Source organism: Nicotiana tomentosiformis, chromosome 2, assembly GCF_000390325.3.
Source record: "Nicotiana tomentosiformis chromosome 2, ASM39032v3, whole genome shotgun sequence".
In the NCBI taxonomy this organism is placed as follows: domain Eukaryota; kingdom Viridiplantae; phylum Streptophyta; class Magnoliopsida; order Solanales; family Solanaceae; genus Nicotiana; species Nicotiana tomentosiformis.
In genome coordinates, this window is record NC_090813.1 from 62,240,723 (window position 1) to 62,362,618 (window position 121,896).

General features: G+C 36.9%; 11 protein-coding genes, 1 long non-coding RNA gene and 11 other non-coding genes across 32 annotated transcripts; 19 read left to right on the forward strand and 4 right to left on the reverse strand.

Annotated features, from left to right (window-relative positions):
* The first annotated feature begins 12,210 nt into the window (after positions 1–12,210).
* On the forward strand, positions 12,211–12,687 carry LOC138904927 (uncharacterized). The gene has a single exon (XM_070193422.1). It carries the CDS (start codon positions 12,211–12,213, stop codon positions 12,685–12,687), a length of 477 nt encoding a protein of 158 aa, XP_070049523.1.
* Positions 12,688–31,622: 18,935 nt separating this feature from the next.
* LOC138904928 (uncharacterized) lies at positions 31,623–33,688 on the reverse strand. The gene is made up of 2 exons (XM_070193423.1): positions 33,500–33,688; positions 31,623–32,420 (listed from the first exon to the last, which is right to left on the reverse strand). Exons 1-2 carry the CDS (start codon positions 33,686–33,688, stop codon positions 31,623–31,625), a joined length of 987 nt encoding a protein of 328 aa, XP_070049524.1.
* A 2,333-nt stretch (positions 33,689–36,021) lies between these two features.
* Positions 36,022–36,459, forward strand: LOC104108079 (uncharacterized). The gene has a single exon (XM_009617058.1). The coding sequence runs from the start codon at positions 36,022–36,024 to the stop codon at positions 36,457–36,459; it is 438 nt and encodes a 145-aa protein (XP_009615353.1).
* Positions 36,460–42,280: 5,821 nt separating this feature from the next.
* Positions 42,281–47,856, forward strand: LOC104121591 (phytochrome E). 3 transcript variants are annotated; one of them, XM_009633621.4, is made up of 4 exons: positions 42,281–44,533; positions 45,055–45,856; positions 46,558–46,875; positions 47,280–47,856. In XM_009633621.4, exons 1-4 carry the CDS (start codon positions 42,445–42,447, stop codon positions 47,527–47,529), a joined length of 3,459 nt encoding a protein of 1,152 aa, XP_009631916.1. In that variant the 5' UTR covers positions 42,281–42,444; the 3' UTR covers positions 47,530–47,856. The 3 variants fall into 3 exon arrangements, with proteins under 3 accessions (XP_009631916.1, XP_009631925.1, XP_009631929.1); XM_009633630.4 differs by having other exon boundaries at positions 46,579–46,875; XM_009633634.4 differs by having other exon boundaries at positions 46,582–46,875.
* Positions 47,857–48,466: 610 nt separating this feature from the next.
* Positions 48,467–55,868, reverse strand: LOC104121610 (protein MEI2-like 5). Of its 3 annotated transcripts, none has more exons than XM_009633645.4 (12): positions 55,622–55,867; positions 54,040–54,183; positions 53,471–53,940; positions 52,644–52,802; positions 52,399–52,515; positions 52,119–52,270; positions 51,145–51,236; positions 49,992–50,937; positions 49,826–49,910; positions 49,678–49,746; positions 49,281–49,460; positions 48,467–49,016 (listed from the first exon to the last, which is right to left on the reverse strand). In XM_009633645.4, exons 2-12 carry the CDS (start codon positions 54,170–54,172, stop codon positions 48,885–48,887), a joined length of 2,535 nt encoding a protein of 844 aa, XP_009631940.1. In that variant the 5' UTR covers positions 54,173–54,183; positions 55,622–55,867; the 3' UTR covers positions 48,467–48,884. The 3 variants fall into 3 exon arrangements, with proteins under 3 accessions (XP_009631940.1, XP_009631947.1, XP_018622204.1); XM_009633652.4 differs by lacking the exon at positions 55,622–55,867 and adding an exon at positions 55,442–55,581; XM_018766688.3 differs by lacking the exon at positions 52,644–52,802 and having other exon boundaries at positions 55,622–55,868.
* A 16,017-nt stretch (positions 55,869–71,885) lies between these two features.
* LOC138904929 (uncharacterized) lies at positions 71,886–72,984 on the forward strand. Its single transcript, XM_070193424.1, has 2 exons — positions 71,886–71,985; positions 72,242–72,984. Exons 1-2 carry the CDS (start codon positions 71,886–71,888, stop codon positions 72,982–72,984), a joined length of 843 nt encoding a protein of 280 aa, XP_070049525.1.
* A 4,419-nt stretch (positions 72,985–77,403) lies between these two features.
* On the forward strand, positions 77,404–84,279 carry LOC104121622 (uncharacterized). Of its 3 annotated transcripts, none has more exons than XM_009633659.4 (10): positions 77,404–77,733; positions 78,430–78,566; positions 78,656–78,790; positions 79,177–79,287; positions 79,400–79,681; positions 81,529–81,728; positions 82,043–82,367; positions 82,698–82,808; positions 83,455–83,646; positions 83,865–84,279. In XM_009633659.4, the coding sequence occupies exons 1-10, from the start codon at positions 77,532–77,534 to the stop codon at positions 84,207–84,209; spliced, it is 2,040 nt and encodes a 679-aa protein (XP_009631954.1). In that variant the 5' UTR covers positions 77,404–77,531; the 3' UTR covers positions 84,210–84,279. The 3 variants fall into 3 exon arrangements, with proteins under 3 accessions (XP_009631954.1, XP_009631962.1, XP_009631966.1); XM_009633667.4 differs by having other exon boundaries at positions 77,406–77,733; positions 82,043–82,322; XM_009633671.4 differs by having other exon boundaries at positions 77,495–77,733; positions 78,660–78,790.
* A 12,983-nt stretch (positions 84,280–97,262) lies between these two features.
* LOC104121652 (large ribosomal subunit protein eL32z-like) lies at positions 97,263–101,753 on the forward strand. 4 transcript variants are annotated; one of them, XM_009633715.4, is made up of 4 exons: positions 97,263–97,412; positions 97,505–97,601; positions 101,180–101,361; positions 101,435–101,753. In XM_009633715.4, exons 2-4 carry the CDS (start codon positions 97,512–97,514, stop codon positions 101,562–101,564), a joined length of 402 nt encoding a protein of 133 aa, XP_009632010.1. In that variant the 5' UTR covers positions 97,263–97,412; positions 97,505–97,511; the 3' UTR covers positions 101,565–101,753. The 4 variants fall into 4 exon arrangements, with proteins under 4 accessions (XP_009632010.1, XP_009632000.1, XP_009632012.1 ...); XM_009633705.4 differs by having other exon boundaries at positions 97,294–97,431; XM_009633717.4 differs by having other exon boundaries at positions 97,314–97,412; positions 97,502–97,601.
* LOC138906506 (uncharacterized) lies at positions 97,608–100,726 on the forward strand. The gene is made up of 2 exons (XR_011413910.1): positions 97,608–99,493; positions 99,603–100,726. It is a non-coding gene; the product is annotated as an uncharacterized lncRNA (long non-coding RNA).
* On the forward strand, positions 97,842–97,933 carry LOC117273780 (small nucleolar RNA U31b). The gene has a single exon (XR_004503803.1). It is a non-coding gene; the product is annotated as a small nucleolar RNA U31b (small nucleolar RNA).
* On the forward strand, positions 98,027–98,106 carry LOC117273773 (small nucleolar RNA Z195/SNORD33/SNORD32 family). Its single transcript, XR_004503799.1, has one exon. It is a non-coding gene; the product is annotated as a small nucleolar RNA Z195/SNORD33/SNORD32 family (small nucleolar RNA).
* LOC117273784 (small nucleolar RNA U31b) lies at positions 98,457–98,547 on the forward strand. Its single transcript, XR_004503807.1, has one exon. It is a non-coding gene; the product is annotated as a small nucleolar RNA U31b (small nucleolar RNA).
* LOC117273786 (small nucleolar RNA Z195/SNORD33/SNORD32 family) lies at positions 98,636–98,716 on the forward strand. The gene has a single exon (XR_004503809.1). It is a non-coding gene; the product is annotated as a small nucleolar RNA Z195/SNORD33/SNORD32 family (small nucleolar RNA).
* LOC117273790 (small nucleolar RNA Z196/R39/R59 family) lies at positions 98,796–98,880 on the forward strand. Its single transcript, XR_004503815.1, has one exon. It is a non-coding gene; the product is annotated as a small nucleolar RNA Z196/R39/R59 family (small nucleolar RNA).
* On the forward strand, positions 99,310–99,400 carry LOC117273783 (small nucleolar RNA U31b). The gene has a single exon (XR_004503806.1). It is a non-coding gene; the product is annotated as a small nucleolar RNA U31b (small nucleolar RNA).
* Positions 99,598–99,678, forward strand: LOC117273789 (small nucleolar RNA Z195/SNORD33/SNORD32 family). Its single transcript, XR_004503812.1, has one exon. It is a non-coding gene; the product is annotated as a small nucleolar RNA Z195/SNORD33/SNORD32 family (small nucleolar RNA).
* LOC117273778 (small nucleolar RNA Z196/R39/R59 family) lies at positions 99,777–99,860 on the forward strand. Its single transcript, XR_004503801.1, has one exon. It is a non-coding gene; the product is annotated as a small nucleolar RNA Z196/R39/R59 family (small nucleolar RNA).
* Positions 100,277–100,367, forward strand: LOC117273781 (small nucleolar RNA U31b). The gene has a single exon (XR_004503805.1). It is a non-coding gene; the product is annotated as a small nucleolar RNA U31b (small nucleolar RNA).
* Positions 100,457–100,537, forward strand: LOC117273788 (small nucleolar RNA Z195/SNORD33/SNORD32 family). Its single transcript, XR_004503811.1, has one exon. It is a non-coding gene; the product is annotated as a small nucleolar RNA Z195/SNORD33/SNORD32 family (small nucleolar RNA).
* On the forward strand, positions 100,636–100,720 carry LOC117273777 (small nucleolar RNA Z196/R39/R59 family). The gene has a single exon (XR_004503800.1). It is a non-coding gene; the product is annotated as a small nucleolar RNA Z196/R39/R59 family (small nucleolar RNA).
* A 966-nt stretch (positions 101,754–102,719) lies between the features above and the next one.
* LOC104121672 (pentatricopeptide repeat-containing protein At5g46460, mitochondrial) lies at positions 102,720–105,972 on the reverse strand. The gene is made up of 2 exons (XM_009633727.4): positions 103,255–105,972; positions 102,720–103,136 (listed from the first exon to the last, which is right to left on the reverse strand). Exon 1 carries the CDS (start codon positions 105,750–105,752, stop codon positions 103,656–103,658), a length of 2,097 nt encoding a protein of 698 aa, XP_009632022.1. The 5' UTR covers positions 105,753–105,972; the 3' UTR covers positions 102,720–103,136; positions 103,255–103,655.
* Positions 105,973–107,828: 1,856 nt separating this feature from the next.
* LOC104121681 (membrane protein PM19L) lies at positions 107,829–109,346 on the forward strand. Its single transcript, XM_009633734.4, has 4 exons — positions 107,829–108,110; positions 108,519–108,738; positions 108,855–108,900; positions 109,020–109,346. Exons 1-4 carry the CDS (start codon positions 107,984–107,986, stop codon positions 109,104–109,106), a joined length of 480 nt encoding a protein of 159 aa, XP_009632029.1. The 5' UTR covers positions 107,829–107,983; the 3' UTR covers positions 109,107–109,346.
* A 929-nt stretch (positions 109,347–110,275) lies between these two features.
* On the reverse strand, positions 110,276–115,633 carry LOC104121692 (protein gar2). The gene is made up of 4 exons (XM_009633745.4): positions 115,078–115,633; positions 113,664–114,598; positions 113,488–113,586; positions 110,276–110,643 (listed from the first exon to the last, which is right to left on the reverse strand). Exons 1-3 carry the CDS (start codon positions 115,172–115,174, stop codon positions 113,494–113,496), a joined length of 1,125 nt encoding a protein of 374 aa, XP_009632040.1. The 5' UTR covers positions 115,175–115,633; the 3' UTR covers positions 110,276–110,643; positions 113,488–113,493.
* Positions 115,634–121,896: the final 6,263 nt, after the last annotated feature.

The window sequence follows — 121,896 nt, forward strand, 5'->3', positions numbered from 1 at the left end:
ATCAATCTGCCTATACAGAAAGGAACTTAAAATGCTTTTACATGGACAAAGCGCACCCATTAAGTACACCAAATTGGTGTTTGATCACTTGAAGTGAATAAGGATCCGTTCTGACCTCCAGAAGAGGACGATGAACTCCTTGGTCCTGAAATACTCTATCTCAGTACAGTTGGTGCACTTATGTATCTTGCTAATGCTAACAAAGGTGGTGCAGATCATATTGGTTATGCAGATGCAGGTTATTTATCCGATCCCCATAAAATTCGATCTCAAATCGGGTATGTATTTACATGTGGAGGTACTGTCATATCATGACGCTTGACAAAACAATCTATTGCTGCTACTTCTTCAAATCATGCCGAGATAATAGTTATTCATGAAGAAAGTAGGGAATGCGTATGGTTGAGATCAATGATTCATTTTATTCGAGAAAAATGTGGGTTGGAATGTGATAAAAAAAAAACCACAATATTATACGAAAACAATGTTGCATGCATAACCCAATTAAAGGGATGATTTATAAAAGGAGATAGAACGAAACACATTTCACTAAAATTATTCTACACACATGATCTTCAGAAAAATGGTGACATCGATGTCCGTTCAAGTGACAATCCAACAGATTTATCCACTAAATCTTTGCCAACTTCAACTTTTGAGAAGATGGTATACAAGATTGATATGCGGAGAGTCAAATATTTGGAATAAGATTTTCATCAGGGGGAGTGAAATACGCACTATACTCTTTTTTCCTTACTAAGATTTTTTCCATGGGGTTTTTCTTGTAAGGTTTTTAATGAGGCAGCTAGAATTGCGTATTACTAAATATGTGTACTCTTTTTCCTTCACTAGAATTTTTTCCAGTGGATTTTTCCTAGTAAGGTTTTAACGAGGCACAATATCTTTTAATGAATATCCAAGGGGGAGTGTTATGAAAATAATTATAATGTGGATGTCCATTTATTACTCCGTTATAAATAATCTTCCTGAAAAAGATTATCTGTTTGGTACTCTATTGAAGTTTATCTACAAGCAGCTGATGCAGGTAGGTTGCAAGCAATTCAATGAAATGATTTGTTGCAGCTTCTTATTAAACAGGCAGGTTGCAAGCAGTTCAAGAAAAGCCTCGTAGCTGCTTCATGAAAAGCCTCGCAACTGCTTCCTTTCTTCTATAAATAGAGAAGTTTTCAGTTCATTATGTACATGAGTTTGAAGTTGAAATAAAATATCAATCTCCCTCTATACTTGTCTTCGGTTTCTTTACTTTACAGTCTTTATTTTATAACACTTTTTAATTTATATGACATTATTGCTACAATTTTAAAAGTCAAACGACTGTCTTTTTATAACATAACTTTTTATATACATTAAATTATTTAAATAGAAAAAATTACAGTAGAATTGATGGAAGACTTTTATCTAGATCAAGTTATGTAATTTTTTTTTAAAATTAAAATTTAGAAATTAAAAGGTTTAATCGTCCTACGTCAAATAACTTTAATTCTTTTTGTATTGTAAACCTAGAAAAAAGGAAGAGGTCAAAGATTGTAGTGACCTATACAAAATGTTGTGGGTAGGTAGTTTTGGCCAATGATTAAGTGAGTTGTCTGAATAGAATGAATGGTTGGGATTGAGTCCTCAGAATAGTCTTCGACTGCTAGATATTTCCACGTGTAATGGTAATCAAGTATAATGACGTGTTGACACGTGCTCCTTTCTCAGAAAGAGAGCAGTCATAAAGGATATGGCTGCTTTACGTTCCTTTTTCGTACGTGCCTGACACGCTCCTAAAATGTGCTCCAAGAACTTTTTGCTTTTTATGATAAGATTGGATACTCTATTTTTTTTTTATTTCTCGTATGTCACTCTTTTTCGTTAATACGAACTCGTGTCCCTTAAAGTTTATTAAAAAAAAATACTCACTATAAAAATATTCATTTCAAGACTTGAGCTTCTAGTTAAGGGTGGACTCATCTCAATTTATCGTTTATTATAATAAATTAATATATTTTGATGAAACTATTAAATGCAGATAAGTAATTTTTTTGTGTACTCCAATATTTCAAAAGTTGGGCATTCACAACGAAGACTTATATTTTGTGTTGATCTCTGTTATTAGTCTTAACAAATTTGGATACATGACACTTTGTAACCATATCTTAATTAGATATTATCAAGCTATAAAGTCAAGTATGTTTGGTTGCTGACTGACTGATTCGACAAACCTTGTTAATATGGTATCAAAGGGATATAATTGATTGGCATCTAATAATAGATAATTTTTAAAGGCATGTACATGCGTGAATATTGGACAATGAAAAAATAACACTTTATAAATCATACTTATGATTGTTTAATTAGATTCACGCTTCTAAAGTGTAATTAAAGACTTAATATGAGTAACATATATATCGAACATACGTTGATCGCATTTCAAGATAGTCATCGTTTTTGTAGCCATGCATGAGATTTTTTTCTCGGAAATTAAAGAAGACGATAGAGTTTTTTTCTACTATCTTAATGGACAAAGTCACCTACGCGAAATAAACTCTTCTAAAACCTGAATTGGGGAAGGAGAAAGAAAGGAAGGACTAGCTAGCTATTCGAAAAGGAGTCCTCCTTATGATGCTACAATGGCTGTCCGAAGTGCAAGGGATAAACTTGGACTCGGATAGAATAAGTTTGTATGTGTCGGGCCCTTTGGGTCTCATATTTTGCCCGAGTTTGCAGTACCTCCATCCCCTATGTTAGGTGACCGTAATATTTTGTTACGTTTTATTGCTGTCAGACCAGAATAAAAGGTTTCACACGAGCTCCCATTCTGCGCTGTCGTGGCAGGACAGCTAGAGGAGTGGCTTTGGGTACACCCTGTTCTTGTAGGGAAACGCAACAAGCCGTCACCTTTTACATTTAACTTTGAATAAGAAAGAGGAGGAATGAAGAAGCCAACTTAATCAAAACTAAAGTTACACATGCAAATATAAGCTCAATGATGTCAAGTATGTCCTGCCATCTCTTTCCCATGAAGGTTAGATGTGGAAAGTAAGTGAAGATAGAAAAATTCGAAATTTATATATAGTCGGTAAATATAAAGTATGATCGAATTATATGCATATAAGTTAATTTTTGTTATGTATATATGAATTCAGTTACATCACATATTTCATCCTAAATCTGCCTCGCAAAGTGAGCAAATATCCAAAATTTGTATATGCATATAAATGAATCAGTGCCAACGTGTTAATCATTTCTTCCCCATACTTAAAACATACTTCTTCTTTTAAAATTCATAAGTGAATAAAAGGAACAGCCTTAATTAAAAGCAGCTTTCAAATAAAAATACTGTTGAGTATATATAACATTATGCATTTACCACATCATACATATGACATTCTGTATAAATCGAAACTGGTGGATGAAGGTAATAACTCTAATGCCCAAGCAACCACAGCCTGTGGCTATCGATCCACTGAAGAGTCTCAATGTATACAATGTTTGTGACAACTAGAGCATATGGAGCGCAAATCATATTCCTGGACACATTTTGAAATGGGGTGTTGGAAAATAACAAGCATGTATAAGCAATGTGCACGACGAGGTAGCAACGGAATAATACTCACGTCAAACTTTCTCAATCTATTTGAACCAAGAGAAGACGGGAAACAAGAATATCAACCACCACAAATATGACAAGGAAAAATAATCAAACACACGAGACACCAAGATTTACATGAAATACCTCTTCAATGTGAAGAGTAAACACAAGGGGACCAAAGGCCCTCAAAGCTTAATTAACAAGAGTTACAAAAGTTCTCTAAATTGGCCACAAAGCAAGTGCCAAATCAATAGCAACAATTGACAAAAACGAGCAACAATCAGACCCAAACCTCAAGCTTGACTCTGAGCTCTAATGAAGGAAGGCCAGAGGAAATAAGAGAGACAGACATTTGCGAAGCTTCCAGAAATTGGGGCTGTGTAAACTGAATAAAATCCTCTACAATTACGAGTAATCTACTCCTATATATACATACTGACAGCTGGATCCAGCTAGACTATACAAGTGGAAAGTAAAAGCTATAACTATAACTTACTATTGGAAATGCAACTAACTGTCCGTGACTAACTTAATTAACTATTGAAAGCTTAACTAGCTTTCTCAACTAATTGACTTATACATTGCAGTAATGCAATCCGCTATCTTCCCATATTAAATACATATCTCAACACTCTCCCCCCCCCTCCCCTCCTCAAGTTGGAGGGGAGGGACTCACGACCAACTTGCCAAGAAGAGATGAGTGTTTGAGCCCTGTGAGTTACTTAGTGAAGATGTCCGCTAATTGTCCATGAGTGGATATGTAATGTAGATCAATAAGCCCTTTGACGAGCTTATCCCGCACGAGATGACAATCAACTTCTATATGTTTGGTTCGCTCGTGAAACACTGGATTTCTTGCTATTTGTAGGGCAGCTTGGCTGTCACAAAATACTGGTATTGGTAGTTGTAAAGGGACAGTCAGCTTTTGCAGCAATTTGGATAACCAAACCAGCTCTCCCACTACCTGTCGTGCTGATCTATACTGAGCTTCGGCTGAGGACAGTGATACGGTTGATTGCTTCTTAGATTTTCAATTGATAGGGGTGCTCCCAAGCATTATAACAAAATCACTTACTGATCTTTTAAACTCAGGGCAAGCTGCCCAATCTGAGTCGCAAAATGCTTTAACTGTGTAGTCTTTGGTGCTGGGAAAGAACAGTCCTAAGCTGAGATTTCCTTTTAGATATCTGAGAACATGAGTGAAAGCTTTCAAGTGTGTATCCCTTGGGCTCTGCATGTATTAGATTAAATGTTGCACACTATAGGCAATGTCGAGTCTAGTGTTAGTGAGAAAATTCAATTTCCCTATCAACTTCCTGTAGTGAGATGGGTCATCTAGCATTACCCCATCATCTGCTCTAAGTTTGATTGAGGAGTCAAGATGTGAAGACATTGGAGAGCAACTCAGACAATGATGCTCTTTTAGCAAATCTTGAGCAAACTTCCTTTGAGTAAGCAACACACCATCAGTAGTGCAGAGCACTTTCATTCCCAGAAAATAGTGAAGTTTCCCTAGATCCTTTATTCTGAATGTGTTGTCCAAAAATCTCTTTAGGGAAAGGATTTCCTCTGTGTCTGTTCCAGTTAATATAACATAGTCTACATAGACTGCTACAAAGACCATTGAATTTCCCTTTTTTTTTGGAAAAGAGTGAGTAGTCCAACATTGAATATGTGTAGCCTCTTGAACAAAGTGATTCAGTTAATTTGGCATACCACTGCCTGTTTGCCTGCTTTAAACCATATAGGGACTTGTTTAGTTTGCACACAAGGTTAGATCTGTTAACTATGAGGCCTTGTGGAACTTGCATATATACCTCCTCATGTAAATATCTATGGAAAAATACATTATTCACATCAAGTTGGTACATATCCCAACCTTTCATTACTGCTGTACCAATTAGGTCCCTCACAGTTGTCATTTGTATGACTGGAGAGAATGTTTCTGTATAGTCCACACTTGCTTGTTGAGTGTATCCTTTCACTACCAATCTGGATTTTAGTCTCTCTACTGTGCCATCTGCTTTGTGTTTCACTTTGTAAACCCACTTGCAGCCTATTGCTCTCTTTCCTGCTGGAAGTGGTACAAGGTCCCAAGTGTGATTTGCATAGAGTGCTTCAAATTCCTGTGTCATAGTTGCTTGCCATGCTGGATCTAGAGATGCTTCCTCATATGAGCCAGGTTCACAATCATATGAAATATTAGTAACTAGTTGCTGACTATCATGAATTAAAGTATAAAGAGATATATGTTGGGCCGTTAGACTAGATATGATGAATGAAAAGGATGGTGTGCTATTAGTTGATGTAGAGTTAGGAAGAAATACAGTGTAGTTAGACTGTGACTTGGGAAGTGCAACTACATAGTCTTTTAGATAAGCAGGTGTTTTGTGTGTCCTAGAAGGTCTCCGTATGATTGGGTTCAGTGAAAGTTGTTGGTTATCATTGCTGGAAAGATTTCTGGTATCATCAGAGATGTGAGAAGGGGACAAATCAATACCCTGATCAGTTGAGCTATATAAGGTGTTGGGTGATTGTGTGTCCATGAGGGTGTGATTAGTAATGGAAGTGTCAACATTGACATTATTGTAAGGGATGTTTTCTAATCCTCCTGAAGTAGTAGTAGAGTTATTTGTTTCATAAGAAGAATGAATGCCAGCATTCTGGGAAATGGCATTGTAATTAGTAGTTGAAGTTTTAGAGCCAGAAGGTAAGGAAAAAGGAAATATATGCTCATGAAAAATATCTTTGTGATTTTTGAGAACTGTGGGAAAGCAAAGGCAACCAAAGCTTCTAAGGTGTGAGTAGGTAGGTCTCTTATTGTATAACAACTCAAATGGGTATTTGTTCTTAAGTGAAGATGAGGGGAGTCTGTTTATCAGGTATGTGGAGGTGAGGATACACTCCCCCAGTATTTGAGAGGAAGTTTGGACTGGAAAAGCAAGGCTCTGGTTGTTTCTAGTAAGTATTTGTGTTTTCTTTCCACTATCCTATTTTGTTGGGGTGTATAGGGACATGTTCTTTGACGCATAATGCCTTTTGTTTGTAGGTAAGAAGTGATTTCAGATTCTGTAAACTCCAAGCCATTATCAGTCCTTATGGCTTTACTGTGGTATTAAACTGAGTTTCTATCATAGCAATAAATCCTTTTAGGATATGTAGAGCATTGTTTTTGCAGCTCAGCAGATGTGTCCATGTTGATCTGCTATAGTCGTCTACAAGGGTAATGAAATATATGTATTTATTATGAGTTGTAATGTGGTATGGACCCCATAAGTCAACATGCAGCAACTCAAATATTTTGGTCGTGGAGTTGGTTTTTTCTGGAAAAGGCAATCTTGTTCGCCTTGCCATTGGGCAAATGTGGCATAGAAAGGGCTTTCTGGGGGCAAAAGTGGTTGGTATTGATGGGATTCCCCTCATTTTGACAAAAGGTACATGGCCTAGTCTATTGTACCACAAAAGATCCACAGTATCCTTTTGATGCAAAGAAGTAGAACATATAGAACAAGCATCATTATTATTATTTGTATTCAAAGCATTCACATAATTACATAGGTGTCTAGAATCACCAACATTTACTGATGAATCACAAGCTTTGGAACTGGAGTCTAATAAAACAGTAAAAATATTATTGGGAACAATAGTAAGTGAGTTAGAATGACCAGAAGTACTACGAGTATGAGTGACAGTAGCAGCTGGAGAGACATAAGTATTGGATTTGTTGTTGCACATATCAGAGAAGAGGTAAAGACCACTGTTGCTTTTACCAATCTCCAGAGGCCTCTTCAGTGAAGGGGCCTGCAGAAGTATGCAAGAAAACTTAGTGAATATGACAAAGCAATCTAGTTGTACAGTCAAGGAATGCACAGATATCATGTTGAATTTGAAACTAGGTACAAAGAGAACCTTTTTAAGGTGAATTTGGGACTTAGAACTACATCACCAATCAAGGTTACTTTTACTTTATAGCCATTTGGTAGGGTAACAACGAAATGACATATCAAGGTTTTGGTATTGGTCAGTGAGGATTTATTGAATGTCATATGATTTGTGGCTCCAGAATATAAGATCCATGTGTCAGCAACAGTTTTAAAGTTTTCACATCATTGATATACAAGTTCAGTAGAGGAAGAGCATGCAACTATACCTGTAAAGTTTACAGCTCCACTGGCTATATTGGCATTCCCAGAGTGATCTCCTATGTTGTTGTTGCTATTAGCTTGAAAGTTTTCTAGGATGCTGAGGAGTTGTCCATATTGCTCACTTGTAAAATTGTGCACTGCTCGACCTTGATCACGAGTGCTGTAGTCAACATCTTCAATGTTTCCTCTCTCATTTGTTGTACCAAATATATTAGCAGCATATCATTTGCCTCTATTGAATTTGGACTGCTGTGAGCTCTGTGGTGAGTCTTGTGGATACCCATGTAGCTTGTAACATTTGTCCTTGGTATGCCCAGGCCTCTTGCAAAAATCACAGTACAAACGAGATCTATTCTGAGAGTAGTTCCCCCTGAATGCATTATTGCCAGTGTTGTTATTTGTCTGCTGATTATAGTTTGTTTTGAAGTTGTTATATCCATTTCCATTTGTGTTCCTAAAATTGTTGTTGCCAGCTCCTCCTGCATTTAAGGCTGTGGACTCCATAAGCAATTGACTCTGTGGCCTCATCTCCCTTTGCTTTTCTTCTTGAATAAGGATGGGAAAAGCCTGTGCTAAGGAAGGCAGTGGGTTTATCATAAGGATACTACCTCTCACTATTGTGTATGCCTCGTTTAATCCCATCAGAAATTGAATTAGCCTCCTATCTTGTTTTGCCTTGTGCATACTTGTCTTAGCTCCACATGTACAGTTGCAGGTGCATTGTGCATTAATATTCAAAATATTCAGTTCTTCCCACAACTTCTTCATCTTTGTGTAATATCCAGTGATGTCAAGTGATCCCTGAGTCAGATCATTGATTTCCTTTTGTAGTTGATACAATTTAGCTCCATTCGTTTGATCATATCTGTCCTCCAGCTCCTGCCATAACTCTTCAGCATCTTTCACATATTGTAGGCTATCTGCTAGATCTTTGGATAATGAATTTAGTATCCATGAAGTAACCATATCATCACATCTTTCCTATTGGCTGAGCATAAGAGAATTTTGTTCTGGCCTTTTGCATTTTGCATTTTCCATTTATGAATCCTGTTTTATTCTTCATAGACAGTGCTCTTAAAACTCCTCTCTTCCATGATCTGTAAGCAGATCCATCAAAAGCCACTAGAACCAGCATAGATCCAGCATTCTCTGAAGGATGCATGTATAATGGATTGGTCGAATCCATAGCAGTTTGTGAGTTTGTGTAGCTCGAAGTAGTTGAATCATCCAAGGGAGTTTGATCTCCAGCCGTAGTTTCAAGGAATCACTTCAACGAATGCAAATTCAATCAACAGAAGGACCAAAACTAATGCAGTACAATCGAACCAATACATCAATTTGTAGAAGAACAATAAACAAATGAATTTTGATCTTAAGCTGAAATCACAATTGAATGAACCCTATATCTCAACAACTGATCAATATCGAGTAGTCAGTGATCGAGATTGAGAAAGAAACACGAGAAAAATTACTGAGCGCAAGGCTCTGATACTATGACAAAAACGAGCAACAATCAGACCCAAACCTCAAGCTTGACTTTGAGCTCTAATGGAGGAAGGCCAGAGAAAATAAGAGAGATAGACATTTGCGAAGCTTTCAGAAATTGGGGATGTGCAGACTGAATAAAATCCTCTACAATTACGAGTAATCTACTCCTATATATATATACTGATAGCTGGATCCAGCTGGACTATACAAGTGGGAAGTAAAAGCTATAACTAACTATAACTTGCTATTGGAAATGCAACTAACTGCCCGTGACTAACTTAATTAACTATTGGAAGCCTAACTAGCTTTCTCAACTAATTGACTTATACATTGCAGTAATGCAATCCGCTATCTTCCTATATTAAATACATATCTCAACAATAATAAAAATAAGATTGCACCAAAACAATTGAAGAAAGGAGAGAATCACCCCCAAAACGAGCTACTGTTCACGCCTCCAAAATCGAAGTTACAGGCAGCCTCTAAATCTAATTTTCATCATTGAACTCCAAGAACCAGATGTTGAGAACTCCCAGTTCAAATTTGAGCACGATCCAACGGTTAACGAGTCGAAAAATGCTAATTGAAATGGATTGCCTGAGCAAAAAAATTCTAGAGTAAAAGAACACACTTTTCTCTCACAAGGCTTCAAAAACGGTTGTCCGCCTGCCTCCTTATATTTTCTCTCTTGTTATGTTTCTAACCTAAAATATGTCATATTTAATATCTTGATATTAGTGGGCTATAGGACAAAGTGGACTAGGTTCAAGAGGTATTTTATTTATCCGTATAGGAAGGAAAAAAGCCCAAAAATCCAACGAGGCGCACAACGTGCCGTTTTACCTGCCATTCGGATGTATTCCCAAAGACAAGAGGTGTAATTAATCTTCGTGAATATTAGTTAGAATATGAAAAACTATAGAAAATGTATTACATTGTAAAATACAAGAAAACGTACCAAATTTGATTCAACTATGTAGATGCTAAAAAGGCTATCTGAGTAAAATATTATGATATTCTAATCTAGTCATGAATATTCTTAATTGTAAATCCAGTTGAGTGTATATGTTATGCAATAAATCAGTAGTTAAATACTTTAACAAAATTCTAAGAAAGTATATTGGCACTCCATTCCCTTAAACTGTGTGTTTTGGTAGACTCCAAACATGAAATATACATGTAATCAGCATCCTAACTCCACTAATATCTGCACAAAAATGAGTATTTTGAGGAAGAGAGAATAATTTTTGCGTGTTTTAATTTGCTTTACTAATTTCAACAATTTATTGCTGAACTTGTTCATTTGTTCCCCCTTCCAAACTATTGTAAATTAAGTACTTGAAAGTTGAAACCAAAATGTGTTTAATTATTAGTTTGTCTATTGTTTCTGAAGCTTCCATGAAACTAGCTTTAGACCACTGCAGAGTAAACTAGATACGAGATTACAACACGAATTGGAAGCCTTGTCGTAATATATCTCGTACTCTAGTAAATAGGATAAGCTTTTGTGACAATATTATTTCGCGGATTTTTTTACTTATATCACCATTACTTTTTTATGATGACTAATCGCTTAAGTACACGTCTACCTCAATTATCCAGTTGTTGGCTCATACGGTCACTTAACATCGGGTAATTGGCTATCAAAATTATACAACTTTCTTTATTCTTTTAAAAATTACTAAATTTTACCTAGTTCACTTAAATAGTTATTCTTGTCAATTTTTTTTAAAGAAAAAGTCATAAAAACCCAAGCAACCCATTTACCCAATACCTGAATCATCCCACACATATGGGTCGAATTTAACGAAGAACTCTATATGCAATTATAGTTCATTTGAAATTTATTGTGCTTTTATAATGATTTATATCATTGAATTTTTCAGTTCCCATTTGAAAAATCAAACTTAAAAGTTAAAATGAACTACTACTGAAAAAAATATTGTGATGAGAAGAGCAAGAAAAACTTCTGAAAGTCAACATTCAATATATGATTGTAAAGAGACATGGAAAAATTCAAATCCATTATATGACAACTCAGGTTATGCTCTCAAGTGCTAAGAGTTATAGTTCTTCAACTATTTATAGTTTATATGAGATTCTAATTTATTTTTAAAATTTGTTTCCATTAGACTCTGTTAACACTGACCCATTATCAGACTCTACTCAAGGCCCAAGTCCTAGGAAGACCCGGAAGCCCACATAGTAGTTTACATTTTAATTATACATAAAGGAGTGGAAGACTCCAGAACACGCAAAAGATATCATTTTCATTCTTCTAAATGTTAGAAATAAAGGGTTCTTCTTTCTCTCTCTCAACGGTACAATTTTAGGGTTTTATTTCGATTTTGTTTCTCACAAATTCTAGAATTCTCAGTATTAACATGGTATCAGAGCAGTGTATTGAATCGATCACGCTCTCCTCTTTCATCCGATGTTACCCTTGCCGATTATTATGACGATTTTCAAATCTCTGATTTTCTCTAGTTCGAGTTTTATGGCGATTTTCGTTGGATTTTCTTGATTGATGGCAAAATTTCTCAGCTTTAAGGGAGTTTCTTGTGAAGTCATCTACTCACGGTTGATTTACTGAAGTTAGATCAAATTTTTTATCTCTTACTTCGAGGCCTTACCTTCTTCAGTTTGCGAAGAAGGGTGGTAACAATTTCTTTCATAACTGATAGAATTTTTGCTATATCTTGTTGTGTTTTGCTGCCAGATATCTACAATACCTGAAAACGAGTGGTTACTGACATTGCATGCCTAGGGTTTCTAATAATGGGTAGTCCCGAGGTTAGTTCTTCGAGTGTGAATGAGGGTTTCGATGATTTCACCATCCCACTATCTCATCCTTTTTATGTTCACCCCTCAGACAGTCCAGCCATTCACCTGGTTTCTCCTCAATTTGATGGGACTGGTTTCGTTATTTAGAGGAAAAATATGTTGGTTGCACTCTCTGCTAAAAATAAATTGGGGCTTATAATGGGGAGAGTCTCTAGACCACAACCTGACTCACTTTATTATCATTTTTGGGAGAGATGTAATGATATAGTTATTGCTTGGATAACCAACTCACTGTCTAGAGACATTGCAACCAGTGTCATGTGTTATGAAACTGCCAAAGAGATTTGGTCGGATATAAATGAAAGATTTGGTCAGTCCAATGGCTCTAAATACATACAGATTCAGAGGGAAATTAGTGCTACTTCACAAGGATCCTCAGACATAGCTAACTATTTTACCAAATTGAGAAGTCTTTGGGATGAACTTAGTACTGCCTATGTTGGCCCAGTTTGCTCTTGTGGTGCTTTGCCCACTTTCATTGAACAACAAAAGATTTTTCAGTTCCTCAGTGGCCTAAATGAATCCTATTCCACTTGTAAGAGTAACATACTCATGATGTCATCTCTCCCTACACTAAGCAAAGACTACTCCATGCTTCAACATGATGAAAAATAAAGAGAAACCTCTGCCCCTGTGCCCAGCTTCTCAAATGAATCTGCCTCTTTTTATACTTCAACTACTCCAATGACTAACAACAATAGGAATTATACACAAAGGGTAAATTTTGATCAAAGAAGGGGTTTAACTCCAACAACTCATCTCTCCTGCAAGTATTGTAAAAAGTCTGAACACATAATTGACAAGTGCTACAGACTTCATGGTTATCCAACAGATTTTAAGTTCACAAAGAACAAAAGAGATGTTGCATGTGTCCAGTCTGAAGGTTTCATTCAAGATTCTAGTCCTTCTAGTTCCAGCCCTCAGTCCGACACTACTGGTCATGGTTTCAGCAAAGAATAATACCAACACCTCATGACTTTATTCCAACAACTTCACGTTCCTTCTCCTCACCAAGCTGAGAATCTTCAGAATGAGAACACAGGGTTTGCTCATTTTGCAGGTGTGTTCAATTACCCTGAGGTTAATTGTGTTGCTTTTCATGCTAGTGCAGTCTCACAGTTAGGTACCAATCCTTGGATTCTAGACTCAGGTGCAATTAATCACATGACACCTCACAAACACCTTTTGCACAACTTATTACCTCTTGCCACACCTTTTTTGATTACTCTTCCTAATGGATATAAAGCTAAAGTCATATCTACTGGATCTTTGCATCTCAGGTCAGATATGACTTTACACATTGTTTTATTAGTTCCTTTTTTCCATTTCAATCTCATATCAGTACACAAACTACTTTCTCAATTTAAATGTATTGCAATCTTTACCATTTTTAATTGTATATTACAAGGCCTTTTTCTGAGGAGGCCACTGGAAATTGGTAGATATGCAAATGGTTTATACTTCCTTCATCTAGCCACTACACCAAAAATTCATGCTCATGTTCTAATTCTGTTCAGTATGATGTTTCTTCTTCTGTTGCATGTAATGTTCCTACTTTTGTTTCTTCTGATGTGTTTGATTATTCTAATCATTCTGTAAGTCATAGTCCTACTTGTAACCCATCTAAGATTAAAAATAAAGCTGATTTGTTTTGGCACCAAAGATTAGGTCATATGCCCTACAATAGAATGAAATCTCTCCCTCTTTTATCTGGTAAGATTTCTTCTAAGCAACATCCCTTCTGTGACATCTGTCCTATGGCTAGAAAATAGAGACTTCCTTTTCATGATAGCACCATCCACTCCTCTACCCCTTTTCAACTTGTGCACATTGACATTTGGGGTCCTTACAATACCCAAACATACAATGGCTTTAAATACTTCTTGACTTTAGTTGATGATTTTTCCAGAGTCACTTGGACTCATTTGTTGTCTTGCAAGAGCAATGCTATTTCTGTCCTTAAGGCATTCATTATTATGGTACAAGTTCATTTTAACGCTAAGGTTAAGTGTTTCAGAACTGATAATGCATATGAGTTAGGGAGTAGTTCTGAAGCTCAACAATTGTTTACTACCCATGGCATTCTTCATTAGACTACCGTCCCTCACACTCCTCAATGAAATGGAGTAGTAGAAAGAAAGCACAAACATCTTTTAGAAGTGTCTAGGGCACTTCTATTTCAATCAAAACTTCCTTTAAAATACTGGGGGGAATGTGTACTTACAGCTACTTACCTAATTAACAGAATCCCTTCAACTGTCTTGCATCATCTATCTCCATTTGAAAGGATACATGTCCGACCACCTACTTATGATCACTTAAGGTCTTTTGGTTGCTTCTGTCATGCAACTTCCCCTAAACCTGGTAGAGACAAGTTTGAGTCTACATCCATTCCTAGTATTTTCTTGGGATATCCTTGTGGCAAAAAGGGTTATAAGTTTATCAACTTGTCTTCTCATGCTGTATTTTTCTCTAGAGATGTTCTTTTCTTTGAGCATGTTTTCCCTTATCACCATTCCTCTTATTCTTTCTTTTCTCCTCCTTCTGATCTTTATATTGATTCTCCATCCTCTACTTCTCCAATATCCAGCTCTCCACCTCCTTCCTCCTCTTCTACCTCTTATGCTTCTCCCTTTTTTTCTACCTCACCAGTCTCAATCTCATCTTCTTCTGCTCCAGTTCTTAAGAGGTCCTCCAGAACTGTTCATCCTCCTCCACATCTTGCAGACTATGTCTGCTCTTCTGTTTTACCTTCTTCCCTTCCTATTCCTCTAGATTCCAAGGTTCCTACAAATGAGTTGCACATGCTTGAGCCTAAGTTTTATCAACAGGCTGCTGGTCATCCTGCTTGGCAAGAGGCCATGCTAAAAGAATTTCAAGCTCTTGAGACAAATCAAACATGGGATATTGTTCCTCTTCCCCCTCACAAAAAGAAAATCCCATGCAAATGGGTTTACAAGATCAAGCAAAAGTCTGATGGATCTATTGAGAGGTACAAGGCCAGACTTGTTATTAGGGGTGATACTCAAAAAAAGGACATATATTACACTGAAACTATCTCTCCAGTTGTTAAGCTTACTACTGTCAAGTGCCTTTTATCTATTGCCATCAAAAGACACTGGACTGTTTTTTAATTGGATGTGAATAATGCTTTTCTTCATGGTGATCTCCATGAAGAAGTCTATATGAGAGTTCCCCCTGGCCTTCATGTGTCTTCTCTATCTACCTCATCTGCTTCTCCTTTGGTTTGCAAGCTCAAGAAGTCACTTTATGGCCTTAAACAAGCATTCAGGCAGTGGTTTTCCAAGCTGTCTCAATCCTTACTTTCCAAAGGCTACATATCAAGTAAAAATGACTACTCTTTATTTACCAAGTCTACTCGCAGCTCCCTGGTTATTCTAGTTGTGTATGTTAATGATATCTTGTTAGCTGGGGATGATTTGGTTGAGATGAATGGTCTGAAGAGTTTCTTGGATGATCAATTTAAAATCAAGGATCTAGGTCTGGTTCACTATTTTTTGGGTCTAGAAATTCCTTCCCATCCAGCTGGTTATGTGATGCATCAACACAAATATACTTCAGACTTATTGGCAGAGTTCAAATGCTCCCACTTCACCCATGTGGCTACTCATTTAGACTCTTCCCTCAAGTTAACTGCTGATATGGGTGACCTACTGCCTGATCCTAGCACTTATAGGAGATTAATTGGCAAACTTAATTTTCTCCAACACACAAGACCCGATATCACTTATTCTGTGCAACACCCCAGTCGGTTCTTACAATCTTCAAGAATCCTTCACATGTGTTACATCCCATGTTTTCGTACATGGAAGTACGTCAAAAGTAAATTGATATAAGCTCGGAAATGAGATATTACATTCCGTATTTCCATATGTTAAAGTTTCGTCTTAAGGTAATCGACATAAGTTCGGGAATGAGATTATTGTGAGATTATAAGTATTATGCTATTTCAAACAAGTGATGAGTAAATTCGTGAAGGTGAGAGGGTAAGCAAATCGAAGATAATGAATTTCGTCGAAATTTGATATTTTGGGATAAAATACGGCCCGAGCTAAAATACCCGGTATTTATGGACTAGTACCATACAAGGTACCACATGACCGTAATAGTACGGTGTATGAAGTGTATTAAAAATAAGTAGAATTTTAAGTAATTTGAGACAATTCTTAATTATGCGGGTAATTAGTTAATTACCGAATAACGGAACATTACCTAATTACCTAATAAGTGGATAAAGATTAATAATTCCCACCCTCACCCCCACGTGGCAGCAAGCCACTACTATGACCTATGAATCTTAGTCATATTGGCTTAGTGGCCAAGTTATAAGGCACTTACGTGTAAGTAAGTGTTAGACATTATAAGCTTGGTGTCATAACATTACAAAGTTTGATTTTCTTCCTAAATTCATATACAAGACACTTTCAAACCAGAATTGGTTTCATAGACATTACGGTTCAAACTTCATCTAGTAAGCTTTCCACAAAACTCTTGCAACCAAAACAATTCCAACGAGAATTGTTAGAATCGTAGCAACGTAAAATTTTACGGTTCAAAAAGTACGGTGCAATCTTTTCCAAGGATATTATACGAATTTTTCCCTACTCCTGGTATGTTAAGGCTATCCCTTCTTTCTTTTTGGCATGACCCAAATGATACTGAAAGAAACGAGCAAATACACAGTTTCTATAAATGACTCTATTCATAGAAATATTAGGGGTGTCTATATTCTTGATTCCTCATGTGAATTATTATTATATCTTCTATTCATGGGTCTCAGAAAAATACGTATTTGATAAAATTTATCCGACATGCATATTATTTTTATGACATTCCGAGAAAATCTTATTAACATATTTCTTAAGGCATATTATTTTTATGACATTCCGAGAAAATATTATTAACGTATTTCTTATGCATTTCATGCATTTATACATATACATTGACCCATGACCAAATGGCGTTATATACGCGTATATATGTATATTATATGTATATGGGAAAAGACTATGGCGTTATATACGCACCACCACCTGATCAACTGGTATACGTTGATGATTTGCCCACAGTGGCCAAAATGATATGATGGGATGCCCTCAATGGCTTGATGATGTCATGAACATATATACCTATACATGGTATGATATTTATATGCATATGCATGACGTTATAAAAATGAAATGATTCATAGAGCTATGCAGACGTACATGTCGAGTCTTTTACTCCATGTTTCTCTCATGTCTATTATTTACTGATTTTCATTCCTTACATACTTGGTACATTATTTGTACTAACGTTCCTTTTGCCTGGGGACGCTGCGTTTCATGCTCGCGGGTCTCGATAGATAGGTCGAGAGTCCTCCAAGTAGGCGATCAGCTCAGCAGAAGATATTGGTGCACTCCATTTGCTCCGGAGTTGCTTGTTTGGTCAGTACGATCTAGAGGTGTATGGTTTGGTATGGCGGGGCTCTGTCCCGACCTTTATAACATTTATGTACTCTTAGAGGCTTGTAGACATATGTCGTGTATGTGAAAGATCGTACGGCCTTGTCGGCCTATGTTTTGAGTTTATAAATGATCATGTTGGCCTATTAGGCCCGTATGTCACGTGTATATGATGATGTAATAAGAAAGATACATTACGTTAATACTCGATTGAGTAAGGTACCGGGTGCCTGTCGTGGCCCATCGGTTTGGGTCGTGACAACATGTTGGCTTGGCTTCATGTTCTGAGGTATCTCAGTACTGCCCCTGCTCAGGGAACTCTTTTACACGCTTCTCCTGATTTTTCCCTCATGGCTTACTCAGATTCAGACTGGGCCTCTTGTGCATTTTCTAGGCGATCTGTCACAGGGTTTTATGTTACTCTTGGTGGATGCCCCGTCTCTTGGAAGAGCAAGAAACAACCTACTATCTCTTTACCCTCTGTGAGGCAGAGTATAGAGCATTGAGAAAGGTTGTAGCTGAGGTTTCTTGGCTTGTCAGGCTACTTGGTGATCTTGGCCTTCCTATTAACAATCATGTTCCTGTTTTTTGTGACAGTCAGGCTGCTTTGCACATTGCCAAAAACCCTATGTTCCATGAATGTACCACGCATATTGAAATTGACTGCCATTATGTACGTGACTGCTTGAATTCTGGTTTGATCACTCTTCCACATGTTAGCACCTCAGCTCAACTGGCAGACATCATGACTAAGGCTTTGCCTGGTCCTCTTCACCATTCTCTTTTGTGCAAGCTGGGAGCGTTTTCACCCTCCATCTTGAGGGGGAGGGGGAGGGGTGTTAACACTGGCCCATTATCAGACTCTACTCAAGGCCCAAGTCCTGAGAAGACCCGGAAGCCCACATAGTAGTTTACATTTTAATTGTACATAAAGGAGTGGAAGACTCCAGAACACGCGAGAGATATCATTTTCATTCTTCTAAATGTTAGAAATAAAGGGTTCTTCTTTCTCTCTCTCAACTGTACAATTTTAGGGTTTTATTTCGATTTTGTTTCTCACAAATTCTGGAATTCTCAGTATTAACAGACTCTAAGTCAACTGCAAGGAAAATGAAAAATCTAATGATATAAATTATTGTTGTAAAAATTTCAAAATTTGTTTAACTATAACAAATCTTCTTGTGAAGCCCAGGAGTGGTAAAAAAAAAATCTCAAATATTTCTCAAAGGATTCGAATTTGCTTTTCACATATTTACAAGATTTAATAGTTTTAAATTTGATGTAACATAATTTTTGAGACTGGAGCAGAAAAATCCAATGATATAAATAACCATCCAAAAGTACAAAAACTTTTGTTAACTACAATTGTATACAGAATAGGGAAGATATAAATATTTATCCGTAAAACGATCAGTTGAATTTATAGGTAGTTTCTAGATAAGTGAATTAATTTGATCCTGAAATAAGTAAATAATTGAAGAGTTACGCAATACTTAGCCTTAAGATATAAACGAAACAATAGAAGCAACAATTCCGGGGACAAGGTTTACGGGCACAATAACAAAAGAATCGAGAAATCAAAAGATAAGATTGGATTGAGCTTTGTATAAAATATAGTATAAGTTTGCTAGAAAATTCCTCCCCCCTTCCAATGAGAACTAAGCTCCCTATTTATAGCTATGAAGAAGGTCCTAGGGTCGTGCCCTTCTTTAATGTCAATTATGAGGGCCATTTATGAAGATGTAACGGTGAACATAAATGCCAAATTCCTTATAACGAATAACTGCTCTTAATGCTATGAATATTCTCTATTGAATGCTACCGGGAGAAGAGCATTTATCACATCTTTATGAGCATTATTCTTCTCGCTAACAAACGAAATAATTATCTTCAGTCATCCCCTTGTCTTGGGCTCTACGTATCCCTTTCTCGGACAGCCACGTGTCATAGCATATTTTATCCAATACAGATAGTTCCCCTACTTTTCGGTGATATAACTTTGTGTTACTGGGAAGTTGGTTGAAATACTTTTTTGGCAGAAATTACTATAATTCCTTCTGAAGGCTTCTGACGGTTGATTAGATGCATGTCTCTCCGCATTTAATACCCCGTACACGTGTCTTCCCATGATTTATCACATCTTTTGCCGATTATCGAGGTAATCCTGGCCATGAATTTAGCCGCCAAAGCTTTTACTTATACGTATCAACTTCCACCCTTATACTTCATAACTTTTCGAACTTCCTTCATCTAACTTGCATATTATTTCTTCATCTTTTTCTAATTCTCTTCAAATGAAAGACTTTTTCTTTCCTACAATGTCTTCTTCTTCGAAACGTACCGGTTCTTCAAAAAGCAAAAATAAAGTCGAGGACTTTTCTCCTCCAACAGTGGGCTCCATCATCCCTAGATGTCTTATTACCACAAAAGACTTCGAAGAGAAATTCCCTACTACTAATTCTCGTACATGGACCATTAGCAGGTATCCTTCTTCCATATGTCCTTCGAGCATTCCTGCTGTGAAGGAAGATTGTCGCTGCCATGACTTAGAAACTAGCGCTCATGATTTATCGGAGTGAGTCACCCTTCACAAGGAGGTTTTTACATATGTTTACATGTATCCCTTTACTTTGGGTGCATTTTCTTTGAGCGGAGAGCTTGACTCCGTGATTGTGGAGTTTTGCCTCCGTTACTAGGTGTGTTTGGCACAAGTAAATCCTTCTATGTGGAGGACGGTTGCTTGCCTTCGGCGTTTGTGCCAGGAAACTGGAGAGGAACTATCCTTAGCTCACATGATGAATCTTTATTCCCCCAAAATCTTCCGCGGGGGAATGATAAACCTATGCAAGCGTAGCCACCATGCTTTATTGTCTAGCATGGATGATGAAAACCACCGTGGGTGGATGAAACGGTTCGTTGCAATTGCCACCGACGATATCATTCCGGCAACGGCTTCATCCTTTCCAGCCGCTTGGAACCGCACTCGTAAGCTCTTTGTTTAGTATTTTCTTTTACTAAAATTTTTTTAATGGCTGTATTGATTCTCCATCCTTAGTTTGTTTCAGCAACTCGATGGGTCCTACCGGTGATTGAAGGTTTGGACCGGTGGGTACAAAAAATCACGGACGTTACAACGCCCGAGACTCGCTTGTGGAAAGAACTGGCCCCTAAATACGGGTGAAAGGCCAAGAATCATGGTAATTAAAACTCATCTTGTTTCAATTTTTCACGTAAAGAACTTGATTAATCTCTTCTAACATGTCTATGAAATTAGGTCTACCCGCATGCTCTGTTACTATTCCCGAGGAGGATGTCTTGGCTGACCCTGTAGATGCAACGAGGCTGCTTCAGGAGGCGCTTACTCGAATAGGTGGCTCCGGGCCTGCTTCGATAGCAAATGCTTCTTTTTGGAGTCCCCGACTGGAAGACAAACAACCAAAGAGAATACGCTCCTTTGCAGCTGGGGAAAAGAATAAAAGGGCGAGGACTGATGCCCCCGAATCATCTCTGGTAGCGATGGTGACTGGCCCTCCTTCCGGGCCGGTCATAGATATTGTGATGATCGATGATGATGATGAAGCTAGTGATGAGGGAGCTTCTCTACATAGAAGATGACAATCCTCATTATTTCAACATGATGTTCAACCTGTTAAGAGAGTTACACCAACCGAGGATGATGCCTCGACACTTGGGGGAGAATTTGATTTAGTAGATAATGTCAACTCCCATTTTTGGTTCCCAATTGATGTGTCTAGTACTGCAGAGCTGAGTCCCGTACCTTGCCGTCTTTGGTTGGCGAGCATCCAACAACCAGCACTGCACTTGACACAGCTGCTTCTCACTTTTCAACTTCATCAGGTTCATCTCTATCTCCACCAACACCAGCAACTGCTACATCACTTCCATCTTCATTCATTCCTCTACTAACAATTGCTACACCACCTCCACCGTCCGCGTCTGACCACGAAAATGTTCCTCTTCCACAGTCCCCAGTTCATGGGAATTTGGGGCAAAATTATGTTGCCCCTTCTGAAGATCCACAAAGGATGAGGAACGTTACACTCTCGGTCTCTACCGGATGCAACTTGCTATCCCGACCGGTGGAGCTTGCTAAATATCTGAAGCCTTTGGCTTCAGAGAAAGACTGGGAAAAGATTCAAGCACTCTCGGGAGAGTCTTTGTTGAACAATGCTATGCATAGCGCCGCAGCGGTACATTTCTTTCTTCCTTTATTACTTCTTCTATTTTTGGATGTGAACATCTCTTGAATTCTACCCTTATTACTTTGCAGGGCAACTTTCTTGATCCCGAGGGCCTTCAGTGGTTGATACATGAAAAAGAAGAGATTATCTCTGCACGGGATCAGCTTTTGGAAGAGCAAGAGCAACATGTCGCTCGCCTTTCGGAACTGGAAGTCAAATCTGCTGAGGTTGTTGTATTGGAAGCTCGTTTACAGCAGAGTGAACAAGAAATAGTAACCCTTAGCCAAGAGATTGGACCTTTGAGTGTTAGATTTGACGAAGTTAGGGCCAAATGGGTTGAAGTCTATAACGTTGTTCTTGCTGCAACCGAACGTGAGGCTGCCTCCGCTGAAAGAGTGATTAACTTAGGGGCAACCTTGAACTCCAAAATTGAAGAGCTTGTTGCAGTGGGAGCGAAACACGCCCAACTGGAAAAGAAGTACAGGAAAACTATCGAGCATAATAGGCTCTTTAGTTCAACTGTCCGCGACCTTAATGTCAGCCTCAAATTTGCTAGGTCCGCCCGGGAAAACCTTTCTGCCGAGGTAACCCAACTCAAAGAAAAACTCAAGCTCAGAGCGACTTCCCTCATTGTTGAAAAAACTTATGCCATGTACAACATGAGGAGAAAAACCTTGGAAGAGGCCAAAGGTGGTGTCATTGATTTTGATGCCGAAATTGCTAAGGCCCGCGAGCTTGAGTTTGCTGCTAAAAGTGGACTCACATCGATGTCTGATGCACCTGGTCCTTCTGGTCCTAGTTCCGAGTTTTTGGGAACTGAAGAAAAATTAGAGGATGATGATGCCGAAGGCCAAACTAGTGAAAATGTTGAGCCATCGGTGGATCCATCTACTACTTCTAGGGGCGCAGACACTTCTCTTCCTCCTGGTTCCGGAGACAATGCAATTTAGCTTTTCTTTTCTTTTTCTCAGTTCTCGTATCTATGCCATTTTGTCATGTTTTTGTAAATATAAATATCTTTTGCTCAAGTATTGTTTGAGTTTTCTCATCGTTAGAATATTCATGCAAGCCTTTAATCTTTGCATTTTCTTTAAGAACTTTGAGCAGGCTTTTTTGCGTCTTATTATGTGAAACTTTTGGGTGTATTCTCCCCGAAAGCATTTTTGGTTCCGGACATCAGCCCTTTTTCGTGAGGACTTTGATAAGTATTTGCGTAAGTTTACTTTTTGCGTTCTTTTGGTGTGCGGCTTCGGGTGTATTTTCTCCCATGGCATTTTTTATTCCGGGCATAATTTCTTCCTGAACCAATCCTTTACTGTGAGGGTTTTTATAAGAGAGGGCCCTCTTATGTTTATGGTGCTCTTGAAGAGGACGTCTCATATTCATTACGGCACTAGCATTTGAAGTACTTGTTTAACTTTCAAATGACAAAGTTAATTCACCGTTCACAAAGAAACAAGGTAAAAACAAAAAAATTTCATTTTATTCCTTCTATTTTCAAAAAATACATAAGCATTTGCTATGCTGAAAGAAATTGCCAATACTTGTGGCTAACTTGTACAACTTTATTCTACGGGGCTGTTCGCGGAGTCCCCGGTACCGATGATGTAATTATATTTCCGGTTTTTCATTCCCGGTTGACGTGGCAGTCATTGTTGTTGTATCCTTATATCATTCCCCCCTGTGTTTAAATGCGAAGAATGCAAATTGGAACACTAGAAGTCTTGTATCTCCAAAGATTCCAGTAATGCATTACTAGATAATCCTTAACTTGGTAACAAACTTTACTTCCCCTTAGGAATTTATGCTATCGAGCGAAGAACTATCTAACAACCCTCTAGTGGTTTGTGCTCGTGTATGATCGGATAACCTTTACTCAATAGAAAACTTAACTTCCCGATGGGAATTTGCTATAGAGAAAAAGATTATCTAATCATCCCCAAGTGGATCTCTACTTGTGTGCCTTGCTATTAAAGGTCCTATTGCTGTTGTCTTCGTAGTATGCTTTCTGTTGCTTCCTTATTAAAAACCTTGCCAGAAAAATCCAATTGGGACAAAAACTGAACGAAGGAAAAAAGAGTGCAGCACATACTTTTGAAGTGTGCCACGTTCCAGTTGCTGGGCAACTTCTCTCCATTTTGGTTTTCCAACTCGTATGAACTTTTTTCGGTGATATCTGAAACTCGGTAGGGACCTTCCCGTGTTGAGCTCCCAGGTATTGTGAGTTACTTTCCTTAGGACCAAGTCACCTACTTTGAAATAATAGAGGTTGGCTCTTCGATTATAATACTGCTCCATTATTTGATTTTGAGCTACCATTCTTACATATGCCAATTCCCTACATTCATCGAGCAGTTCCAAGTTGACAAGCATTGCTTCGCTGTTCGATTCTTCTTCTACCTGGAAGTATCTCAAAATCGGTTCCCTTATTTCCACCGGGATTAAAGCTTCTGCACCGTAAAAGAGGGAAAAAGTGGTTTCCCTTGTTCTCGACTTGGCTGTAGTTCGGAATGCCCATAGAACTCCGGGTAATTCCTCAGGCCAATTTCCTTTAGCCGCTTCCAACCTTTTCTTGAGGCTTTGAATAATTACTTTGTTCGTCGACTCCACTTGACCGTTTAAGCTCGGATGATAAGGGGAAGATGTGATCCTCTTTATTTTCAAATTTTGGAGGAACTTTGTAACTTTTGCGCCGATAAATTATGGCCCATTGTCGCATGCTATCTCTTTTGGTATTCCGAACCTGTAAATTATAGTTTTCCACAAGAAATCCACCACTTTGCGTTCTCCGATTTTTTGATACGGATCTGCTTCCACCCACTTAGAAAAATAGTCGGTTAAAATTAAAAGAAATCTAACCTTTCTGGGAGCCAGTGGTAATGGTCCGACGACGTCCATTCCCCATTTCATGAACGGCCACAGATATAGGATCGAATGTAAGGACTCTACCGGTTGATGCACTAGTGGCGTGTGGCATTGACACTTATCACATTTCTGCACGAATCCTTGGCGTCTTGTTCCATGCGGGACCAATAATATCGTGCCCTTACCATTTTCAATATCAAGGAATCTGCACCCGAGTGGTTGTCGCATATCCCTTAGTGAACCTCTCTCATGACATAGTTAGCTTCGGATGCTCCTAAGCATTGGGACAACGGGCCTTGAAAAGATTTTCTATACAATTGGCCTCCCTTGAAGTTATATCGTGATGCTTTGGTGCGCAGCGCCCGGGACATTTTGGGGTCTTCAGGTAGCTTCCCATGTTCGAGACCATACTAGTTGAATTTACCTCGTAGTAACCATCTGTATCCAGGACTCAGTTCATCAGTTGTACTACCGACCCAGACTATGATCCCTTTGCTTCTGTTAATGATCCTATGTTTGGCAATGCATCTGCTTCTGTGTTTTCTTCACTTGGGATATGAGTAATTGACCACTCTCGGAATCGCGCCAGCAGAGCTTGAACTTTTACCACGTATTGTTGCATGCGCTTCTCTTTGGTCTCGAAGATCCCGTAGACCTGATTTACTATCAGTTGTGAGTCGCATTTGATTTCGATGACCTCAGAGTCAAGTCCTCGGACCAACTCGAGTCCTGCAATCAAAGATTCATACTCTGCTTCATTATTAGTTAAATGGACCATCTTGATGGCTTACCTCAGGGTTTCCCCCGAAGGCATGATTAAGACTATACCGACCCCGGACCCTTTCACGTTGGAAGCTCCGTCCGTAAATAAGGTCCAAACCCCTGATGTCAATTCTGACATCATCATTGCTTTTTTGGTTGCCTGAGGCAATAATCTCGAACTGAAATAGGCCACGAAGTCAGCCAACACTTGCGATTTAATTGCAGTTCTCGTATTATATTCTATGTCGAACTCACTCGTTTCGACGACCCATTTGACCAATCTACCCCAAATCTCGGGTTTATGGAGGATGTTTCGCAAAGGGAAAGTAGACACTACGACTATCGGGTGGCATTGGAAATAGGGCCTCAACTTTCGAGCGGCGACTACAAGAGCTAAGGCCAGTTTTTTCAAATGTGGGTAACATGTTTCTGCTCCGGTTAAAACTTTACTAACATAGTAAATGGGATATTGTGTACCTACGTCTTCTCGGACTAAAACCGTACTTACCGCAACTTCTGAGACCGCGAGGTAAAGCAGCAACATTTCCCTTTCTTTTGGTTTTGAAAGCAAGGAAGGGCTTGACAAGTACTTATTTAAATCCCTCAAAGCCTGCTGGCACTCCGGGGTCCATTCAAAATTATTTTTCTTTTTGAGCAATGCGAAGAAACGATGACACTTTTCTGACGATCGGGAAATGAATCTGCTCAAAGATGCCAATCTCCCCGTAAGCCTTTGGACTCCCTTCACGCTTTTCAGTTGGTACAGGATATCCTCTATGGCCTTGATCTTATCAGGGTTTACTTCAACCCCCCTTTGTGATACTAGAAATCCCAGAAACTTATCAGAGCTGACCCAGAACGCGCATTTCTCGGGATTAAGCATCATATTATGCTTAGGGGTGTACAAACCAAACAATAACCCACACCAACCCGAAAATCCGAGTCAACCCGAAAAAAAACCCGACTAGTGATTTGGTTTGACTTGGTTTGGTATTGAAAAATAAAATCCGACCATAATAGGGTTGGTTTGGTATTAACTAAAAAAAATCAAACCGAAACCAAACCAACCCGACATTACATGTATACTTATTTTATATATTAGATAGATAAAAATATTTATTAGAATGTAAGTTATAAATATTTCTTAATTTTTTTTATAATTTCTGTATTTAGCATAATATTTTAAGTTGGTTTTATATCCCATGTAAATATTTGTTTTTGTCTCGCCCATAAAAGAATAATTGAGCCCAAACTAAAACCTAGTCCTAAAGCAGAACTAGACTAGTCCTAAAGCTTTTCTAAAACACTTAAATAATTGAAATCATTTTGCCTCTTCTCCAAAAGCAAGAAATCATATCGTTCCATTCCAAAACTCCCCTAATTAGTTCAAACCAAATTAGCTCAAACCCTATCAACTCTCTTTTGCTCTCATCGGTAAGGCTCCTCCCTTTCTCATTTTACATATTTTCTTTTAGATGCATACATATGCCTTGCTTTTTCCCAATTAACTAAGATTTTTCTTTTTCCGATTAGCGAGTTGTTTTGCAAATATGTTGTATTCCTCCTTATTGTCGAATTCATTTGTTTATTTTATTTTTCTTAGATGATTAACATGAGTAATTGACTGTTACTTAAAAAGATATTGAAACTTTTTTACTTATATTTTGAATCATTTGGTTAAATAATATGGACTATGTAAAATTAAGAGTGATGTATTTCTTACATTGTTATGCGATTTTGTCATATTTCTCAACGTGTGAGCTGGTGTAAATTCGAGGTCATTGTAGAAAGTCCAAAGGACATTCAAGTCTCCACGTCCTCTAAGAATGTAGATTCATCCAGTGGTTGTTACATCAATAAATCTGAAAACTATCATTAACGAGAAGCAAAACATAAATGAAATTGTCTTTGCATCTGTCATTTGCTGTCACAATGCGAAGGTAAAGTCCATGAGTTAAATAGTAACTGAATATGTTCTATTTGCAGGAGCTCTTTCTAGGAATGGAAACTACAACTTCTGGAGCAGATGCGGAGTTAGTTGTCAATAATCCTTCGCCAATGGCAGCTCAACAATAAAGTAAAGACACTCCTCATCGACGCACTCCTCCTAAGAAGCAAAAAAGAACGACTCCATTAGAAAATTCTAAATATGGGAATAGTGACAGAGAGATGTCCGAGATTTGGAATCACTTCTCCAAATTTATTGCTAAAGGAGGTAAATGTAAGGCAAAATACAATTATTGTCCTAAAACATTTGCTGCAGGTAGCAAGAATGGGACTACTACCTTATGATCGCATTTAAATGCTACATGTCACAAATCTCCCTTTAGAGTCATTGATAAGAGACAATCAAAATTAAAACATATCAAAGAAGGGTGGCTAGAAGTTGGTTCGGGTGCTATTGAAAGGGTAGTATATAATGTGGATGACATTAGGAGGGCGATTGTCGAATTTGTAATTCTTGATGAGCAACCTTTTAGAGTTGTTGAGGGAGAATGATTTAAGAAATTAATGGCTAAAGCCTTACCTAATTTTGAATTACCTTCTCGTATAACTGTTGCTAGATATTGTTTGAGGATTTATCATGAAGAGAAGGAAAAACTTTAAAATCTTATTAAGAACCAACGTGTATGTCTCACTAGTGATACATGGACATCACTCCAAAACTTAACTTATATGGTTGTCACTGCACATTGGATAGATGATCAATAGAATTTACAAAAGAAAATTTTGAACTTTTTTCCAACACCGGATCACAAAGGTGAGACTATTGCAAAGGGAATTGAAGCATGTTTATTTTGTTGGGGCATTGATAACTTGTTTGTTGTGATCTTGGATAATGCAAGTGCTAATGATGCTGTCATTAAGCATTTGAAGTTGTGTATTGATGATTGGAAAGGAGTAATACTTGGAAATGAGTATTTACATGTTAGATGCAATGCTCATATTTTGAACTTGATTGTAAAAGATGGGTTAGATGAACAAATTGAGCCTATTTCTCGTGTAAGAAATGTGGTGAAATATGTTAGGTCTTCTCCTTCAAGGTTTGCATCTTTCAAGTCATTTGTTGAGAAAGCTAAGATAGATACTCATGGTCTTGTGAGTCTTGGTGTTGAAATAAGATGGAACTCCACATATACAATGTTAGATGCAGCACTAAAATTTGAAAAAGCCTTTACGAAAATGTATGTGGATGACCATAAGTATCAAAAGTATTGTCGAGAGCTTTAAGAGGAAATCCATCTGCAGATGACTGGAAGAATGTGAAAGCTTTTATCAAGTTTCTTAACATTTTCTATCAGACAACTTTAAAATTTTCAGGCAGTTTATATGCTACTTCCAACTCTTTCTTCCATGAATTTTTCAATCTTTGAAATGCTATTATAAAGTATACCAAAAGCGATGATCGTATTTTGAATGATATGGTAGGAAGAATGAAAAGTAAGCTTGAAAAATATTGGGGTAAGTTTGAGGATATGGATATGTTATTGCTTGTTGCTATTGTGTCGGATCCTAGATACAAGATGAAGTATGTGAACTTTATTCTTACCGATGCATTTGGTTCTTTGTTGGGAAGATTGAGGTCTGAAGATGTGGTAAGTATTTTAACTCGCTTGTATAAAAACTACAATGATTCTTTTTTTAGGCTTCTAATGACAATATTGGAGGCGATACTAGTATGAGTGAAGTTGGTGATTTATTGCAATCTAAGTGGGAGAAAATTTTGGAAGATGAGGAAATATTAAAAAAAATCTAATCTTGAGATATATTTGATGGATGATGTGGTGAAGATCAAGGATTTTAATATCTTGGCATGGTGGAAAGTTTCATCTAGTAAATACCCAATTATTTCAAAGATTGCAAGGGATGTTCTTTCTATTCTTATTTCTACTATTGCATTGGAGTAAGCTTTTAGTACAGGTGGGCGAATTCTGGATTATTATATCGTAGTTCTTTAACACCACAAACAGTAGAAGCACTTATTTGCACTCAACAATGGATACGATCACCTTCCAAGGAATATAAGTTTGAAGACATGTTAGAGGAAGTCCAGAAAATTGAGCAAGTTCAAGAAGGTAATAATTTATATTCAATTGTTAATGAGTATAGTTATTTTTTTATATTATTTAATATTAAATATGTTAATTATTTCTTTTCTTTCAGAATATGAAGACTCGCCTTTGATGATTGATTAGAGGGATAGTTAACTACAATTTGCTTCATGACTATTTTTGGAATCTTTACTATTTCAAGGTAATTAATTAAAAGAAAGTTGGTGCATGGTTTTTAATCGATTAAGAAGCTTTTGTATTACATTGTTTCTCTAAGGTTTAGTTGATTTGACAATTGAAGAAATTAGACTTTTTACAATACTTAAAGCAATTGATTTGTCCATGATACTCCAACCTGCTCTTTCTAATTATTAATCTAAGGTTCAATTAAAGTTGGATAGGTCAATTGCTTTAAGCTTTTATTAGCATTTTGGTGTAAAGTGAAAAATAATTTATAAAGTAAAGACCTTTATTGTTATGAGATTTTGGTCATGAAAGATAAAAAGTTGTCTATCACCTTCGTGGGCCTAAAATATTTAATTATTTACAAATATTTCAGGTATTGCAAAAATTATCCTAACGGAAAGGATAAAACTGCAACATATCTCTCAATGACTGGAAGTGAGGTCATTATGCCTTTACAAGTATTTTGGAAACATGCTCCTCTAGCTGTAATATCTACTAAGATGCCCAACTTCTTAGAGTTTAATATATTCTTTTTTTGTTTATTTTTTAGGACTCTTGGGTGTAATGTCTACTCTTAAAAAGTTCGTGATAATTCTTATGTAGAGTGCAATATGATATGCAGTTTATATTTTTGGTATTTTTGCGTTGGCATAATTAATATTAGTTGAAAAGCTCAATTATCTTTGGAAAAGGAGGGATGATTGATTAAAGTTTCTATTAGAACTTAAATCGGAACCATACAGCCTATTGACTAGCATAGTTGAGGTAAATGCTAAAAAATAAAAAACATAGTTGTTATTGGTAAAATTGTATTTAGGATTATAGAAATATTTGGAGCACAAGTTTATTGAAAAAACCCGAAAAAAATCGAGAAAACCCGATATTGAAAAACCTGACGTTTGTTGGTTTGGTTTGGTCTATAGATTTAAAAATCCGATACAATTGGTTTGGTTTGGTAATTGCAAAATTCGAACCAACCCGACCTATGTACACCCCTAATTATGCTTCCTTAGAATGTCGAAAGCCTCTTGCAGATGTTTAAGATGATCACCTGCATTTGAAGACTCAACAAGGATATCGTCTATACAAACTTCCATAGTTTTTCCTATTTAATTTTCAAATATCTTGCTCACGATCCGTTGATAAGTGGCTCCGGTGTTTTTCAACCCGAAGGGCATCACATTGTAACAATATCTATCGAAACTTGTTATAAACAAAAAAAAATTCTGATCTTCCGGGTTCATCTTAATTTGGTTGTACCCGAAATAAGCATCGAGGAAACTCATTAACTTGTGCCCGGCTGTGGCATCAATTATTTGATCGATGTTTGGCAGTGGGAACGAGTCTTTCGGGCATGCCTTATTAAGATGTTTATAATCTACGCACATGCGAAACTTATTATTCTTTTTAGGAACTACTACTACATTAGCTAGCCAGTCTAGATATCTTACCTCCCCAATTGAACCGATATTAAGTAACTGGGTTACCTCTTCTTTGACGAATTTATTTCTGGATTTGGCGATCGGGCACTTCTTTAGTCTTACCGGAGGTATGTTAGGATCCAAGATTAACTTGTGTACGACTACCTCTGTCGGGATACCGGTCATATCCTCACACGACCATGCAAAAAAATCAGCGTTAAATTTAAGGAATTTAATGAAGTTGGACCTGAGTTTCGGGTGCAGTCCTGTCCCCGGATGGAATTTCCTTTCTAGGAATTCCTCGAACAATACTACTTGCTCCAGCTCTTCCGTTGTGTACTTCGTCACATCGGTCTCTTCTGGAACCTGGAAATATCTCGGCACTTGATTATCTTCCGATGCCCAGCTAATTTTATTTAGTTCAGGAGTAGGTGCCGGGCCATGTAATTGCTATGCCACGTGTTACTTTCCTTTGCTACTGGAGAACAAAATTGCATTCATCTCCCTTGTCGCTGGTTAGTCACCCCTTGTCTGCTTAATTCCCCCGGGTGTCGGAAACTTCAGCAATTGATGATATGTTGATGGTACAACTTTTATCTAGTGCAACCATGGCCTTCCCATAATGATGTTGTATCCTATATCACCATCTACTAATTTGAAAAGAGTTATTTTTATTACTCCTTCAGCGTTTGTGAGTAATAAAATTTCTCCCCGAGTTGTCACACTTGCGAGGTTGAATCCGGCGAGGAGCTTTGTGACCGGAATAATGCTTCCGGTGAGTTTAGCTTGTTCCAATACTCTCCGTTGTATGATATTAGCCGAACTACTTGGATCCACTAAAACACGTTTAATCTTATAATCTAGCATATTTAAGGAAATTACCAATGCGTCGTTGTGTGGTAGCAGCAATCTGTCTGCGTCCTCCTCCGTAAAAGTGATATCGTCTTCCCGAAGCCTTTTGTTATGCATTATTGATACTTTTGTCTTCTTTGTTGCTGTAAAGGTGACCTCGTTAATATCGTTCCCTCCGAAGATCATGTTGATTGTTTGATGTGGGGGATCTTCTATCGCTTTCAAGGGTTCCGCGTTGTCTCGGTTATGACCATAATTGTTCTTAGCTCGGTCACTCAAGAATTCTCTAAGGTGACCATTCTTTAGTAACGTTGCCACTTCCTCCCGGAGATGTCGACAGTCCCCTGTCCGGTGGCTATTCGTCTCATGGTATTCACACAACAAGTTGGGATCCCTCTGGTTAGAATCAGATCTTATCGGTCTTGGTAACCGTGCTTCTTTGATGTTTCTCGTGGCCGATACCAATTCCATTATACTGACGTTGAAGTTATATTCTGATAACTTGGGGTAGGAAGGATCTTGTGATCCTGCCACTTCTTTATCCTGCAATGATCGATTATTCCTATCGTGATCGGTCCTCCTATCGATTGGGAACATGTCCGTTGTCCGAAAACATCTGTTGCGGCCTTCGGTTCGTTCGTAAGGCAAAACTGGCCCCTCGAAGTCCGCATGTCCGTGTCATAATCATCCTTTTATTTTTCCTTATTCTTTTCCCATCCTTTGGTCGACGATGAAAAACCAACCTGATTATCTTCGATCCTTATTTTTGATTTATACCGGTTGTGGACGTCCGCCCAGGTCATTGCTTGAAACTCGAGTAGGCTCTCTTTCAATTTCCGGGAAGCGTCTGAACTCCTCGGATTCAACCATTTGGTGAGAGCCTCAGCCGCTCATTCATCCGGGACAGCCAGGAGCAACATTCCCTACTTCTAGAATTGGGTAACGAACTCTCGTAGTAGCTCGGACTCTCCTTACGCTATCCTGAATATGTCGGCCTTGATGAAAGAATCCGCAAGCATTTCGAAGGAATCTATGGAATACTCGGGTAACAACGAATACTACGTCAAGGCCTCCCTCGTGAGGGTTTCTCCAAATTTCTTCAGCAGCACAGATTTAATTTCGTGAGGAGCTAAATCATTTCCTTTTATCGTTGTTGTGTAGGTGTTAATATGCTCCTGGGGGTCTGAAGTTCCGTCATATTTTGGCATTTCAGGCATTTTGAACCGTTTCTCGATTAAGTCTGGTGCCGCACTTGGCTTGTACGACAATTGAGTATACTTCTTCGAGTCCGGGCCTTTCAACACTGGTGGCGCACCCGGGATCTGGTCCATGCCATCATTTACTTCCCTCATGAACCATAAAAATTCATTCTTGAAAGTATCATTCTTGTTGTTGAGACCAGATCAGTTCCCCCCTGCCCCATCGGAGCCAATTTTACCCCTGGGAGTGTTGTTGTCGATCCTCCGCGTTGTTTGATTCATGGGAATCCCGGGAGGGATCGGATCCCGTCTGTTTGCATTATTTGAAGCTCGCGACAACACTTGCTTCAACTCCATCATAACTTTATCTTGTCATGTGAGGTGACCTAGAATGATCGCTTGTTGCTCTTGCAAGACCCTTACCGCATCGACGACATGCTCTTCATCAGCGTCATCGGGAGTGGTCCCCCGAATATGTCGAGGATACTGTATGTCATGCACTGGTGTAGCGTCACTCTCTTCGTTATGGGTATCGCTGATTGAGTCCTCGGAATGTGGCTGATCCCCTCGAATCTCGGGGTTGTACGTGTTGTTAACAGTGTTATCTGTCATTTCTTATGATTTTTTCTAAAACAAAAATGATCAAAACACGTTAGTAAACAAGGCAAGGATCAATTTAATTACACGGTTATCTAGGCCCCACTATGGGCACCAAACTGTTTATCCGTAAAACAGTACAATTGAATTTATACATGGTTTCTAGATAAGTGAATTAATTTGATCCTGAAATAAGTAAATAATTAAAGAGTTACGCAATACTTAACCTTAAGATATAGACGAAACAGCAGAAGCAACAATTTCGGGGATAAGGTTTTCGGGCACAACAACAAAAGAATCGAGAAATCAGAAGATAAGATTGGATTAACTTTTGTATAAAATATAGTACAAGTTTGACAGAAAATTCCTCCCCCTTACAATGACAACTGAGCTCACTATTTATAGCTATGAAGAAGGCCTTAGGGTCGTGCTTTTCTTTAATGTCAATTATGAGGGGCATTTATGAAGATGTAACGGTGAACATAAATGCCAAATTCCTTGTAACGGATAACTGCTCTTAATGCTATGAATATTCTCTATTGAATACTACCAGGAGAAGAGCATTTATCACATCTTGATGAACATTATTCTTTCCGGTGACAAACGAAACAGTTGTCTTCAGTCTTGAGTCATCCCCTTGTCTTGGGCTCCACGTATCATTTTCTCGGATGACCACATGTCATAACATATTTTACCCAATACAATAAAGTTGATCCATATATTGTGGGATGGTTCACGTATTGGGTAAATGGATGAGTTGGATTTTTAAATAGTTCATGTTTTGAATTAGTGTTTCTAATAATTTTTTCTTAAAATTATTTTTTGCCATGTCATTAAATCTCACCGAAAAATATAAAATCCAGCAAAAATGTTCATTTAATAGAACTAGGTAAAAAATAATTATATGACTTTGATGATCAATTTCGCAAAGTTGAGTGATCATCTCTCCATTCAAGTATATGTTATCTCCGATCAATTCCTTGCAATTGGATTCCCCTTACTAATTGAGCGGTTGTTCGATGTCGGGGAAACTAAAAACATGCTTAGTTGTTTGTCTATTGTTTTTTGAAGGTCCTATGTAGCTTGTTTTAGACCAATGTAGAGTGATTGCCCGTTTGGTCAAGCTGAAAAAATCAGTTTATTTCGAGAAGTATTTTTTTTTCAAATGTGCTTTTTTCAAAAATATTTTTGGTGAAAAGCAGTTCGTGTTTGGCTAATTAATTTAAAAAGTACTTTAAACAACAATTAATGTTTGGCCAAGTTTTTAAAAAGTGCTTCTAAGTGTATTTTTCTCAAAAGTGCTTATGGGAAGAAGCTATTTTTTTCTGTTTTTCCAAAACTGCTTCTGCTTCTCCTCATAAGCACTTTTTTTCTCCTAAAAGCTTGACCAAACACTTCAAATTTGATAAAAATGTTTTTGAACTTGAAAAAACTTGGCCAAACACGCTATACATTAAAGTAGAAGATTACATAGAGCATGTTATAAGAAATATCAAATTATAGTGGATGTCTACTCTTCCTCCATGATCTTCATCTCAAATGCTTAATGACATATTCAATGACATATTTTCTTCACTTTTTATGCCTATATAAAGGCCTTGTAATAGATAGGAAAATATATACAATTGAAGAAGAAATAAGAATCTTTTCTCTCTTTCTCTCTATATCTCTTAGCTTATTTTTTATTGTTCTATATTGTTACTTTGAGTTATATTTTATAACATGTTATCATCACGAGACTCTACCGTCTCAAGGATCTCTTTGAGAAGACTAAGGTATAACTTTTCTCCTCTTTTAATTATGACTGATATTATGAAAAGAAAGTTCGTTGCCCTTGAAATTTCGGGCAAGAACTATATGACATGGGTGTTGGATGCTGAAATTCATTTAGATGCAATGGGTCTTGGAGATGCCATTAAAGAAAAAAAATAAAGCATCTACCCAAGACTGTGCTAAGGCCTTGATTTTCTTGCGCCATTATCTTGATGAAGGGTTGAAGATAGAATATCTCACAGTCAAAGATCCACTTATTTTGTGGAATGGCTTAAACGAAAGATATGACAACTTAAAGTTGGTTACTCTTCCACAAGCACGATATGATTTGGGCTCATCTGAGGGTCCAAGACTTTAAGTCTGTTTCTAAATATAATTCTGCGATATTCAGAATTACTTCTAAATTGAAACTCTGTGGAGATACTATCACTGATTATGATATGCTTGAAAAAACGTTCACAAGGTTTCAAGCATCCAATATGGTCTTGCAATAGCAGTACCAAGAGAAAGGTTTCAAGAAGTATTCTGAGTTGATTTCTCTTCTCCTTGTGGCTGAACGAAATAATGACTTGCTCATGAGAAATCACGAAAATCGACCCACTGGGTCTACACCATTGCCTGAAGTGAATAAGGTGTATTCCCATTATTCTAAGCGTGAAAAAGGTCGTGGCCCTGTTCGTGGTCGTGGCCGTGACCAAGGAAGAAATTTTTCTGGTGTTAATCACCCCCCAAAGAAAAATAACCACCAAAAGTGGAAAGGGCCAAGGGCAAATGGTTCAGAAACTGAATGTTATCGTTGGGGTAGAAAAGGGCATTGGGCAAATATTTATCGCATACTAAAATATTTGGTTGAGCTTTATCAAGCTTCTCTAAAGTATAAAGCTCCTGAAGCTAATTTTGTCTATGACAATGAATTTGACATCACTCACTTAGATGTGGCAGATTTTTTTGAGCACCCTGATGGAAAAATAAATCACTCGATCGGTGATGGATCTATGGTTAAAGATGATTGAGCATTTTGATTTTTATGTTTTCATATTCGTAGTATCTAATGAATAAACATCTTGTAATATTTATTACACTTAATAATACTTCTTATGTAGTTTTTTAAAATATATGTATTTCCTAAATTTCATAAATTTCACAAACAAGGAGTAATATCTAAGTAATTAGTGTCCTAGTCTCACTGATCTTTTAGTTCCTTTTGATTTTCCTTTACGTTACTTTAATTCTCTTTAAGAAGAGGTTTACAAGCACCCTGGAACAACTTTTGTTACTTCACCCTTAAAAAAAAATTCATGTACTTATAATTGTATTATTTTTGTTGCGTAATTATTTGTATAATAATTAGAATTTGCTAGAAAATGCATTAAAAGGTCACTATTGAATTATTGGTTTAACTTTATTTCTTTTTCTTTTTCTCTAAAAATACTAATATTTATTCATATACTTCTTTTGTATGTCAAACCATGGGAAGAAAATATGGATATCTTTCAAAGCAAACTTGGATCAAAGTTCAATTGTAAAAATATTTGCTTAATTGATTCATGTACAACACATACAATATTCAAAGAGAAGAAATATTTCTCTCATTTAAGTATGTGTAAGGCAGATGTTACTATAATTTTTGGTAGTAGTAATCTAATTGAAGGCTCCGGAAGAGCTAATATAACTCTGCCTAAGAGAACACTACTTATCATAGAGAATGCAATGTTCTCCTCCAAGTCCAAGAGGAACTTGTTGAGTTTTAAAGATATCCGTCGAAATGGATTTCATATTGAGACAATAGATGAGAATAATCTCGAATATCTCATTGTTACCAAGAATGTCTCTGGCCATAAAAGGGTTATTGAGAAATTTTCATCTTTATCTTGTGGCATGTATTGGACAAGAATTAGTACAATTGTGGCACATTTTATCGTAAACCAAAAGGTTTCTAATTCTAATATTTTTGTACTTTGGCATGATCGATTGGGACATCCTGGATCAATTATGATGAGACGAATTATAGAGAACTCAAATGGGCATCCATTAAAGAATTTAAAGATTCTTTTAAATAATGAGTTTTCTTGCACTTCTTGTTATCAAGGCAAGTTGATTATTAGACCATCACTAACAAAGGTTGGGATTGAGTCCCTTGCGTTTTTGGAACGTATACAAGGGGATATTTGTGGACCTATTCATCCACCTAGTTGGTCATTTAGATATTTTATAGTCTTAATAGATGCATCTTCTAGATGGTCTCATGTGTGCCTATTGTCATCTCGTAACCTTGAGTTTGCAAAATTAATTGCACAAATAATTCGATTACGGGCACAGTTTTCCAATAATCCAATTAAGTCTATTCGACTTGATAATGCTGCTGAGTTTTCATCCCAAGCATTTAATGATTATTTCTTATCAATTGGGATAAAAGTGGAACATTATGTAGCTCATGTTCACACTCAAAATGACCTTGCAGAGTCTTTGATTAAACGTCTGCAATTGATAGCAAGACCGTTACTCATGAAAACGAAATTACTCACTTATGTTTAGGGTCATGCCATTTTGCATGCAGCAATGCTAATTTGTCTCTGACCGACAAATTATCATAAATATTCCCCATTGCAATTAGTTTTGGGTCATGAACCTAATATATCCCATCTAAGAATTTTTGGATGCGCTGTATATGTGCCTGTAGCACCGCCATATCGCACCAAGATGGGTCCCCAAAGAAGGTTAGGAATATATGTTGGGTTTGAATCGCCCTCCATTATTTGCTACCTCGAAACATTAACGAGAGATTTGTTCACTGCTCGAGTGGTAGATTGTCGATTCGATGAGGCATTTTTTCCAAAATTAGGGGGAGAAATTGGTGAAATCAAACGGAAAATTTCGTGGAAAAATCCATCATTATCTCATCTTGATCCACGTGCCTCTATTTGTGAAAAAAGAGGTGCAAAAGATTATCCATTTGCAAAAAATAGCAAATCAAATGCCAGATGCATTTACGGATCTGAAAAGGATAACGAAATCACATATATGTATTGATGTCCCTATTGAAAAATCTTCTATTGTTATAGCTAATGAGTCAAAAGCACGCCTAAAGCGTGGCAGACCATTGTGTTCTAAGGATCGAAATCCTAGAAAAAGGAAAATAAATGATCAAGATGACACTACGAAAGAGTCTCATAAAGAAACCCATGATTTAACCAATCCTGAAATTCATGAGGATATCGATGAACCTGAGACTCAAGAAAATAAGGAACTATCAATAAATCAAATCGATATTGAGACAAATTTGAATCGATTGAATATAGTGGTGGATTATGTCTTTGCATACAATGTTGCATCTAGCATTATGCAAGATAATGAGGATCTTGAACCTCAACTTGTTGGAGAATGTCGACAAAGACGTGATTGGCCAAAATGGCAGAAGCAATCTAATATGAGTTGGATTCACTTGCAAAACGTGAAGTTTTTGGGTCTATAGTCCAAACACCTAATGGTGTTAAACCCGTTGGCTATAAATGGGTCTTTGTACGTAAAAGAAGTGAGAAAAATGAGGTACAAAGATATAAGGCACGCCTTGTTGCACAAGGATTTTCACAAAGGCCTGGTGTCGATTATGAAGAAACGTATTCTCCTGTTATGGATGCTATAACGTTCTGTTATCTCATTAGTTTTGTTGTTCATGAAAAACTTGATATGCATTTAATGGATGTGGTTACAGCCTACCTATACAGCTCACTTGATAATGAGATATACATAAAAATTTCCGAGGGATTTAAAATGCCTGACGTACATAATTCAAAGTCCATAGAAATGTTTTCAATCAAATTACAAAGATCTTTATATGGTCTAAAGCAATCAGGAAGAATGTGGTATAACCGCCTTAGTGAATATTTATTAAAGGAAGGTTATATAAATAATTCCATTTGTCTATGTATTTTTATAAAGAAAACAACATCGGAGTTTGTTGTACTTGCCGTATATGTTGATGACATAAACCTTATTGGAACTCCTACAGAACTCCAAAAGGCAATTGATTATTTAAAGAAGGAATTCGAGATGAAAGATCTCGGAAAGACAAAATTATGTCTCAGTTTACAAATTGAACATTTGGCAAACGGAATTTTTGTTCATCAATCTGCCTACATAGAAAAGGTATTGAAACGATTTTACATGGATAGAGCACATCCATTAAGTACTCTGATGGTTGTTCGATCACTTGATGTGAATAAGGACCCGTTTTGACCTCAAGAAAAGAATGAAGAGCTTCTTGGTCCTGAAGTACCATATCATAGTGCAATTGGTGTACTAATGTATCTTTCTAACACTACAAGGTCTGACATAATTTTTTCAGTTAATGTCTTAGCAAGATATAGCTCTGCTCCTACAAGTAGACATTAGAATAGAATCAAACATGTATTGCGGTATCTAAAATGGACTACCGATATGGGCTTATTTTATGGCAATGATTGCAGTTCCGATCTTGTTGGTTATGCCGATGCTGAGTATTTATCTGATCCACACAAGGCTCGATCTCAAACTGGCTATGTGTTTACATGTGGAGGCACTGCAATATCTTGGCGATCGACTAAGCAATCAATCGTGGCTACTTTATCTAAACATGCTGAGATAATTGCTATTCATGAAGCAAGTCGAGAATGTGTATGGTTGAGGTCTGTAATACACCTAATTCGAGACAAATGTGGTTTGAAGTGTGACAAACTACCCACAATTTTGTATGAAGACAATGTAGCATGCATAGCTCAATTGAAGGGAGGATTCATAAAAGGAGATAGAACAAAACACATTTCACCAAAGTTATTTTTCACACATGATCTTTAAAAGAATGGTGATATCAGTGTGCAACAGATCCGTTCAAGTGATAATATGGCTGATTTGTTCACCAAATCTCTACCGACGTCAACCTTCAAGAAACTAGTGTACAAGATTGGGATGCGAAGGCTCAAGGATGTGAATTGATGTTCTCATCAGGGGGAGTTAATACGCGGTGTACTCTTTTTTCCTTACAAGGTTATGTCCTACTAGATTTTTCTTGCAAGGTTTTTAATGAGACAACCAAAAAGCGTATTCTTAAACATGTGTACACTTTTTCCTTTACTAGAATTTTTTTTTTCTAATAAGGTTTTAACGAGACACATTATCTATGGACATCCAAGGGGAGTGTTATAAGAAATATCAAATTATGGTGGATGTCTACTTTTTCTCCATGATCTTCGTCTCAAATGCTTAATGACATATTTTCTATGTGTAATGACATATTCAATAACATATTTTCTTCACTTTTCAGGCCTATATAAAGGTCTTGTAATAGATAGGAAAATATACATAATTGAAGAAGAAATAAGAATCTCTTCTCTCTTTAAGAAATAAGAATTTCTTCTCTCTTTCTCTATATATTTTTTAGCTTATTTTTTCTTGTTATATATTGTTACTTTGAGTTATAATTTATGACAGAACAAGAATTTGACGGTGTTTTTTCTAATAAATTTCGTACGGTATAATTGTTGGACGTGACCTTTAATGTCTTTTTGCACTTTGCCAAACGATTTGATGTCTGTCCCCTTCTCAGCCATAGTTTTTTAAGGAATCTTTCAGTCCATCAAAGGCCAAGGCCCTACAATCTTCTCATAAGTCGTTCTTCTTTCCCAGCTTCTATGGTTACTAATATGACAACAATACCTCTCAACTTTAAAACCTTTAAATTTGTGGTTCATAAAAATTCATCTAAAACTCTTATTTCATACGTATTTATTTTAGTTCTCACCTATAGCTATAAGTGAATAAACCTAAGTTTCCATTTTTTCTTGGGAAGATGATATTTACCTTACACGTGCCAGAAATGATTATGAAATTCTGTGTTCTAGAATTATAGCTGTATTTCAAAAGAGGTTTTAAGCCAATAATTCTTTTTAAGAAAATATCTTTTTTGGATCTCTTATGTGTAAAATAAAAATTTTTTATCTGTAAAAATAAATTTTCCATGTATAAAAAAAAAGAGATGAGGTCATAAAACTAAATACAAGTTTGTAATGAGTCACAAAACCAATTGACCCGCTAACTGCATATGTAGAAGAATGAATCACATTAAAAAATAAGGTTTTAGACTTTTGGAGAATATATTCATCTCATGTATTATCCTTTAAGGGGTTTACTGTAAAAATTAGCAGTGAAACAACTATCTTAAAACAATTTAAGCTATTCACAAAAATATTGAGTTTACTGATCCAAACAAGCTTTACACAATGTTTTGATGCGAGTAAATCATGCTCGTATCTCGATCTCCATTTCAAAGTAAATGTTTTGCTTTGCTACGCTAATAATGGTCAACTTAACTATTTTAGTCAAAATAAACTGAATTATGGTTTGATAATATCTTGATTATGAAATTTAGATATTCAAAACTAGATAAATTATAATATGAAATAGATACTTTCAAAATAGTACCGTAATTTAAGGATGGAAAAAATTCCGGTAAGGAGCAACCTTCTCCCCCTTTGATGACTCTTAGCATCGCGAGTCCGAATTTGAAAAATGATAATTTTTTAACATGCATTTAACTTGAAAAAATATTACAGTTTTGTGAGCGGAAAAAAAAAATTCTGAAAATTTTGAAAAAGTGATAGAAACTAATTTTTGATTTTTGAAAAAATCATTTTCGATTTTTTTAAAAAATTTATAAAATTTCATGGATAAATATATTTTTTAATTTTTTTTTTAAAAAAAGGGGGCTTAGTCGAGGCCAAATCGAAAAACAAAACAAAAAATGTCATCCATGAACATGAATTAAGACAGTGATTAGAAAGCTATAATGACATAATTACAAGAAGATAAACCCTGTATTGGAGAGAGAGAGATATGTGTGACGCTACAAGGAGGGCACAAACAAGAGAATCAAGTACAGACATGATAGAATACCATCTGCTCTTCGTACTGAACCCACCTGATCAGTTTCTAAGAATAACCCATTTTTATCAATACCTCATAAAATGGAGTTTCAGAGCAGCAGCAAAACCAAAAGAAAAGCAAGACCCACTAGCCATAATCTCCAAAACAACAAGAATTCTAACAAAGATTCAACCTTTTCTTCCTCTGCTGCTAGTAACATGAACAACAACAACAACAACAATACTAGCAAGGCAACTATGGCTCAGTACAATGCTGATGCTAAGCTCATGGCTGAGTTTGAACAGTCTGGTGTCTCTGGTAAGTCCTTTAATTATTCAAGATCAGTACTTTATGCACCTCAGGATAATGCCAATGAAGAAGAAATCACTTCTTATCTTTCAAGAATTCAAAGGGGTGGGCTTGTTCAACCATTTGGTTGTATGCTTGCTATTGAGGAACATACTTTCAAGATTATAGGTTACAGTGAGAATTGCTTTGATATGTTAGGTTTTAAGATTGCTGAGTCATCAAAGTTGATTACTTTGATTGGTGTTGATGCTAGAACCCTTTTCACCCCTTCTTCTGGGGCTTCATTGGCTAAAGCCATGACTTCTAGGGAAATCTCTTTGTTGAACCCTATATGGGTTCATTCTAGGAGTACCCATAAGCCTTTTTATGCTATACTTCACAGGATTGATGTGGGGATTGTGATTGATTTAGAGCCTGCTAATTCTAGTGACCCTGCATTGCTGCTTGCTGGGGCAGTGCAGTCACAAAAACTGGCTGTCCGGTCGATATCTAGGTTGCAGTCACTACCTGGTGGAGATATAGGGGTTCTGTGTGATACAGTGGTGGAAGATGTGCAGAAGCTGACTGGATATGATAGGGTGATGGTTTATAAGTTTCATGATGATAATCATGGTGAAGTTCTGTCTGAGATTAGGAGATCAGAATTGGAACCTTATTTGGGCTTGCATTATCCTGCAACAGATATCCCCCAAGCTGCCCGGTTCTTGTTCAAGCAGAACAGAATTAGGATGATATGTGATTGCAATGCACAGCCTGTTAAGATTGTTCAGAGTGAAGAACTAAAGCGGCCTCTCTGCTTGGTAAATTCGACTCTTAGATCACCTCATGGCTGCCATGCACAGTATATGGCCAACATGGGATCTATTTCATCGTTGGTGATGTCAGTAGTTATCAATAGCAGTGATTTGAGGAAGCTTTGGGGTTTGGTTGTTTGTCATCACAGTACTCCCCGCTATGTGCCTTTCCCACTTCGGTATGCATGTGAATTCTTCATGCAGGCATTTGGCCTGCAGCTTTATATGGAGCTCCAATTAGCATCACAGTTGGCGGAGAAGAAAACCCTCCAAATGCAGACCTTATTATGTGACATGCTTCTTCGAGATGTTCCATTTGGCATTGTAACACAATCCCCTAGTATTATGGATCTTGTCAAGTGCGATGGAGCTGCACTTTATTACGGTGGAAAATGTTGGTTGCTTGGGGTGACACCAACTGAAGCACAAGTTAAAGATATTGCAGAGTGGTTGCTAGGCACTCATAAGGACTCGACAGGTTTAAGTACGGACAGTCTTGCAGATGCTGGTTATCCTGGTGCAACTTTACTGGGAGATGAAGTTTGTGGCATGGCTACTGCGAGAATTACTTCCAAGGATTTCCTATTCTGGTTCAGGTCTCACACGGCAAAGGAAGTCAAGTGGGGAGGTGCTAAGCATCATCCAGATGATAGAGATGATGGAGGAAAAATGCACCCGCGATCTTCATTTAATGCCTTTCTTGAAGTGGTTAAAAGTAGAAGTATGCCTTGGGATGTTCCGGAGATTAATGCCATTCATTCTCTACAAATCATAATGAGAGAATCAATTCAAGAAATCGAGAACAGTTCTCTGAAAACTATGACTTCTTCTCAACAGAATGATGCTGATGGTCCAAGCATGGATGAACTTAGTTCTGTGGCAATGGAAATGGTTAGGTTGATTGAGACGGCCACTGCTCCAATTTTTGGAGTTGATCTATCTGGCTTAATAAATGGATGGAATGGGAAGATTGCTGACTTGACAGGGTTGCAAGCTAGTGAAGCTATTGGAAAGTCTCTCATTAATGATATTGCTCATGAAGATTCACATGAAACTGTTGAAAAAGTTCTACATAGAGCTCTGTTAGGTATTTCTTTTTAGCCTTAATAGTTATCATTATAATTTGGAAACATGCTTTACATCCGATGGCTATAATTCTCTATATGTGTGTTCATTGTGTTCTTTTATCTTCATTCTTTATGCACTGCAGTCTATACTTGATGGTCTACCTTCTTAGATTTGAAATTCATGCCTACTGGTAAGAGAATTGGCTACTTACACTTCTTTTACCTACACTTATTGAATTGGCTTGTCATCTTGTATGTTACAACATATGCACAGTTATCTGCATATCTACATTTGGGGCAATACTGTGCTTTCAGCAATGACTAATCAGTCATCTCCACCGTATAGTGAAGCTTAGCTTACTCTTTCAGTGCACTCTTTTAATTGCACAGGACCACTTTTCCTTTTCTAGGTAAATCAATATTGACTGAAGACTAGAGCGAGCATAAAATACTAGCTTTCACCCACGTTTCTCAGTGCTTGTTCTCGCACCCTCCCCCTCCCCCCCTCTCTCATTGTAACTTGTGATAACTTATGATTCAGGTGAGGAGGACAAAAATGTGGAAATAAAGTTGCGAAGGTTTGGGAAAGATCCACCAAAATCAGTTTTATACCTTGTGACTAATACCTGCACAAGCAGGGACCACAAAAATGATGTTGTTGGCGTGTGCTTTGTGGCTCAAGATGTCACTCCTGAAAAAGCTGTCATGGATAAATTTATTCAGTTGCAAGGAGATTATGAGGCTATTGTACAAAGTCTTAATCCACTGATTCCACCAATATTTGCTTCTGATGGAAATGCTTGCTGTTCGGAGTGGAATGCAGCGATGGAAAGGTTGACCGGTTGGACAAGATATGAGATCCTGGGGAGGACACTTCCTGGTGAAGTTTTTGGTGGTCTTTGTCGTCTTAGGGGACAAGATGCCGTTACCAAATTTATGATTCTTTTCTACCAAGCAATTAGTGGCCATGACACCAAAAAGCTTCCATTTGGCTTTTTTAATAGGACAGGGGAGTTTGTGGAAGTGTTCCTAACAGCAAACAAGAGAACTGATGAGCATGGGAATATAATTGGGTGTTTCTGCTTCTTGCAGCCTACACTGGTTGACCCAGAGGCATCGGATGAGAGACAAGACAATAAAGACTCCCTTTCAAAAATTAAAGAATTTTCTTATATCCGACAGCAGATGAAAAATCCATTGAACGGGATCCAGTTTACCCATAAACTCCTTGAAGCAACCTGTGTTTCAGATAATCAGAAGCAGCTTCTGGAGACAAGTGAAGCCTGTGAGAAACAGATACTATCTGTTATTGACAATATGGATTTTGGAAGAATAGAGGATGGGTAATGCTTCTTCTATATGAACCCTGATTAAAATAATTCTATATCTTCTTTTATACTCAACTGATTATCACTTTATGATAGAGGAAATCTCGTATATGATCTCAGAGAACCATTTTCTTTCTTCAAAGACCTTCTGAATAGGTTGTTCATCCAGTGGTTACAGAGTAGCGGTTACCTCTCTTCTTTCCACTACACCAACTCTTCCCTTATCATGGTTTAAATTAAATTCTGTAGATTCAACTAGAGAGTAATTTGCTTGAATTTTGCTACGCTGCAACTTCTTATTCCTATTTGCTTGGCCTCCTATTGATACTTCTTTTGTTGATGAGCTATATTTGGACACTGTATCCCAGTCTTGAGAAGCTGGTACTTATTATCTGCTAATTTTACTGGAAAACAGCTTTCCAGACGCATGCGATCAGTTTACAGGAGCCCCAAGAAAAAACAGAGAGAAGTACCCAAAAGACCGCAAACCCATTAAAAGTTCACTTTTCTTCTAAAAGCTACAGTAAAGACTCTTTTGTATTCGCCAGTGCAACAATAAGACTCCACATATATTTATGTTGATTCTTCTTAGTTACTCTTGTTTTGTTTTCCTGTGACTTTCTTGTGTTGGTAATTTTTCTGCTTCTTCAACCCCTGTGATTTACTTCAAATCATCCCCATGCTATTAGCTTGTTTAAAAGGTTTGCTAAATGCAGATTACTTTCTCCTGGTTTTAGCAGCAAAGTGGAGCTAAACATGGAGGAATTCGTTCTAGGAAATGTTGTGGATGCTATTGTGAGTCAAGTAATGATTTTGCTCAAGGAAAAAAATTTACAACTGCTGCATGATATTCCTGACCAGATCAAGACTCTTCCTCTATATGGTGATCAAATTAAGCTTCAGCTTATTCTCTCAGATTTCTTGCTTAGTATAGTGCATCATGCACCTTCCCCGGATGGTTGGGTGGAAATCAAGGTGTTACCTGGTCTGAAACTCATACAAGATGGAAATGAATTTATCCATCTCCAATTCAGGTAACATGATTAGAGCTATTTATCTATTGATGGTTTGTTACACAACATGAACTTACTCATTTTGTCTGCTGTCTGTCCTTTCATGCAACGTATAATGTTAACCCATAGAAGTGCTATTACAGTGCTTTATTCACTTATCTGAATTTTTTTTTGTTCTCAAATACTCGCTTTGAATCTTTCAAGTGAGATGAGAAGAAAAACACGAAGAACATTCTCAGTTGTCTTCTTTTGTAACTGTTAACATCTTTGTTGTAGTCTTCGAAACCAACCACCTTGTGAAGAACTTTAATCTCTCCCCTTCCCCCGAGCCACAATTATTTTTCTATAGCCTTACAATAACTTTATGTATGTATTATAAAATGACTTCTATCGATAAATGTTATGCAACTCTTTTAATTTTCTAGAATGACTCACCCTGGCCAAGGACTACCGGCTGCTCTAATCGAAGACATGTCTGGAGGAAGAAATAGAGGGACAACACAAGAAGGAATCGCGCTAAATTTTTCCCAGAAACTTGTCAATATGATGAATGGGCATGTCCGCTATGTCAGAGAGGAAAACAAATGTTATTTCCTAATAGACCTGGAACTCAAAACAGGGAAATCTACACAACATGGTCCAGATTCGGATGGAACTGAAAAGATGGAAATTTAGACAACATGGTCCGAATTTGGATGCAGGTAGAATGTCCTAAGTCATATTTAATGGTACATTTTAACTCTCCGCTGCAGATCAGTTTTTTTATATACTTGTATGGCAATAAGTATAAATGCTAGAGCCCACAGAGCCGTGGAGTTGATTCTGATTCTCCTGCCTTGTACATGTTATTATCAGCAGCATAGGATATTATCTTTTCATGTGGTCATTTATGTAAATGGATGCTGTATATTATTTGTATCAGGATGCTCTAAAATTATCTTCTCAATAAAACGCTCCAAAATGCTGTTTTCCTGAATAGAAAAGCTTCTTCATTTCAAAGAATTGAATAAATATATCAAAATGAGTTCTTTATACCTTTTGCTTGAAATATGTTTTTATAAGTGGCGCCAATAATCTTTGGCTTTTTCTTTTTTTGGAATAACTTGTCCAGAGCTGGAAATGGAAAATGGATCCATCAAGTTATAATTAATATCTATGATATTACTGAAAGCAAATCTTTTTCCCATTCAATATCAAACGCGTGTTTTTAATATTGTACACGCTATATTAAATGCTTGCTTCTTGTGTAAAAACTATAAACAAACCTCATAAATACAAATTGTTATTGCAGAGGTACAAAATAGTCTCATTGATTCCTTGTAGCTGCTACAAGATTGTTTTTGCAACTTTTTGGGTCTTGTAACACCTTTTTAACTCCGTAGCACAATCTTTGTGTTAAAGATATCTTTTAATACAATCAGACATCTTTATATATGTTATAATATATGTCATCTATAACAATATTTCACTATAACAACCAAAAAATATCGAACAAATGAGGAGCAATTTAACCGTATAATGAAATCTGTCACCTTCTCAAAAAAAATGTACAAAATGGTCTCAAGAGAAGTTTATTTAATATTTAAAAACGTGTTACAGAAATCTCGTAAGATATGTAATTCTCCCTAGAAAAGGAGTGCAGGTTTTCCATAAATACCAAAATACTTGACACAAAATAACAGTCAGCTTTCCTCCCACTGTACAAATCAAGCATCCGCTCTTTACTCCAACGGCCAACCACCAAAAAATGTTACAAAACTACAACATTGCAATCTATATTGAGATAGAATTTGCTATCTCAATTTGCAAAAAAGATTACAACATCAAGAACTGCAGATGCTTTGATTCCACATAATTCAGAACCCTCTTCCTCTTAAGAGATTTCTAACCGAAAACACCTACTCACTATAATACAAAACGTCATACTTCTATTTTGTGCCTCGAATCAAGCTACTCTACATATGTCTATCGACACTTACTAACAGCTGCAAACTTTTCAAGCCGCAAGAAAAAACTGTGAAACGCCAATGCTAGCTATTCTCTAGTTCGTCAACTGGATCCTCCTCAGGAGGGCTACCTTGTGACTCCAGGAAGTCTGACTCGTTTGACCGACAGACTTGATGAATATGTAAGCATCCAGATGAAAGATGCTCTTGAACAATCTGCATGAAAGTTTTCATCATTGCTATAATTGTGTTTTGATGCAAAAGTTGCAGTTTCAATGTTATCATCTCGATAAGAAAATCCAATCACATAGCCTGAAAACTAGGAGGAAAAAAATCAAAGCCAGCTGACATGACGAACACGAAACAAGCTAAAACCAGGAAACCAAACAGAACATATCTGGGAAGCAAGCAGAATCATAATGCACAACAACTGTAGTTATATTTTGCATGCTTTAATTCTTAATGAGACGGTTATATTACCTGATCCCCTAATTCCGAGCTCTCTGAGTGGAAAAGGATTGGCCTACACCTCTTATCTTCATTCATCAAACTTGAATTCTGGAAGTGGGCTACAAGGGCCGTCTTTCCCTGAATCCGAGCATAAGCCAAAGCAGCCACTTTCTCACTATTGAATTTCTCCCACTTCTTTCCATTAAGTGCCTGCAGAAATTGAATACTCAGCACACACTCTTCCTTCAAAACATCAGCACAAATACAATAGAAGGAAAGGCAATCAAGAAGGCATAGCGATCTTTATATTTAAGTGGGAAGGTGGGAACTATAAAACAAGGAGACACTAGCTTCAATGCTCATAGCTCAATTACTTTAAGAAAAAGAAAGTTATACACTACGTTTAAAAGAATGGACAAAAACAAACCTCGTAAAATGGGATAATGAGTGATGGAGACACCATGTTGATAAATGCATATCCCACATTGCATTTATTCTGCCGCAAACAAGAAGTTTCATCAGACTTTGGGAAAAAAGAATACACCACATAATCCTAACTACTTTAGTAGGATTACCTTGAAGTCAATTGGCAGATACAGAAAATCATAAGTGCCTTTATGTTGTTCGTCAATAGCAGCTAAAAGCATCTTGGAGGTGTACCTGGATGAAGACAATGTCAAGTCACCAAGACAAAAATAAGCTATACTTAACAAGGTACAAGCATTTAGAAGTTGCTATTACTTATTAGGAATATTTTTAATCATCAAAGTTGTCCGAGTATCTTCGCCAGATCTAATCTTATCCAAGTCAAGTTGAAACTGTTTCTTGTTGTCCATCTGGTTCGCATTATTGTCAACACGTCGAGTGCGGCTGCGTTCAGTCAGCCCCTCAAAGCTAGAAGCTGCATGTCCTGGGAAATGACCACTACCTAGGAATAAAGGACTAAGTCTTTGGGAAGACATCATGCCAAACCCAGGAGAACCATTGTTTGACATATTCCCTGGAACAGCAACACCAGAATTCAAAGTGGTACGAGCACCATAGTTAACCATCAAACTTCCGTCACGAGGACCTATACCAATACCTCTAAAACCTGGACTTAAGACTGGAGAGTCTGGGTAAAAACCAAAGTGCTTATCAAAGGGAAGAGCAGATGGAGCAGATCCAACATGGTGAAGGTGATGATGATGGTGCTGAGATGAATTGAGGAAAGACTTCTGATGATTTGACAAGGAAAACATGTCACCCTGACCACCAGATGTAAAAACATTCGCCAAAGCCTGGGCTTTCCAGGATGAAGAATTACTCTGTTGAGGTTGCAACTTTGGACTGCCCCAAAGAAACTGTGGTCCTGATAGTGTTTCAACAGCAGAACTGTTTGAATTTGAGGTACCCAAAGATGACACTGTTCCACTGAACTGGCTTATCTTAGGTTCAGGGAAAGAATGAGACTGATGGAAGGGAACACCATGGTTTGAACCATTAGGGAGATCTGCATGACCGCCCATTCTGTGATCCTCACTGATAGGTGCTACCCTCAAGGAATTTGATGCATGAGGATGCAAAATTGAAGCTAAACCAAGTAAATTATTGCCCATTGTGGGACTCAGGGATCTAAAGCCCGGTGAAGTGCCAGGACTTCGCATGGAGCTATGCTCTATAGGGCTGCCAAACTGTGGCCAATTACCTGCCAGAAATATAAGAATGCCCATACTATCAGATAGTATAACTGCAATCAAAGAAGTTAATTAATTAAGTCCATCCCCTGCCCCCTTTTCAGCCAACCCAAATTTAAAAAATAAAAAATAAAGAACAACAGGCACAAAAAGAAGGGAAAGAAGAACCTTAAATGGTTTCAGCATTACACAGAAGTGGAAACACTCAGTAAACTTACCCGGCGAGGAATTACCAATTGAGGAACCCAATGGGTGCCGAAAAGTCCAAGAGTCATCTTGTTCAGGTTCTTGATTTGATTGCAACGTAGAACTACAAGTGCAGCATAAAGAAGAAAAGTGTGCCTAGATCAGACTCAAGATTCAATAAACTGAACCCAGATATGTAACAGCCCAAAAACAGAAGCATCATAAACATCAACAAGCTCAAAGTAGTGCAACCTCAAATTTGTTGAAGGAACACCCAACCAAAAGACTCGTCATAAACATCAAGAAGCTCTAGAATTTAGATGATATCAAACTGATAATATTATATGGCGTGTTCAACAAGAGCTCAAGTTCGAGGGTATAAAAAGGCTGAGAGGAAAAAAGCATCCAGAAGGAAGGAGAAGCAGCAGCTGGTGAGTAGCCCACTTAAAGATGCACAAGAATCTCAGTATTTAAAATAAACATGGTTTAAACCAAGGAGAGAAGAGAGTATGCAAAGGGACGCCATCACGCCATTGTAAGTTGGTGTAATTACACTTACTTGTAGATGTCTATGCTACTATTACTTTCCTCATTTCACTTGACTACTTCAGTTATTTCCTTTTTACCTTTGCTTTGGTGGGGGTGGGGGAGATTGGGGGAGCTTGCTGGTCTGATCATCATCCTGTAATCTAATTCAGTAATTTAGCGAAATGGAACAAAGCAAAAAGAAAAGGGAAAACAGAAACACCGAGTTTCGAACCGTGTGCCATTGGACCTCGGGGATTTCTCGGTTATCAAAAATAGGAGAACATAGCCAGACACTTGTGACAACAGAGCAGAAGGATAGGTGTAAATGAAAAGTAACTAGGTTGTTCTGGATGCTAGTAACAGCAAAAGGTTAGTGAAGCTCATGAACCAGAAAAGACTACTTTAAGCTTCCAAATTGTTAGAAAACAAATTCTAGTTTTCTTTTGATCAAGAAAACAAATCATAGTGGATTACTCACTTTCGACGAGCTCCTCCAGGGCGACTTGGTTCAAGTTTTATGCGCTTGCCAGCTATGTCACTCCTATTTAAGGACCTAAGGGCAGCTTCTGCAGCTCTAACATCATAATATTCAATAAACTTATGGTGCCTCTTGTGTGGTGTTTCCCTTATCTGCAATGAGAGAAACTGGGATATCACATATACTACAATTCAACTAGCCCTTTGAGGTAGCACATGAGGGGAAATGAATAGATGGAGTAAAATGAGAAATAAATGATTCGACTATTTGAGTCTCTGACCTCTTTGATCTCACCATAAGCCCCAAATATTTGGCGGAGGTCATCGTTTGATACTGATGGATCCAGATTAAATACCACAAGAGTTCCTTGGTTCATATCTTTGTCTGAGGGGTTATCCTGATATATGTACATTGAGAGGTGGAGAGAAGAAGAGTAATAGGAGAAGGGAGGAGGTTAGTCAGCAAAAGGTATGTAACATACAATATAATTGTGTAAACCACTAAAAGCAGCCGGCAAATCACCACCTTTGGGATGGAGAAATGTATGTCTAGTTTTCTCCTCCGCAGTGGCTTATTTTGCAATGCTCGCAGTGCAGTTCGAGCAGCACGAATATCGAAGTAGGATATCATGACAAAGCCCCTATGCTTACACGCAGTGTAGAGAGTCCGGATATCACCATATTGCTAATTACCAAAAACAAAAAGTATGTCAAAAGTGGAAACGGATTATAAGAAGGAAAAAACACCTAATAAATCAGCAACTTTCCAAGACATTTCTTGTCTGTCAAACAACCAGTAAACTCAGATGTGATACTGCAAACACATTAGGCCAGGGCTTTGACATTTTCCTTGTTAAGTTTAATTTGCAGCTCATAGAGTAATAAGATAGCAGGTTTCCCCAACAACTCGATACATCTCATTAACAGAGATAGGTATGCTATCACTATAAGAGAAACTCAGAATAAGCAGAATATCACTATATTGTATCAACAAGAAAAAGCAAAACCTTAAGGCAGTTCAACTGATCAAGTCTAGAGAAAGAAAAAATAAATCAGAATCAGTATTGCCTCCAGAAAAAGCAAAAGACATCCTGAAGTATTACTTGCAGAAAAGAAAATTTGTTGTACAGAAATACTCGTCCAGCAATTCAGAAAAGATGACGGAAGAGCAATATATGTTTAGATCAATTGCAAAACCGACTAACAAAATCAATCCCTAACTAGAGAAAGCAGTATTACAAATGCAGGGAACTCCCATTAGGATAGAGCACTGACAAACTGGAAGAGTAGTTCGCGTGAAAATTAAAAATAATAATAATAATAGCTACACAGTGTACGCCGTGAGTAACTAACCTCAAAGAGACTTCTTAGCTCTGAATCCTCGACATTGCTATTTATGTTGCGAACAAATAATGTTCTCGAAGGGTGCTCTCCAAGTGGATGTTCTCCAGTAACAGTTGCCCCACCATTTGAAAATCCAACATGAGCAGCTCCATTGCTAACAACAGGATCAGCCAGACTCACTCTCGATATACCGAAGTTTAAGTTTTCATAAGCATCAGATTCCAATTCTAAGCCTCCTCCACTTCCAAAAAGATCATATTCTTCCAAGTCATCTACGTGATTGGGAAATTGGCTAGGGCCAAACCCATCTATTATGCCAGCTAAAAGTTCATCCTCGTCATCAGGAAGCAAGCTTCCAATTGCACAATTTTCAGCATCATCCAGCAGCTCCTCAACCTCTACATCGGGGTGAATTTCCTTCAAGCTGGCTGATGCGTCATCAACGGACTGATGACCATCGTCCACCTCACTCAATTTCACTATTACCAAGAATTTCAAGGAAATTAAAAGGATGTGAGATTTTCTCAAAGAAAATAGGCAAATGAAGTATGAGTAGAAGACTCATAATGTATTCCTACGCTTCTCATGTAGAAGAACAGGCACTGAGCTCGAAAAAAGTGAAGCATCATTTGAGCCATGGATGGAATCAACTCCTGGAAAAACCTCCCACGGTGTTCTTCCCTTTTCTTTCGATACATTTAGCATTGGCATCTTTAAAGGATCTGTAATGCAGCATAAGTCGGGCCGATTAATAAATCCAGTATCATTCATGGAGAATCTCAGTGGACAATCGCCCACATTGAAAAATTGGTCACACGATGCTGTCCCACACTTTTCAAACACAAGGAAACTAGAAAGGGCCAAATTAAAACATTGGTAAGCAATCCAGCTAAGATCAAAAGCACGCAAACTACCTAAAATAAAATAGTACGATACTACATAGTAAATTGATATTCTCAACATTACATAACTGGAAGGAACACTTTGAGGTTGAGCCTATGCTATCACCTTCACATTTTCTATGTGAGTTTATTCTGCATTATTCATTTTCTTTCTGAAGAATGGGAGGTTTTCATAGTCTACATTCATATAGATTTGCTAAAGAAACCAGACAGGATCTTAACCAAAAAAAATTAACATAATAGGCATGAAATACAGGATGAGAATACTGGTCGATAAGGCAGTGAGTGCTCTTTAGCAGCTCTTATAGACAGAATAAGATAATTGCACAATTTAAACTCTTGCCACTGTTGCAGCTTTCTACTTCTTAAACTTATGGATAAAGCTTTACTCTTGCCATAGAAGATAGTCATCCTTTTTGGTCCACAACTACATCAATTAGGCAATAACTTTCGCTTGGTCCAAGATACCTCTCGTCCTCTCCTCAAAATCCTAAACCCACAGGATCCTCCAAAAATGCCAACTCTAATTAAAGATCTAATCTTTTTTTAAAACCTCTGCAACTCCTTGTTTCCACTTTAGTAATGACAAAATTAAATGAGACCAAGATATACTGAATAGGTTGCTTAGCAAAAATCTACTCTCTCCAATCCGTACTAAATATCTTTCAAAGATGTTTGAGCAATAAAAGTTAACAAATAAACAATCAGACAGAAGAAAATAGATAAACAACTGCAAAAACACCAGCATTGGTTTATGGTCAACTTCATTCATCTCAAAACAGAACAAGGGATTGTTTCTTCAAAGATTGTTGCTTTACTTCATTACAAAACCACCTAATATACAGAGAAGAACTACTTCCAAAACCACCTAAAGATTGTTTCTTTACTCCATTACAAAACCACCTAAATAAAGTCAAAGTTCCCAACTTTTTCTAAACTCAATATAACCACATACAAAATTAACATCAACCACGGAAAAGGGAGAATTGTCCGGAGAATTGCAGGCTATTAGTTACCCAAAACCCAAAAAATTAAAAAAATTAAAAAAAGTTCAAACAAAAAATGGAAAAGTGCTCACCCGAAACCCCTCATGCAAACTCACATAGGTTAAAACCTAGAAAACTAGACTAAGCAAAAATAACCAATTAACAGCCTCGCGAAAACAGTTCACAAGCTTCAATTTCAAGACCAACTCGTAAAAAGAGAAGCAGAATATGTGTCAAAACCAGCAAAAAGAAAAGGAAAATAAAGAAAGTACCTCAACAACAGTTCAATTGTTCAAAGCCAGAGGACAGTAGCAGAAAGGTACCAAAGCAAAGACTCCAAAGAAAAGAAAAAGATAAAATTTTGGCTAAAAAATTATAAAAACAAAATACCCACAAAAAGTGGACCACGATCGAGTAGAATACCAACTAGAGAAAGAAAAGAAAGGACAGATGAACACACACACAGACGTGCAGAAAGAGAAATGTCTTTCTTTTTTTCTTTTTCTATTTTCACACTTCAAAGTGCAAGAGATTATTTACGGATATATATATAAAATAAATAAAGAATTTGAAAGAGATGATTGGAGAAAGACAAAGTGAAGAAGAAAGAGAAGAATGATTGAGGACAATCGTGGTGGTGGGGTGGGCAGAGTGGGGGGTGGGGTGCTAAAAGAGTTATTGCATGTATAAAATATTAGAAAAAAGAGTTGGGGTTGGGGAGTATTTAATTCTATTTAATTAGTATATTGTATTTAAATGTGATCTGGTGTCCACAGAGTGGGGGGAAAAAATATTTCGTTTAAAAAATTTATGGGTGTTATAAAATAAAAGCAACTTAGTAAAACATGAACAAGATATGTTGTTATGAAATAAAAGTAATTTAGTAAAACATGAACAAGAAATGGAGATAGAGAGAAGGAAGAGGTTTTCTTCTTCAATTGTGTGTATTTTCCTATCTATTACAAGGCCTTTATATAGGCATGAAAAGTGAAGAAAAATATGTCATTGAATATGTCATTAAGCATAGAAATATGTCATTGAATATGTCATTAAGCATTTGAGATGATCATGGAGGAAGAGTAGACATCCACCATAATTTGATTTTTCTTATAACACTCCCCCTTGGATGTCCATAGATAATGTACCTCGTTAAAACCTTATTAGAAAAAAAAAACTATGGGAAAAAAAATTCTAGTGAGGGGAAAAGAGTACACATATTTAGAAATACACCTTTTGGTTGCCTCGTTAAAAACCTTGCAAGGAAAACCCAGTGGGACAAAACCTTGTAAGAAAAAAAGAGTACAACGCGTATTAACTCCCCCTGATGAGAGCATCAATTCACATCCTTGAGCCTTCGCATCCCAATCTTGTACACTAGTTTCTTGAAGGTTGATGTCGGTAGAGATTAGGTGAACAAATCAGCCATATTATCACCTGAACGGATCTGTTGCACATTGATATTACCATTCTTTTGAAAATCATGTGTAAAAAATAACTTTGGTAAAATGTGCTTTGTCCTATCCCATTTTATGAATCCTCCCTTCAACTGGGATATGCATGCTGCATTATCTTCATACAAAATTGTGGGTGGTTTGTCACACTTCAAACCATATTTGTTTCGAATAAGGTGTATTATAGACCTCAACCATACACATTCTCGACTTGCTTCATGAAAAGCAATTATCTCATCATGATTAGATGAAGTAGTCACGATTGATTGCTTAGTCGATCTCCAAGATATGGCAGTGCTTCCATATGTAAACACATAGCCTGTTTGAGATCGAACCTTTTGTGGGTCATATAAATACCCAGCATCGGCATAACCAACAAGATCGGGACTGCAATTATTTCCATAAAATAATCCCATACCGATAGTCCCTTTTAGATACCGCAATATGTGTTTGATTCCATTCCAATATCTCCTTGTAGGAGCAGACCTATATCTTGTTAAGACATTAACTGAAAAAGTTATGTCAGACCTTGTAATGTTAGAAAGATACATTAGTGCACCAATCGCACTAAGATATGGTACGTCGGGACCAAGAAGCTCTTCATTATTTTCATGAGGTCGGAATGGATGTGCTTTATCCATATAAAATTGCTTTAAAATCATTTTAGTGTATGTTGATTGATGGACAAAAATTCCATCTTTCATATACTCAATTTGTAGACCAAGACAAAATTTTGTCTTTCCAAGATTTCATTACAAATTCTTTCTTTAGATAGTCTACTACTTTAGGAAGCTCTACTGCTTTAGGAAGCTCCCTAGGAGTTCCAATGATATTTAAATCATCAACATACACGGTGATTATAACAAATTTAGATCCAGATCTTTTTATAAAGACACAAGGACAAATTGAATCATTCTTGTACCCTTCTTTCAACAGGTACTCACTCAGGCGATTATACCACATGTGCCCTAATTGTTTCAATCCGTATAAGCATTTTTGAAGCTTTATTTAATAAATTACTTGGAAACCTTAATATGTTTCAGAACAATTTAAATCTTTCAATGATTTTCATTATACGCATATCACGTTTTTCTTGTATTACCAGATTAAAACCTGAAATGGCGACATCCACCACAGGAGAACATGTCTTTATATAATCAATGCCAGGATATTTGCAAATCTTCTTGTGACACAAGTCGTCTTTATGTCTATCGACTTGACCTTCTTTTTTTTCCGCACAAGAACACATTTATACCTCAACTGGCTTTATACTTTCAGGTGTTGGGACTATCCGTCCAACTTCATATTTTTCATATGAAATCAATTTTCATTGCGTATTTTTCATTTGGCCAATTATTTATCTGTCCAAATTTCATGACAGATTTGAGCTCAAGATCCTCGTCAATATTAATAATATTGAGCGCTACATTATATTAACAATATCGTCGACGATCATTTTATATCGGTTCTACTATTATTCAATAAAGACATAACTTATTGAGATCTCTTTATCTTATTATTTTCAGGTACCTGAGCCTCTCCCATGAGGTCTTATGAAGTGTTATGTCGTGGTGCTCTTCTAGAGCACTTGCCTCCTTATTATGACCATCTTGAACATTTGCTCCTCTCCTTCTTCAAGGAGTTTTATCTTTGGAACCGATTAGTCTATTATGCTTTATGCATGCCATGGACTCTATTCATTATGGACTTTATTTTATTTGGAGCATTAGCAGCTGAATATGACATTTAGCTTTGGGTCAGTAAATACGCCCGGCAATATTTTGCAAATGAATTATCACTTGAACTTCAAGTTTACATTTTCTCGTACGAGGATCTCGATGTACTCATAATAATTCATTACATGCATTACTTTTTCAGCTGCCCATTTTCTCCCCCTATTGTTGGGATCACCAACACATATCCCTAGCCTTATTTGGGGATCCATCTTTGTGCACTGTGGTGGAACAATTAAATCATATAGCACATTCATATTTCTAGATGAAAATTATTTGGTTCCTGACCCTGAACCGATTGTGATAGGGAGAACTTATCATAACTTGGCTAGATGCTTACAAGTGCTGTTGTATATTAAATAATACATCAAATACCAAATTTTATTTTGGCAATTTTGTTCTCATAACCAATGGTTTAGATATAATTGGAGGCATACAATTTCTACTAAACCAACTTGGATTTAAACCAGTATTATCAAGATAAATCATCATAATTTATATTCTGGAACTGTGCTCTAATAATTTGAGCAATCAATCTTGCAAAAGCCAAACTACAAGTTGATAACAAATGCACATGTGATCATAAAATAGATGCATCTATGAAAATCATATAATAGTAAACGGTCCACATGGAAGGTGACTGGGCCCATATATTTATCACCTTTTATTCGTTCCAGAAATCAAGGGATTCAATCCCTAACCTTAACTGGTATATCATGAGAATAAGCAGCACAAGAGAATTCTTGAAGAATCTTATATTTCTTCAATATATGCCAATGTAATTCTCAATTAATTTTTTCGCATCATAATTGAACCGAGATGGTCAACCGGTCATGCCAACTAATATTTATTTCAGTAAACCTCTAGTTTACTTGTGGCTTGTGATTGCATCATCATGCGTATACTTGTGTAGTACAAATAAAAGAAAAGTCAGGTAACCTTTCATATTTACCCGGTATGATTATAGTAATATAAAGATATTCAATCTTCTTTTCATTTATAGTCTCAATATGCCAACCACTTTGGCTAATATATTTGTAAATCAAAATATTTCTTTTGAGACTTACTACAATATTAATGTTATGAACAATTTCATTCATCCGGGTAGTAACAAATTAGTTCTTTCAGAACTCTTAACTATTTTTGTACTACAAGATCTTTTGTCACACCATCCATATAATGAATGTCTCCTTCACAAAGAGAATCATATCATAATAATTGTAATGTTCAAAATCATCACAAGCAAAATAATTTTTTTTGCTTTAATTTTGCTTTTAATAACTTTCATAAGGCATGACAAAATATATTTTGGCGTATCATATGCATGCGACCAATGATATATTTATGTAACTACACAATAATATTCATTATCTTTCTTTGTCTCAAACCTCCCTTAGAGGTGAGTTGTAGTATTTATCCAACTATGCACAAGTACATTATTATGCATAATCTTTATCATATATATATTTTCACATTCACTTTCAGGAATGAGTATGCAATCTCAATATTTATCACAAGTCACATTCTCTTCAAAGAATTTCTCCCTTTTTATAATTACCATAGTAATAACTATTATTATTTTGGCCTTTCGCACGCCCACATTCATTGGTCAACCACTTGTCTTTATTTAGACTTATCATGCACTGCTATCACATTCACTTCAAGAATGGAGCAAATCAAGTGGGACAAGCTTCATGCTTTTTCATGAAAATTACATTATTTTTTCTTTAGTTATTATTATTATTATTATTATTATCAATATGGTGCATTAGGATTCAAACCCAATGCCTTACCCATATAAAGGCATGCTAGGCCATAATGCGTTGGAACTTGAATCCAACATCTTTTCATCAATATAGTGCGTTGGGACATGAACCTATTGTCTTACCCTCAAACTTTGGCATAATGGGCCAAAATTCACTAGGACTCGCACTCGAGCCTTTAAAATATTATTACTTCATAATTATAGGCATAAGTAAATTAACTTTCAAGAAGACATATATAACTATTTCAATCTTGAAACAATTCCTCTACAACAAAAATGCTAGTTAGGATATATGCCATTTTTTTTTCAAATGATACAATCACTTTTACATTTTAATAAATTAATTAGGGGAAAGATGCAGATAACCTATAACCACTTATATTTCAAAGACTATAAGAACTTCACCAAAAAAATCCAATACGGAGGAATGAGCCTTATGTTTCCAGCAAAAATATTTAAGGCTTAATGCATAACTGTGACTATTATAAATTATAACTATATTGAGTTTATATTGATTGTATATTCGAATGCCAAATTTGCAAGGTACTGTAAAATCGCCTACATATTTGATAATTTTGCTTTCAATAAAATACATCATGTGATGGTAAAAATATTATTACTAAATTACCTTAATAATTATCTATCATAGTATGTAAAAGGTCAGAACATATATATACGTTAGAATATTATCTTTGTCCTATAAGAGATGTAGCAAATAAAGACATACCTTTCCAATTCTTTATTTCACTGGATACAATTGAAAAAAAATATTTTTACTAAACACTGCACATAAAGTTAATGCAAAGATATGAAAATATGAATGGGTTTAGATGGATGTAAAACTTATCTTTGTATTATCATCCAAGATATTTTTCATTGTACTTGATCTCATTGCCTGCTTATAACTTACATAGTCTTGACATAGAAGATTATGAAATGAGCAATTCGTGCTGATAACGTGTTATAAAATAAAAATAACTTAGTAAAACATGAACAAGACATGTTGTTATGAAATAAAAGCAATTTAGTAAAACATGAACAAGAAATGGAGATAGAGAGAAGGAAGAGATTTTCTTCTTCAATTGTGTGTATTTTCCTATCTATTACAAGGCCTTTATATAGGCATGAAAAGTGAAGAAAAATATGTCATTGAATATGTCATTAAGCATAGAAATATGTCATTGAATATGTCATTAAGCATTTGAGATGATCATGGAGGAAGAGTAGACATCCACCATAATTTGATTTTTCTTATAACAATGGGGAATTATTATATTCTTGACCTTAGGTTTTCATTAGATTTACAACTTGGATATCTCTAGGGTAATAAGGACTAAATATAAAAAGAAAATAATGGGAAATTACATTTTTTCTGACATGGGTTTTGATTAGATTTACAACTTGGATATCATTAGGATAAGGTTTAAATATAGGATAGACCCAAAAGAAGGTACTGTTATATTCCTGGTTTATTAAGCTTAATTAATCAATTCTCTTTGAAAAAATTAAGCTTTGATTATTTTATTCCACCTTTAAATGTATACTACAATAATAACAACATACCCAGTATTATCCCACACCGTGGGATTTGGGGAGGATAGTGTATACGCAGACCTTACCCCTATCTTGTGAGGATAGAGAGCTTATTTCCAATAGACCCTCGACTCACGAAAGTATAAGGGCCACATTAATAAAAATATGGACAAGAAGGGACGGTACCAAAAATCCATATAAAAGCAGAATAAAAACAACAAGATAGTAAGGCAATCAACAATGAAAAAAAATAACGGTTTGTCATAAAAACCTACTACCCACAGAAAGCGAGATTGTGTGTCAATACTACTGTTATGAACACTCTAGACTACCTACTCTGCTACCCTAAACCTCGACCTTCATACCTTCCTATCAAGGATCATGTCCTCGGTCAGCTGAAGTTGCGCCGTGTCTTGCCTAATCACCTCTCTCCACCTCTTCTTTGGCCTACATCTACCTCTTTGTAGGCCCTCCAGTGTCAACCTCTCACACCTTCTCATTGGGGCGTCTGTGCTCGTCCTCCTCACATGACCAAACCACCTAAGCCGCGCTTCTCGCATCTTGTCCTCAATAGGGGCCATACCAACCTTGTCGCGAATAATCTCATTTCTGATCCAATTTAACTAGGTGTGCCCACACATCCATCTCAACATCCTCATCTCTGCTACCTTCATCTTATGGACATGAGTGATCTTGACTGACCAACACTCAGTCCCATACAACATCGTTGGTCTGACCACCACTCTGTAGAACTTACCCTTAAGTTTCGGTGGCACCTTCCTGCCACACAAAACACCGGAAGAGAGTCTCCATTTCATTCATCCCGCCCCAATACGATGTGTGACATTTTCATCAATCTCCCCATATCCCTGAATAATAGACCCAAGGTACTTAAAACTCCCTTTCCTATGGATGACCTGCGAGTCCAACCTCACCTCCCCCCCCCTCCCCCTCCCGAGTTTCGCCACTGAACTTACACTTAAAGTATTCTGTCTTGGTCCTGCTCAACTTAAAACCTTTAGATTCCAGGGTCTGCCTCCATATCTCTAATTGCGCGTTCACACCGTCTCGCGTCTCTTCAATCAATACACTATCATCTGCAAATAGCATGCACCGTGACACCTCCCCTCGAATGTGGCATGTCAGTACATCCATCACCAGAGCAAACAAAAAAGGGATAAGTGCCGACCCTTGATGCAACCCCATTATAATCGAAAAATGGTTTGAGTCCCCACCCACCGTCCTCACTCGGGTCTTTACTCCATCATACATGTCCTTAATCAACCTAACGTAGGAAATAGGTACACCTCTAGCTTCCAAACATCTCCACAAAACCTCCCTCGGAACTTTATCGTACGCCTTTTCTAAGTCGATGAACACCATATGCAAGTCCTTCTTTCTCTCTCTATACTGTTCCATCAATCTCCTAACAAGGTGGATGTCTTCTGTAGTCGAACGCCCCGACATAAACCTAAACTGGTTCTCGAAAATAGACACCTTCCTCTTCACCCTTAGCTCTACCACTCTCTCCCAGACTTTCATAGTATGGCTAAGCAGCTTGATACCCTGGTAGTTATTGTAATTTTGGATATCACATTTGTTCTTGTATACAGGAACCATCGTGTTCCACCTCCACTTTTCGGGCATCCTCTTCGTTCTAAAAATGACATTAAATAACTCAGTGAGCCACTCCAAGCCTGCCTTGCCCGCACTCTTCCAAAACTCCACCGGAATTTCATCTGGCCCGATCGCTTTGCCCCTGCTTATCTTACGCATAGCCCCCTCAACTTCATCAACTCTAATCTGCCTACAATATCCAAAGTCACAACGACTCCCGGAGAGTTCCAATCACCCAGTACAATGCTCATGTCCCCCTCCTCGTTCAAGAGACTATGGAAGTAGGTATGCCATCTCCGACGGATAAGCCCATCATCTAACAAAACTCTACCTTCTTCGTCCTTGATGCACTTCATCTTTAAATGTACACTGATAAAATAAAATAAAAATTAAACATAACTTTTACTTACTAATATAAAACTCCTTAGTTTATACATATTAAATATTTTTTTGCTTTTTAAATGTCTTTAGGCACCCTTTTTGACTCCACATACTCAACTAAGTAATAAAATATTTCAATATGTGTTGTATTATTTAGAACTAAAATAGTCCCTGAAGTATAAATATTTATGAGAATAATTAATAAAAATGTTAATATTTGATTCTAGAAAAATAAAATGTATAGATTAATAAAAGGTATCATTTTGAGTAATATAATTCGAGAAAACACTTACTTAATCTAGACACCAAGTCAATATGTGCACGATATGTGTAAAAAGGCATAGTTAATTGTTACATATTTCTACCTAATTTATTATTTTTGACAAGTGTAAATTAAAATCTTTGGTGCATTGATCGAGTTCTAATAATTTTTTCGCGATGTACCTATTTTTTCTGACATGTAACTATTTGGATAATGGCTAATAGCCTGTTTGACCAAGCTTATTTTTGGGCCAAAAGTAATTTTTTTTCAAAAGTACTTTTGGCCAAAAATTGAAGTGTTTGGCCAAGTTTTTGGAAGAAAAAAAAGTATTTTTGAGGAGAAGCATAACAGTTTTTGATAAGCAGAAAAAAAGTAGTTTCTCTTCGAAAGAACTTTTGAAAAAAATATTTATTAAAATAAGCTGATTTTAGAAGTTTAACCAAATAGGCTATAACTTTGGGTATTTAATTTCAATAGTTTATGCTCTCAATCAACATGATAAAGCGACGGCGAATTGACGTGCATCATTAAAGTTGACACGCCCTCCCTCCCTCCTTCCCCCTCCCCCAAAACCCCCAACCACACACGACATACACCAATTTTTTAGGTTAGACATAAATTATCAAATTTGACCTTATGTAATACAAGTAGAAAACAAATTGTCCTATGTACTGTTAAATGATTTGTATGTAGTGTGAATATATATAGTTTGGATATACCATATATAATGCGGCACAAGCACACAACCATATCAATACATAAAAGTCAATTTGATAAATTTAAAAATTCTATGCAAATGCTCTTATGACTTTTATACGAAGCTTTCTTCCTCTTCCCCCCCCCCCCCCCCCAAAAGATTACATGCTTTGCTTTTCAAAAAGTGAAAATAATTTATCTCAAGAAATCTCACTCGAAAATTAAAAAGGGAATAGCAACATTTATTTTCAATTTACCAGTCGGATTATAAGTCTTCGGTGACCAATGGACAAGGCTATCTACCGTTTTTACCTTTTTATATACACACACATAGATTTAAAGTTAATAATCGTGGGAGCTTTCACTCTCACACGCCATTGCTCTTAGTTTAGACCTTCTTTGTTTAATAGGTACTCCAATGCATCGACTAATGTAAGAAATTAGATATTTTAATAGATAAATAAAACATGGTCTGAGTAATATAATTAATAAAAATACTTACTCTGGTCCGATTCAGTTACCAAATCAATTCACACGTGTGCCATTCATATAAAACTTAGGAAACAATCTTAGCTAATTGTTAACATTGTTCGGTGAATTGAGGGGTCTGGGTAATTTTTATGTAATATTTATATTATTACATGTAATTGTTTACCCGAAAAACGGATAGAGTTGAATTTGTACGTAGTTATAAGGATATGTGGTATAACTTAATACAAATCGTAAGGATAAATAGAAATATCAAATATGGATTGCAAAGAATGCAAAATAAACAAGGTTGGAGAGAAGATGATTTCTAAAAATAAGCAAGATGAATCAATTAATGAAGTTTTAAAGAATAACTCTCGAGTATAGGAGAATATGGTGTTTGAATTACAATGTAAGCAAAAAGCTGCCCTCTACAGAAATGTAGCCAATATCTTTATAGTGGAGGATCCTACTTTAGATATAATTAAAAATACATAGTGGAGAATCCATGATAAATCAGTTTTTTCCTAATTTCCGCCGAGATTCTCTCCCTTAATATGTTTGCAACGCCTCTTGTCTGTGAGCTCGAGCTCGATCGGCCTCGGTGCTGGTTGGTAGTGCTTCTAGAGCTCGATATGGACTCGGGATCAGGTGATGATTCGGACTCGATCCCGGTTGGCCTCTGCCCCTTAAGCTCGAAATCATCTCATCACAATTCGATTCGGACCCGAGCTCGATGATGACTTCGAATTCGGTGTTTTGACCTATACCTGAAATCTGAAGCTTGTTTGTACCATCTTCGGAACCCATCTCGAAGTCTTTATTCGCATCTATTATGTTCCGTACGATTGATCGAGGTCGAAGTCTATGTTTGATCCATTATGTTTCGACCTGGAGCAATATCCGAAGTCTATGTTCTCCGTAAAAGGGGAGTCTTGGAGCAATGAGAAGTGATTTCCGTATGACCTATATAGGTTACAGGTTTGAATCATGAAATTAGTCAGTGATATTTAAAATAGAATAGGATGTCTAAATTATACCCCTGAAAGTGATGTTCGTTCTCACATCTTAAGTGAACGCGAAATACTTTATATAGCGAATTTTTAGTCTATGTTCTCAATTAACGGAGATAAGATGACGGCCAATTGGCATGCATCATTAAATTTCTATCACTCCCTCAACCCAATGCCCACCCTCTCACCTAGACACACACGACACATCAGTGGCGAAACTAAATTTTTTTTTAAGGGTATTCAAATTTAAAATAAGTGGGAAAAAAATTCTCGACAAAGGGTGTTCAATATATGTTATATACATTTAAAACATAATATTTTACGTATATATACAGTATAATTTTTTGACAAAGGGTGGTCAATCCATGTGACCATGTGGCTTCGCCAATGCAACACACACCAATCTTTTAGGTTAGACGTAAGTTATCAAATTTGATATTCTGTAATATAAAAATGAACAAGTAGGAAATTCAATTGTCCCCTCAAGTTGCAAGTTGCACTAAGCAAATGATTACAAGTAATACTAAATAATTTGTTCATAATTGGATCAAAGAACATAGGTAATGCAAAGTACTCCCCTTGTTATACTAAGATTGCCTTTTTTAAAAAATATTTAATTATTCTGTCTGTCATAACTTGTTTAATTTTTTCACTTTTCAGAGTCAACCAACTTATAAGTTGAAAGATTGGATTTATTTTCTTCAGTAAAATTTTTAAATCTAACAATCCTTTTCACATCAAAATGGTTTTAAAAAAAAATTTTATATATATATATATATATATATATATATATATATATATATATATATATATAACGATCAAAGATAATCAAGAAGTGACAAATACTCAGAGCAGATGAAATATCTATTATTCAGACAAAAATAAGTTTCTAAATAGCTGTATAAAATAATAAGTGGAGCATTCTTAGGATATTTAAATGAATAGGAATAGTTTAGGGTGCTAAGCATAGAGGAATATGCTTTTAACCTAACTGGAATCTTTGAATGGCATTACTACATTCCATCAAACGATAATGATGTAATCTTTTACAATGGAAGTTTGTCGTTAGAAAATTATGTGTGTTGTAGATAATTCAAATTTTCCTATCAAAAGTTTAAAAATTAATTTCTCTGGAAAAAAAATCCATACATCCGGAGCTTTTTGCCTCAAAAATCAATAAGTAACTCAAATAAATTTTGTCAAGAATACTTAATTTTTATTTGCCTTTCGGAAAGTGAAAACTGGACATGACTATGGGTGTGTTTGGTATTAATCTAATTTTTTCATGTTTGGTTGACTTAAATATTTTGGAAAATATTTTTCTTATGAACTTATTTTTTTTCAACTGGAGGAAAATATTTTCCTTATCAAGAGAAACGAAAATATTTTTCAAAACTCCTTTTCAGCCTTCCACACTCTCACTCACCCACCCCACACCCTCACACCCACCCACCTAACCCCACCCCCTCTTTCCAAAAAGGTTTTTTTTTTAAATTTCAGTTTTTTTTTCCGTCACCACCCACCATATACAAAAAAGAAATTTACTTTTTTTTGTAATTTTAAATTTCTGTTTTTTCGTTTTTCTGCACCACCCACCCCACTGCACCCCCACCCCGCACAAAAAAAAATTTTTTTTAAATTTCAATTTTTTTTTCCGTCACCACCCACCATATACAAAAAAGAAATTTACTTTTTTTTGTAATTTTAAATTTCTGTTTTTTCGTTTTTCTGCACCACCCACCCCACCAAACCCCACTCCCACTGCCCCACCCCGCACAAAAACAAGTTTTTTTTTTAACTTTTTTTTTGTAATTTTTAAATTTCTGTTTTTTTTTTCCTGCACCACTCACCCCTCCCCACCCCCATCCACCTACCCACTACCCACCACCCACCACCCACCACCCACCACTAATTTATTTATATTTATATATATATATTTATTTAATTTTAATTTTTTCATCTTTCGGTTTACAGGTTCGAAAATTTACAAGTTCCAAAATTATGAGTTCGAAGGTTTATGTGTTTGGAAGTTTACGGGTTCGAAATTTCGTGATTTTGAAAGTTTAGCGGTTCGGAAGTTTATGAAATTTGTGGGTTTGAAAGGTTGTTGGTTCGAAAGTTTATGACTTCATGTTTATTGTATCTAAATTATTTATGAATACTCTTGAGAAGTTATTTTTCTTAATTTGCGTACCAAACACCAAAAAATAAATAAGATTACTACTTATTTTTCAAGAAAATATTTTCCACGAAAAATATTTTTCTTTATACCAAAAACACCCTATTAAACAATTCAGATATAACGAGGATTAGATTAAGACAAAAAGAGGGCCAGTGCGAGTCCTGGGCACTACTGTCTGCATGAAAATAGTGTGAGAGAAAAGAAAATACTTATCTTGAATTGTTGGAAAAAGTTAAGAGCATCTCTAAGTCAAGAATAGGCCAAGTACATAGTATTGAGGACCGTTCAATTGGGAATTAATACCTAGTGATCTTGACCAAATTATGAACAAAGATTTGATTTTCTTCCTACCTTAGATTTTTTTAAAAATAATAATTTCCCTTATGCTGTTTGAATTTAAAGTTCAGTCCATTCATAAAATAAATTAAGAGCAAGGTCAACTATCAGAGGAGGAGCCAGTATTTTTTGTCTGTGGATTCTACACCAAAAATTCTTTTTGTTTATTGGGTTCTTGATGATTATTTGTACATATTAAATAAAAAAAATAATGCAAATACAAAATTTGAGCCGAAGTTATTGGGTTCTACCGAACCCGTAATTATCATTGTGACTCCGCCCCTGTCAACCACCCTTTGCCTTTATCAGAATTTATAGACTATAGACATAATATCGAACACACATTGTTATTTATATTTTTCGTCTATACTCAATTTATATCTTAGATCAGACTTGAGCATCTACTGCTAGTCTGCTACTATGAGATTGAACACAAAGTATAACTCAATCGCAACTCAACCTTTTCTTTATCTCTCCAATATTATGTATTAATCTGTTGTAGCATCATGGATTATACTTAGACACACTACAATCTCTTTCTAGAAAAGGACCTTGAGATTGCAGATTGAAGAGAAATAATTTGACACCGAAAGAAAATGAAGCTCCCATTTTTGGCATGTTACACTTAAATATTTTAATTATGAAACTTCCACTGTTTTACTAACCAACTTGATCCATTATTCAGATATCACTTCCATAATACTTTTGTTCAAAAAATTGAAAAAGAATTTTTGCAAAAGAAAAAAAATCGAAATCAATTTTTTTTTTTGTTGCAAAACTGCTTTTCAACGAAAGCCAATATCAGAGAAAAATTGTACTGTAGTTTTCACAAAAAAAGTTGTTTGCAACAATATAAATTGCAATAAAGAATAATTTTATTGATGAATCTTTGCGGGTACAATTTTGTTTATTTCCTTGATTTTTCTTTCGAATTGTTTTATATGATTCGAGGGTTGGAGCAGCGTGTTTCTCGAACGTAGGATGATGTAAATTTTCTTGGATTTATTTGATATCCATGAAAGTATGTTGTGGATCTTCTTAAAGTATTTGATTATCAAGAATTATCCGGCCACATCTTGGCTTGAAGAATTATCCGGCCACAAAAATATGTGAATTGAAGAGAAAAAAAGCCAAGGATTATGATTTCCTCAATTATTAGGATAAATACTTAACGTAGTCACTATAATCAACCCGAGTTATTCTCTACTAGTCGTGAGTTCTCATGTTACCACAATTATCTCTCGATCAAAAACAGTAATTTTCTATAATTATTCTCTCGAACTAACCCTAGTTAGCAATTCAAGCGACTCAGAAAGACCGTGTCAAAGTTTCGTTATCTCTAATCCCACTTTTAAATCTAAGTAATTTATCTCTTAACTTACTTAGAAATGGCGTTGTTCAACAACAACCCAATCAAGTATTCTTTTTCAAACAACACATAATAAATAGACACAGTTAATCGATTGACATTCAATATAATAAGCAAAACGTAGTTGAACAAATAGATTATAAAAATGGCTCAATTATAATGGTCAATAATTCACACAATAATTAATTCCATCAAAACGAGGGGTACTTATCGGGCATATCGGACGGTTATTTATACTTAACGGTTCGCCTTATCGGTTATCGGTTATCGATTTATAAATATAGTAATCTGCTAGCCATCCAATAAGACATCGGGCGGATTGGTGTCGGACTAACGATTAGCGGGTGGTTATCGGGCAATTTATCGGCTAAACTAAATTGACAATAAAAGAGAAGTAGAGAACTAGAAAATTGTCATTTTCCCACAGAAATCGCGTGCTATATTGCAAAGACAAGTGATAGCTTCTTTTTACCCTACCCTTTGATTTTTTTTTTTGACAATTACAACTAGCTGAACCATAAGAAATTAAGCATTATTTCAACTAATCTGGTAAGTGTTGGTAACTGAAGTCTAATTTGTCAGAAAGCTAGTTTGAATCAGTACCAACATTTGAACGCAAGTTGTCTACATATATCATCTATCATTATTGTGTTTTCTCCCTTTTAGCTAGTAAGTTCAGCTATAAAAAAAACAAATAGACGAGGAAGTCCTTGATATGTTTCTATTGTCTCTCTTTCCACTTAAACCAACTCTGAGGGAATATCAGATTTAACTTGCAAATCCAAACTCATATAATCTACTTGTTAACATGATTATACTTGATTGATTTGGGAAGCTCATGGCCCTCGTTTGGAATTATCTTCCCGTCTACTTGATTAATAAGTTTAGCCTCCTGAATGATTTCGCCTAATGCACAATTTCAAAAGGGACTCAGTTGAATTTGAAGTAATTCAGAATCCACCCAATCTTCTAGGCAAAAAATAAAGCACAATTGCTATTGAGATTTGATAAATCAGGGATTTAGATTTTAGGCTTGGTTTCAAAAATTACTTTATATACATAGTGGTAAATATAAAAACTTTTAACGGGTTAACGGTTTATCCAATAAGAAAATTGATTAATACGCCCCCAAACCATTAAACCGTTAATTATCAATCAGTTCACCAACTATTATCCTCATAACACGGTACCAATAAGCCAATAAGCCATTTTTCGATTCGGTTAGTGGTTACGGTTCGATTTTGAACAACCGTAATCAAAACCCTAGAAAAAAGCTATAGCTACTCATACAATAACTCAAAAACACACAAACCATTGTCAGACCAAAATCCATAGAAATAAAGATAGAAAAGTAAAGAAAAAATCTTCGATTCGTCTTGTGGAATGGACTTGAGGATCTTCCGGGCTCAATTTTACTTCAACAATGATGTTCCTTGCCTTCTCATGGCAAGAATGCGACTGAAATAAGGGTTAGAAGCTTTTATATCACGTCCCTAAGCCAAATAACTAAGTTGCCCCTCAAAATAAAATGCAAGCGAATTTGTACTTGTTCTATAGATGTGCTTCGGGGGGAACAGGGGGTGGGGCAGGAGGTAAGGCAGGGGTTAGGGGGTGGGGCGGGAGGCAAGGGAGGTAAAGGGAACAAGGGTGTCTGTAGGTTGAGAATTGGGTCATAGAACATAGGTACATTGACGGGTAAGTCTATAGAGTTGGCAAAGATCCTCTAGAAGATGAGGGTCAATATAGCGTGTGTCCAGGAGACTAGGTGGGTAGGGTCGAGGGCGAAAGACGCCGACGGGTATAAACTTTGGTACTCAGGAGTCCAGAAAGGTAAGAATTGTGGATAGGGAACTCAGAGAGTCTGTTGTCGAGGTTAGACGAGTGAATGATAGATTGATGATTATTAAGTTGGTGGTTGGAGAGTGCACCCTAAACATCATTAGCGCCTATGCGCCGCATGTGGGCCTAAATGAGGAGGTTAAACGACACTTCTGGGAGGGGTTAGATGAGATTGTGCGTCGGGTTCCGCCTATTGAGAAACTATTCATATGAGGGAATTTCCATGGGCATATTGGGTCGACTGCAGGTGGTTATGGTGAGGTGCATGGAGGCTTCGGTTTTAGGAAGAGGAACGGAGGAGGTACATCGTTGTTGGACTTCGCTAAGGCTTTTGGGTTGGTGATTGCGAACTCTAACTTTCCAAAGAGGGAGAGGCATTTGGTTACTTTTCAAAATGTGGTGGCGAAGACTCAGATTGACTATCTCCTCCTCAGGAGAGGTAACAGAGGACTGTGCAAGGATTGCAAGGTGATTCCGGGTGAGATACTCGCGATGCAACATAGTCTCTTGGTGATGGACGTTAATATTATGTTAAATATGAGGAAAATGTCTACTCGAGGAAGTCCGAAAATCAGGTGGGGAGCCTTAACTAAGGATAAAGCCCAAGAGTTGGAGGGGCGGTTATCGGCTATGGGAGCTTGGATGAGCAGTGGTGACACGAGCACAATGTGGTCAGCGACAACAGACTGTATTAGGGAGGCTGCGAGAGAGGTGTTAGGAGTCTCGACGGGCGTCTCTGGTGGGCATAAAGGAGACTGGTGGTGGAATGAAGTGGTTCAAGGTAAAATGGAAGCTAAGAAGGCGGCGTACCTAAAGTTAGTGGAGAGCATAGATGAGAAGGAGAGGCGAGCATGGATGGAGAGGTATAAGACAACTAGGAAGGAGGCTAAGCTGGCGGTCACAGAGGCTAAGACTGCGGCTTATGGTCGTATGTATGAGGAACTGGGGAAAAAGGCGGGGAGAAGAAGTTATTCCGGCTGGCCAAGTTGAGAGAGAGGAAGGCTCGGGATTTGGACCGAGTGAGATGCATCAAGGACGAAGATGGTAGGGTATTAATGGAAGATGCCCAGATTAAGAGGAGATGTCAGACTTACTTTCATAAACTTCTGAATGAAGAAGGGGATCAGGATATTGTGCTAGGCGAATTGGAGCATTCCGAGAGTCACCGTGACTTTGGGTACTGCAGGTATATCGAGGTTGATGAGGTCATGAAAACTATGCGTAAGATGAGTAGGGGCAGAGCGACCGGGCCAAACGAGATTCCAGTGGAATTTTGGAAGTGTGTGGGGAGAGCAGGTTTGGAGTGGTTGACTAGGTTGTTTAATGTTATTTTTAAGGCGAAGAGGATGCCGGATGAGTAAAAGTGGAGTACGGTAGTCCCAATGTATAAGAACAAAGGTGATATCCAGAGTTGTAACAATTATAGGGGTATCAAATTATTGAGTCATACCATAAAAGTGTGGGAGAGGGTGGTTGAAGTGAGGATGAGGATGACAATGTCTGTATCCGACAACCAGTTCGGGTTCATGCCAGGTCGTTCGACTACAGAAGCTATACACCTTGTTAGGAGGTTGGTGGAACTGTACAGAGAGAGGAAGAAAGATCTACACATGGTGTTTATTGACCTAGAGAAAGCGTATGACAAGGTTCCTAGAGAAGTTCTCTGGAGATGCCTGGAGGCAAAAGGTGTGTCGGTTCCCTACATTATGGCGATTAAGGACATGTATGATGGAGCTAAGACTCAGGTTAGGACAGTAGGAAGCGACTCTAAGCATTTTTTGGTTGTAATGGGGTTACACCAAGGTTTTGCGCTCAGTCCGTTCTTATTCGTCCTGGTGATCGACGCGTTAACACACCATATTCAAGGGGAGGTGCTATGGTACATGCTATTCGCCGATAACATAGTTCTGATTGATGAGTCGCGAGCCGGTGTTAACGAGAGGCTAGAGTTTTGGAGACAGGCTCTTGAGTCTAAGGGTTTCAAGCTAAGCAGGACAAAGACGGAATACCTGAAGTGTAAATTCAGCGCTGAGCCAGGGGAAGTGGGCGTGAATGTGAGGCTTGAATCACAGGTCATCCCGAGTAGAGGCAGCTTCAAGTACCTTGGTTCGGTTATCCAGAGAGGAGGGGAGATCGACGAGGATGTCACACACCATATTGGGGTAGGATGGATGAAGTGGAGGTTAGCATCTGGAGTCCTGTGTGTCAAAAGAGTGCCACCAATACTCAAAGGTAAGTTCTATAAAGCGGTAGTTAGACCGACCATGTTATATGGGGCTGAGTGTTGGCCCGTTAAGAACTCACATATCCAGAAGATGAAAGTAGCAGAAATGAGGATGTTGAGGTGGATGTGCGGGCATACTAGGATAGATAAGATTAGGAATGATGTTATTCGGGAGAAGGTGCACGTGGCTCCCATTGATGACAAGATGCGGGAAGCAAGGCTTAGATGGTTCAGACTTGTTCAAAGGAGAAGCCCAGATACTCTGGTACGGAGGTGTGAGCAGCTGGTTGTGGAGGGCACGAGAAGAGGTAGAGGACAGCCTAAGAAGTAGTGGGGAGAGGTGATCAGACAGGATATGGCGAGGCTCCAGATTTCCGAGGACATAACACTTGATAGGAAGATATGGAGGTCGAGTATTAGAGTTGTAGGTTAGGATGTAGTTGAGTCTTGACTTATTTCGTACCATTGTGGGACTAGCCAGGTAGGATTTTTGTCTAAGATTGCTAGTGACAATATTGTGTTTTACTAATTCGCTTTTCAGTGCATGTCCTATTTACTAACTATCGCTTTTGCTTTGTATCTTTCTTCTGCATTTCATGATGTTCCTATTTTTCATATGATTGTTGTGGTGATACTAATATTGTCTCCTTTTATCCTTTGTCTTTTTATTTTCTTGAGCCGAGGGTCTTTCGGATATAATTTCTCTACTCCTTTGGGGTAGGGGTAAGGTATGCGTACACACTACCCTCCTCAGACCCCATTAGTGAAATTTTACTAGGTTGTTATTGTTATTATTGTCTATAGCTGTGCTTCACATAGGATTTGGTTGAAATTCTAGATTTTCCTTAGCTTTTTTTGTGCTATGAGAAGTTACTTCACTGTCTGGGTCACAATTTTTCCGTAATTTTCCTGTGCTATAGGTAGTTACTTCATTGTCTCGGTTACGATTTTTCTTTTATTTCTTCAGTAATTGCCTTTTAGCTGCATTATTGCTCAAATCACCTCTATTTTTCACACTTGACTTCCTACATAACAAATTTCAAATATTAAGCTCAATTGGTCATATTTTAACCTTCAAAACACTTAAAAATACATCAAAGTATGGGTAAAATATATCAGGTTACATGTAAATTTGGCATATTATCAAAGTACTCGACAATCACAATAGATGATTTTGAAACATATAGTTTTCGATTTATAGGAGGAAGAGATCAAGGACAGAACAGGTCCCACTAGGCGTGCTAATTTATTTGCATTTCACAATATGAAAAATAAAGTGCAAGAAGAATAATTTTATTGATGAATCTTTGCGGGTACAATTCTATTTATTCCGTTGATTATTCCTCCGAAATATTTTTAATGATTCGAGGGCTGGAGTAGCGTGTTTCTCGAACGTATGATGATGTAGACTTCCTTGGATTTATTTGATATCCATGAAAGTATGTTGTGGATCTTCTTGAAGTATTTGATTATCAAGAATTATTCGACCACATCTTGATCTCTTTGTGAGTATACGTGAGTTTATGGGATTTTCGATATGAACTCCATTTTTTCAAGATGTTTTTTTTAAGGGAGTATGTAACTCTTTTTATAGGAGTGGCCTAGTGTTAGGGTAGAATATCCTCCAAGTTAGGGTTTTGGTAGAGTAGCCTCCAAGCAACCCTAATACACTACTATAATTTCATTAGTAGTCTTGTAATGTCTTGAATTTAGGTTTTAGCCAAAATTTCGTATGAGCTTGCTCCGTTAAAATTTCGATGTCTACAAAACTTTTTCAATTTTTTTTTGCAAAAATAGTGCAATACTTTTTCTTTTCTAGCATTTGTTGAGAAACAATTTCTACATAAAAAAATAACACTTTTTTTTTAATTTATAAAATGCACAATTAGACATAAAGTACCCACTATAATTAAAGAGACAATACTTTAGGACAAAAGGTATTTTTTATAGATCCTCTCTAGCGTGACTCAAACTCAGGACCTAACGGCCGTGAGTGGAGGTGCTTTACCAACTGAGCAAGCCTCACTTGTCCATTGAAGAGTATTACATATCAAGAAAGATTACTTATAGTATTATAGGATAAACGGGCTAAACACGTGTGAGGTTAGAGCATGAGCTAAAATTACGAGTTCGCATATGGATCGTATGAAATGTCTCAATTATTATTCTAAAGTTATGTTTTTTAAATAAACTTAGGTCTCGCTTGTTTGCACTTAATTACATGAATGTCTAAATCTTAATCATTCAGACCTCAGTCATTAGGTGCATTTGTTTATTAGATATGCAATTTAATCATTCAGATCTTAACCATTTAGGTTTTTTTTAAAATAAAATTTTTACAACCATTTAATGGGACTGGATAGGGTCTTAATATCATGAAGATGTTATACATTCAAGAATTTTTATAAAAATAATATTTCACTATTACTCCTACACTTTTACCACTAATCACCATCACAGCTGCTACCGTTGTCTAGATTACCACCACTCATTAGCCCACCACCCATTACCACCATCCTCGGCCAAAAATACCACTGGTACCAAGCATGAATGTCAGTTTTCACTACCATTAGCTATCATTTACAACCATCACTGCCAACCACCATTACCACAATAATTACCAATCACCGCTATCAACCCATATATGTCATTCGTCAAGTCACTGTTATCAGCCGCCACCGCCACCATCAAATACCACTGTTAATTACTACTGTCATCCACCATATATCACTCATAATCACCACTATGAACCACCACCACCACCAACTGCTACCCAGTTGACACCCACAACCACCAATGTTCCCAATCATCACCACCAACCACCATATATTTTTTTAAAAATAATTTATTTCTACAGTGTTAGATTAATTAGTACTATTTAATTTGAATTTATATTTATTACTGTTTAATAAAGACAATATTTACACATTCGAGCGTAGAGAAAACAAAGAGTATTAATTATTTAATATTCAGATCTCTAATATAATATCTTAATATTCAGATATTTATTTAAATTTAGATATTTTAATTTTAATACATATATTAATATTCATTTGTATAGTTAGATTTAGACGCATTAATCTTGATAAAAATAAATGAGGCGTTAGTATGCTTGAAACATTTGCATTTGTTCAATTAACATCTAATAAAACCACCTGGGATGTCCATTTGATAACTTCATGGTGAACCATGAATATTTGTACTATCTGCAGAAAGTGTTGTACTAAGATTCTATCTTGCAGATTTTTCTTTCCTTTCTTCTTTTCAAAATACACTCTTCTTTGTTCAGTGTTATCAGTGGAGGCAAGAAAATATGCAGGGGTGCGCAGCTCTTTCCTGTTCTTCAAACGCCATCTCTTCTGCTCCAGTTGGTCTCTTCTTTACTCAAACACTAACACTTCCCTTTCGAAATCAAAGCATTGGGCTTTTGACAAACCCATCTTCTTTTCCTGCTCAATCAAGCTTCAAGATTTTCCATGTTCGCCAAAGCACCCTCCCTTTGCGTCACTGCACTGGTAAATTCTCCTTCTCATTAAAGTTTCAATCTTTTTTGGTTATTGAGCTTCAACTCATAATTCTTAGATTTTTTTCTGACTTTTTCCTAACTGGGTTTCTGCACTGAATTTGCGTGCTTTCTCTGAAGAGTTTTTCTTTAATTCAACCTGCTGTTCTAGTTTGTGGTAATGAAACATGTTTCTTTATGACAATCGTACTCTATTGAGGATTATTTTTCTAGAACTGAGCAAAACCTGGAATTTTGTGTCATTTTGTATTGTCTGAACTATTCGCTCGACACTGGTTAATCTTTAGTTGTATTGTCTGTAAGTATATTTTGTATATTCTTAAGTATGATATGTTGTTACCCTAACCTTATGCAGGTGCGAGGCAATATTTAAATTTGTTAATCCAATTACAAGTTTCTTGCTTCAAGTCAAACACAGAATATAAAAAATTTACATATGATATTCAGTTATCTAGGAAGGATATCAGCTTATGTTAGTGTATGCTGTCTAATTAAATTTTCTTTTTCATCATGATAATACCAATTCATCTGAATTTGTTATCGTCTGTGGAGTCGGTGCAATGATTGTCAAGCATCTAAATTGGGCTAGAGTATCAAAGTAGTCTCACTCATGAGAAAGATTATGAACAGTTTTTATAAAATCACACAGCTCTCAAGTAAACACCTTTTTATGTCTGTCGCATTTCAGCTACCGAGGAGATCTTGGAGACTAGTGAAACAGAGGGAGTCTTTGTTGAAACTGGGTACATATATAGTGTTCATGGGCTTCAAGGAGAGGTTCGGGTAAAGGCCGAGACTGATTTTCCTGAATTGCGATTTTCCAAGGTAGAACTATCAGAAACTTAATAGTGGGGCTGAATTCTTGTTTTGGCTTGCCATGTTATATCCTTTGTATGAAATCACTATTAATTCAGCCAGGAAGGCGATGGTTGAGGCAGCAAGTTTCAGGGAGAGAGATGGTTCAAGAAATCGAACTAGTGGAGGGAAGAGGTCATCCAGGACAGAAGAGTTGGATACTTAGATTCCATGAAATCAACACAGTAGAGCAGGTGATGTCAGTGTAACGATGTAATAACATTGCGTTTTCATGACCCCCACTATTTTGTTTTACCTCATGCACCATGTGCCTTATCTTTTCGTTTATGATGAACCAATTCTGAATCATGCATGTTCAAATCACACTGTGTCATTTAAAACAAGTGGCAATGTCATGTATACTAAAGGTGAAGAACTTTATATGGCACTATTATAAAATGGACGATGTTTGGCTCATCTTTTGTCAACCAATGACAATTGTTGCTAGCCTAGTAAATGGCAGCTTACTACAATCTCATGCCAGTCTTGTGTATTTTCTGAGGCATATTTTGGAAATGGACTTACTTTTAACCCTTGGGCATAAAAGTTTGATATATCTTGTTTTTCCAATTTTCCTCAGGCTCAAAAACTTGTTGGGTCGACTGTACTAGTGAAGGACGAAGATAGACCAGTCTTGGAAGAAGGTGAATATTACACCCGTGACCTTGTTGGGATGAGAGTTTTTCTAAAGGTTTGTGTTCCAAGGCATCAATCTGAGTTTCGCCAAAAGTAGATGTTTCTTTAGTTTAATTTCTATTGGAGGTGAGTCGTACTTAGAAGGAATTTTCTAATATGTGCTCCAGGAAACTAGAGAACCAGTGGGAACTGTTATTAATGTTTTCAACAGTGGAGCTAGTGATCTCCTACATGTTGAGCTTGACTCGAATATTAGTCTATCAGATCGAAATGGAAAGCCAAGGCTGGAAGGAGGGGCATCTGGTCCGCTTGTATGGGTTCCTTTTGTTGAAGCAATTGTTCCAACTGTTGATTTGAGTAAAAGGGAAATGTTGATTACACCTCCTAAAGGTCTTCTAGAGCTAAATATCCGTACTGATGAGAGGTCCAAGAAAGAGAGGCGACAGCTTGTGAGTTGCTTCTTTTTCACTATTTTGCCAGAATTTATTATATCGACACATGCTGTTACAGGGTTCTCTATTTACTTGCATCATATGCAATTATATCTAATCTTGTCCAGCACTGTTTAGCCGATTCATCTTAGCATCTGCATTTCTATGACACTCTTCCTATAAGTATATTGGACATCTGAGGCGTACCATTTACTCAATTGCTGGCCTAACAGCATATAGAACTTTGTGTTTCATTTTAGTTATCTTGTAATCACACATCCCATATCTCTCATCCATTTCAGTCATCCTATTTCAATTCTGTATTACGTTTTCGGCCATCTTGTTAGGCACCAATCTCACTTCACCTTTTTTCTTCTTATGTAGCTAAACTTGCAGTGCATATTTCCGGTCTTTATCTCTTCTTATCCTAAAAACCTTACTCAATGGAGTGCTCCTCCACACCTTCGGCTTTCGGTTGACTCATTCGCTAGTTTGATATATGAACACATCTATAAATAACACTTTTTGTACAAAGAGAAGTACAGATGATTGGTTCACTTGTTAGAAGATAGTACTTGCACCATCTATTCACATCGTGAATAGTTTTTGATGCCTCATTGGTGTGAATCAATAAGGAATTTGATTATCAAAAAATAACATGCACCATGATAGGTTCTCTAACATCTAAGGGTCGTTTGGTATGAGGTATAAGGTGGGATAAGATGTAGGTTGAAGGTATATACCGCCAATCAAACAAGGTATAAATTTAATCCCAGACTTAATCCAGGGTATCCCATCTTATCCCACCTTATCCTATCAAATGTGGGATTATTTTATCCCATCTCTCATGTGGTATAAATTAGTCCCGGGATTCTAATCCCGGGATAATTTAGTCCGCGTACCAAACGATCCCTAAAGTAATTGATTACCCACTTTTCTCGTAGATTGTGCATTTACTATCATGAATAGAACGGAGAAGGGTCAACAATGCCCTGAACTATTGAAAAAGGTCTAAACATATACTCCATCCACCTATTGGACTAAAAATACCCCTCCATCTACCTTTTTTGTTCACTTATGCCCTTTGACCATTAGGTCAATGCTGAATTTGAAAAATAATTAATTAAATTCCACGTGGCAACTTCTTATTGGTCGAAATTAAAACATCTAACCTATTAGAAAAAACCCACCCATATCTATCCGTTTTTCGGACTAACCCACCCCAAACACTAACCTGACCCTAATAAAAAGTTCAAATAAAAAAAAGACGCCCCACTTCCATCTAACCCATAGATTTACATGTGTTCGCTGCAACTTCCATGGAGCTTTTGTTCCATGGAGTTTGATAGAAGTGGGGCCTCTTTTTTTTAGTTGAACTTTTTGTTCGGGTCGGGTTATTGTTTGAAGCGGGTTAGTATGAAAAACTGGTAGATATGGGTTGGTCTTTCTAATGGGTTAGATGTTTTAATTTTGGCCAATAAGAAGTTGCCACGTGGAATTTAAATAATTATTATTTTTAATTCAGCATTGACCTAACGGTCAAAGGGCACAAGTGAACCAAAAAGGTGGATGGAGGGGTATTTTTAGCCCAATAGGTGAATGAAGGGTATTTTTAAACCTTTTCCAATAGTGTAGGAGCATTTTTAACCCTTTTCCGTTAATAAAATTCTTAAATCTGTTATCTGAGCTCAATGACACGGCAATTCTTGATGAGAGTTCACACTTAACTGCTCCAGATTAGTGCTGCTCATTTGAAAAGTGCCTCTAAAGTTGCTTTTCTCTCGGTGGTCATCTTTGATTGTCGCAGGTACTTCTATAGCATTGATCTAGCATTTTTGACACTGTTCATATTCTGCATTATTCAGGAATGGAAAGAGAGAAAAAAGTTTCAGAAACGCCTTATAGCAGCCAAGAAGAAATTACATGAAATGGAACAAGATCATATTTTTCATGGTTTTAGATACGGCGAGAAAAGCCAAAGGAGCTTCCTTGCAGACCAGATAGTTGATGTAAATTCAATGTTGCTTCAGCATGCGTTGCAGAATATTAAGATGCCATATAAGAGGTGCAGCTTTTAGTTTATTTCCTATAATTTGGAATTAGATACTTGTTGACCTGCTAAAGTGTGCGTCATGCAAGCTTTAAGTAGGCTAACTGATCTTTTACCCCGACATCTCATATCCTAAATGTTAAGTACAAATGCATTGAAGAAAGTTGGCTAGGTTCATTTACCTGATATTGATTTTCATACATAATGCATGGTCTCATCTCATGATCATACTCATTCTTATTCCTTTTTTTTTTTTTTTTTTGGGGGGGGGGGGGGGGGGGTTACTATAATTTGCCTTGACAAATTCGACAATTTTGTTCTTGCTGCAGATGGAGCTTTCCAGACTTTGTTAATGCTTTAGAAGTTTCAAATACATTTAAAATATCAAAAGAATTCCTTTCTAAAGAAAATGTGGAACATTCCAACATTGGTTCTAAAGTGCAAGAGCAGGGTCGCGGCCTCATATCTTGCGGCAAGGTTGCCATTGTTTTAGCTTTGGGAGAAATGCTTGGAAGGTCTTCTATTCCTGAGCCTGTTGGCTCTCATAATAATGACATTGCCTATCTGCATATCAAGGCATTGGTAGATGACAGCCTCAGACTGCTAAAGGTGGTCCTTCCTTCAGTAGTAGAACTAGAGTCGACAGTATGTTTTGTAAGTTGAATTCAACAGAATGCTATCTCCCATATGGCCATTCAGGATTGAAGTAGTTGCCACTGACTCACTTCATTCCCTGCAGCCCATTGCTTGAAAGTAGGTCGCACATACATTACTATTGTCATTAGATGATTCTGAGGGAAGTTTGGGGCAAGTAATATTATGCCTTTTCTGCTATGTTTACTTTGTATACATGCAGGTGTAATTCACATGTTAGTTGCAATGTCCCTTTCGTTTAGTTTTGGCTCATGGTGATGGGAGATTACTTGTCTTGCTGGAGAGAGTTATTTTGAATCATGATTTGATTGATTTCTTTGTCAATTGCAGACGGAGGACCTGCTGTCTGTACCTCTTATATTGGTGTGTCCCGCTGAATCTATTGAATATCTCAAACAATTGTTCATGGATCATGACTACTTCTCTTTCAACTCCGAGAAGGTAGATGCATATCTTTGCTACGTAATTAGTTACATGCCAGATAGAAAGCTTGTACAGAATTATCTTATAAGGAGCTTAAATCACATACATCCATCATATCTTTTTTGTGAAAGTTTCACTCATTCAGTCATGCTTCAAAACAGGTATAGCAACTCTAAACAATATCGGTGCAGCTATACTTCTTCTAAGTCGTATGTATGACCTGCAGTTGTGAAAAGAGTGTCACGTTATGGCCTAATCATGTTGCATCTCCTGATTCTAGATAATCCCGTACACTGGGCCAAATAAAGCAAAGACCAAATCATTCTCATTTACTTCCGAGGGAAGTTCTACGGCATGATTATAGCCAGTGTTTTAGACTTTAAACTATTATCTCTATGAAAAAGTGGACGAGTTTCTCCATTTTATTGGGTATTGGAGCTAATTCTGGAAATGGTTAATTTTGGTAGGTCGGAACAATTTCTGAGATAAGAGTATTTAACAGCTGTGTAGCTACAGTTTTCTTCGCTTTATTTTTGAATTGTTTGATGTAAACTACATTCATTTTCTCTTTTGCGGGAAGAAAATTTTATCATCATTATTGACCTGATAACAGGTCTACCAGCATGCAATTTCTTAGTTTCTACTCCTGTTGTGTCATTCACAGGTTTGGTTCTTGGAAGAAGAGAAACTCCCCGTCGTCACTGCGTCACAGGAAGAAGAAAGCAAACATAAAATTTTGATGAAATCACCTTGGGAGATACTCCAACAACCAGCTGGATCAGGAGGAATTGTTACTTTGCTCTCAGCACATAACCTACTAGAGCATTTACATGTGATGGGCGTGGAGTATATTCAGGTCAGAGTTCAGATATTGGCTAGTTGTAGACTTGTGCATTTTACTTCTGGCTAAGTGCAATTGGCGTCTTAAATATCATGTATTAGCGCCTCTTTCTTGTACTTCTAGATCTGTCTTAAATAGTATGTCAACTCTTTCTTGTCCCCTTGTTTTAATTGGTATTATCAGAGGAATCGTATGGGCTGTGAATCTGTGTAACTAATTGGTGCTCAATACAGGTCTGTTCTGGCAATCAAGATTGCATAAATGGCGAGATGCTACTTGGTTTTACTAAGTCTCGTGAAGCCAATGCGGGGATCCAAGTCTTCAGGGATGCTGGCTACTCGGAAGAACGCTTCAACATGGTATTTTCCATTGATTTTGCAAAGAAGTTGACTAAGAAGATCGACAAACTTCAATTTGAAGCCATTTTAAAGCCAAATCAGTATGTGGAGATGGTAGATAAAGACTGGGTTGATGTTATCCCCTCCTCACCCAACTCATATGAGTTTCATTCTTCAATTTATAACTGCTTCAACGCTTGTCCTCCTAGTAAAATTTGTTTGGTAGACATTACTGCATGATATCGATATTTGTATACATGTATATGACTCCCAACTTACCTGCAAAAGCATAGAAAATCTTTTAGTAGCACGAGACGAGTATCTTCGCACCCATCAATCAGTTGGTATTGAGCATCAAATTTGACCCGATTTCCTATCAACAAACATTCAGTGGGCTATCATCAATGGTGATGATGGCTAATATTTCTCATTTGCTGTTCATCGATTCTTTGTGACGGCATTAATTTTGCTGGTTGGAGTTAAAGCACTTTTGGGAGTGGGAAGAACTGGTTTTACAAATGTTAGCAGAAGAAAAAGCAAGATTATAGTAAGGGGTCGTTTGTTAGGATGTATTAGCTTTGATATTATTAATCCCTTGTTTGGAAGTGTTTTTCAAACCTATGTATAACTAATATATACCATTTTCAATACTATTCTTATACATAGCAAACCATGACATTAGCAATACCATGGTTATTAATACATGGATTATAAAGACTGAACTATCCTTTCAATACCTTTTCCAATATTTTTTGGAGGGTATTTTTGTAAATAAATATTTTTAAAAAAAAATTATGCTATGCATGTTATTTTTATACACTAATAATCTTAACATAATTAATCCAAGCATTACTAATTTTAACATTACTATTATATCATACTAGTACTTCAAATTGGTGAAATCAAACTAGTGAACGTTTTGATGGAAGACTGTTATCAGAACTAATAAGTCTGCTACGATGAGAGGGATAACTTGCAGCATCAATCATTTAGAAGTCCAATAATAAAGTTTTAAATTACTAATTTCCTTGAATATTGTACTTGAGCTTCAATTAACAAAATGGAAATTCTTTTCTGATGTAATTCTTTCAGTTGGTTAATAAAATCCTTCATTTACCCCCAAAAAAAACATAATGGAAAATTTCATCGTTTGAAGTTTGAACCCTTGTAAAGTGGACTAAAAATACAATATAATATTAAATAACATTGAGCGTGAGGTATTATTAACTTGTCGAATTGGTAGTGCAAATAACCGGGTGATTGACACATCTGCCTTTTAAGACCAAAATAATCTCAAAGAAAAAAAAATAATACAGAAAGAAAATAAAAAGTGCATCTAGCAAAAACTTACTCTTACATGCGTTAAATTTCGTTGAACTTTAAGATCATTAATCACTAATCATTTGAAGGTTTATACCTTATTAAAGTTGTATACGAGTGAAACCGGACCCATGAGACGGTCCGGTTTCTGATAAAATAAATCGAGTGAGGGACGTGATGGCAAGGAGTCGGAATCAAGGTAAGGGACTCATCGAGACAAGTTCTTGGGGCACGATGCCCGCCTTCGAGACTATCGGGGTCGTGACCCCGGTATCGGTCCAAATCTTAAAAGACTTCAGGGAACATTATCGAGCAATCGAACATGATTAACATGAGGTCGTGATATCCGTGACCAGCCGGGTATCGCAATGTGGATCTCGGCACGTACCGGCGAAAATCCGGTGATTAGTTAAACGAAAGATTTTTTACCTTTTATAGAATTTAACCTAGAGTAGGACTCCCCTACTATATAAATAGGGTTTCATTATTCATTGAGTACATTGTAACACGCATACCAAGTCAATATACTATTATTTTTTCTTGCTGACCAGTGTTTCATTATTATAAGCCCGGGATTGAAGACGGATACCTCATTGAGGCTGTCTCGAGTCCAGAATCACCCCTCCCCCCTTATTTTCAAGCGGTTTGATAATCTATAATATCTCTTATCTGTTTATTCTAGCAATCTTTACCGTTTGTATTGAATAAATCCACGTATCCTTAAAACTACTTACAAATTTAATTGTATCCATTTTTTAGGGTAAACAATATGGCACCCACAGTGGGGCTAAGGATAATAATGGTAATTTGATACAAATTTCCATAACACACCCTATTTTATAATTGTTCTTTGAAGTGTCTTTAATTTCAGGTCAAAGTTTAAAATGTCGAACTCCCAATCTGCCCCTCTAAACGTGGATCCTGAGTCCGTTCACCATGGCGAGAACAACAATATGGTACCCAGTAACGAGGTGCCCCATGTTGATCCCAATGGAGTTTCGGTCGCGGACTCAATCGACTCCAACTCACATATGGCCATCAATGCGAATTTGCCTACTGATCCTGAGAACAACGTCTGTGAGGGAGTCAGATCGGCAGCTCAAAATACACACGACGGTGAAGGAGATGGGATCAACTTGCGAGTGATATTTGAAATGCTACATGCTCAACATGTAGTGATAGTCGAGTTGCATAACCAAAGTTGCGCCCCCAACAGAGTTTAGCCCGAGTCGTCCCGGGAAATCACTCGCATAAACGAACCAGTCACGGAGAGGTCGAGTGAAACTGAACCCGGGACTAACCCCGAGATCATAAAAATGCTCGAGGAACTGAAAAAACGGGTAGAATCGGGAGAAAAGAAAATCGAAGCCAACGACAAAAAGGTGAAAACCTATAATTCCAGGGTCGACCAAATCCCAAGAGCACCACCGATATTGAAGGGCCTGGATTCCAAGAAGTTTGTTCAAAAACCTTTTCCTCCGAGAAGTTCTGCATGCCTGATATTCCTAAGTACATCAGAACAACTAACCCAAATGAGCATGTGACCTCCTACACGTGCGCCATCAAAGGGAACAACTTGGAGGATGATGAGATCGAGTTTGTCCTGCAAAAAAAGTTCGGGGAAACTTTGTCAAAGGGAGTTATGATATGGTATCACAACTTACCCCCTAATTCTATTGACTCGTTTGCTATGCTTGCAGACTTCTTCGTGAAAGCACACGCCGGGGGCATCAAGGTCGAGACCAGGAAGTCAGACCTTTTCAAAGCGAAACAGAGAGATAATGAGATGCTTAGGGAATTCGTGTCCCGGTTTCAAATGGAATGAATGGACCTGCCTCCGGTCGCAGACGATTGGGCCGTTCAGGCCTTCACCCAGGGACTCAATACTCGAAGCGCATTGGCTTCACAGCAGTTGAAGCAAAATCTAATAGAATATCCGGCTATAACTTGGGCCGACGTACATAGCCGGTATCAATCAAAACTTAGGGTCGAAGATGATCAGCTTGGGGCCCCTTCCAGATCCGTTTATCCCGTCAGAGCTATTGACAGATCCAAAAGAGACATTGACCGTGAACCACGATCAAATAGGGACCGGTATCAACCATACAATGGAGACCGAATAGGTAATAGGTGTAGGCAAAACCCTATGAGAAGTGAAAAGAGAAGCAATCAAGGTCAAAATAACTGGGGATTCATGAGCAGAGGCGGTTTCGACAAGCCCATCGGGCCTAAGGAAGCGTCGAAGTTATCAGAGTACAACTTCAACGGCGATGTTGCTGCCATCGTATCTGTCATCGGACGCATCAATGACACCAAGTGGCCTCGACCTTTACAATCTAATCCAACCTAAATGGACCCCAACCTAATGTGTAAATACCATGGCACTCACAATCACAGAACTGAAGATTGCCGACAATTGAGAGAGGAAGTAGCCCGATTATTCAACAACAGACATCTCCGAGAGTTCCTGAGCGATCGAGCCAAAAACCATTTCAGGAATAGGGACTCTAATAAGCAGATAGAGCAGGAGAAACCTTAGTACGTCATTAACATGATCATCGGTGGGGTCGACATCCCCCAGGGGCCAATGTTAAAGCGCACCAAAGTATCTATCACAAGGGAAAAACGGACTCGAGCTTACGTGCCAGAAGGAACCTTATCTTTCAACGACGAGGACGCTGAAGGCATCGTGCAGTCACACAACGATGCACTGGTAGTATTTGTACTCATAAATAAATCTTGAGTTAAGCGTGTGTTAATTGATCCAGGTAGCTCGGCCAATATCATCAGATCGAGAGTCGTAGAGCAGATGGGTCTACAAGACCAAATTGTGCCTCCAGTCCGAGTTCTAAACGGATTCAACATGGCATGTGAGACCACCAAATGAGAGATAACATTACCAGTGAACACCGCCGTAACCATCCAGGAAGCAAAGTTCTACGTGATCGAAGGAGATATGAGATATAATGCTCTGTTCGGGAGGTCGTGGATTCACAACATGAGGGCAGTGCCCTCGACACTGCACCAGGTGTTGAAATTCCCAATGCCAAGAGGGATTAAAACAATTTACGGAGAACAACCGATCGCAAATGAGATGTTTACGGTTGACGAGGTGGTCTCGATATCCGCACTTTTGACACCAAAGGGTCCGATATCGGTCACCAAAGAAGAGGACAAAAAGCAATCACTGATGCCTGCCTCGACAGAACCAGAAAGACAGGGGAAGGGTGAGGATGACGCCTGCGGAGTTCCCAGGTTTTTCATAGCCCCCGACGATTTCGACGCCACCAAATCAACGGTCGAGGAATTGGATCAAGTCAGACTGATCAAGCACCTCCTCGATCGCAAGGCACAGGGTTAAGTCCCGAACTTAGGAAAAAACTCATTAAGTTTCTTATAGCTAACATAGATTGTTTCGCTTGGCCCCACCTTGACATGACAGGGATCCCGCCGAAAATAACAACTCACAAGCTGAGCTTGGATCCGAAGTTCCACCCGGTCAAACAGAAAAGGAGGCCTCATTTCGAACACCAAGTCAAGCATGCATTCATCAAAGACGGGGTATCGAAACTCCTTAAAATAAGATCTATTCGGGAGGTTAAGTACCCGGATTGGTTAGAAAGTGTAGTGGTAGTCCCTAAAATGGGGAATAAATTAAGAATGTGTGTAGACTACAAAGACTTGAATAAGGCATGCCCCAATGACTCTTTATCTTTGCCCAACATCGATCGCATGATCGATGCCACGACCGACCACGAGTTCCTCAATTTTCTCGATGCCTATTTTGGGTACAACCAAATTCGGATGGACCCGAGCGACCATGAAAAAACGTCCTTCATTACTAAGTACGACACCTGCTGTTATAACGTAATGCCATTCGGACTAAAAAACGTCGGTGCCACTTACCAACGCATAGTAAATCGGATGTTCGAAGAGCAAATAGGAAAATCAATGGAGGTTTACATTGACGATATATTAGTTAAGTCCCTACGAGCAGAGGACTATTTGAAACATTTGCAAGAAACCTTCAACATATTAAAGAAATACAATATGAAGCTGAATCCGGAGAAATGCGCATTCGGAGTCGGGTCCGGGAAATTTCTCGAATTTATGGTCTCTAATTGGGGAATCGAGATCAATTCCGATAAAATCAAGTCCATAGACGGCATTACCGTGGTGGACAATGTCAAGGTCGTTCAAAGGTTAACCGGGCGCATAGCCGCTTTGGGCCGATTCATTTCAAGGTCCTCCGACAAGAGCCATCAGTTCTTCTCGTTATTGAAGAAGAAGAAGAATTTCTCATGGACCCCGGAGTGTCAACAAACCTTGGAATAACTCAAGCGGTAACTTTTGAGCCCGCTTTTACTTCATACTCCAAATGCAGATGAACGGTTGTACATGTACTTAACGGTATCCGAGATAGCGGTAAGTGGAGTCCTAGTCCGGGAAGAGGAAGGTACGCAATTTCCTATCTACTATGTTAGCAGGACTTTAGGCGAGGCCCAGACTAGGTATCTTTACCTGGAAAAATTGGCGATCGCTTAACTAAACGCCTCCAAGAAGTTAAAACCGTATTTTCAATGTCATCCCATATGTGTCACGACTACTTACCCGTTGAGCAACATAATGCATAAACCCAAGCTCTGGGGACGATTGGCCAAATGGGCCGTGGAAATAAGTGGGTACAATATCGAATATCAGCCCCGAACCGCCATCAAATCTCAAATATTGGCAGACTTAGTGGCCGACTTCACGCCGGCCCTAATACCCGAGGTCGAGAAGGAATTGTTGTTGAACTCGTGGACCTCCTCCGAAATCTGGACTCTCTTTACAGACAGTGCCTCGAACGCGGAAGGTTCCGAACTTTGCATCGTGTTGAAGCCACCAACTGGTAATGTAGTTAGGTAATCTATTAGAACTGTAAAATTGACTAACAACGAGGCCGATTATGAGGCCATTATTGCTGATCTCGAACTAGCTAAAAGCCTGGGGGCGAGGCGATTGAAGATAAGTGTGATTCCCTCCTTGTGGTGAACCAAGTCAATGGAACGTTCGAAGTCAAAGAAGAATGAATGCGAAGGTACCTGGATAAACTACATGTGACGTTACATTGGTTCAACGAATGGACTTTGCAACATGTACCTCGGGATCAAAACAACGAAGTCGGGGCTCTTGCTAACTTAGGATCGTCGGTTGATGACGACGAATTAAACTTGAGAACGGGCGTACATCTCATGAAATCAATAGTGGAAGAAGGCAACGCCGAGATAAACTCGACAAGCTTAACCTAGGACTAGAGAAACAAGTATATAAATTACTTGAAGACCGGAAAACTATCCTCGGATCCGCTTTGCGCACAAAGGCGGCTAGGTTCATCTTGTCTAAAGAGAATACCTTATTCAGGAGAACGTTCGATGGCCCGCTCGCCATATGTTTGGGACCGGGAGATACCGAATATGTTTTGAGGGAAGTTCACGAAGGCACCTGCGGGAACCATTCGGGTGCCGAATCGTTGGTTCGTGAGATAATCAGAGCCGACTACTACTAGATCGACATGGAAAAAGGCGCAAAGGAGTTCATGCGAAAATGCGACACATGTCAGAGGCATGCATCGATGATTCATTAGCCTGAGAGGTATTACATTCGGTCCTGTCACCCTGGCCATTCATGAAATGGGGAATGGACATCATTGGTCCCCTGCCATGGGCACCCGGTAAGGTTCAATTTATATTCTTTATGACTGACTATTTTTTAAAATGGGTAGAAACCCAAGCATTTGAGAAAGTCAGGGAGAAAGAAGTTATTGACTTCATTTGGGACCAGATAATATGCCGGTTCGGAATGCCTGCCGAGATCGTGTGCGACAATGGGAAGTAGTTCATCGGCAGTAAAGTGAGTAAATTTTTCGAGGACCATAAGATCAAAAGGATCTTATCGACACCCTATCACCCTAGTGCGAACGGGCAGGCGGAATCTACGAACAAAACCATACTCCAAAATCTTAAGAAGAGGTTGACCGACGCCAAAAGAAAATGGAAAGAATTTTTGCCTGAAGTCCTGTGGGCATATCATACGACCTCAAAATCTAGTATCGGGGCCACCTCGTTCTAGTTGGTCTATGGTGCCGAAGCGATAATACCGGTCGAAGTAGAAAAACCGAGCCTGGAACTGTTGGACGAGAGGCGCGAGGTCGCCCTCGTCCAGTTGGCTGCCCATAAACAACAGATCGAAAGGTATTACAACCGGAGAGCCAACCTCCGACACTTCAATATCGAGGACTTAGTGTTAAGAAAAGTGACGCTAAACATCTGGAACCCAAACGAAGGTAAGCTGGGACCGAATTGGGAAGGTCCGTATCGAATTATCGGTATCAACGATAAAGAATCATACAAGCTCGAATCAAGAAACGGTGAGCGACTACCGAACAACTGGAACATGACCCATTTAAAACGGTACTACTGCTAAGGTACGACCACATTCATTATTTTCTTTACATATATTACGAATTGAACTAACACTTGCAGGCAACAGCCAAAGAATGATGCGGTTATTAGGCCTAAAAGCACGCGTTGCACTCTTTTCCCCTTGAACCGGTTTTGTCCCAAATGAATTTTCCGGCAAGGTTTTTAATAAGGCAACAATAGACCGTGCTAACTTAGAATTGAAGACTGGATATGAACCGGAATTGAGGGTCACATCAACAGTATCTGAGCCCTCTTTACAATCGGCCTCGAATACTGGGGGTAATCACTATCGGTTAGTGATTTTAGCAAGGAAGGAAACTTTGTGCTCAAACAGTCTGGGCTTGGTGGATAGAATTTATTGCAATGGCCAAACGGTCAAATGAACCGTGTCCACATAGACCACTTAAGCCATAAAACGAAGTTTGTACACATTTGCAATCTTGTATGTTACGCACAGAAATGAAAGAAAGTTTCTATCTTGCAGATACATATTTTGTCTCCTAAAAACTACTACATTTTGTTCCTTAAGGACATCGAGTCCAAGGGCCACCTCTATTCGGATCTAAGAGATTACCCCCACTCGAGGACTGTCGTCCAAGGCAAACTCAGATAGCTCGGGCTGTCGAAGTCCGGGGGCACAAAAACCTATTAGGCAGTGCCAGAACTTTAAAGGCTACGACCACCCCCACTCTGGGACTGTCGTCCTGGGCAAACTCGGATGGCTCGGGTATCGAAGCCTGGGGTAATAAGCCTATTGGGCAATACCCAAACTTAAAAGGCTACGGACATCCTAGAAACGGCTCGGAGACGTCCGAAACCCGTAACCAAAATATAAGGCCTTCAAAAATTCCAAACCAGTTTAAAGGCTACCCTCGGCAAAATTATAATATAAGAACTTCTAAGTAAGCACTTTGGGGAAAACTTCCGGTCATACCAAGCCCCCGCGAGTTTTAAGCAAAATTACATCGAGAACAAGCCTTATTCGATACTCCGAATAAGACCTTATTACTCCGTGCTAAGGCATTTGAAATCTTTGCAATCATAAAGAAAAAGCCAAAAGAAACAAACTCGAAAATTGCTAAAGGGAAAAAAGAAAAACCTTTATATATATATATATATATATATATATATATATATATATAGAGAGAGAGAGAGAGAGAGAGAGAGAGAGAGAGAGAGATATTTACAAAGGCCAAACGGCCTCAAAAAAATATACAAAAATACAAAAACAAAGAAAATCTACAAGGCACTTAAGCCTGATCTTCACCGGAGCCCGCCTCGTCACCGGGACCATCGGAGTCTTCTCCACCCTCGGATTCGCCGGAACCCTCGGAGCCTTCCTCGTCCTCGGGATCTGCCAACTTCTTGGCCTCGGCCTCGAGCCTCTTAGCGTTTTCGATCTCGATCGAAAGGTCGAAACCCCAGGCATGAACTTCCTCGAGAGCCTCTCTTCGGGACTGCCACTTCAAGTATTCTACAGTGACTTTCAGGCGGTCCTGGGCTGCCTCAGCGTCAACTCTGCACTGGGCCACCGTCTCTTCAACATCAACCCTGGTTATTTCCTCCGGTGACTTGGCCATTTTAAGCTCCTTGCGAAGGGTATCCCGTTCAACCACGGTCGAGCCCAGTTAAGACTGGAGGTCTTTGATTTTTTGGGACCGGGCGTCAGCTTTCTCCCTCGATGCTCGAAGTTGGACCTCAGCCGAGGTCAGCTGCTCCCGGGCAATCTCCTTTTTTGAAGCCAATAGGTCCATTTTGCCCTTCCACTCTTCGGCCATGACCTTAACCTCGTCCATCTCGGCTCGAAGCTGGTCGATCCGATCAAGCTTCTGCTGGACCTGGGGGGTTTGACCGTTAGTCGCAATGCATAACTCGTCGTCACTAACTTCAAAGATCTTTACCTGTTCCACCACGGCGACATCTTCTTTCTGAGCCGCGTCCAGCTCAGCTCGGAGATTCCTGATTTCTCCTTCACGTTGCTCGCTGAGAAGCTTATACATGTCCCTCTTCTCATCAATCTCTTTGACCTCGGCCTCGAGCTGGCTAAGCTCATCCCGGTACTGGAGAAAGGTTTCATGGTGGAGCACCGAGGCCTGCAAAATGTGAAAAAAGGCATTAGAGTCATCAAAAATTAAATTCGAAGATAAAAGAGTGTGATAACACCTTACCCGGTTCAACGCATGTTGTGCTTCATTGAACAAGCATGGCGCATCCAACTCGTTCATTTTTGCCTGATCTTCTTCGGTTACCAGGCACCGGAGGTAGTAGCTACCCCCGAAAGGGGCAGAAAGAACCCAAGTATCCTCCAGGGCGGTGATAACAACTGATCGCTTCTGGCCAGGATCCGTGCTCGGAACGGGGAACCGGTTGATCAACCTTGGGCTCGAGTTCAGCCCACCAACCTCTGAGGATGGAATTTTCCTCGGCACCTCTAAGTCACCCAACTCGAAGAAGTATTCCAGGACGGTTAAGTCTACATCATCAAAGAAGCATCAGAGGGGATCGTCCGCTCCATGAGCCCCTTCATGGGATTGCTCCTTCGTCGCTCGGGCTTCATAGAACATGTGCTCGGTAAACGAGTGCGATCCCGAAATTTCTATAACACTGGGCGAGGCGGAGCCAGCGACTCGAGAGGTTTCGACTCTCACCTCTGTACCAGCCTCGTGAATTTGAGGGGGATTAGCCCGCGTCGTTTCCCCCTCGGCTACCACCTGTTCCTTAAGAATAGACGGCTCGCATGCCACAAAAAGATCGTCCTCCTCGGGCTCGTCCTTGATCCGAAAGAGTGAATCCGAGTCAGGCACTCGGGATATGGAGCTTTCCATTGGCTTACGAGCCAACATTCTCCTTGGTTTCTTCTTCTTCGAGCTTGGGGAACTCGGGGCCCTCCTCATTTTCTTCTCTCCTGTTGTGGTTCCGGGTTGCCCCGAAGCAGAAGGATCAACGGGCAGGTCCTCGCCCCCTGCCAAGGGCCTAAGCTCAATAGTCTTAGGCAAGCCTACAAAAAAGAAGAGAAGCAAATAGGGCATAATGTTGAAAAAGAAAATCTAGTGTTACTTACTCGGAGAGAGGAATCTTACCGTGAGAACGGGCCTCCCAGCGGCCTTTCGATAGCTCGCGCCACGAGCGTTCGACATAAGGCATCTGCGAACAAATGCCTCTAATCCACTCCGTGAGCCGAGGGATGGCGTTTGGGACTCGAGCGAGGGCTGCACCACAGCAAACACCAATGAGAAAAGGGAAGATAAACCATAAAATCAACGTTTTAAAGGAGTTATACTTACATGATAAATTTCACTTCTCGGGGAACGGCCTCCACTCGTCAGGAATGAGGTCGGCGGTGCTCACCCGGACAAAGTGTCCTTGCCAACCCCGATCCCGGTCCTCGTCGATACTTGAAAATAGGGCTTTGCTGGCCCGACGTACAAGCTTTATCAGTCCCTCTGGAAGATTCGGGGGCTGTACAAGCGGAGTAGATGATCGATGGTAAACGTATATGAGTCGATTTTGTTCACAAATAATCGGAGGAGGATCACGATCCTCCACAACGATGGGTGGATTTGGCCGAGGCATACGTCGTACCTCATGCAAAAGTCCAAGATGACCGGATCTACCGGGCCTAATGTGAAGGGATAAGTGTAAACACTAGGATATCCCTCAACATGGGTAGTGATGTCGTCATCGGGCCCGTGAATCACTACATCCTTATCCGCCCAGCCGCAGTCCTTTTGAACTGCGGGAAGAATGTCCTCAGTAATGGAGCAGATGTACCGTGACACCGCCTCACATAGGCCTTGAACCGAAGAGGGCTTTTAGACCTTGAAGTCATCATTAACCAAACACCCCCTAGGGACGAACATTTTCAAAGAGGGCTCGGCTGCCGATTCCTCAGTGGTAGCGCCCGGAGCAGACCTCTCGAGGACGACCACATCAGGGGCGGTCTCCTCGACCTCAGTGGTCGGCTGCGTAGAAGAATGAGCATCTTTCTGGGGAACGGTCATGGAAGTGTTTGCCATTTTTATTTGGATAAAAAGGTTTGGAGGTATAAAGGAGAATGAGGAGATGGAGGGTGAGAACTTGCTAAGAAAATCAAGTACAAAGGCTTAAGTGAGGGGTAAAAGAAAGGTTGCAATTTGAACAACGAAAGTAAGAATATTGAAGAATGAAGGAAGGCAGTGATATCTTGAAAGATAGAAGGTAGAAGCTTGGTCAAAAGTAAAAAATGGACGAAAGAAGGGGTATTTATAGGGGCTTCGCGTAGTTTCGCATCCAGGAGCGGGCTGCCGACGACTGACACACGTTGGGGGTCATTATGACGTGACTGACGGGATGTTTCAGTTTCTTTGGTGTTTTGTGTCACAACGTGTTGGAGAAGAGATCGAAGAACTCATGTCGTTCCTCGTCATTTCCGTAAAACTCTCTTCGAGAAACGAGGGGACTATCTGTATACGGGTAAAACCGGACCCATGAGACGACCCGATTTCCGATAAAATAAATCGAGTGAAGGACGTGATGGCAATGAGCCAGAATCGAGGTAAGGGACTCATCGAGACAGGTTCCGGGGCACGATGCCCTCCCTCGAGAATATCGGGGCCGTGACCCCGGTATCAGTCCAAATCTTAAAAGACTTCAGGGAACATTATCGAGCAACCGAACATGATTAACAGGAGGCCGTGATATCCGTGACCAGTTAGGTATTGTGGCGTGGATCTCGGCACGTACCGACAGAAATCCGGTAATTAGTTAAAACAGAAGATTCTTTACCTTTTATGGAATTGTACCTAGAGTAGGACTCCCCTACTATATAAAGGGAAGTCTGATTATTCATTGAGAACATTGTAACACGCATACCAAGACAATATACTCTTATTTTTTCTGTTATTCAAAGCTCTTACGTTTGTTGATCAATGTTTCGTTATTATAAGCCCAGGATCGAAGACGGATACCTCATTGAGGCTGCCCTCGAGTTCAGAATCACCCCCCTTATTTTCAAGCGGTTTGATAATCTATAACATTTCTTATGTGTTTATTCTAGCAATCTTTACCATTTGTATTGAATAAATTCACGTATCCTTAAAAAAACCACTTACAAATATAATTGTTATCCATTTTTTAGGATAAGCAAAAGTATTAAAGTTACGTGCAACTTAAATATTAATTGACAAAGAATTGAATAATGAAGTTTATTGTAGTTGTTAGACCACACATGGTGTTTACACCAAACCATACTAATTCAAGACATGTTTTCACAAATATAATTATCACTAAACAATAGTTACTTAATACATCCTTTTACCTTAATTTATTACCTAACAATAGTAAATTAGTATGGTTTCGTATAAACATTCGATGCAACTAATTTTTTACTCTATAAATTATATAATCCTTGATTTCTGAAGATTAAATAATCATTGGACTTAAGTGTAGTTTTATAATCAGACACTAGACCATGAAATCCTTGATTTCTTAAGATAGAAAGACCATATTATCCTTGATCAATCAGGTCCGTAAATTTCATAAATGAACTTTATAACCGTAGATTGATTTTTTGAACTTCACTCCTGTAAACCCTAGCTAATGCACGACTGCTTCCTATATAAACCTTACATACTCCTCTCATCCAAAATACCCAGCGGTTCTGAAGAAACCCTAATTCGCAGTGAGCTACCTTTTTCACAGTATGTCCATTTCAATGCATTTTTTATGTGGTTTTTGAATCTAATGTTTGTTCTTTAACTGTGTATATAGCAGAATAACAATGGCGGTTCCTCTACTGAATAAGACGATAATCAAGAAAAGGGTGAAGCAATTTAAGAGACACCAGAGTGATAGGAGAATCACTGTCAAGGTATTATTTTTTCATTTTCTATAACCCCCTTTTTTTATTAAGCTCTATGTGTGTATTATTTGTTCACGAATACTGAAATCTGATGACAAAAGATTGTATTTTAAAGTCTTAATGAAATCTCTACAATTAAATAATCCCTTTTTAGCTCGATCTGAATCTTATTGTTTAGTGATAGGGAAAAAGACTCATTTTTATGTGTTAATCATAAATTTGTTTCTGTGTTAATTTGTGTTGGAAAGAGAAAATGATGATAGTTTATTGTCGCCCCAGTCTTAAGGTGCATCCAAAATATTGGACTTGCAAGGTGGTGATTGACTTATTATATCTGATTCTTCCTGACGAATAAGGTTAAATTTTTGTAAATGTTTGGTTTTAGCCTTTTTTTTTGAGTTTGATGCTTAGCTTGTTTGTGGAAGATATGCGTATTAAGGTGTGATGATGCTTATCCACCGAACTGTAGAGTTCAATGATGAATTCAAAAACATGCACTACCATCTGATCTTATAGCATATCTCAACCCCCTTTTAAGGTTTTGGGTTTCTGTTTCCTCTTTGTGGTGTTTTATGATTTGGTTCAAGTATTTAAAATTTTAAACTAATCTTGAAATCTCAATTATAGAAGATTGGTTTTTTGAGGCGTAATAAAATCTCTCTGTAGGTATTATTTTGTTACTGTAAAGCTATTTATTTTGCTATATTGTAAACAACCCTTTTTTAGTTTTAGCTTGATCTGTCTCTTATTGTTCAGTAGTAGCAAAAACGACTCATTTTCGTATGTGTTGACATTAGGATAAAGCTTGATACCTTGTTTATCATGGTTATTTTGTTGGTATCTTTTTTTTTTGAGTCGGAAAGGGAAAATGATGATTGTTATTGTCGCCCCAGTCTGAAGTTGCATCCAAAATATTGGATTTGCAAGGTGGTGATTGTCACATCCTGTCTGATTCATCCTAAACAATAATGTTCGTGTCTTACATTTGTTTTGTTTTGGCCTTTTTCATTTGATTCTAAGCTTGTTTGTGGAAGATATGCATATTAAGGTGTGATGATGCTTATCCACCTAATCTGTAGATTTCAATGATGAATTCTAAAACATGCACTACCATCTGATCTTATAATCATGTCTCTCCTTTAATATTTGCAGTTTTTCCTTTTTCATTTTTGTATTGTTTTGTGGTTTGATTTTAGATTCTGATGCAATCAATGATGAATTATTTCCAAAATTGCTGATTGACTAGTGATTAATGTAAAAATATCACCATCTTTCGGCTGAGATTGCATCTAGAATAATTCTTGCAGTATGTTTTCCCTACGTTTTCCTTCAATTTTACTTTAAATATTTTATTGCCTATGGTATCTAATGTCCATACTTTATTCTGTTGCTGGATGTTTCGTTTTACGGGCAGAAACTAAACTATAGAACAGGTCTTGCGACACAGTTGGCTTCTTTATCAATAAGCTTCCTGTTACTTTAACCCTGCTTACATCTCTATATGTATTATTTTGAGGCGTAAGAAAATCTCTGTACTTATTATTTTGTTACTGTGAAGCTATTTATTTTTCTGTATTGTAAATAACTCTTTTTAGTTTTAGCTTGATCTGACTCTTATTCAGTAATAATGAAAAAACTCATCTTTTATGTGGTCATTAGTATGACCTTGTTCGTTAGGGTTATTTTTGTTGGTATCTTTTTTTTTGTGTTGGAAAGGGAAAATGATGATTGTTATTGTCGCCCCAGTCTTAAGTTGCATCCAAAATATTGGATTTGCAAGGTGGTGATTGACACATCATATCTGATTCTTCCTAAACAATAATGTTAGTATCTTATATTTGTTTGGTTTTAGCTTTTTTCATTTGATTCTAAGCTTGTTTGTAGAAGATATGCATATTAAGGTGTGATGATGCTTATCCACCTAATCTGTAGAGTTCAATGATGAATTTGTTTGGTTTTAGCTTTTTTCATTTGATTCTAAGCTTGTTTGTAGAAGATATGCATATTAAGGTGTGATGATGCTTATCCACCTAATCTGTAGAGTTCAATGATGAATTCTAAAACATGCACTACCATCTGATCTTATAATCATATTTCTCCTTTAAGGTTTGCAGTTTTTCCTTTTTCATCTCTGTATTGTTTTGTGGTTTGCTTTAAGTTCTTAAAGTGTTCCTTAGATGCTGATGCAGTCAAGGATGAATTATTCCAAAATTGCTGATTCACCAGTGATTAGTATAAAAGAATCACCATCTTTCGGCTGAGATTGCATCTAGAACAATTCTTACAGTATTTTTTCATTCTTTTTTCAAGTTTTCCTTCAATTTTCCTTTGAATGATTTCTAGCCTATGGTATCTAATGTCCAGACTTTGCTCTGTTGCTGGATGTTTCGTTTTACGGGCAGAAACTAAACAATAGGACAGGTCTTGCGACACAGTTGGCTTCCTTATTAATAAGCTTTCTGTTACTTTAAGCCTGCTTACATCTCTATAAGTATTATTTTGAGGTGTAATAAAATCTCTCTATTTATTATTTTGTTACTGTAAAGCTATTTGTTTTACTGTATTGTGAACAAACCTTTTTAGTTTTAGCTTGATCCGACTCTTATTATTCAGTAATAGTGAAAAAGACTAATTTCTTATGTGTTGACATTAGTATAAAGCTTGTTTACCTTGTGTTGGAAAGGGAAAATGATGATTGTTATTGTCGCCCCAGTCTTAATTTGCATCCAAAATATTGGATTTGCAAGATGGTGATTGACACATCATATCTGATTCTTCCTAAACAATAGTGTTAAATGTCTTGCATTTTTTTGGTTTTAGCTTTTTTTATTTCATTCTAAGCTTGTTTGTGGAAGATATGCATATTAAGGTGTGATGATGCTTATCCACCTTATCTGTAGAGTTCAATGATGAATTCTAAAACATGCACTACCATCTGATCTTATAATCATATCTCTCCTCTAATGTTTGCAGTTGTTCCTTTTTCCTCTTTATAGTGTTTTGTGGTTTGGTTTAAGTTCTTAAAGTGTTTCTTAGATGCTGATGCAGTCAATGATGATTTATTTCCAAAATTCCTGATTGAACAGTGATTAGTATAAAAATATCACCATCTTTCGGCTGAGATTGCATCTAGAACAATTTCTTGCAGTTTTTTTTGTTTCGTTTTACAAGTTTTCTTTCAGTTTTCTTTTAAATAATTTCCTGCCTATGGTATCTAATGTCCAGACTTTATTCTGTTGATGGATGTTTCGTTTTACGGGCAGAAACTAAACTATAGAACAGGTCTTGCGACACAGTTGGCTTCTTTATCAATAAGCTTCCTGTTACTTTAACCCTGCTTACATCTCTTTCATTAAAAAGGCATGCGTACTCATTTAGTGCTCTATTTTATGAACCCTTTTCATCTTGAATTAAAGTTGACCCTGCAAAGTTAGTTGTATTCAATACTTTGCTTGACTCAACAAATTAGTACTAATTTTGCACTTTGTTAGACACTTGAAGTATGCACTTTGTTTCACTTGCTTTAGCTCAAGTTACTTGTGCAAGGGTTACTAATTGAAAATGATTCTTCATTGTAATTTTAACAGACAAATTGGCGCAGACCAAAGGGTATTGACTCCAGAGTCAGGAGAAAGTTCAAGGGATGTGTCTTGATGCCCAACATTGGCTATGGGTCAGATAAGAAGACTCGTCATTATCTTCCTAATGGCTTTAAGAAGTTTGTTGTGCACAATGCAAGTGAACTTGATATTTTGTTGATGCACAATAGGTAGGCAATTTTTTAGCCTTGCACTTAGTTTACATGGTGGTCTCAATCTCAACTGATTGCTCTTTCTTCACAGGACTTACTGTGCAGAGATTGCACATAATGTATCCACCAGGAAGAGGAAGGAGATTGTCGAGCGAGCAGCCCAACTAGATGTTGTATTAACTAACAAGCTTGCTAGGTTGCGCAGTCAGGAAGATGAATGAGTTCCTGGTTTTAGTTAGTATTGTCAACAGATGTTTGTTGTGCAATCAGATGATTTTGGAAATGTTGCTAAGTTTTGATGGACCATGTAATTTTGTTTGGCGTTTGTCATACCTTGAGATAATATACAGGGAATTGTGTGTTTCCATATTCTTTTTCAAAATGATAAAGTTACTCGATGGTTATGAGTAGTGGCAGGTTTGTTGATACGTACATACTCGGGGAAATGTTGATGCTGTAGTATCTAACAAGCTTACAGAGAAGCAATTTCGATGTCCCTACTTGGTGCTGAATTCATGTTCACTTGAAGTAGTTTCTGTCATTTGCAGCGCATGAATCATGTTCAGCTTCATAGTTAAAGTTATATTCATTCTCCTTCACCTTTCTCTCCAAACTAATGCCTTTTTGGTCCAACTCTTCGGCTTTCAAGTATCAGGGTTTATATTTTGAGCTGTGAGTGTTTAAATTGGATACTTAGAATTGTGAAATGGTGATGAATGTATTAGACTAAGGTACATGGACTAAATTATATATTTAAGAAAAGGTTTAGTATGGATGTAAATTGCGACCACGGAAACTTGGATAAACAATGTAATTACCTCTGCATAGTCAATCTATTCAAATTGAGACAAGCAATTTGGATAAACAATACGAACCCTCTGCATAGTCAATCTATTCAAATTGAGAATTGCGAAAGAATTTAAACTATATATTTAAGAAAAGGTTTTGTAAGGATGTAAACTGCGACCATGGAAACTTGGACAAACAATGTAAGTACCTCTGCATAGTCAATCTATTCAAATTGAGACAAGCAAAAGAATTATACTTTATCCACTTGGTTTTCAAGAGAATTTGAATGAGATGCTGCTCCCCAAATTTCCGACAGATTTATCTTACTTTTTGTAATTAAACCACTATTAACTAAAAACACTAGTTTAACAAGTGCTTTGACTAGTAAGAACCTTATCGTGTTGTAGCTATTATTCGGATACCCCTAAAAATTGTTCTTGGTTTCCTCTATAATCAATTTGGATAGGATCATAATTTGAGACATTTCAACATCTCTTGGTTTCCTCTATAATCAATTTGGATAGGATCATAATTTGAGACATTTCAACATCTCCACCTTGACCACTTAACCAATGCTCTAGAGGTACTGAAATCGACCTCTTTTGAAGCTGATTGTGAAATATTTTTAAGAATTATTTACACAATTACACTTGGTCAAACATATAACCTTATTGTGTTGTTGTTCGGGCTCTTATTGCCCTTTTCTTGGGTCGCCGGATGAAAGGGATTCATTGTTCACTGGACATTCAATATGGAATGCGCTCATGGATAAATAAATACCTGAGATTGATGGGAAACCAGGAGCATTTCAAGCTTCAGCAGTAGCAACATGAAAGATCACGAAGACAACATCAGCTATGCAATGCTGATGGCTCAAGGCCCTTGTTTCAATCCTAAGCAAATAACAGCTCCAAGGTCCTTGTTTCCTGCTGAGGCAGGAAACGAACAGCTATCTTCTCAAAAACTTGAAATTAAACCTCTCACGAGCGTACATAAAGTATTTCCTGTTCGCAAAGCAGGGACATTATTAGCATGTTCTATATTTAACTAACGAGTTATCTCCCAAAAAAAGAAACAAGATTTTTATGACTAAAGCTCCAATGACAAGATGTATCTCTCTACCTGATCGCTGTTGGAAAATTTGTCGATGACATCCTACTAGGCAAATAGGGCACCAGGTACCTCAAGCTTGGCATGATAGGGCACCAGGTACCTCACGCTTTAATTGTGTGCAGCAGCTGGCTTGACTTTAGGTACAACCGGTCAATCATAGGACAGTTTTAAGACATGGCTCCCAATTCAGTATCTAGACATTTGAAGCAGTGCATGCTAATGTCTGATCTCTATATTGGTAACGTTACCCGAAAGAATGTTACCTATCATGCATGCTAATTTTGATCTTTACTTTGGTGAGGGCCATCAAAACTCTTGCAGTTCCCTTAAATCTAAATGTATTGCTGCTTCTGGTGAACAGATTACAAGGCTCCACTAACCTTCCCACAATGATAATCAAAAGGATAATGCTACCAGTAATCTGAACAAGAACAGAAACCGTCCCTAAAGTGATGAAAGCGGCTAGAATCTCTTACAATGATTTCACGTTCAACAATTTTTGCTATGAGCTTGATGGCAGAATGGCAGTCCCCACAGACACGCAGGTTCTTCATTACTGTTATAGTACTACCATGTACAGTCGTAATTAATGCAAAGCAAATAGCAAGTCTCTCACTATGATACGAGAGTAGAACTTCCTTCTGTTCATCCTCTACGTCATGCAGTGCACATCTTTGATCAGGGATATAACCATATTCTTTCAACTTTTCCGTCAACCATTCCAGCTTTTCATATATCTTATTACTTAAAGGATGTGAAGTATCACCAGAAAGAAATGTATGCCTCATTCCCTTTTGATTAACCCAACTGCATCCTGGTTGTTTTATATTTCCTCCTCTTTTCATGTTTCCTCTAATTCTGGCAACATCACTCCATCTACCAGAAAAAGCATAAATGTTAGATAATAAAACATAAGCAGCGCTACAATTTGGGTCAAGGTGAAAAATATTATCTGCAGCTCTTTCGGCTAGTTCTAAGTTTGAATGCTTCTTGCAACCACTAAGCAAAGCTAGCCATATTGATAAATTTGGTCCCATGGGCATACTTTTTACCAAATTCTCTGCCTCTTTTAACTTCCCACTTCTGCAAAGGATATCTACCATACAACTATAATGCTCAAGTGTCACCTCGACAGGTGAAATTTGGGAGATATACTGAAATAAGCGTCTTCCTTTCTCTAGCATGCCAGAATGGCTACAAGCAGCAAGTAACTCAGTAAATGTTATATCATCCATATCAACCTTTGAACGTATCATCTGGGCAAACAATGTGAGTGCCCAATTTCCACATCCATGTTGTGCACATCCAACAATGATCGAGTTCCATGAAACAATGTTCTTTTTAGGAATCTCCTTGAATACAATGAGTCCATCGTTTACATTTCCACATTTTGAATACAATACAACTAACGAATTACCAACAAAGGCATCAGTGTTCAATCCGAGTTTGACTGCTACACCATGAATCTCTCTGCCAAGATCAATAGACTCCATTTCACAGGAGGAATTTAGGGCACTAGTGAAGGAAGACTGATTGGGAAGTAGACCAATTCTAATCATATCCCCGAACACTTTCAATGCTTCTTTGTGCTTACAATTCAAGCCATACCCTGTCAAAAGAGATGTCCATACAACAACGTTAATGTGCAATCTCTCACTGAATACCTTAGAAGAATCATCCACGTGCATGCAATTAGCATATAATGTTATCAGTGAAGCAGTGACATAAGTATCATACAGATAACCAACCTTTACAACACAGGCATGAATTTCACTACCTAGACCTAAATCCCTTGCACTAGCACAAGCTGTGACAACAGAAGCAAAAGTACTAGAAGTGGGCTCAACACCAAAATCTAGCATCTTCTTAAAAATCAATAGAGCCTCATCACTCCTCCCATGCTGATCGAGCCCACTAATAACTGACGTCCAAGAAATCACATTCTTATAGGTCATCAGCTCAAACAATTTGACAGCGTCCTCCACTCTTCCATTCTCAAAATACCCATAAATCATAGCATTCCATGCAGCCATATCCCTTTTTGGCATCTCTCTAAACAAGCTCTCAGCCTCTTCAACCTTTCCAAACTTCAAAAACCCGTTTATCATCGTCGTGTAAGAAATGACATTTCTTTGTGTCATTTCCTCAAAAAATTTCAAACCCATCTCCATATCCCCACAATCTACACACCCTTTAATCATCAAGTTCCACATAACCGTATCTTTTACAGGCATTTTATCAAACAGCTTCAGTGCCTCACTCAACCTTAGATTCTCGGCATACCCAGCTATCATTTTGGTGCATAAATAGATATTTGGAGATGGGATTCTTTCGAAAAGCTCTTTAGCTTCATCAATTCGTCGGCTCTTTAAGTGCTCAGATAGAATAGAATAGCAAGTGGGGCTAGCTACTCTGAAGAATCTTGCTAAACCAATTAGAGATCTTGATGGAACTGAGATGGTGTATGATTTGGGTGCTTGAGATAATAGCAATATGAAGAAGGACATGGTTAGGCATGAGAAGAAGCCTGCAGCGGGAAAAGTTCACCACATGGGGATTCAACGGTATTTTAACGACTTCAACGGTCGCCTAAGGGAAGATAAGAAAAAAACTTGGGCTAAATTACACTAAACACTTCTATACTAAAATAGCCCCTAAAATGTTAAGCAGTTTTGATCTTTAAGTAGAGACGGGAGGTAAGAATGAGGCGTTTCAGTTGAATCTTGTTCTTCGAAAAATTATACCGTACAAATATAGAAAAAATAAGGCCAAATATAACTTCACTCCTTTTTTTCATTTTTACGCTTTATCTCAACCTTGTTTCATTTTGGCTCTCTAACTCTATTTCTTATGTTTCATTTTAACACGAAAGTTACTAGTCACATAATTTGAATTGGCTCACATGGTAAGCGCGTGAGACAGATTGTTTATGGCAAAATTCCTTCTCCAACGGTAATAAAATAATTATTGGCCCCATTTTTAATCCCCAACTTCCTTCCCCATATTTCATCTTCATTATTTCCTTCCTCATTTACTATTTATATGAAAACCGACCGATTTAAGTCGGTTTCTTAAAAAATAAATTTTGCGGGACACTAAAAGAGTTTCCTACATTTTTGCGCAAAACAAAACGACCTCGTAAAAAAAATTAAAAAATAAAATATTTTGAAATAAATTTTATATTTTGTGAAACGTGTGTGTATGAATATCCTGAAATACCTCATAAACTTTCGAAACCGCGAACTTTCGAACCCGTAAACTTTATAATTTCTAAACCCGTAAACTTCCAAACACATAAAGATCCGGACTCATAATTTTGGAACTTGTAAAATTTCGAACCTGTAAATCGAAAATGAAAAAACTAAAACTGAAAATATATAAAAAAATATTTTTTTCCCCGGGGAGAGGGTGCAGAAAAATGAAAAAAACACAAAAATTTGAAATAACAAAAAAAAAAAACTAAAAAAATATTTTTTTTTAGGGGGGGGGGGGGGGAGGGTGGATTAATCCCAACTGACAAGGATAAAAAAATAGGTGTCCAAATCTAATTGGATGGTTGTTACACATTAGAAGCAAGTATGTATACACACTGCATTTTTATGTCGGATAAAAGTTTTTGTATTAAAATGAAACATAAGAAATAGAGGTGGATGGCCAAAATGGGACAAGATTGAGATAGAGTGCCAAAATTAAAAATGGAGCCAAGTTCAATGGGTTGTCTATGTATTTGGCCCAAAAATAAATTATTTTAGTTATATATAAATTATTGAATCCTCTAATATAAGGAAAAATTCTGATGTAGCAGTAGAGGAGTTCAAAATTTAAATCTAACGGTAAGAGTTTGTTAAATATTTGATGCAGAACAAGTGCTAATTTTTGACAAACTTAAAGGACCAAAATTGTTTAGAAGTATATTTAATGGACTATTTTAGACTCATTCCCAAATATAAGGGACTATTTGTGTCATTTTCTCACCAAATATGAACATCTAAAGTTAAATTGACAAAACAAATGGTACAAATTATTTCCCACTAGTCCATTTCAATGGCATCAGTAGTTTTCCTCTAGTTTGCCATGTTACACGCACTTCCACTTTTTCCTTGCTAGCTAAAAACCATCTCTAAAAAAATTTTGTGATTACAAATTTCATACCCTGTTTAAAGAAATATATTAAGGTTTTAGAAATTTAACATAGCTCATTTTGTGGTTCAAACATAGTTATATAAAATTTTTATGTTCTTTCTGTTGAAAATGTATAAACCAATTGTCTACACAAAAACAAGAACTACTCATGCTAAAATGGTACATCCAATCTATACTTCTGAAATAAGTTCTATTGGCAAGGAATATCACTTTAACTTCCTCTTTGAAAGAACTAGATACCCAAATATGAAATCCTAAATCAAAGAATGTTCCTTTTGAAATCAAAGAATGTACCACCTCAAAAGGAATACTTGAAAAAATTTAGCTAAGAAAGAATCTTGGTTTTTGCTTCCTTGCCTTGATTATGAAGCATTGCCTTTACAACCCCACAAAGCCCTTTAGAACAAACAGCCTTACAAGAAAAGAACCAAAACCTTCTTAGATTAAAGCATTTATAAGAGCCCCAAGAACTTACAGAAATCACATGCATTTGTACAAAATAATCTTCTTAGCCTAAAATCTTACCAAGACTTTATTTCCCATATCATTAAAAAGAGGTGTCAGCTCTTTATCATACCATTTTCAAGAACCAAGAATGGCTGGTGGGCAATTGAAACCTGTTGCATCTTTGCTTTTGGTCCTTAATTTCTGCATGTATGCTGTTGTTTTAGGGATTGCTGGTTGGGCCATGAACTTTGCCATTGATCATGGTTTCATCATTGGTAAGAACCTTGTTAATACTCGTAGTTTCACTTGGTTTGTGTTTCTTTTTAATAATGTTGTTCGGGTTAGCTTGCTCGAACATCGACTATTCACAGGACGCCTATTACATACCTCCCACCAGCATAGATTTCGAGTAACTTTATCCACCAAGACATAGACAGATGAAAAGAAATCATTTAACGTGTTTCTTTTTTTTTTTTGGGTCTATGTTGGGATTCTGACCTGACCCTCCATTTTTATTTATTTATAACGTTCCATCATATTGATGGAGGAGTTAGGCATGACCGTTAAGCCTCCATAAGTTTCACTCATTTCATTGACCGTTAGGCCACACTGATTGTGCATCTCTTTACTAAATATAGTCTCTTCTGTTAAGACTGATCATGGTGTGTGTGATTTTCTTACAGGTGCAGGATTTGATCTTCCAGCACATTTCTCTCCAATTTACTTCCCAATGGGGAATTCTGCCACTGGATTCTTTGTTGTATTTGCTTTGATTGCAGGTGTGGTCGGAATTGCATCTCTTCTCTCTGGGCTCAACCATATTCGCCAGTGGAACATCGACAGCTTACCAGCTGCTACTTCTGCTGCAGCCATTGCCTGGAGTCTTACACTCCTTGCCATGGGGTAAGTGTATAGTCTTTCACATTCTTGCTCACTAGCATAGTTTTCTTGTCAATGTTTGAGTTCTTTGTATTTACTGTTCTAAATATGTATCACTAATGAAACTGTCACCCATGCAGCTTTGCATGGAAAGAAGTTCAACTCAACGACAGGAATGCCAAATTGGTGAGGAACTCAATTAATTTCCTAACAGAACCTATAAACTGTATACAAAGTTAATCTTAGCAAACTAAGAAAAATAGTGTCATTAACCTCTTTCATGTTTTCTTTATATCAATTTGCAGAGAACAATGGAAGCATTCTTAATAATTCTATCGTTTACTCAATTGGTATACATCACTGTCATTCATGGTGCTTCAACAAGTAGATAAATGAACTTGTAGAGAAGGAGTCATATCGTGTGGAATGTGTTGAACTGTTGATTGAGATTGCTGCTTCTTCTTTTCTTTTCTTTTTTTCCTGTTTTTGTAAGGGTTCTTTGTTTGATTTGCCAATTTCTTTGTTTCATTTTATTCTTGTGTACAAAGTTGGCCAGAGCATGGCTGTTTATTGGAATTGTAAGAAGCAAATAAGTGATGCACAAATACTACTCTACGTTGGTTTTTTCAAAATTTGACATTAGCAAGAAAAGCAACATATATTTACATATCTCCTGAAAATAGCACGGGCTAATCAGTTTTCGGACTGGTAATTGAAAAATAACCAGCGTTTACAAAATCATTAAAAAATAGCCACTATTTTGCTGCAACACAGAAAGTTCCAGTATAATATACTGGAGATTGGTGCAACTGTGAATGAACTTCTAGCATATTATGCTGGAACTCCAGCACACGGAAAATTCTAGCATAATATACAGTAGTGTATGAACTTCCAGCATATTATGCTTGAACATATACTGGAACTCCATCATAATATACTGGAGTTCCAGCATAATATACTAGAGTTGAAGTTCACATGTAAGAAATTCGAACTCCAGTATATTATGCTGGAATATTTTTCGGATTTTGAATAGTGTTTTCGTTCAGATTTATCTTTACATGAAAAGTGACTAAATTTCGATTACTTTTGAAATTATAGCTATTTTTCAATTACCACTTATAAATCTGGCTATTTTTGAATTTCTCCCCAATTGTGAAGGCTCGACAAGGATTACCTACTGCTATCAAAGTAACATTAGAAAGGAAAACAAATCAGCTAGAACTTGCTCATACGCGAAGGTATTATAAACTTCAAAACAGAAGTCCAAACCGAACCTTAAATCTGAACTAGCAGATACCATTCAAAGCATAGTTATTGTGGCACCTAAACTCCATAGTATAACTCAAATCTAATCAAAAGATTGTGTAGCATGTAAGGACTGTCTGCATAAGTATTCTGGACTGCAAACAACTAACATAGATATTCACAATCCGTAGAACCAGACTAAAATATATTCTTTGGCAGCAAGGAGAAAGTAAGGTTAGGACCACTAGATTAGTAAACAGAAAAATAACCATCATTGATGTCAAGCTTAGTGAAGAAAAGTAAAAGGAGCGACTACTAATAACAAATTTCGAAGCCTATGTCCAAGCCCCAAGGTATTATAGTATATGATGGTGAAAATTTGATGAACAACAATTCCAAGTTTCCTATGCAACAGAAAAACATAAAACGGGTCTTCCAACTGCCGAGGAGCAGATACATCAAACCAATAGACCATACAAGAAAATAAGCTACCATTGCAAAATAACAGGACAGTAGCTAAGAGACGAGGAGTTCTAAGCTGCTTTCAAACTAAACTAGGACTACTGAACATATAAGTTTCTATAAAGACCCTAGCATAACACTGTTCAAGAACATGAAGGAGATCATTTAACTTCTAGAATTCCAAATGCTGCTACTCCATTCCATTCAATCAGCTTCATGCTTCTGCATTGTAAAAAAAAAAAGGCATTTAATCAAAACAAGAGGATCACGAATAACAATGCTAAACTAAGAGATCTAGATCTCAATTGCCAGATACAGTAAAGGGTGTAAACTCGATGGTACGTACATCTAACAGGTCTTATAATATGAGTGGAAAAAGACATGCACACAAATAGAAACATAAAATAAAAATCAAACTTATGAAAGGAGTTTAGTTTGTTACAGAACTTTGAATGTCCAGGAAGCTTCCCAGAAAATCCAAACTCCGGTACTCCACTTAACTGCCAAATCATTGACAACAGCCACACATGCGCAAATTATTTCAACAAGACATGTGGAGATAAAATCTCTTCTTGTATCTAAATCAAATTCATCACATCTTGCTCAAACAAAAAAAGACTTTCACAAAGGATGTCATTAGCACATGTGTATTTCTGAGTCCAATTCTCATGATCCTCAAATTTATTTTACATACAACTCTGCAGATTAATAGCTTTTTGTCTCCCCATGCAAAAGAGAAGCTGGATATCCTACTACCTCACATTACTTCCTTGTCTCAGCTAATAATAGCAGTTCATAACCTTCTGCGATGGAGAAGGTGGTTGCTGCATAAAGGCCTCAATATATGCTGCTCTTTCCACTCATACATCTCTAGCTTCCCCATGACATCTATAGCCTTTTTGGCCAAGCTTCTCCAGTTTGCTTTTTTTTTTTTTCAAAGTTGATGTGTTTGGCCAAATTTTTGGAAGAAAAACAAAAGTGCTTTTGAGGAGAAGCAAAAGCAGTTTTGGAGAATCAGAAAAAAGTAGCTTCTCTCCAAAAGCACTTTTGAGAAAAATACACTTAGAAGCAGTTTTTAAAAGTTTGGCCAAACACTAATTGCTGCTCTTAAGTACTTTTCAAATTAATTAACCAAACACAAACTGCTTCTCACCAAAAGTACTTTTGAGAAAAGCACTTTTGAAAAAACACTTCTCAAAATAAGATGATTTTTGCAGCTTAGCCAAACAAGCTACTAAATCCCTATTGAATTTCATCAGGAGTACATGTTTGATCTTTTGCACCATTACCAGAATATTTAATGGCCCAAAATCTGAAGAGCTAATGGCATGATATGTGAAAAGTTCGAAGTTCTTGATGCATTCTGCCTAATATCTTAAATAACTTGAGTCTATAATCTTAATAGCTTGTTAATGAATTACATTAAGTTATTTGTAGGACGGTTGTGTCCATGCAAGCTTGCACACATCTCAACTCTCCACCGGGTACCTGCTATTTTCCCACAAGCAAAATAACCATATTACACTGCCCATCAAAGCTTAGGTAGATGGGAAGAAATCACGTAGTATTTTTTTTGTTTTTTGCCTCGCTGAGATTTGAACTTGGGACCTCATGATTTTCCTCTTACTTAATTGACCACTAGGCCACACCCTTGGGTGCTGAATTTCATTAAGTTAATTAATTACATTAAGCTTTTCCCCACATTGACTACCCTTGCTCGTGAGCTTTATAACTATCACTATTTTCTAAACCAACTTAGGTATTCCATTTCACAAACTTTATGACTTCATAATTCACCATAGTACTCCTTCAAGCAATCTCTTTGACAACATTTCATGTCAACCATGAATTTCACCCCATTTGTGCCCAAAATTCAAACATTTGAACTTAGCAAGATGTGGAACGTCTAAGATTTCATTGAGAGAGACATTAGTCAATTGTTCTAATGAATGACAGGGTATCTTAACCTACTAACCTATTCAGCGAAGCCCATAACAAATCAAACCCTACTAAGATACACAACGACAACACCTTCTCAATGCCAAACTAGCTGGAATCAGCTATATGAATTCCCACTATCCATTTTCCTCCGTGTCGAACCATTTCATTCCAATATATAATAACTTGGGTTCTTTAACACTAGCTATTCTCTACAATTTATAGCAAGTCGTGTATGTCTGGTTGATCAACCCATGAAGAGAACATGACAATCTCCCACAACATGGCCTATTCTAAAACTGACACATTTTAAAAGGATACATGACAAAAAATACGTTATTAGTTTATTTAAACTAGTAACCAGATTCAGTGTGAATATAGAAGTCAAACCATTTGCAATCTAATACATATCCTATGATAAAACAAATCAAACCCATGAGTTCAACATTTACTTTGAGTCCTATAGATGGTATAGGTGACAGGAGAAAGGACAACCACCAACACTTTTGAAGAAAGACTGAAAGAGATGTGTCTGCTGCACCAAAGCTTGAAGAAAACAATCCAAAATGAAAACACAGTAGATCAACCTTGACTTTCTGTTTAGCATGATATAATTTGGACGCAAATACTAATAGAAAATAGCTTCATTTGATGATCACTTAAAAGACAAGATTGCATAATAGGACACCATCAATGAGGTGGAATTCAAGTTGACATAATGTGTTTGGAGCAGTTGCAGAACAGTTAAATCATTGAGTTTAGGAAGTACAAAGGGTTGCACTTAATTTTTAAGAGAAAGTGATTGCATAACAGCTGCGGATTAACATTTCAGGAGCTGTCGCTAATCTGCACAATCTCTTCCTTTTTAATAATATTTTCTTCTTGTAGTTAACCTCAGAACAGTCAATCAAACCGACAAAGAAAAGAACCAATTTTCAGACCAATAAGCACTTAAAAACTGTATCAACAGAATTAAAGTCAAGCATAAAGGACATCAAGTAAACCAAAAAGGACCAAAAGATACACCCAACTAATAAAAGTTAAAACATTTTGTTCTTAATGCAAATGTATGACGGGTAAATAATTATTGGTTGCAAAAAATAATATAAACAAAGTCTGGTATCTCACATTGCTTTATCTATTTGATCCTGCAAACAACTCAAACAAGCCACAGCAACCCTTCCAGGAAGTTGTTTGCACTGGTCGTGAAGGCAGCGCCACCTTTAACTGTAAACAGAAATACAAAAAGGTTTAAGAGCACTCTACACTAAATGATTCGCACAACTAAGAGAAAGATAGCTAACCTGATGGTCATGGGATTCATTAGCTGAAGATTCTTTCACATTATCTGCACAAACACCAACATCAATTCTAGGAGCATTATGGGGCGGCTCTACTTTGTCTTCATTTTCTACGGTTGCAGAAGCCTTTGTATCTGTATTTTCTACAGCATTACCATTTGATACTGCACTAGCTGCTTCTTCTCTTTTCTCTAAACTCGTCTCCACCAGCACTTCTGAAACAATAGTTTTGTCAACTACAACATCCAAATTTTCTTCCCAATTTTCCATAACAGTATCTAAAGCTGTATCTTTCTCATCCACAACATACAGATTCTCTTCCCCTTTTTCCTTCACCACCGGTTCAACAGTTGATCCGGTCACATTATCAGCATCTGACGCACTTGTTGTCACTTGAACTACGTCTTCTGATATTGCAGCCTTATCCAAGTTAGAAGCAGAAGTCGTTCCCTCAATACTAGCAGTAACTTGTGTATCATGCAAAGAATCACTTTCTTTCACCAATTCAACAACTGAAGCATTATCAACAACAATGTTATTCTTATCAGCAACAGCATATTTTTCAACTGAGCTGCTACTACTACTGCTGCTGCTACTAGAACTCCTTCGCAACCCTTCTCTGTTGGACTCAATCATGGGTTCAACATACTCAACATTTATCTTCTGGCTGTCAGATTCGCCCTCAATCTTCAATTCCCTTTCAACCTGCACAACATCTCCATCCTCTTTTCCAACTATCTCCACTTCCTTGCCTTCATCTTTCACTCCATTGGATTTGTTCTCGTCAATTGAACGATCATGTGAAACATCCAATTGCTTCTCCCCATTTTCTACCTCCATTTCAGTGAACTGGTTTTGGTGATTCTTGTGATCTTGTGAAGCAGGGGAACCACCCTCACTATCACTCTCTTTATCCTCATATTTCAAATCCTCCTCTCCTGTCATAGATCCATCCATAGATATTCAATACCAAATGAAGAAAAATGTCACAAGTTAGCAATTCCCCCATCAGCTTTTATAATCCACAAATCAAAATTAACAACTAAAAAGTAAGCAATAATGAAAGTAACATGGGTTGGTGGGTCATGAATGCTCCCACCAATACACTTTATGAAGCAAACAAACATAATATACAATCATCATCTATATACACACAACAAGAAAACACCAATAACCAACTAGAATTCCACCAAGAAACATATGGATATGGATAAAATAAAGCAGAACCAGAAAGCCAAATTGAGAGACAGATCACAAGCTGTAAAGTTGTTGAAGATAGGGGGGGGGGGGACCCACATGGGTATGTCCAAGATAAATTAACAAAGCATAAAAATTATTTCTTTTTAGAAAATCAAACAAACAAGAAAAACCAAAACATAGCAGAAAGCCTAGTACTCATTACAGAGTGTGGAAGTACCATGAGAATTAGCAAGAACAGAGTGATTAGGGGGCTCTTTAGCTTGCAATTCCTTCTTTTTCTTGGCAGCTTTTCGCTTCTTAGCACCTGATGGCATTTTGTTGGTATAAGGCTAAGGCTAGGATTGTTGTAGTAGTAGAGTTGCAAAAGAAATATGGGATCTCTGTTTCTCTCTCAAAATTGAGGAATCTTTTTTAAGAGCTCTCTTTCTCTTTTTGTCTTGTGGTTGTATTTGGGCAAATGGGGGGATTTGAAATGGTACTTTACCACTACTGGAGAAGACTGACAGATTGTGGGAGATGGGGATTGGGTCCCCTCTGTTTCTTGGAAATCAAACGAAGCGTCACCTTTGTGCGAGGCTGTATTATATTTCTATTTTTTCCGAGACAGATCAGCATTTTAATTTTTTGACACAAATATTCTAGTTTTTCCTTTTTTCCCCCCATATTCTGAATCTCTTTTTGTCCCTTTTCCCCCCATGTTTCCAAAATTATTTTATTTATTTGATTCTTGTCGTATGGAGTATTCTTCTTTTTTCCTTTCTCCAGTTTTTCCAATCTTATTCTTATGTCATGATTTTTCTCATTGTGGTGTGTTACTAGCAATTTCAAGACTATCATTCTACGGCAAAGGACCAAATATATCCATCTACTTTCGAAAATGATCTAAGAATACCCTTCGTTATACTATTGAGTTATTTATACCCCTTCAGTCATACTTTGAGTTCAAATATACCCTTTATTTAAACGGAGGCACGTGTCATCGTCCTGTTAGTCAATTCTAAATATTTCCTAATTAATTAAAAAGACACATTACCCATACCCGAAAAATAATTTTTTTTGTTTGTAAAAACTGGAAAAAACTGAAATTATTTTTACTAAAAACTGAAAAAAACAAAAATATTTTTTTTCTAGTTTTTATAAAAAAACTGCTTTAGAAAAAACTGAAAAATATTTTATAAAACAATATTTTTGTAAAAACTGGAAAAAAGAAGAAGCAGAAAATTAATTTTTTTTGTAAAAACTGAAAAAACTGAATTTTTTTACTAAAAACTGAAAAAAAACGAAAATATATTTTTTTTCAGTTTTTACAAAAAAATTGCTTTAAAAAAAGCTGAAAAATATTTTCTAAAATAATATTTTTGTAAAAAAAACTAAAAAGTAATTTTCTGAAGCAATATTTTTGTAAAAACTGAAAAAATAAATATTTTATTTTTTTACAGTTTTTAATTAAAAATATTTCAGTTTTTTTCAGTTTTTAGTTGCTTTAGAAAATTATTTTTCAGTTTTTATTTTCAGTTTTTACAAAAATATTGTTTTACAAAATATTTTTCAATTTTTTCAAAGCAGTTTTTTTGTAAAAATTGGAAAAAAAAATATTTTCGTTTTTTTCAGTTTTTAGTAAAAAACTTTTTTAGTTTTTTTCCAGTTTTTACAAAAAAAAAATATTTTTCGAGTATGGGTAATAGGTCTTTTTAATTAATTAGGAGATATTTAGAATTGACCAACCGGACGATGACATGTGTCCCTCCGTTCAAATGAGTGGTATATTTGAACCCAAAGTATGACTACACGAGTATAGATAACCCAATAGTATAACTAGGGGTATTCTTAGATCATTTTTGAAAGTAGAGGGGTATATTTGGCCCTTTGCCGATCATTCTATTACTAGTGTTAGAACCCGTGCGATGCGCGGATAATTTGACAAAATATTAATCTTATAAAATTATGATCTAATATGTCATATTATTTTAATAAATATTAGTTATTATTTTATTATTTAATATAGTGTACATAAATATAATAAAATCTATAAAAATCAAAGGATACAAAGCACTATAGTAATTAAATAAATTATTTATTCCTTGTTTATTCTTTATTAAATTAGCAAGTACTTAGTACTATATATTTACTAATGTGACTTTTTATTAACTTGTGAATTGGCTTAATATTTTTATATCACTTCTGTTTTAATAGAGCATAAGTATATATTTTCTTATTTTGGAAATATTGTTTTTATACTTATGTTACCATGTTCAAAATTCTTCAATTTTCTAAATTTATCAATAATTTTTTTAAGTGTTATTTATTTATTAATTAAAAATATAAATATTATAAAATTATCTTTATCCATCTCTTTTCGTACATTCTTTTATAATATAATATTTGATTAGTTTTCTCATTTTATATTTTACTGAAATTTTCTTATTATGGAAATATTTTTTTATACTTATGTTATACTTTTCAAAATTCTTCAATTTTTTAAATTTATCAATAATTTTATTGAGTAATATTTATTTATATTTTATTTATTAATTAAAAATATAAATATTATAAAATTATCTTTTTCTCTCTCTTTTCATACATTCTTTTCTACTATAATATTTGATTAGTTAGAAAGGTAGTTTATTTTGTTTTAACAATGCCACTTGGCTTTTTGTGATTTTTATCATAATATAGTGCATTTGCTTCTCCTATTCTATATAGATAGATTGCCCTATTTTTGCAGATTATTAAATTGGCACTCTATTAGTAGATTTTCCAAAAATCCTATGACAAATTAGGATAGTTACAATAAAAATTAAAATTCTTACTTTTTCGAACATGATGAGGTATATGATACAATAGATTTTATGCTATATAATAACTTTGCTAAAGCTTATACTATTTACTATGACGATACAATATACGTGATGCTAAAATTTTAATTTTTTTGAAGATTAACTAAAGTTTATTGTGACACGGTAAAGTTTCTTCAGTTGTGTCAAATTGTTTGCATCAAATCCTTATATTCTTTTTTATTCTCAATTTTATTTTAACAACTCATTAGTCAATCACAACCTTATTTATGCACAAAGACATGCAAAGCAAGTTCAAAATCATGAGTGTAACTTGCTCTAAAGTTATTGCACATTCTCACTAAAATTACACTAAAGAAGATTTCTAGTCTAAATTTTAAATCTAACCAGTTCCTTTTTTTAAGGATAAATGTAACCAATTCCTTATTAATTGGCTTTATAACATATCACATTATTGTTGCCATGTTGGATCCATTATTCTTTTCTTTTTCAACTTGGATCTATTCTCATTCTCGCCTCTTTTTTTTTTCTTTTTTTTTTTGCTACTGCTCATTCTAATATACATGAGAATATCTTTATAATTTCCATTCTTTCAAAATTGGCGCCAATATTTAGCCGTGATTTGTATTTCAAATCAACTGTTTTCAGTTTGTAATGTACTTAAGTATGACCTATTTTTCCTAAAAAATAGTCAATTTGGATTAGTTTGCATGAGCACATGTCCTCTCACCCATTTCAAGACTATTTCTTAATTTCCCTTTTGTAGTTATCATCGAAAAAAAAAAGGTATTAAAAAAAAGAGGCTATCTAAATTTCTATTTTCTTTGTAACGACCACTACCTAACTTTAGAAAAGTTTTTTTTCTTTTTTCTTTTACTCTTATACATGGTGTCGTACCTTTTAAATGACATATATGACAAAAATTGGATCAAGTAGTACCTTATAAAGCTATAATTTCCAATCATATGCTTTTCAGATCCAACATGCCTGCCATGTGATCTACCCAAAGTTGTTGAATTTTTTTTTTTCGCGGATTAATTATTTTTATAATGTCAAAAGTTTCCTGTCTTAAAACTAAATTGTGATTTGTGACACCATGTGACTATGGTTGCAATATATATATATATATATATATATATATATAAATTAAATTTTTTTCTTTCATAACACATCTCTGCCTTTTACGTGGCTCTTCCTTGTTTACTTTAACAATACGTTTCTCATATACAAATGTAATATCTTTTTTTCGAATATTGAATCCGAATTTGCCGTACCTTGTCAATGTAAAAGTATTATTAACACTGTGAGCACCTAATTTTTGATTATATTTAAATTTTTATCACCTTTTACTATGTAAATATTTTCAGAATTTAATATATATTTTTTAGCTTTGTTACACTTATATATATATATATATATATATATATATATATATATATATATATATATATATATATATATATATTATTAATAATTTAAAAGGTCAATTATTACTATTAGTATTATTTTTATTATTATTATTTTTATCTTTATTTTTAAATAAAATGAATTAAAAACCAAAAATAAATAAAAATTAATTATTATTATTATTATTTAAAAAAAACAAATTTCGGATGGAAATTAAAAAATAGAAAAAGTAGAAATATAAAATTAAAAAGTAAAAGTAAAAGTAGGTAGAAATTGTTTAATAAAAAAGTAAAAGAAAGTGGAAAATTAAAAAAATAAAAGTAAAAGAATGCGAAAATTTAAAAAATAAAAAGTAAAATAAAGTTGGAATTAAAAAATAAAAGTACGGGTATCTGATTTTTTTTTTAAAAGTAAAAGTAAGTGGAAAATTAAAAAAAAAATAAGTGGAAAATAAAAAAAGAAAAGTAAAAAAATGATAAATTAAAAAAATAAAAGTAAAGGAAAGTGGGGAATTATGTTTTTTTAAAAATAAGAAAAATGGGAAGTGAAAATTCTTTTTAATTAAAAAAATAATATATATATATATATATATATATATATATATATATATATATATATATAAATCTGAAAATTCTGAAATTTTTTTCTATAAATAGAAGAGAAATGTGATGAAAAAGAGAGAGAGAGGGGGGAGAAAAAGAAAAAAGAGGGAGGAGGGAATTGAGAGAATTTTATTTTTTTCTTTTAGAATAAGGGAATTTCTACTTGTGTCATTCTTTCTTCGTTTTTCTTTCGAAAAGACCAGCAGCTTCACCACCCAAAAATAACCTTTAAACCTCCATAGAACAGCCCTTTTAATACCATAAACTACCATCCAAACCCAGTCGAAACAATGAAGTTTTTAGTTGAGGTCGTCGGCGAGTTTTGATGCTCCGTTTGAAGTTTTGTGTGCGGTCTGAATGAGTTTAAGATTCAAAGCTGTAAAATCGTAAAGTTTCATATTCAACTTTTGAGGTCCACTTCTTATCTTGTTTTGATTAATGATATGAGTTGCTTCTTTTTCTTTTGGTGTTCTTTGGTGTTCATTTATATCTTGAATGAATGAAATTATTCTCTGTTAAACATGCCAATTTTTGAGCTTCCTCTTTGTATATTTATTTTAGTTCATTAGCATGTTCTCTTCAAAAGGGATTCATGTTCCATGAATGGTTTAATGAAATTTGCTAATTGGTAAGTGAGTTGTGAAATAAAATAAAAAAAATTCTTATTGAAATGGAAGCTCAAGCAATGTTATGTCTCTATTTGGTTATTTAGTCCTTCATGTGTTAATAAATGAGCTTTAGTAGTTCCATCTTTGTTTTAAATTAATCTGTCAATTGTCTAAAGTATAGAGTTAAGTTGTTAAATAAGTTTAACTAGAATTATGTCACTGATGAAGATCCAATGTTTAGGCCTGGACTCATCGGTTGTTGAAGGAAGTGAAGTTGTGAGGTTACTATAAGCTAACGAAGAAAGTTATTTTATTTTTGGGCCAAAACTTGAAATATGCTAGGCCCATTAATCTCATACAATGGCCCCTTTTTGTAGTTCTTGAATAATTAATTTAATCTATTTCATACTTTTCTACAATGACATACTCTTATGGCTTTACAAATCTCAAATTAGTTTAAGACAAATAATTCATAAACTTCGTAGCTTGTTTTAGGCGTGATTAATAAATTACCGTGGCCATGAGTACGGTTCCCGTGGCATGATTATGATACGTAAATCCCAATTCGAGTGCGCGTTTCACGCGACATGACCATAATTTCAAATAATAATAATAAACATGTTGTAAATCGCTCGTGCGTTTCACGTGGTGCGGTTTGCAATGTGTACCAAACGACAAGTGTACGGTATCGTAACTTGTTTAAGAAATAACTCCATGAATACTAAAAATCGATTTAAATATATAATTAAAAGCGGTAAAAGGTAAAATGCACAACAGGTTTAAAACAAGTAATAAATCAGATAATTAAAAAGTAAAAAAAATAATATAAAAAAATCAGATAATTAGGCTAAGTATTAATTGTTAAGCGACCGTGCTAAAACTACGGAACTCGGGAGTGCCTCACACCTTCTCCCGGGTTAATAGAATTCCTTACCCGGTCTTCTGTGTTCGCGGACCATAAATAGAGTCAATTTCCTTGATTTGGTATTTTAAAATAAATCGGTGACTTGGGACACCATAACTTATTCCAAGTGACGACTCTGAATTAAATAAATAATCTCATTTCGATTAAGGTCACTTTAATTGGAAAAACTCACTAACCCCTACCCTCGGGAAAAAGGAAGTGTGACAAACACAAATATGTATCAAAACTTTATTTTTGATTCCAGAGCAAAAACGAGAAAAATATCTTTTTTAATAGTCTAAAGAGCGAAAATATATAAATAGAAATAGAAGGAAAACAAAGAAGGAAAAACAAAAAAAGGAAATTAAAGTGTTCTTCATATATCTCTCAAGGGATAACGTGGCCCCTTCAAGAATATTTAGATGAAACAATGAAAAGGAAGATATGGTGACAATTAAATGAAAATGATTCCTTGTGATTCCAAAAAACAACCAGAAGAAGAGATTGCTAGAAAGAAAATTAAGAGGCAAAAATCAAGAGAATTGATGAGATTTTGGTGTGGCAAAAAGAGATAAAGGTAGAGACAAATGAATGGTGGCCAATTTGACAACTCATTTTGTGGGTTCTCATTAGATTAACACTTACTAGAATTTCGTTTTCATTTAATCTGTAGTACTTAACAGTATCTATCTGGATTCATCTACCAGCATACTAAAATGT

Coding starts and splice junctions, on each gene's coding strand:
- LOC138904927 (XM_070193422.1), top strand. CDS start 12,211: ATGGGGAGAGTCTCTAGACCACAACCTGACTCACTTTATTATCATTTT.
- LOC104121692 (XM_009633745.4), bottom strand. CDS start 115,174: ATGCCATCAGGTGCTAAGAAGCGAAAAGCTGCCAAGAAAAAGAAGGAA. Junction 114,599..115,077: donor TGTTCTTGCTAATTCTCATG/GTACTTCCACAC, acceptor GATCTATGACAG/GAGAGGAGGATTTGAAATAT. Junction 113,587..113,663: donor ATGAATCCCATGACCATCAG/GTTAGCTATCTT, acceptor TTCTGTTTACAG/TTAAAGGTGGCGCTGCCTTC.
- LOC104121681 (XM_009633734.4), top strand. CDS start 107,984: ATGGCTGGTGGGCAATTGAAACCTGTTGCATCTTTGCTTTTGGTCCTT. Junction 108,111..108,518: donor TGATCATGGTTTCATCATTG/GTAAGAACCTTG, acceptor ATTTTCTTACAG/GTGCAGGATTTGATCTTCCA. Junction 108,901..109,019: donor ACGACAGGAATGCCAAATTG/GTGAGGAACTCA, acceptor ATCAATTTGCAG/AGAACAATGGAAGCATTCTT.
- LOC104121610 (XM_009633645.4), bottom strand. CDS start 54,172: ATGCCAATGCTAAATGTATCGAAAGAAAAGGGAAGAACACCGTGGGAG. Junction 52,803..53,470: donor AGCTAAGAAGTCTCTTTGAG/GTTAGTTACTCA, acceptor TTTGGTAATTAG/CAATATGGTGATATCCGGAC. Junction 52,516..52,643: donor TACATTTCTCCATCCCAAAG/GTGGTGATTTGC, acceptor TACATATATCAG/GATAACCCCTCAGACAAAGA.
- LOC138904928 (XM_070193423.1), bottom strand. CDS start 33,688: ATGACAGATAACACTGTTAACAACACGTACAACCCCGAGATTCGAGGG. Junction 32,421..33,499: donor AAGAGCATGTCGTCGATGCG/GTAAGGGTCTTG, acceptor CGATCATTGCAG/GATAAAGAAGTGGCAGGATC.
- LOC104108079 (XM_009617058.1), top strand. CDS start 36,022: ATGAGAAATCACGAAAATCGACCCACTGGGTCTACACCATTGCCTGAA.
- LOC104121652 (XM_009633698.4), top strand. CDS start 97,331: ATGCACGACTGCTTCCTATATAAACCTTACATACTCCTCTCATCCAAA. Junction 97,432..97,501: donor AGTGAGCTACCTTTTTCACA/GTATGTCCATTT, acceptor CTGTGTATATAG/CAGAATAACAATGGCGGTTC. Junction 101,362..101,434: donor ATTTTGTTGATGCACAATAG/GTAGGCAATTTT, acceptor CTTTCTTCACAG/GACTTACTGTGCAGAGATTG.
- LOC104121591 (XM_009633621.4), top strand. CDS start 42,445: ATGGAGTTTCAGAGCAGCAGCAAAACCAAAAGAAAAGCAAGACCCACT. Junction 44,534..45,054: donor TCTACATAGAGCTCTGTTAG/GTATTTCTTTTT, acceptor CTTATGATTCAG/GTGAGGAGGACAAAAATGTG. Junction 46,876..47,279: donor TTTATCCATCTCCAATTCAG/GTAACATGATTA, acceptor TTAATTTTCTAG/AATGACTCACCCTGGCCAAG.
- LOC104121622 (XM_009633659.4), top strand. CDS start 77,532: ATGCAGGGGTGCGCAGCTCTTTCCTGTTCTTCAAACGCCATCTCTTCT. Junction 79,288..79,399: donor GGATGAGAGTTTTTCTAAAG/GTTTGTGTTCCA, acceptor TATGTGCTCCAG/GAAACTAGAGAACCAGTGGG. Junction 83,647..83,864: donor TGGGCGTGGAGTATATTCAG/GTCAGAGTTCAG, acceptor TGCTCAATACAG/GTCTGTTCTGGCAATCAAGA.
- LOC104121672 (XM_009633727.4), bottom strand. CDS start 105,752: ATGTCCTTCTTCATATTGCTATTATCTCAAGCACCCAAATCATACACC.
- LOC138904929 (XM_070193424.1), top strand. CDS start 71,886: ATGAGGGTCAATATAGCGTGTGTCCAGGAGACTAGGTGGGTAGGGTCG. Junction 71,986..72,241: donor GTACTCAGGAGTCCAGAAAG/GTAAGAATTGTG, acceptor GGTCGACTGCAG/GTGGTTATGGTGAGGTGCAT.